Here is a 105,350-nt window from a genome sequence, read left to right as displayed (position 1 = left end):
GACAAAGACGGATTATTGTCTACAATAATTCTATGTAAAATTTACGTAAATAAATCAGGCACATCACAAGAAAGAAAAGCTGTTCCTGTGTTTAAATCAATATCAAAAACATTCGCGTCTGGCTTAAAAAATAAATAAATAAATACAATAAAATAAAATAATTCTGCTTGCCGTCTGAATGACTACATTTCCCATAGTACCTCAGAGTGACTTAAGCCAATCCCGTGGCATCTCCCCCAATGACGTATAATTTCAGCGCCATTTTGAGATGGACGCAGCAAAACATCAACGTTACAGAAACTCATGGCATGTCAACAGGAATTGTGAACGAATTATGAAGTAACTAGATTTGTGAATAAAATCAAGACGTCTTTTTTATTTACCTATAATGAAGACATGACGTCAGTAATTCTCTCTGCGGTTGATATCCTCACCAAACCTCTGGGTGGTAAGTGGAAAGTCTGATAAAATGAAAGAAGATGATTTAGAAAAACATGAGAGGGATTTGGATCATTATTCCACGATAGCGTGCGTCTTTATTGTTATTACATAGTTTGTCATTTTATCTGCGTGTTTAGAGTGTGCTCTTTTATATATAAACGTTTTATTGAAGAAAATATTAGTAAAATGGAGACAGAATCCTTTGCGTAACATAAACAGTCTGTAATCAATTCAGATAATTTGAATAAATGAACGGCTTTAAAGAGTAGAAAACAGTAGCCTATATTTTGCAAAACAATTTTAAATAGAGTTTATAGGGTTTATATTCAGTTTTTAAATGCGTCTGAAAGTAAATGTCTGAATATACTAAAAAACGCTGTCACTTGTTCCTGGAGTCAGTTAGTTAATTTCATGGAAATTAAAAGGCTGTATTATCATCCTTTTTCTTATTCATTTGTAGATTACATTTTAAAATGATTTGATTTTCATTTAGACCCAAACTTAAATCTATTGTTCTTTATTTTGAAGGACCAACGACAAATACACATTGATCCTGAATATTTTCCTTTCAAGCTACAACAATTTTTTTTCTTTTGACAGAAAATATCATGCTTGGAGTTGATTACAAACCCCTTAATTTACAGAATGGCTTCGTCCTGCAGTTTTCCAAACACAGTGCATTGTGGATTTATAGTTTACAATACTCTCAGCTCTGTCTTTAGCACGTTTTGCATCAGTTACAGATAATATTTGTTCTTCTGTTGATGCTCACACAGAAAAGATATCTTTCAAGCCAAAACAAAAATTTTTGGCAATACTTTATTTGAATGGGACATGCATACGACTGACATAACGCTGTCATAAACATGACTGAGAAATAAAGGTGTATCCTGTTTAATCTTAACTTATGATAGGACACCTTTCATTCACGTGAAGGAAGCTTATGAATGTTTAGAAAAGTTGTCATTAAGTGTTATTCAGTCAGTAATGGGCATCTCCAATCAAGAGTGGAAGTTATTAGTGTGCCTTGCACTCTGGCTGGTTGCCCTACAGCTTTTTTTTTTTTTTTTTTTTTTTGCCCTGGCGAGCCACATAAGTAAAAACTGTATCTTACCCCACTCTCCCCTAAGGCTAAGACAGCTGGCTGCAGCCTCACCTTACTGTACAAAGAAGCAAAAAGGGATAAAATAAAATGCAAACTTTGCATCAAAGGTGACATAATTGACTAAATGATACTTAATGACAACATTTATAAACATTCATAAAGCCTCCTTCATATCAGTGACAGGTGTCATGCCAGTCTTATGAATACCCCCATCCCCTATGGGATGATTTTTCCCTCTCAAATTCTTGTCCTTCTCAAAAGTCACTATTTAGGGTAATTTGATTCCTTTTTGACTGGATATACATTTAAAGTAATCTGATTTTTGCATTTTAAAATCAGTTTCTTTCATAATTTTGTGTTGAAAATCAACCCTCTAATCCTTCCTGGAATACTTTTTTAAACCCTACATGGTTGTAGAAATGTACCAAATATCAGTTTTTTTGGTGATACTTTTAAGCAAAACCTGCTATTAGAGAAAGAGAGGGAGTTGTATTTAAATTGGCAGCATTTTTTTTACTGAAATGTGCCAATGTTTTGTGCAAGTTCGACACTGTGCAGGAAATTTGTATATATATTTTTTTAATTTTAGAACAAGTAATTACCCAATATTTGGTGCCATGGACTTGTATTTATGTTTATGTCATTTAGAAATGGGTACATATTTAGATTTTATTAGGATTGTGTAAGAGAGTTTAAAAGTCCTACTCCTTGCATTATTTTGCCTTTATTCCCAGTATAGTCAGGGAGCACAAGAGGGCGAGGGTTACCATCTCTCCTTCAGTGCAGCCTGGTGTGATTGTAGTGTGTTGTGCTGGTGCTGGATGAATTGTTATGTGATTTCTTTTTCAACTGTTTACAGTATGAAACAACTTCTCATCGAAACCTTGTCTGCTGGCTTATTGAGGATCCTGATAGGGTAAATATAATAGGCATGAATAAAATTTCCTATGTGTTATTTCCTGTAGATGGGTCCAGGCCAAATGCTCAGTCCTCCCACCAAGAGGCTCTTCTGGAGGTGCTACAAGCCAACAGAGACCTCCTCCTGGAGCGGCTTAACAATGACACCATCTTCCAGGAGGTGAGAAGGCTGAGAGAGGAGGTGATGGCAGAGGCAGACTGGTTCTCCACTGACACTGAGGACACAGTATGGGCCTTTGTTCAGGAGTGTCTCCTCCTGTTTCTCACCTTAGCTCGACACATCTCTGTTGAACTTGAGCTTTTCAAGCAGACGCCTCCTCCCTCTGCAGCAAAACAACGCACAGCAGAGATGGCTCCTCCTCTCCCCCCTGACGTCCTCAGTGTGAGCCAGCAGAAGTCCCTCGGAGCTGCTCTTCAGTTTGTGGTTTCTTTGGGGCTCTGTCCCTACCTTGCTCCTGGAGTGGGTGTGCCTTTAGGCTGCAGGTCGTCGTTTGGTGCCACAGTGGAAAAACTCGTCTGCAGAGGGACAGTTGTAGGAAGAAAACGGCGCCTTCTTACCACCACAATGGTGCTCTTAAAGCTGGCAGAGCTATCCTCTCTCGCCACACTGGTGTTCACGCGACATCTGGGGGATGTGATGGCTGCACTGTGCCAACTCGGCTATCAACCACAGAGGGCAGAGGGAGGCACAGAGGAGGAGAAGGTAATGCTGAGAAAAATCATCTTAAACCTGAGGGATTAGTACTTTGGAAAATTCACATGGACTTGCAAGATCTTACATTATCCATCAAAAGCAGTGGCACCTCCCCACCAGATCATAATAAGAAAAAAAACTCTCTGTTAGGGACAGGAATCAAAAGGAGGACCACAATATGATAGGATATGTTATACATGGTTAATCATAATGATGATACCATGGTTGTGATACCACAACAACCATAAAATGATAAATCACAACATCTTAGGAAATAAAATGACTGTAAGAATGCATCACACAAAATTAATGTATTTCTTCCTTGTAATTTTATGTATGTTTTGCCTCATCATCTCTTCTTTTCACCTCTGTCCCACATGGTCTCACTGCTTTGTTGTATTATTCTTCCCTTTTTTCCTCCTCTTCCTTTTCTTCATCTTCTCCTTATCTTGCCATCAGCCTCCTCTTTGACCAGTTAACTTCAGCTAACGTAACTCAAAAACAGCCACCTGGTGGAGCCATGGAGTCATGACTCAGTGATTTAGAGAAGCGGTAACCTGTTGGAAAAACTGAAAAACTGTTTTCATGACCAAACATGGGAGAAAATGTTGGCATTTTGGGAGGGTTAAGCTAAAAGAAGTGGTGGACCAAACATCGTCATCAATATAGGCCACCAGCCTAATTGTAATTTAAACATTGTAAACATCAGCCCTGATTATTACAATCAGTGTGTCTCCAGCATTTTTGCACTCAATAGTACTCAATAGTGCTACAGACAAAGAGGGACAGGAAATGGGGGGACAATAGAGTGGAATACATACACAACAAAGGACAGGGGTTGGATGTCAAACCTGTGGTTGATGCATTAAAGCCTTTAGCCTCTGCCTGCTCTACTGAGTGAGCTAAATCTACACCATATACCCAAGTTTAAAAAAGTACTCCCCCGATTTGATGAGATTGTAGGTCATGTCGGCAACTAGCAGCGCAAGGGCCACATGCCGCCCCTCTAATTATTACTTAATCCAGTAAGTCAAATTTCTCTAAATTGTTTTATGAATAAAACCTAAAAAAATATGGATAAGTTTGATTTGTGTTGCAAATACAGTGTCATGCAAAATAAAGAAATAGAAATATTTCTAGCTTAATCTTTGCATACCAGTGTATGCTTCATTCTTTGCAAGGAATTGGTAGATTTAGCTGCTTGTATTTGTTTCTTTAAAACTCTAACATGGAAATGCTGAATACATAAAAAAATAACTGGAAGTAACCTAGATGTTATTAAAAAAATCTTTTGTCTAAATACTCTGCTTATTGCATTAAAATGTAGCTAAAATCACATCCATTTCAGGTTGAAAAACTGAATAAAGCATTATTATTTTTATTAGATTTTGTAAATGTTTCTAATGATAAATGCTTTTGAAAGTTTTACATGACTGAAATGATCATACATTTTGCAATATTTGTCCCTCTGGTATTGAAAATTCTTTGAATGTTGTCCTCTTGGGGACCAAAGATTCCCACAGCTGCTGTAGACTACCCAGATATTCAAATATCATCCTCTACACACTTTGATGCAGTAGGTGGCAGTATGTGCCTTTAAAAATGTTACATGGCATGTTTTACTTTTTAGACGTTTTTCTCATAATATCATGTTAAGCAGTTTTAAGAGTATTATGGTGGAAATGCTTGGAGAAAAAAGTGAAATGCATCTCTGTCTTATTGCCAACTTTTCAGGATCTCAGTGCTGAGGAACGTCAGACTTGCAAGGAGACACTAAAAAGCCTTCTGGGAAAAGTTTACCAGCCAATTGTAATCAAGGAGCTGCTGATCCTACAAGGTGGACCCAAACAGGTCTGTGTTTCCATGTTTGATGGGAGATCACACCAGGGACAGCATGAATCAGGAGTGTTAAATATCTGGGTTTTTTTAATGTTAATTTTGTGTCCCTCAGTTAAAGTTTGGATTTCTGACAAGTTTTGATAGTGTAGTTTTTTCTTGTAGTGTCTTTTTTCTTAAACTTGTGATGTCACTTCCTCCAGTCTCCTACTGTTGGGGTTTCCAGTGGTTCAGGCAGCAGGACAGCTCTGGGATCAGCTCCCGCCTGGCTGAGGCGTCTCTGTGGTCAGCTGCTCTCTGAGCGCCTGATGCAGCCAAACGGCGTCCAGGCCGTGGTCAGAGCCGTACTGGGAGGAGGAACAGGTGAATGAGGGGGATGATGCAGGTAGAAAAGACTGAAGAGAATTAGTAAAGAACAAAGTCAAGTTTTTTCCTCAAAACCTTTAACAGGAGTATCGCATCAGAGATTTGTTATCTCCAAACACAAATAGTACATGGCCCTTTTTTCTGTAACCCCCCCCCCCCCCAATAATTGTATCTTAGAAATTTCAGCACAACCATGACATCTGTTTTGTCATGCTTAAGGAGGAGTATTACATTTAATGGTTTTAGTTGTTTTTGAGTTAAGGTTAATATGTCCAACATGTAACACCGTTTGTGTCCTGTAGGGGGCGAGTCAGACTGGAAGAAATGTGAATGTGTGGCTCGGATCCTGGTGACCTGCCCTCAACAGTCTGCTTCAGCAGACAGCTACTACAGACAAGTCTGCCCTCAGGTCAGCTCAACACACACAGACAGGGGATGAGAAGTATTCTGAGTGTTAAAGATTTATTGAGAAGTTTTCAAACCAGATTCAGGAAGAGACTGTGTTGTTATAGTTTATTTTGTATTAAAGTAACATAATATGATCCTTCAGATTTTGCTTTGGCCATTAGTGACTGTAACATTACAATTAATTAATTTGGGAATAAAAGATGCCAGACATGACGCTTAGTGAACAGTAAAATGCCCACTGACCACAATATCATCTACTGTAAAGTGTTTAGGCTAAACAGAAAATGATCACTTTGTGAATTTTAATTTCATGTTATTATATTTTATTTCATAAATGATATTTTTATGTCATTTTTCATGTACATATTTAGATTGTGCAGCTCGCTGTTAATAAAAGTGCAGGTGAAACACTTGGCATTTTCCAATGAGGATTTGATTTAGAATGGCTTTTTTATTTCCTTATAGATAAAGATACTGAGATATATATTCATATATCATATTTCAGCTTAAAACAGCAAGATTTATATTGTGTGTCACATTCACACAATAATCCCCGAATGTCAACTCGCAGCTGAGAGAATGACTCACCTTTACTAAACCCCCAAAATAAAGCAGCTTAATTGAATTCTTAACACCAAATCTATTTTACATGAAGAAACAACATATCAATCAACACAAATTGTGTTTTCTCTCTTTACATGGTAGAAAGACGGCATTTATTCTGGAGACACCACACTTTTATAACACTGTCAGTTATTTTCGTTTTTAATTATTTTTTACTGTAGTAATTTTAATTGTACAACATAGAATTTCTATAGCCTAAGAAAGTAGCAGAAAAGTACAAAAACTAAGTTCAATGCTGTTTTATTTATCCCAATAAATAACTTTTCTAGTGAACAATAAATTATACAAAACAAAAATGTGAACATATAAACCAAACAATGTATTTCAGTCAGCTAACCAGCTCATGCTGGGCAGTATGCAAGTGCACAACCTTTGCAGTTATACTTTACACCTGAAGCAAGCAGTGTGTGTTTTACACTCCTTTGGTGGGCAGAACTGACACCTCTTCCTCTCTTACTTGTCCCACCTGGGGCCTAGCTAAATTTGGAGTACTGTCATCTGCATCACCTTTATAACCTCTGAGTAGCCACACTCACAAGGTGGCAATATTGTCATATTTGGATCATGAGAGCCGGGCTTTCAACTGTCAGGTCATTTTGACCTGAAGACACTTTTAGTACATTTTTTTGTACAGCTTACATGGAAATATAAGTAAAGGCAGAACTTTACTTTTTCTACTGTGGGGTGGAGTGGTATCTGAACTTTCAAACATGCTCATTTGGAAGCAAGGTTGGAATGCCTTTACCCTCTGAGACTAGCTTGATCACATGTTTTTTTCCCAAAGGATTCAAGGCTTGATCTGAGGACAACTGGACTTAGTTGAAACAGATTTGTCTGTTTTAGAACCAGTAACATCTATTTGCTTGTTTTTGCTGCTGTTGTCAAGATCCTGGAGCTGTTGCACTTAAAGGACAAGCTAACAGCCCAGCAGTTCCAGCTCGTGGCCACCAGGGCGGTGCTCTCTATGGTGCAGGAGAAACCCAGTTTTGCTCAGGAATACCTGCTCGCTCCTCTGCTCGCACCGCTCCATCGCTGCACTACAGCCTCTGGTCAGTAACATAAATGTTTTGTTCATATGTTTTAAAGAGATTCTAAATATAGTTGGTAAAAGTCAAACAGCAGCCTTTTTGTCCCTGGTTTAAAAAACAAGATGGTTGCATGTGTAGACAATCAGCTCTCTCCTGTAGAGAGATTACAGTTTATTTAAATTAGTAAATTAGCCAGTTTTCACATAAAATTTCTTGTTTTTTAAGCTATTATAGTTGTCATAATTTTCCAGCTGTCCTCACTGATGTTTGGTTGATGATAAGTCAAATGCATGATTGGTGTTTTCCAGATGATGGTTGTTCTCAGACAGCTGTGGAGGAGTGGGAGCTGACTCGATGTGTTGAGGATGTCTATAAAGTGAGTAGTGTCATGAAACAACAACTAAAAACACCCCTAAACAACACTGATGAGACTTAAGTTAATAGGAATAAAATAAGTTTATACAGTAGTTTTTACTCCAAAAGTGAGTAATCTGAAGAGAATTTACCCCGCATCCCTTGTATCTCTTGTTTCTATCAGATCTGGGTGGTTGGAAACAGTCCATTAGCTTCTCTCCAAAAATCCTTGAAAGAAGTTCTTCCTGTGATCTTCACGCTCTTCTGTTTCACCAAGCAGAACATCTCACACCTGCGGTAATGTTTTTATATGTGTTTTTTTTTTGTCAGCAAAGTAAGATATAACTAGGGCTACAAGCTGCACTGAACAAGCTCTAGCACCTTTGTGCATGTAAGGGTTTGTAGCATGTCAAAGTCCTGGCAATGCTGCAGAATGGGCTGCAGCACTAGCACCAATCGGACACAGAAAGGTTTGCCAGCTCTGAACTGTCAAGTCTTTTACACAAAACATGAGGCGAGACCACACACAGTCAATACCAGAGTAACCAACTAACTAACTCTGATAGATATTTAATGTTAGTCTGGAATCACAAAAGGAAGGACCGGGACAGTTTTCACAACAAACCTTTACAAGCTGACAGAGCCATTGAGTTATGTTTATGGGGCAAACTTATACAATTTAATAATAATACAGTGTTTTTTTTTTTTATCCCTGCGAAGAATATTTCACTAGTTTTGATTCATTCATTGAGAGTTTTAAATCCTAGAATGAGGCCTGAAAATGTCCAAATTTAACTAGTTTTGTTGCTTAAAAAATGTAAAATTTCAAGATGCTGATTTTGCAATATGGGTCCAAGAGGCATTTTTGAAGGTCCTGGCATTTGATACATAATTTCATAATCCTAAATTGAACATGCTGCAGGGGCTGACTTTAAAAGTTTTGTAGGAGCGCCTGTAAACCATTTTGCCACGCCCATCGATGCATTGCAGCACAGGTGTCTTAAGCCCCTAAAGAACTACTTCCTCTTACATGGTGAATAATGCTCTGCAATGGCAACAGCTTAGTTAGAAGCCTGTGAGCTTTACATGAAAGCGTGTCCCATTTTTTTAACCCAGAACCCAGACTTCCTGTCTATTTGACGATGTGGGTCCTTGAGGCTTTTTGTAGATCCTGACATGACACAGATGTATACCAAATTGCAAAATCCTAAGTTAAATATGGTCCAGGGGCTGATTTTTTAAAGTATTGTAGGGCATGCCACTGAGCCATTTAGTGACACCCACCAATTAAACCCATTTATAGCTTCTGTTTTCCCCTGGAAAGGTTATTAATCCTAAGAATCTCAATGGGGTCCTTTGCACCGTTGGTGCTCGGGCCCTAATCAGAGAGTGTGCAGCACTTCCAGTGAATCATAAGTGAAGATTTAAAGGACTATTTTGGGCTAATGTATACACATTATTATTTTAAAAATTCCTACTTTTTCTACCTTTAATCAGTCAAAAACAACACAGTCTTTAAAATGTTTAACTACATTTTACTAGGAAACAAAACTGACTAAAAAACAGAAATAATAGAAAAACTGGAATACGATTACCTATATTGGCTGAGTCTTCAGGTCTTTATTCTTAAAGACTATTTTTAAACCAAAACTAAAACAAAAGGCCTCACAGGAAACCTGTTTAAAAACAGACCACAGAAATGTAAAGTTTACACGAACCCTAGTCATTCAGATCCAAGGTAGGACTCCGACAATGAGCTAAACTTGTGTTCTTCCTGTTCTGCAGTGCCACCTGTCAGGAGATTTTGCTGTGGTTCCTGAGTCACACTGATCCGTCTGTGGCTCTACCCGCTCTGAGGCAGCTCTCCGGTCTCCAGGTAGAGAAGAAGAACGAGATAGCAGCAAGCTTCAGCTTCAGCCCGGGCAGTGATGGGGGAGTGAAACTCTGCTCCAGAGAGGGCTGCAGGTGACTGACATACTCAATTCTGTTAATGTAGTAAAAGATTGTAACTTTAACTATATTTTCTGATGTGAAGAGATGATACCTTTGACATAACATGATGCACAGTGTTTTCTTGTGGTCTTATCTGTGCTCTTCCAGTGACGAAGATGATGCTCTGTATGAGAAACTGTCAGGAGAGCAGTGGAGGCTGGAGTGTTTGATGCAGCTGTTGGCTGAACTCAAAGACTCCGACCTTCCTGGAGACTTTTTCCTGGCCCTGCTACAGGTAAGGAGTAGGGCTGTGCAATTTGGAAATTTTTAAGACAAACTGATATATTTTCAAACAAGAAATATGCAAGACCATATACATTTGTACAGTTTATGTTGAGGTTGATTCAAAAAGAAAATAGATGCCATGCTAAGAGCTTACGAAAATATCATATCAGTGAAACCCACTAACAGTATTAGATGGTTAGTGTCAAATACATTGGCAATGTTTGGACTACTTTGTGGAACTGGCAACTCCCAAGTTTTCAGCAGTGATATCAGATAGGTTTCAAAATTGTTTGATTTTTCACTATAATTATGTCTAGGAGTATAGCTCTGTTATTGTGACAACCATTTATTATTTATTTACAGATAAAATATTAAAATATGGAGCTCAGCCCTAGTATGGAGTGCAAATATCCCAAAAATGTAAATGCATAGGATCCAACATACATTAAATAAGTGCGATAAAGTGATTTAAAAAAATGCATGTTATTAAGTACATACATTTTCTAAAAATTGCAATTAATCTTATATATTAACTAGAAAAGCGATCAGAGCACAGACCTCTGCCATTAGCCCTATCTCCCAATAGTGAAGAATTCTTTAAAAAATTTCTGGATCCGTTCCCATGTGCCCACCACCACGGCGTTCGCCGATTACTCCCTTCCTGGTGGGGTGGAAACACAGTGAGGCAAAGCATTGGCTTTGCTAAGGGTGGACTGTCATGGCGGAAGCATTTCCTGCCGGTGCCACCAGATGCACTGACAGTCTCAGTCATGTCTCACTGGACAACTGGAAGTCATGGCAGAGGGTGAATATTCCTCTATTCCTCTCAGCATTGTGAGTATTCTTGCTACAATTCGCTGTCTTTCTCGCTGTTATGCTCTGACTCATCTCCTTGACCGGGCGTACGTCTTTCAAACTCTATAAACTCGAAAACTTTGAATGGAAACACAGCCAAAATGATGCTGGGATTGAAGTTACTCATGTCTGCCATCTCCTGGTGTAAAGTGGTAACAGCGCAGAGCTCCACCATAAGCCCTATCTCCCAATAGTACAGAATCCTTAAAAAAAAAATCCTGGATCCAGACGGTGATCCGGATCACTCCCAAAATCTTATCAGTTCTTCCTTATGCCATTTCTGGCATTTCCTGAAAATTTCATCAAAATCCGTCCACAACTTTTTGAGTTATGTTGCTAACAAACAAAGAAACAAACGAACAAACGCACCCCATCACATAACCTCCTTGGCAGAGGTAAAAATATGGATTGCATTACAGGTAGGTTTAACGATAGTAGTAATAAAACAAGTTGGAAAAAATGTGTATTTTACAACACTTTTCAATCTTTTTATGGGCCACAGGAGTATAATTTTTTTGCTGTTGCACATCGAAAGATGTGTGGATGTGGATGGTTGTGTGATGGTGTCAGAGTGCCTTTAATCTGCACACATTTTAGAATTGTTTTAGTTTTTCTGTGATAAACTGATTGGTATTTATTGAACATTTGGACAGCACTACAATCAATGTAACATAAATGTCTTTGCAGTGGTGGAGATTTTTGTGATTTGAGTGTTACCATCTCTCCATCATTTCCTTGCTTCTCTTGCAGGAGCTGACCAGCTGGGCAGCTGCAGAGGATGAAGAGCACAAGGATGAAGAGGAGTTGGACGTGTCGGCCATGACACTCTTAGAGGTGGAGCAGCAGCTGCTGGGTCGGGCTGAGAGACGAGAACAGAGACTGGCTTTGCTGCAGGTGTTAGCTATGATGGTTGAGTCTCTACAGCATACTGTGCTGCTTAGAAAAAACACTCAGGTGAGCAGAGATGGTTTAGAAAAGTGATTCTAACGTCCTTAATATCAACAATTAATTTGTGTACTTCTACTCTGAAGCCATAAGCTGTGCATTTCAGCCATTACCCTTTCTCTCTTCTGACAATATTTGTGCAAGAAGTGATTTTTATGGAAGTGCTCCAGTAGGAAGCAGTTGCTCCGAAAGATTACATTGCAGCCATTGCAGCCTGTCAAAAAGTCAACTAAAGAAATCTACTTTGAGCAACTTGCACAACTTTTTTCTACTGGTTAGTCCTGAGGAATTCAAATATACAAAAAAAAAGCAGGCCCACATTTAGGAAGGTGAATTTTTTCTTAGGTGATACTTATTGAGTGCGGCAGAGGCAGACACCTAAAAATACACTTAAAGGAGTCGCTTGCCTGCATAAAACTGCTCCCTGCACAATACATCTGCCCTCTGACAGACTGTATGTCCTATATCAATGATATGTAGTCAGTGTGATTATAAATGACGTGTTATGAAGCTTTGTTTCACTTTTATGTGCAAACTTCTTTGAAAGGTGTCTTGACTTCTCTGAAACATCCCCTCTCAACATCTCTCAGGTGTTAGCTCATCCTCCTGGGGCTGTATCTTTCTTTTCCAGCATATTTTAAAACTAGTCTTTGTTCCTACGGGAGTTTTTATAATGGAATCAGGCCACAGTGAGTCATGCTGACACACAAAAATAGCCTATTTGCCTCTGTTCTGGTCGGTGCCATGAAGGGGGTGCGGGGGAAGTTGTCTGACTGGCTGGCAGCTGCTGCACAGACGATAAATATTCCCTCACAGCTTAAGAATCGTCTCTGATAAAGCAGCCTGACTAACTCAGTAATGTCCTATTTTTAGACGATGTAACTTCTTTAAAGGCTGAATGTTCTCTGAGTACAATCATAAAATCATCATATTACATTTAACTATTCAGCCCCAATCCCCAAAAAGTTGGGGCGCTGTGTAAAATGTAAATATTTACTTGCTTTTTTTTCTCTCTTTTTTTCCATGTTTGTTTTAATATCTACGCTTATCACTATTGGCTAGTGATGATGACCACTTTACATGGTCATCAGGTTTCCTTACCTCACCTGCACAAATATGTACTTTCCTTGTGAAAGCTGTACACTCAATTGCAGTTTCTTTTTTATTGTGCAAACATAAATAAATAACACAATGCAATAATTTTTCAAAGCTGATAAACCCATTTTTATTCACAACAGAACATAAACAACATATCAGACATTAAAACTGAGAGATTTTACTATTTCATGAAAAATGTTAGCTCATTTTGAATTTAATGGCAGCTACACATCTAAAGAAAGGGCGGGACAGGGCCATGCTTACAATTGTGTAGCATCCCCTCTTCTCTTAAAACAGTCTATAAATGTCTGGCAAGTGAGGGGACCAGTTATTAGAGTTTGGGAAGAGGAATTTGTCCCATTCTTGTCTGATGAAGGATTCTAGCTGCTCAACCGTCATGGGTCTTCTTTGCTGGATTTTTTGTTTTATGATGTGCCAAATGTTTTCTTTTGGTAAAAGGTCTGCTGGCGGGCCAGTTCAGCACCCTGGCTCTTCTACTGCAAAGCCATGCTGTTGTGATGGGTACAGTATGTGGTTTTGCATTGTCTTGCTGAAATAGGCAAAGACTTCCCTTAAACAGACGTCTGAATAGAGGCAATTATTTTCAGCATTGATAGTGGATTTCCAGATGTGTAGGCTGCCCATGCCATGGGCACTGATGCAATCCTGTACCATCAGATGCAGGCTTTTGAACTGTGCACTGATAACAAGGTGATTGGTTCCTCTCCTCTTTAGTCCAGAGGACTAAAGGTCACTGATTGGTCCTGCCACTTTCTAACCAGGCCCAAAGGGTTTAGACAGGAGCTTTTTTTTGTCTTTTTTTGTTTTCACTCTTCTGCCAACCTGCTTTGGTATGAGTTTGTGATCATAATGAGGGAAAATGTTAGGTGTACTGTGAGTGGTTGTGTACAAAGGTTGCTAGTGGGGTGACTAGCTCAGACATAGCCACAGCGGCCATTTGGTCAGAAACAGACAACATTTCTTCATTAAAACAAGGGCAGAAAGCAGCACTGAAAGCTTTTCATGACAGAAAAGATGTTTTCGCTCTTCTCCCAGTCTGCTTCAGTATGGTAGCATTGCGATCGCTACAGGTGGAGCTTGCTGGTATATCTAGTGGCTGCTGCTGCAGTAGCTATTAACTTGGATGTAGCTGTTGGAAAGCAGCATTTTAATCTTAACCGGACCATATTTATTTTTAAAACAAGAGCACAGAAATCTTTTCTTTGCAGAGAGGATGTTTATGCAGGACCTCATTTTGTCTTGTCACTCTGGTTGGCCCATGAATGTGACAGAACGTTCCTCCAATCACCTTCAGATCATTTTTTTTAAAGTCCTGTCCTTCCCAAATACAGGGTATCCACGGGGTCTTAAAAGGTCTTAAAATGTCTAAAATCCAATAATTTGAATTTAGGGCCTTCTAATGTCTAAAATTCTCTTAAAATCTCATAAAATGTCTTGAATACGATATTTAAAGGTCTTAAAAATGTATTATTAATGTATTATTATAACAGAATTGTGGAATTGGCCAATAAAAACGGAATTTACAATTTAACGCGGATTCACAGAAATTGAATGAGTTTGACTGAAATGCTGAGGAATATGTCCCCGGAGGAACACTAAAGCGGGGCACAACTTGTCCCTCACTCACCCTGCCCCCTCCTAAACAATAACAGCATGTCAGAGCGGCTGTACGAAACACCGGCAAACATCACATAGCCCCATATAGGCCAGTACCGTGGGACTTAATGTTGCACTTTCAAGAAAACTCAACCGTGGTTTGGGTTATTTTTCCTCACCACACCACCTGAGCTGTGTGCCTCACCTCACGCGAGGCACACCGCTCACCCTTCGGAGGCTCAAAATCAAGTCGGACGGACTCAAGATTTTTAAGTCTAAATGATGTTAAATTCGAGTAACAGTTAGCTTAATACTTTATCTCATAGATATTGTAGTTCCCTTTGTTTGCCTAACGAGCCAACACGTGTCTGGATTGACGTAGTGGTCTGATATGAGGCAGACGGACAGACAGCGAGGATGGAGAGAGATGAGGAGAGAACGGTTACAGTCAGGAGTAGAACAATGCAGCATCAAACTGCATGCACTGTTACAGACTGTGAGAGTAAAGAAAAGTTTTGGTAACAGGTGTACTATTAACCATTTAACTTTAATGTGACCTTATTAAGTTACTATCACTCTGTTTGAGAGAACAGAAGGATTTCTTCATTTGCATTATAAACATCAGTTAGGATGTGATTATACACGTGGATGTGTCTAAAAATGTTGGAAATATCAGACTGTTACACTGGTTATAATTATTTTGTATCAGGGTTATCCAAACAACATCTACTGGGCCAACTGTAGCCCTTATTCAATAAATTTAAGGTTATTTCTATTTAATTAGTGAACATTTAATTCATTTACATAAAGAAGACACTCTTTTTTTTGGTAAAATTAGTGGAAAGGTTAAAAAAACAGAATTCCAAAAAACATTAAAATGGAAAAAAACAATTTAGCAAAAAATAAAACAAATTTCATAGGGCTCTACATATACTTTGCAAGTTATTCTAGGCCTCTGATTTTTCTTCATGTCTTTTTTACTTTCTTTGCCAGTGTGGATGTGAAATGGGTCTTAAATTGTATTTATTATCGTCTTTAAAAAGTCTTAAAATGTCTTAAACTTGACTTGTTGAAACCTGCAGAGACCCTGCAAATTAGTTTCTTTTAGAGCTTTCCCAGATGAATGTGAAATATATCCCTGCAGTGGATCTATAAAACACTCTGTCTGGCGTGTTAGGTTGAATAACATGTAAGTTTATCAGATTTTGAAAATCATTGTATCCTGTTTTTAAATGAAACTTATTTTGAATGGAGTTTTTGTCTTTTATACTGTTTTAGACTTTACACTAAATTGCCACTCTCTTTCTCTTTGGTCGTTCCATGTTTATCTGTCTCCAGGTTGTGAACTTCCTTGTGTCTCTGCTTCAGAGAGCCTGTGTGGGTCTAGATCACACCCCTGGTTCAGGTCTTGATAATCCAGTGGAGAGTGAGACTCTGAGCATGGGGATTGGCTTGGTGGCCACTCTGCTGTCAGGACCTCAGGTATCATAAACATATCATAACATGTTTAATCTCTTGGCTTGAAATGTATTTTCAGTGTGATAGGAAACTGTTGGCCAGAAGTTATTTTTGTTTATTTGTTTGTGTCAAAACTATATCTAACACACTTTTACAGAACAAATTGCACAAGTATACAAAGATTGCTCATACACCTAAACCCAACCAAAGTACAAAACAAAAACAAAAGACAAATAAACAAAAAATCCCAGATGATTCCAGTGTAGCAGTAATGATTGCTAAAACATTTTCTTCATTCAAAACCTCCATTGCTCATAATTTGTAGGGTGCTTTCCGTGCAAAAGGACACTGCTGTCTGATGAATGGTTTTAAGCTAATCTCCATTTATACAAAAGTGTATTTTATTAACTTCAGAAAACATAAGAAGTGTATTTAAGAAGTTGCCCAGCACATCTTCCACTAATTCAGTTATTCTCTCCCTCTCCCCTGTTTTGGTGGTCCAGCTGAGTGCAGAGGATTACTGCTCCATGTCCAGGCTGCTCTCGCCACTCGAGACTCTCTCTCAGAAGCATCCAGAAGTCTTCATCCAGGAGCTGGCATCCAACCTCAGAACTGTCATTGCCACACATGGAGCCTACAGGCCAGAAAACCTCACCACTGCTGCTCAACCCTCCAGAAACCCTGAAACAACAGCAAAGAAAAACAGTGCTCCTTGTAGGAAAAAGCAAAAGATCACACCTGAAGCAAAGAGCTCAGAGACTAGACCTACATCCTCTCCCACAGACCGTAAATCACAAAGCAGCACCCAAATAAGACCTCCACTGTCACCCGTAGGGTCTACAGCAGCAAAAGGAAGTCAAGGGAAGACTTCTTCCACCAGTGAACCACAGCCCCCGACCAAAACCTTCTCTGAATGCATGTTAGAGGCGTGTGACCCTGATGTTCCCACAAGAGCGTTCGCCCTGAGAGTCTTGACACAGATGGTGCAAAATAAAATCCCAGAGGCTATCCAGAACCAGGAGAAAGTTCTCACGGTGGGTGTCATTGATTAACTTTATGTTTAGTTCTTGTTTTAACTTTAAGTCAGTCGCAGTTGGAGATGTTCTGGTAACATTTTTACCTTCCTGGCACACCTTTCAACTTCTTGACTTGGTTCTAAGTGATTGCTCAGAACACTTTTGTAGTCCATTTCCTGGACGCGCTGTGTGTTGGCTCTTAATACACTATCTCCAGCCTCAGTCCACTCCTTGTGAAGCTCCCATAAGTTCTTGAATCTGCTTTGTTTGACAATCCTCTGGAGGCTGAGCTCACCCCTGTTGCTTGTGCGCAACACACTTCTCTCTTCCAGTCAGCTTTCCATGAATATTCTTTGGTACAGCCTCTGAGAACAGTTGTGTGTACTGAACCAGAGTGAGAGAATGAAGGTTCAGGAAACCTTTGCAAATTTGACTTTTCCAAAATATTCTAACATTTTTAGATAGTGAATTTTTTATTTTCATGTGTTGTAAGCTGTAATCACTGAGATTAAAAACTATAAAGTCTTTCACTTTGTATGAGATGGATTACTCCTTCAATTAAATCACAAGAAAAAAAATTAACTTTTTCATGAATTTTTGAGATGCACCTACAGGTCAAGCGGCTTTTCAAAATTTGCAAACAAGTCAATCATTCTCTTTTAAATGTTATAACTTGTATGGAATGGTTGCAAAATGTTTCCCTTACTGCTACAAGTCTTTTAGCTGCTTGTAGAGCAGACTATAGTTAATTTTGTTGCATCTGTATGACCTATAAAGCAAACCAGACTATCAGCAAAAATCATACCAGTAAAATAAAACTTCACCTTTGTTTTGTTTGTTTCATTTCAACATTTCAGTCACATTTCATAGTGGACAAACAGGAAATAGTCAGGGAAACCTTGCCTGTAAGAGAATACCCTGCACACCTGTGAAAGACAGGATCACTAACAAGACAAAGTGAGGTCAGGAACATGTCTGTAGTGGTATTAACCTCTGAGACCAGTCTGGGTTTACATGTATAATAGATGAAACATTTGGCAGCTAGGGTGGGGCACCCTGGGGACTTGTTAGGATGGTATGGGTGAGAGAAGGATATCGACTCATTAAGTATTCTCTGTGATCAGCATCCCTACGGTGTGCAACTTAGACATGCACCCTACTTTTAAGGAAAAACCCCCTTTATTGATTTTTTTTTTTTTTTTTTTTTTTGAAGGTTGGGGTGAAATCAGGTCACTTTTCATCTTTTCAGCACTTCCACTCATCTTCTCCAAGGATCTCCTGCTTTTCCATGTATCTGTTTCCCCTCACCCACTGAACCTTCATCTTAAAGGCTCCTTTATAATATCAGGGTGTGGTGTTTAGATTATTCCCTTTGATAGTAGTTTCATTGCTTTTGATGTATTCACTTCTCTGCCAGTATTGATCCACCGTCATTGTATTGGCAGTGTCTGTATTGGTACTTTTTTAATGTTTTTCATACAAAATATTCCCAGTTACGGATGTAAGTAGAGCTACACTTGTCTATGTGGTTAGAAATCTTAAAGATTCATAACTATATTTATTTCTGTCTTCCTCAGCTGTACTTAGAAAACTTGGAGCATGAAGACTCATTTGTTTACCTGTCAGCCATCCAAGGTAAGAAATGAAATATTCATTGTTTGTATTGATCTATCTAAGGTCCTCTAATCCACTGTTGATATTAAAGAGTAACTCATAAAAGCAGATTGACTCAGTATAAACTGTTTTAGGTCTGTTTGTCTTGGCTGATTCATACCCTGAGAGGATCTTGGAGAGACTCTTTAAAGACTTCCAGCATGGTCCCTCTCTCCCCACATCCAAAAAGGACCACTCCCTGGAGACTCGCCTCAAAGTGGGAGAAGTCCTGATGAGAGCAAGCAGGGCGATGGGTGAGCATTTTTCCACTGTCCTTTGGGTACAATGGGACTTGTAAATATTGTGACTGAACCGGTGGTGTTAGTAATTTTCTTACCTGCCACACCATCACACTGTTGAGAAATTTAAACTTAAACAACCCTTTGTCCAAATCCAAAAAACAAAATAAAACCAACCTGTATCACCTCTGAACTGAGGCTGACATTTGAGACACGCAGTTTGCCAAATGGTTTGAAAAGCTGGCTCTCTTCTGGTCAAAAGAGCAGTCATTTCACTTTCTTTTATCAGTTAAAATTGAAGGACAGATGAGTTGTTTGTTCATTCATGTGTCCATATTTGTTTACATGTATTTAGATCAGTAGTGGACAGTTCTTATAGCACATAAAATCACAGTGAAGGCTTGTCTTTCATGCAGATCTCTGTTCAGAAGAGGCCCTGTGTCTCAGACTCTCTCCCTGTTTTGTTTTTCCCTCGCTTTGCTTTTATCTGCCAGATTGCCATCGTACCACTTTCCTCGGACAATCAGGGGGTTTATATCCTTGTTCAGAAATTGGATAGACCTTCAGTTTGCTGCACAGACACCCAGAGAGCCTCTGTGTTTGTCTTTAATACCCCCAGTGGCCAAGATTTGCCTCTTGCCAGGCTGTCATTTGTAAACAAGAAGGTTTTCTTAATTGACCAGGCCAGTTGAGTAAATGTTGAATAAATGAATGTTTGGCTCTGCTCTGGTTTGCTCCCAGTTGCTGATTTTTTTGCACTTGCAGAAATTTTCATACAAATTTCTTGGAGCTTATATAGTGAAAATCAGCAGACAGAATATGTACTTAAAACAGAAACCCAGGTTGATTGAAGTCATTTGCTGGTCTGGATAAGGATAGAATTGAAAAAAATTAAATCTAATTGCCACTACTTATCTTTTATTGACTCTTTCTTTAGCTTGTCTTCCAATAAAATATAAACATAGTTAATTACTATAGTAGGGGAAAAAAATAAGAGTGTTAAAGTTGCACCAAGCAGTGAACCTCCTCTTTTGACAGATGTGTTTGATTGAAGTGTTGGAGTGTTCACTAAACAGCCGCATATTAGAATGGTTGTTAAATCAGGTCAAGTACAAAACATATGCCGGTTTGGCACTTCGCCCCATCAACCTTGGTCCTGTCCTGCTCTGGCCTCCTGATGGCCAACGTCCAGGCCTACACCAGGCCCGTGCCCCGTGTCTCAAGGTATCTTCCCAGGTTACCCCTACATGTCCCACCCAACCACCCTTGATGTATAGTCCTGTTCACCAGGTCTTGTGCATCCATTATGAGGTTTGCTCGATCAGGCCTTGGAAAGCATGCCAAGGTGCCTTTAGAAGTGCAGCTGTCGCTCATGTATCCAGCAACTGACTCTTCCCATCTCTGCTTTCCTGAGCACGTCAGCATTAGACACGTTCTTCCCAACAATAACCCAAAGATGTGCCAGAGAGAAGTTATGACGAAGGAGTCCATCTCATGCCTCTGGCCATCAGTCAATGTCAAGGCCTAACAAGAGTACGGTATGTCCAGGAGGAACAAGGACCAAAAGACTCTGACTTTCATCTGCATGTCCAGATACCTGGAGTGCCCAACAGTCTTTGCAAGCAAACCCATCGCCCCATGCTCAAGTCCAAGTCTGTGGTAGGTGAACAGCTTCACAACTTCCACACTGTCACCATTTACAGCCACAGACTCAATGGCAGCAGCTAAGGCATCCATGCCTGGATCTTTGTTTTAGCCCAGGAGATGTGCATTCCCAACACTTAAGCCTCCTCACCCAGCAAGTTAAGAGCCCCCACAAGGACAGTCATACAGTCTCCACAAGGAATGAAATGTCAGCAATGTCCAGATCAGTGATCTGGACATCGCAAAACAGTTCACTGCTCCTGTTACCTGCCCTATTATCCAGTCCATACAGGTACTGAAGAGTGTAGGCTAAGACACACCCCTGCCTCATCCCAGAATCAACTGGGAAGACGTCAGAGATGCAGCCACAAGACTTCAAAGCACTCTCTGTGCCAGATTATTGGGCAGACATCAACTGGATGAGCGAATGTGGGATCCCATTGAGCTCCAGAATCCTCCAGAGGGCATCCCTGCTCACTGAGTCTACATAGGCTGCAAGCAACCCTCTAATGAATTCCTGAAAGCACTTAGTGAGGGCCCAAAGTTCCAGGATGGGGTCCACCATAGACCTCTTCAAGTGTAAAGCCTGACTCTCTGGGCCCTTGATGTTGGAGCAGCAGATGACAAATCCTTTTCAGCAATATCAGTGCAAGGACCTTGCTCTGCACTGAGAGAAAGACCTTCCATATCAGGGACAACAATGCCCCTCATCTTAGGGATGATGCCTGTTCTCCCTACAGAGCTGATGAGAGTGTGTGTAACCACAAGTGGGAGGTTTAACAGCCCACCTTGAGTGTCTCAGCCTGGATCCCGCATACACCTGGTGCTTTCCTGGACTTCAGCTTCTTCTTGTTCTGACGAGTCTCCTGCAAGAAAGTGCAGTCATTTAAAAAAACTCAAACAGAAGTCTTTGTGGCTAAGGATCTCAAATTCGAAAACATAATATACAGTATCATTGGAAAATGATAAATGTAAAATACCCTAAGCATGTGGGAAAGAGACACTGTCTGCACCAATCACTGTTACAAAGTCAAGATTAATGTTATCTATGTACAGAAAGAGGCTGCATAATCAAATATAGTCCTCTTTAAAGAGTTTTGTTTTCTATTTATACACTCTAGAGGCTAAATGCAACTCAGCAAGTTTAGATGCATCCGTGGAAGTGTTGCATCAGGCTTCCCAGCTGTGTTTTGTGTGTGTGGTATGTTAAAATGTGCAGGTGTGTAGCTGTGTGTGTTTTTGCATATGCATCTTACTCCGTCTGTTTGGGGTTCTGAAGCAAGGGGACTCTGAAGAAGTTTTTGGCACATTATAACTGTAATCTTGGACAAGCAAATAGATCAGTTTGATCTGTGAGCAACTGTGTGGGTGAGTTTTTTGATCGGGGAAGTATAACCACCAGCTCTAATACATACACAGAGCTCTAACAGGTCTTACTACTACTCTCTAGTCAGCTGCTTGTCTTCTCTCCATGGAGGCTCTGGCTCTCCTCCATGTTGTTTGGCAGGAGATGCTCAAGTCAGCAGTGAGCTTAGTTCTTTGAATGTCTGTCTATGTAACAGCATTACACATTCACAGCTTGTTTTACTGAATCTGACTACCTGTAAACAGCAGTAATAGTATTGTGTCAAGGTGTATATTCACACTGTAGCTGCCTCACTCTCTCTCTGCATTACTCCCCTTGTGTCTTTCTTTTGTGGCTTTGAGGGTTTGTTTTTTTCATGTGTTTGTGCTTACTGAAGCTCAGAGTTTTGCCGGATGATGGCTTCATTTCTCACTCCCTGCTGGCTGGTGCTTTTCTGTGCAGAGTCTCCAGATTCCTAAGTTTGCTACCATCTTCCCACAGCACAAAGACAGAGTGGTTAGGTAAACTGGTAAAGTTAGGGACACTGTATGACCTGCTGGTGTTTACTGTTCCTGAGAAGCGGTTTTGGTGTAAGCCTCTATGCCAGCAGACCCTCCTGGCCTAAATTGCTTGTGACAAGTGGAAAAAATGCAAATAGGGAATGAAAAATGTACATGTTGAGTTTCTCGATACCAGATTTACTAATTAATTAAGAGACACTTACGTCTTGAAACAAGATTTTAGCACTACTTTTACAATGGTATTTAGTGTAATAAAATATAATACTATAATGAGAAGTTGAAAAAATAAACTGGCATAGATTTGAGTTTTTAGTGTTGTAGTGTATCGAGAAAATTCAAGGGTTCATCAAAGCTATCGGGTTTCCTCATCTAGGGACCAGTTACGTCTTGTGCAAAATGCCAACACAGTCCATCCAAAAGTTAGAAATATTTTTACTTGGATCAAAGAGCTGGGACGCTGGAGATTACTGTTCAGCCCTCTGAGGTGTTTTGGGACTGACTGAGCGAAACATCAGAAAAGGTGGGGGTTCACTCTTGACAACCCTGACAAAGTGCTGGCTTCTTGCTGTCTTTTTGTGTGCATTGTTGACTTGAGGGGGCCAATATGAAGGGCTTAAGTGGGTTTAGGGATCTTTTTCCTGCTCCTACTTGTGCCTCCTTTTCGTAAGGCAAAAGTCATTTTACCCATAACTAATAAAGCAAAGATTTAAATATTTCTACTATTTGTTGCCAAATATCAAAGAAACTTCCAATCTGACAACAGTTTTAGCTCCAACTGATAATAATATATTTTGTCAGTGAGTTATTCTCCCCTTTCTCTCTTTCTCCCAGGGGACCTTGCACCCCATCTTGGCCGTCCTCTGGTTGGTGTTTTCCTGCAGGGAACTAGGGATCCAGACCAAAGTGTGCGGGCCAGCAGTCTGTCCAACCTGGGGGAGCTTTGTCAGAGACTGGATTATTCTCTGGGAACACTGGCACAAGAGGTGAGACATAAAACCCCAACAATCATCTCAATAAAATGATGTATAAAAAAACAAGAGACTGGACTAAGTGATGCTGAGAGAAAATATGAAGCTGATTTTTACATAACACTTCATTTCTATTACAGTTGATTAAAAAATGAAAATCATTAAAAAAAATCTTCTGTTTTAAAATCCATTTTAATTCAAGTGCCACATTTAAGGAAGGTATAGGCTCATTTCAGATGCCCCATCAGAGTTCTCTTTTGTTGCTGGACACATTTCATTCTATTTAAAATAGTCATGCACATAGGTTTTAGGCATGTAGGGTGCTATGGATTCATCACAGGGACCTATGTGCTACAACCTGAGGCTTGATAGAGAGGGGAGAGCAGGTTTGACACGTGTCCATATGTCTGTCGCTGCCAGCATCATGTTCAACAGTGCCCCCCCCCCCCCAATTACGTTCGGAGACCACCGTTTGTTATATTTTGGGTCCCCCGAAACATCCACAGCACAACCAGGGGCTCGTTGAAACCCTATTACCTGCCAGCACAGGCTATGCTAACTCACCACATATGCCCATATGTCACTCTTCTTTGGGCGCATGTGCACTCTGGAACCAGCAGTGAGAGTTTAACCAAATCTACCAGTGGGTATCAAATAAAGATACCTTGCCAGATTATTTTCCCATGTCCGTGGTAAATATGCAAGGACATCCAGAGTATGACCTGTTTTGTTTTAATGCTCCTTAACCCCTGACGGTGCCTTCAGGCAGCTTCTTTGCCTTACTGCCACCTCAGTTTTTGCCCAAACATGCCTAAAAGTTATACAAAGTGCTGTATATTTGCCGCACCAGTAGTTGAGTGGTTAAGGCGCGTGCCATGTTAGCAGGTGACCCGGGTTCGGATCCGGCCCGGGGCCCTACTTCCTGCATGTCTCTCCCCGCTCTCTTCCCTGTTTTTCCGACTCTATTCACTGTCCTATCTAATAAAGGCAAAAAGGCCAAAAATAAACTTAAAAAAAAAAAAAACAAAGTACTGTATATTTCACATTTTATTTTTGCCAACAGCGAGGTGCATTTTTCTAAATTCATGGGTAGAAACATTTAGAAAGTCCTATCTGGACTTTCAATAAGGACTGTGGTCTCCTGTTGGTGTGTGATTAGTTTCAAGACAAAAATAAGATTAAAGTACCTCAAAGTTACAGTTCTTCCTTATCTTACAAATAATGGTGACACAATGCAAGCAAACAGGAATGCACATCAGGTTCACACACCACTTGGACTTGTGTATCCTTTGCACAGATAATTTTTTGATATTTTATGTCTATTAAACCAGTGGTTCCCAACCTTTTTCCTATGAGCCCCCCTTACTTGTATCGTAGAGGAGCTGAGGACCCTCAGGAACCCCCAAAACAAAAGGTTATACATGGATGTAAAAAATGAACATCAAATTTAAACGTTTTCATTGTTCAAATCTATATACAACAGCCCAGCACAAAGGTTTTCTTATCAAAAGACGTTTGCATGAACTATTCATAAGTGTTTTGTAATGATTTTAGTTAGTACAGGTGAATCTAATTTTGACAGCCCCAAAGCAGACAGAGCCTCGTGCCCCCCCTGAAATCTCTGGCACCCCTCCAAGGGGGTCCCAGACCCCAGGTTAGGAACCAATGTATTAAACAATACAAAAGTGACAACAAAGGAAACCATCCATCAAATGGGAGCTGGCTTCTATCATCCACATAAGAGCCAGCACATTAGAGCCTCATTAACAAACAACACATTACCACTTGCTAGTCAGTTTTCTCAAAATGAGGTATTATTTCAGTCTAACCTATTCTCCACAAAGTTTATATGCTCATAATGGATGGTTACATTGTAACCCAGCCTCTATGAGTGGAAAGGCTATCTTGCATATTTAATTTGTATGGGGACTGACACCATGGGGTCAGCTGACATGGATACTCTTTAAGACATGGCAAGCATGGTTATACGAGCCTTATGCATGCATGGCCTCTTCAATTAACTTTGATTGGAACATGTTTCTGAGTGGCGTCTTAGCTGGAGAGATAGTCTCTCCAATCAGAGAACCAGAGTTACATGTAATCATTCTTCACTATTGTGTCAAGACCATCTTTCCACCAGACCAGCTCTCTTCCTCACAAAGTGGATCAATGCTGATGTCAGACACACTGCACACACACCAAACTTTGCACAATTTAAATGCTTTTCTTTTACACCTGTATGCTGCTTGACTCTGTGGAAATCAAAGAATCAAAGAGGCCACACATGCATGTGGCTTATATAACCATGGCTGGCTAATCAGTGCATGGCTGAGAGGGTGGTGAGATAGTCTTGTCACAATAGAGAACTGCTTTTTCTTACAGCAACTTTAAACATGATGGAGACAGTTATTCAAAAGGCATCACTAGCCCTGATGGCAGGTCATTACTGAAGGCATATTGTTGATGCAACGCATAAATACACGTACTAAGAGCAGTCTGTGTGAATTAGAAGGACAAACCATATGCTCACCTGGTGTTTTTTTGTGCATGTGACTCCTAATATATGTATGTGCTGCACAAACACAAATACCTGCCTCCAAACACTCTGATCAGCATCTGAGTTTGCAGAAAATAAGCCCAGATGTACACGTGTACGTTCCCGGCTACTGCAGTGGTCAGAGGCGCTAGAATGAATGAGCCACACTGTCAGCTGGAGTAACAGGGCTGCTTATTCATGAACTTGTTCACTTCTACTTCTCTACACTGACCGTGTGTTTTTGTATGTGTGTTTGTGTGTTTGAAGAGATTGTGGACCCATGTTGATTTAGATGTGCAATCAATAAGTCAGTCGATCCAGTTTAAAATGGTTACTGACCTCAGCAGAGTAGGCAGCGTGTTAAACACAGCACAGTTCCACATCTCGTTTCATGCCTTGACTAGAGATCATCTCTGACTTTATTCTTGTTTTGTAGTCATATTTACTTGAATTTAGACTCTCTATGTATGCTCAGAGTTTGTATCACAGTATGTATGACTTGTAAAGATTAATTTGTTTCTGTGTGCAGCTGAGCTCCTGTTTGACGGCTCTGATCAAGACAGAAAAAGAGGCAGAGGTGAGAAGAGCTGCGGTCCACGTTATCACCCTGCTGCTTCGAGGCCTCAGTGACAAAACCACCCAGGTACAAACAGTCCCTTCCCACCACACTCCTCCACCCACACATGTCTGGTTTTGTCTTAAAAGGAAACACTGGAATGATTTCTGAAAGACTGAATGACTTGAACCTGAGCTCCAGGTCACTAGCAAAGGTGTCGGTGAGTGATTGCTTCAGTTTTGCCTGCAGGTCAAAAGAAAAATTACCAAGTTATCCTGAAGTGTTTGTTCTTCCTCTTCCCTTTACAATGAACCCACCTCACAACCCGCCAGACAGCAGGAAATGACCAGTGTTTTTTGAAGTTTCCTAGCTGGTGATATTCCATCAGGTCACGTTTTGCTTTCAGGTTCAGGTTTTTCGGAATCCAGGAATTTAAGACAGTAGGGATGACTTAGTCAACTTTTTTGCTTTTTTTCTTTGCTATTTTGTCTGTCATATCCCTGTTTTCCACCAAGCGAGTTCCAAGGGTTGTGCTGGACTAGAGCTGGTGCTTGTTCACAGTTGCTTGAATCCAAGAACCATCAGTGAACTGGTTTGCTTTTCCACAGGCTGGAGTTTGCCAGAGAGCAGCGTCATTACATCCCTGTAAACATCAGAGTACGTCTCTGTTTTCCCATCAACATAAGCGTGCTGCACCCAGCCACAAACACATGTAGTCTCCAACAGAAGCATACAGGTTCTGACATAAGCCAATCATTTCCTCTGGACCTGCAAGGACTTGGTGCCATACTAGAGCCAGTTTTTCTGGCCCAGCTCTTTCAGTTTTGAAAGCACATTCTGGCTCTGCACCAGGCCCTTGCCCCATCTCTCCAGGTATCCTCCCAGCTGACCTCTAGAGACATGCCGCCACCCCAAGGGCCTGGACCAACCCCACTGGGCCCTAGGCACCAAGTATGTGGTGAGCTGGATCAAGCCAGAGAAAGCCTGCCAGGTACACATCAAATAGAGGCCCACAAAGATAATAAAAACAATAATTTTATTTATAAAGCACTTTCAAAAATTTAGTTAAAAAGTGCTTCACAAGAAATCTGACAAAGGAAAAAAAATACATATATTCAACAATACATGGAAAAGAAAGAAAAATAAGATAAAAAAAAAAATAAAATGTGAAACATCAAAACATTAGTATAAACAAATAGAATTACATCTAAAAGAGCAGAGAAATTGTCAAGAGAAGGCTAATCTTAAAAGGTGCGTTTTTAGAGCTGATTTAAAAGAAGATAGTGAATCTTCGAGTCTGACACTTTCAGGTAAATTATTCCAAAGGGTTGGAGCCCTGACAGCAAACACAGGGTCAGATAAAAGGTTCTTATCAGATGCCTCTGGAACCCCCATGCCCTTAAACTACATCACCCGAAGATACCTAGGGGAGTATTCCTAACTCTGCAGCCACCAGATAAGTCGGGCACCATATGAAGGTAGCCGGGCAAAGCCCTCAGGACCATGGCTGTACTAGGAGGAAATCCCTGCCAATCAGGGAGGTTAAACTTTCCAGGGGGTGCTGAGGTGTCAACGACCAGTTCTCACCACTTTGGCTCAACCTGAGGCCATCGATCTGAGTCAGCAGCTGGAACATGCCTGGTGCTATATTAAGCATCGACTATTAAACAACCCTGGAACTAGCTTGGTAGAAAAGAGATAACAGTACTATTAAAGATCTATGAGGAGCTTTCAATCACATTGATTTTGGAGCCCTTTGTGGCCCAAGCAGTACACAATGTCTGGTATATTTTTAAGATGTGCTTTTTAAAAATCTCCTCATGCTGTTTTTAACAGCTAATTATATAACCATCTGTGAATCTTTGCTGTTGAAAGTGCCATTAAAGGCTCTTTCTGCAACATCCTGTACCGTCGCTTTGTCCGATACCAAAGCTGCAGCAGTAGTGATAACAAGCATTCAAATAACTATGTAAAACTCCAATATTGAGTTAATAGTCGTGTTTGCTTTCAGAGGAAACAGTAATATATGCTGCAATTTTTAGTATATGGTACTGGCTCGGTCCTACTCTGTTTTAGTACCAGGCCACTTAGGGCTGCATTTATTCTTTAATGAGAGTTTTTCCAGATAAAGTAGTGACAAAATAGCTGGAAGTTAGTGAAGTTTGTTAGATGATTTGCCATCATTTCCATTTAGAAACTGGCTAAAACCCTGCAGCATCAGAACCATGTAGGCTCGTTAACCTTTTTATTATCATTTGATTAAAATTCAGTTCAACTACGTAAGAATTGAAAACAAGAAAGCCAGGTAGTAAAGGGTTTACATTGATACATACTGGTAAGCCTCGTTGATGTACTCTTTGCTGTGAAGGGGTCTGTTAGGTCAAAGTGGGGCCACCTCCTCTGTCACCATGGTTCAAGAATGTCTCCTCTGTCAGAGCGAACAAATCAAAACAATCTAGTTCTGCTAAACAGACTGTAATGCTTCACTCCATGGAATGCTAAAGGCAGAAGGACCCAGTCTGCTCCTGGTCTTCTCCAGGTTTTAAAAAGGCTGAATAACACAGCTTGAGGTGTGTTTTTGAGAGTGAGAGGTTGTTGTTTCACAGCCTGACAGGTCCTGTAATCTAGTGTCAGTTTCCCCGTGGTCCTCAGGAGGGTTAAAAACTAAATATTAGCTTGTTAGACTCAGTCCAAACAGCATGTTTTTAGAGTCACACATCCCTCTCTTCCTCCGTCAAGTTCTCTGGTCCCTGGCAGGGCTTTCCTGAAGAGTTGTTTTTTAGATAAATGAGAGCATGATCCAAACTAATCACATCACAACTCTCAGAGCTCCAAATAAGGAAGCAGTGTGGCAGGACCCACTGTTCTGTTCTTATTTCACTGTTCAGTTAAAAGTTAAAAAACCCTCTTGTCAGAGTCAAAACAGATTTCTACAAAGTAATGTCAATTGAATGAAACTGTCAGTTTAAAGTCAGTATTTAGTAGATGCAACCCAGGTTGCACTGGGAGTGTGAACAAACATTTTCAAGTCCAGCCACATATTCACTATTGGATTGAGATCTGGGCTTCGACTCTGCCACTCCAGAACATTCACCCTGTTGTCTTTAAATAATTTCACTGTATGCTTCGGCTGAAAAATAAATCTTCTCCCTAGTTGTACTTCTCTTGTAGACTGAATAAGATGATGCCAACACATTGCTTTACAGTGGGGATGGTGAGTTTGTGGGGATGTGTAGTGTTTGGTGTTCAACAAAAACAGTGTTCTGTCTGACGGCCAGAAAGCCCGATTCTGGTCCCATTAGACCAAAGAACTTTCTCCCACTTGGCCCTGGAGTCCCCCACATGCCTTTTGGTAAACTCTAGTTGAAATTTAATCTGAGTTTTTTTTTCAACAGTGGCTTTCTCTGTTGTCCATGTTCTTCACCAGCTTTGACTGGTGAAGAACATGGACAACAGTTGTTGTATGCAGAGTCTCTCCAGGTCAGTTGCTGAAGCTTGTAACTCCTTCAGAGTAGTCATAGGTGTCTTGGTGACCTCTCTTACTTGTCTCCTTCTTGCACGGTCACTCAGTTTGTGAGGACGGCCTGATCTAGACAGATTTACAGATGTGCCACATTCCTGCAATTTCCTGATGATGGATTTAACTGAACTCCAAGGGATGTTCAGTGCCTTGGATTTTTTTGTATCCAACCCCTGACTTATGTTTTTCAATAACCTTTTCTCTAAGTTGATTGGAGTGTCCTTTTGTCTTCATGGTAAAATGGTAGTCAGGAAAACTGCTGAACCAGTGACTGGTCCTCACACACAGTTGTCTTTATACCACAGTCAACTGAGAGACATTCACTACCCCATTTCACTAATTGTGAGACTACTAGCAACAATTGGCTGGATGTCCTTCCTTGCTGGACATCGACGTTTTTCATAAAAAAGCCAAATTATATTGACCATATTTGATTTATAAAATCAATTAAAAAGTTAAACATCCAAGGGGTGAAGCCTTTTTATAGGCACTGTAAGTTTTACCTCAGCCCCAATGGGAGCTCTGCTTATTTTCTATCCCACAGATTAAGTAAGCATCCAGACATAGTTTAAAGATTGTAGATAATGTGTACAACACATTTTCAACACACAGATCAATTTGTAATTTTTTTGGCAAGCATGGTCAGTTTTAGTGACACTATAATGGAGGCATTCATTAAACAGCTTCTTTATGTCTTAGGCTCTAGTTAACTGGACTGGACTGCATTTTATCAGGAGGTGTGCCAGACTTTTTTTCTATCTCATTAACACACACGAGAGCAGTAGAATATCTTGAAAGTCTTGAATTAATGCACAGTATTTGATCATAATCTATTCCAGTTATGATTAAACAGAAACCTTCAACATTTCCTAAACCTCATCCTTGGAGCAAAATCATTTAAATACAGTCTCTTATCTTCAGAGCCTTTCTCATTAAAAATATCAGTGGCATTTTTAAAAAAGCACTGAATTAATTAATTCTGTCTCCAGTGGTTTTCCTGTAAAGGCTTTTCTCTGTGAGCTGCTGTTGGCTGCAGTGTGATGTGGCTGTTGAGCCTCTGCCACGATTACAGCGAGCTGTCCAGCTGCTGGTCTCAGACCAGGTCCTGTCATTATGGAGCAGCAGCAGCTGTACGGGGCTAATGATACACAGAGGGGCATGAGAACAGCTGAGAGAGACAGACCCTGACAGGCCGGGGCTCAAAGGTTAGGTCAAAGTGGAGGAGAGCAGGTCATGTGCTGTGTTTTGGACGGTTCAGGAGGTGTTGGGGCGTTGAAAGAGGCAAATAAAGATGGAACAAAAAGAGATGGGAGTCAGAGAGTGCATCAACACATTAACATATTGTTTTCAAGCTAGAATTTTTGCATGAATTTTATTAGAAGCCTTTAACTAAAGTTGTATCTTTGGTGTAACACTTGTACCAACACATACTGAACAGCTTCTGATGTTTTTTTTCTATTTACAGTACTGCCAAAGAAATTCACATTTCATATCATTAAAAGGTCATGAAAGTTTCCTTCCTGGTTAGTACTGGTAGTAATCCTAGCATACTTTGTAGTGAGACTGGGAAAGAAGTAACTTAAAAGGGAAAAAATGTTTTGTCTTTTTTTTTTCTGTGCTGTGGTTGAGTATGACCAAACCACTAGCTTCCCAAGTTGTGTCTTTTCTCTGTCTGGTCTTATGTACTCACCAAAGTTCCCTTATTTAAATTGGATCAAATCTTTTGAAGACATCAGGTTAAGAAAAAAGGTGAACATTAACAACAAGCTGTTTGTTGTCACTTTCCAGCCCAGTCTAAAGATTTAAGTGTTGTTTCATTTGTATGTAACCTCTCCCTCTCCTGTGACCCCTCCAGGTTCTCAGAGATGTTCTCTTAGACCTGTATCGGGCTCTGAAGTGGGTGGTCCGCTCAGACCTGGATGAAGTGGCAGTGCTCCACGCCCAGCTGGCTCTGGAGGAGCTTGACGATGTCATGAAGAGGTTCATCTTCCCTGAGCAGAAGCTGGAGAAGAAGATTGTAGTGCTGCCATAGACTTCAAAGTTCACTTAAGCTGGGACTTTGTAGTTTGGATTTTATAAAGGTGCCTTTTCTTGCAGATAGTTTCACACTAACATTTTTTCAGCCAAGAGACGTCAGAGCTATAAACGGTCACCGAGAGGTCGCAGCTAAAACCTGATGGCAGCCTCACCAAGTCTTTCCTCAGTAGAAAAATTGATCCTACACCCTTCTGATCTTTGGTTTGACATTTCACCTCCCAATAAATTTTCGGACCCATTTCAGTGATTTTGTAAAACTGAATTCAAGGTAATGAACCTTTGTGACGATGGACTTCTGTCTTCATTCAGAAAGGACAGTGGACATATTTAGAAACTGGAGGGAGAGAGAGGGGAATGATGTGCAGAAAAGGAGCGACAGGCAGGATTTGAACGTGTACCACCTTCTTCAAAGAATCAAACCTCTGTGCATGAAGCACACTGACATATCCACTAGGTTACCAATGTCCTACTTTTATATTTTAAGTGTTTTGAAATGATCACATGTTGGCCAGCACTATTAAATGGAAAAAAGCAAGTAGGCACATTTGTCATATTTAAAAAAGACACATGTTGATTTTGGTAAGATATCACTCTCAAAGGGACACTGACATATCAGAAATATCAGAAATACCAAATATGCTTGAATTATTAGTTATTGTGAGCACTTCAGAGTCCTTGGAAACAGATGTTTCTGATGGGGAAAAAGGTTCTTTTCTGTAATTTTCCATTTATTTGTGCAGTTATAAGATAAAAGAAAAAATGAACATTTTCAGTGGTGTTATTTGAGAATCAGGTCAAATAAGTGTAAATTTTATGTAAAGTTAGAAATAGGGGGTATAACTTCACAAAATTAAGGACAGTTGAAGAACATTGGGAAAAAATTATTTGAGATAATTTTTTTTTCTGTTATATATTTCTAAAAAGGAAATTGAACCTTACAATTGCATGCTCATGTACGTTAAAGGTCACATATTAGGCAAAATACACTTTTTCGGGCTTTTATAGCAAAAATGTGTACCCCTGGCCTGCCTACAATCCCATTAAGAATCAGAACCCCCACCACCACCACCGCCTTTCAGCAAACGTGTGCTGAAACAAGCCGTTCCCAGATTTTGGCCTCATGATGTCATGTGGGGACATCGTGAGGCCCCCAGGTTCGGTTGGCCCTCCCCACTTGGAAGAAAGTTCCGCCCTCCTCTCGGATCCCCCTGTCACCTGGAGCCACATTAATCCATTAAGCCACATCCATTTCCTGAGATGGGTGTTGTAAGGGGGCGGAGTCAGACAGCTCAATAACATTTAGAGCCACAGACAGAAACAGCTCGTTCTGAGCAGGGCTGAAACAGAGGGGTTTTCAGACAGGCAAAAATCTAATACTGGAGTGTATTTTCAGCAACAAACTTCACAGGTATGTTTTGGGGACCTCTGATACCAATATAAACTTGTCTTAAAAGGGTAAATATGTGACGTTTAATTATGTTTTGAATCACAATTATATATATTTTCCTTCTTTGGATCTCTGTCATTTTTAGACTCCAAATTGTAGGCACTGTGCAGCTCTTTGTAAGTTGCACACTGAAGAGGAAAAGAGGAGTTGGTAATGTTCAACTTAAATGTCTTCAACCATTTCTAATGTTGTTCAAAGTTACATTAAGCTGACCTGACCAGCCCCATGAGTATAAGTTATGATTAAACTAAAGCTAACTGTGTCAAGCTGCTGCGACTCCCCCAAACTACAGCACACACATGAAGCTGAAAACATGTTGTTAACAGACTGTATGATAAGGAGTACCAGGACAAGGTGCTGCTGGTAGCAGGAATACACTCATCTTAGATATGCCTCGCATGTTTGAGCATCTGCCTGAGCATCATGGGTATCTGTGCAAGCAGCAGCGTCTCCTGTAGCCTAAATGTTATTATATGCAGGAGACACACCGATTCTGCCTGCAGAGTGCTCAGTTCTCTTATTACTAACGATGATTTCAGGCAGACTTTAATTTAAATTAGTAATAAAATGACGCTTCAGGTCACATGACTAACATCATACGACCTGAGATGTGACTATTGCATATCACTATCACAGCTGTAAAATTATATATCTTTCAGCTCTACAATTAGGCCTCAGTAAAGCAGTAGATAACATAACTCATCACTCATAAAGCACTATATTTTTCTGTCATTTATAAACAGCCACAAATGCTTCATCAGTAAAGAGGTACATCTCTGGTAAAAGTAAGGGTAAATGTTACAGATCCTTTGCTGGGGCATCAAACAGCATAGCTGTATTTATAAATAGCCTAAATATTTTTTTAATTCTTCAAGATTATCAATTAATCAATCTTTTTTGTATACCTCCAATTTAAACCAAAGTTATCTCAGGACACTTTACCAAGAGGGCAGGTCTAGACTGTACTCTCTGATGTGGCCTATTACAATAGACCAGTGTTAAACATTAATATTATAATAAAGACCAGACCCTATTACTATAAAGGCCAGCGTTAATCACCAGGAGCTTAGCACTAGTGGTATTTAGTATCGTTACAGTGGTGACAAAAACCTTCCCTTAAAGACCCTGTAAAGTGAAAATAAATCTGTATTTAGGTTTGTTGTATGAAAGGCCACTGTGTTATGAACCCCAGGTCAAATTTCAGTCAGATAAAACATCTTTAAGTTTAAAAAATATTAAACTTCAAAATCATGAAAAATGAGGCCGTGAAATCCTGCTTCAGGATGGTGTGGGCATGTCGATTGAATGACCTGAAGCCACGCCCACTCTCAGGAAATACAATCCTCAGATTAAAAAAAACATGCTACATTCTGAATGGAGAACGCAGTCATGAAATTTGCTTGTCCCTTGAGCTTATGATCAGAGTCCAGCTGCCTGGCTCTGTGCTAGACAAGATACATAGTCTGTTTTCTGCCTCAAATCTCTGTTATGATGTTTTAATGATCCATGGACCACTGTGACTGATAGATTTGGCAAATTTACCTCACAATGAACAAAAACCAGCATCTAACTCATGGTTAAATACAAAATTCAGTCACATATAGATCTGTGTTTTCACATGTTTACAGCAAGCTCATTCTAACATATCTAGTGTGTTAAGACACAAATTTTGGACTTACAGGGTCTTTAAGGGGCAAGAATATCATGCAGACCAGACTCTGCTGAAGCTGCACTGGGGTTGGAAGGAGCTAGAATGAAAGATTCAGGGTGGAGAAAAGCAGGAAGAGGAGAAGGACAAGAGACACAACAACAAATGAAAGAAATTTATGGCATCTGTGGCCATTATCGGCCATTATAAATTAAGGTTCACTTATGCCTTTAATAATTATTTACTAATGCTTCAAATAATCTATAGCTAAGTTTAAAATGACATAATAAATACTGCTTTTTAAATGTTGAGATACATTTTTGATTTAAGATAAGGCCGTAGAATTTTTTTAGCGGTATACACTCCTGACTGTTATGGGAAATTAGGGGTTTGAATCTGGTCAGAGCACAATGAATATCCAGTATGGGTCCTTGGGCAATGTCCTTAATATCAGGAAGACCTCTACTGTGTGTAAGTTACTTTGTAAAAATGTCACTGTAACATTAGTATTTACTAATACTTTGTTACTGCTACTGCTAAAAGTCAGTAGTTATTGTAAGTGTTCCCATAAATGGCAGATATATGAAAAAAAGATGATTATCTTGGCCCCTTTCAGTAATCAGTCTGTATTTAGATTTGAAATCACTGCTTGAATGACATGTCAGCATGACATTTTGGACTTGAAATCTTGCTTACTCACCTTGTCAAGTATTGGGGTTTTGTTTTTCTGCCACACAAACCCAGATATGTGCATGGTTGTTGCATCTTTCTAACTTCAGAAACACAGACAAACAAAACAAAGTTATTTCTTCTTTGTGACATTCTCACTTAGCCCTAAAGTGGAGAGCACTCAAAAGTCCAACTTCTCTGTGTAAACAGTAACAAAAGGGGTCCGACAGGGTTTGAACAGAGTCAGGCTCAAGGCTGACAGAAAGCAATGAGACATTCCTTCTTTTGTTTCATCCATTGAGCAAAAAGCTAACACTGTATGAGGCATGACCTTCTCTCTGTCCCTCAAACGGCAAACATGAGGAGCTTCAGCTTTGTTTGCGATCCGTGGATATTTCCCCCATCGCGGAGTCAAGGTACTGAGGCTCTCTGAGTGGAAACGCACTCTTTCATCATGCTGGCAGATTTAGATCTCTTCACTGCCACAAAACCAAAGCTCTTACATCTGTGTTTACCCTGGAGGTTATGTATTCTTCTGTCAGTGACACCTCAAATAACAACAAAAGGACAGGTTTATGAAAAAACACCACCAAAGGCTTATGCCTGATGTGGTTGACCAATCATGATAGTGAATTTGGTAAAAATGGGGATTTAGAAACCACCCAGTAGATACATGTGGAATTTAACATGACATTGATGAATACTTTCATTGTGAATACAGGTAAATAAGTGTAATCTTTCTTATATTTATGTAAAAGAAATCCATCTAATACAATGAAAAGCCTGTGTGAGGTATACAGGTATTAAAATCTCATCCATAAATGCCTGAGCTGGAGAAGTATTAATAATCATTAACCATTTATACTGACGTTAGCAACTGGTTTGTTTCTCAAAAACAGAATAAATTATGTTCCTTGTATCATCATACAAAGCCAAAACATAAAACCAATAACTGAGTCTGTTGCAGAGTATTCTCTGAGGTTTTATTTTTTTCCTGCAGATTGCTAATAAGGAACAAAATGAAATGCAATCTAAAGCCCCCCTGGAGACACCCAATAAAGTGCTTTGCACATCTCAAACTCCACCTAAAACTGCTCCTGCTGCAGGATATTCATTACAGACAAGGTTAAGAGGGTGTTTGTACCTCTGGGGAAGACAAAGGTTCATTTAATATTAGCTGGCATTGCCTTTTAATGGAACATCACGCTGCTCTCTAAGTCATGCAGGCTTTTTAAGCATCATCTTGTTTTCTTCAATTAGGAATTTTAAAAATAAGCTAAATGCTAAATTGGATCAGACATTTAATCCACTCAAGGTCACTGCTACTTCGGAACAGCTGGGTACCTTTCTAATATGCTAACACACAACATGGGTGGCATCACAAATGAGCAGAGCTGTGCCAGGGGAAGAGAGAAAGATTTCTATTATGATGTTACAGAGCTTGGTTCAGGTTTACCTGAGAAAACAATTTTCCAGTTGAAAGAAACAGGATAATAACATACATCACTCAAGGTGCTGCTGCCTCAGGTCTTAAAGGAAGCACAGTCCTGACAGAGGACTTAGGTTGCATTACAGGACTCACAACATCCATTATTTTAAAATGCTGGCCCATACCAGAGAATAGAGCTTAGAACCAAAGACCGCCTATAGAAAGTGCCAACCACCATGATAGAGAAATCTCATTTAGGAAGCTGAGAGAGCTTATGGTATGGTGTTAACTCTGGGCTTACCCAAACCTCAAAAATCAGGAGGCCAGTGAAAAAAACAAACTGGGTATATTGAAGACGTTTTCTAATCAAGTGTCAGCTGGTCAACAGAGTGCCACCCCACTCCAATCCACAAGGAGAATAACAGACCTGCAGTTTACTTGTTAACAGGGTGCAAATTGCCAGGGGATGGTGGGGATTTCCTCTCTTCTGACTATACGATTTACCCCCACCTCAGCTCAGACTGACTGCATCCAACTCTTTGACCAATGTCAGCATTCGCTTTGGTCAAGTTTATCATGAGCTCATACTGCACAGCATGAGTTCTCACACTGACGATTGAGATCAGGATGGGCTGTGTCAAACATTGAAAGCTTTCTTTTAAAAGTCCTGTTTGTGTGTTTTGTCAGATGTGTCTTTTGCTCAGATTTGAAAACAGAAGAACGTTCTTTCTATCTCGCATGTAGCTACACACGTACAAACACGGCATCTCAAGCAAATACAGTTAACAGTGAAATAAATAATCAGCTACAGTGATGGGATTTTTTTTTTTTGTAATCTGTATCATTTGACCTTTTTTGTTTAGCTCACAAACAGCTTTTCATCTGACAGGCTACCATTTGAGCTTTTATTAAATCTAAATCCAGCAATGCTTGATTGATGTATGTACATTTATTGTCCTGAAATTATTCATTTTAATAATACCAAACCATAGACTTCTCCCATGATTCACATTAAAGGGCCACCTCTTTAAACCAACTCGTTTGCAGACACTACATCAGTACAGCCAGCTAAAAAGCCGCAAATGTTTCCTGTCCTGTTCTTTTATTTTAGATGTGGATGGCACATCGGACTGGCCTTCCTGTGGTCGTGGTCTTGGTGATTAAAGATACTTACACAGGAAATGTGACATGACATTTGGGAATCTGTTAATTAACATACCTGTTAATTATTGCATTCAGGTGTATAAAATCAAGCACCTAGACATGTCTTTGTTTGCAAACATTTGTGATACTAAATGGGTTGTTCTGAAGAGCGCAGTGACTTCAAGCGTGATACTGTGATGGATGCAACCTTTGCTATATGACAGTTCATGTCATCCCCACTGGATATTCCACAGTCAACTGTAAGTGATATTATTAGAAAGTGGAAGCATTCAGGAACAACAGCAACTCAGGCACTAAGTGGAAGACCAAGTAAAATCACGCAGTGGGGTGAATGACTGCTAAGGCACATGGTGTCACCAACACTCTATTGATTCCATAGCTGAAGAGTCCCAAGCTTCCACTGCCATTAATGTAAGCGCAAAAACCATGCTGCAAGAGTTTCATGAAATTTTTGCAGATACAAATGTGCAATGTGTGAACTGTGAAGTTTGGTGGAGGAGGGATAATGGTATGGGGCTGTTTTCCAGGGTTTGGGCCAGGCCCATTACCTCCAGTCTCAATGCTTCAGCATACCAAGATATTTTAGACAATGATGTGGGAGACCTTTATTGGGGCCCTGACCTCAACCCCGTCAGGCATCGTTGGGATCAACTGGAATGGAGATTGTGAGCCAGGCCTTCTTGCCCAACATCAGTGCCTGACAACATAGATGCTCTACAGAATGAGTGGGCACAAATTCACACAAAACACAAAAATCTTGCGAAAAGCCTTCCAAAAAGAGTGCCAGCTGTGCAAGACAGGGCTGATAAAGGATAACAGCATAATACAGGACAGGGTGTCGAACTCAATCACAGCAGGGACCAGATTCTGAATTTAGGTCCAACCTGAGAGTCTAACAAGATCAATATTTAAGCATAAACTCTCAACCTTATTTACACAGATAATGAATTATGGGGGAAAAAAGTACACTGATGACAAATGATTTTGAAATTTAAGAAAAAGTCTAAAATGTGAAATATGAGATAAAAAGCCAAATGTATAAATTGAAAAGGACAAACTGTTAAATAAAAAGTCAAAATCATAAGTTTAAGTTGTAATTGTGAGATGCAAAATTGAAATTTGAAATGAAAACACAATTAATTCCTTTTCCCACATTCCTAAATTTTTATCTAATTATCTTTACTTTTTAAATCTTTAGGACTTAACCTAATGTTTTAAATTATCAGGGGTGCATCTATACCTTTTTGCTGGAGGATATCTGCAGACCTCTTACTGGTGCGCCAGTTATTTTTTTATTTTTAGGCATTTTGTGCCTTTATTTGACAGAGATGGACAGTGGATAGATTCAGAAACAGGGACAAGAGTGGGGAGAGACATGCGGCAAAGGGCCACAGGCCAGATTCGGACCCAGGCCGCCAGCGTACATGGCCGCACCTTGAGCCACTCGACCAGCTGCGCGCCCCAGGTGGGCCAGTTATAATAGAAATATGATATGATCTTGCGGGCCAGGTATAACTGCACCTCGGGCTGGATGTGGTCCCCCAGCCTTGAGTTTGATACCCCTGATATATGACAACAGACCCTACCTGACTTTCCTTTTTTTGTCACTCTTGTGCGGTTTGATGCAGTAAGCCCTGTAGACAGCCAGGTAGGCCGTCAAATCATTTCTGCACATCTGTTTGAAATGATTAAACTGACTCATTTGAGATCTTTGACAGCTACAGAACTATTTTTTTCCTTATATGTTCAGGAGCATTTTCTCCTTTTGTATCTCTTTGGAATTGAAAGACCTCGAAAATAGCACAAAAATTGGCTCTAATTTGTAGGAAATCTTTAGAGATCCCTGTATGCCTAGTTTACTCCACTTGAGTTTTTCCCTCTTTTGTCCCATTTTAGAGAGGGAGGAAGTTAGTGCTGAAGCTATGAGAGCTCTATTAGAGTAATTACTCTATCTCACCATGTGTCACAGTCAGGCAGCCAGGAAGGAACTGCAGAGAGGAGTGTGAGACTTTTCATGTGGGCACCATTTCATCCACATTTCCTTATGACAGTTTAAGATAATATGCTTTCTATCACCTGACTTCAATGAAATGTGTTTGAGTGGCTTTAGCGGCCATGCGTTGATTCTCAGAGGTACTGCAGTTTGTCTCAGGCTGCAAGCCAAGCTGGAGCAACCTGCAGGACGTCAGCAAGCTCAGCCTCGGAGCAGGAGAGGAAAAGGAGGGAGGGAGGGTAGATAAATAAGCCCCATAAAGGATGCTTTGAGTCAGGCAGAGAGGTGGAGAAGAGAGGGGGCTCCGGTCAAACAGTCCCCCAGCTTGTTGGAGGCTGCTGGCTGCATTGCAGAGAGATAGTGAGCTAGCTGGGGTGTCCAAGGAGAGGGGAGGGGAGGGGGGGAGAGAAAACGAGAGTAGAGAGGGGGGGTTAAAGGAGAAACAGAGAGCCGAGCTGTGGAGGAGAAGCACAGCAGTGTCGGTGTGACAGAGGAGGGAGAAGGATTCAGGTTCTGCTGCAAATGTAGGGACGAGTGAATACCGCAGCACGGGGAAAAGGACGAGGAGGAAAAAGGGGTGATGATTCATCACAGCAGGAAAAGAGGAAATCACACTTCTGGCCCCTGATTTTCACCTTCAGCATCACTTTGGCCCCTCATTCAGGATGGAGACAACCAGAGGAAGAGAGCAGACGAGCTGCAGCCCCAAGCCTGAAATCTACAAAAGTAAGCCTGCACCAGCATCATCTGCTGGCTGAGCACCTCTCCTTACATCTCAGCTGGGGGGCTTCATGCCCTGGGACAGTCCTGGGAGATAGAAGGAGGAGGAGGAGGAGGAGAGGGAGGAGGAGCAGGCATCAGGGAGGCTGGCTCAGAGAGAGCAGTGGTGGAGGGTGGTGGTTTCAGCTGCCTGCCTGCTGTATTTTTGGATGTGGGATCTCCTGAATTAAGCGAGCAAGCTGGAATAAAGATGTAGTGTGAGCTGCTGAGAGGAGGGGGACAGAACAAGGAGAGCGCTGTGCTGAGGAGAGGAGACGGCTGGACGTCCCGGCTCGACGGACGGACCAGGCGGAGGGAGACCAAGACAGAGGGTCCACTGGATCAGGAAGGTATGTTTGATATTCAGATGCTTATAGTATCAAATAAGAGATGAGAAGAATCCCTTTATACTGCATTCTCACCTCAGCTTAAGCATCTAAAGTGGGGTTTTAGATGAAGATTACCTGGGAGGAGAGCTCATTTTCCACGTGTGAAGATTTGGGGAAAAGGATGAATGAAACTATTCACAAATGAGAATAAGCATGTTCAACAGGGAGTCAAATAATGTGGAAAGTTTTTGGAAATTGTGAAAAAGCATCATTTAAGCTGAGTTAGGAGATGCAGGACAAAGGGGTGAGTGTGTTCAGGCTGGTGTGTGTGATGACTGTGTTTGCACTATGAGGTAGAGAAAATATTTTTTCCTCCTGACACTGTGTGTTTGTGTGTGTGTGAGAGTGAGTTAGAGAGCCAATCACCTGAATAGGAGAAAGACATCACAGCTTGTTTCAGCTTTATTTGCTGCAGGAAGATGTAAAATGACTCAGGAACAGCTCTGCTCTACCACTGTGGCATGTTCTACACGTGCTCTTTTTTTCCTGGAGGCAGACAGTGTCCGTTAGAAAACAGTTGACTGGAAAGCCTCTGCGTTGCTGTTTGAATGCTTTGGAGTCTCCAAAGAAAACATTAGGTTTTCCATGGCATCACTTCCATGCTAGACCTGCCTGGTGGCCCTTTATAAGAAAGCCTGTTGGTATCTGATAGGCAGCTTGTACACAGTGACAGTCTGGGTAAAGTCCATAACACAGTCTGATCCAGTAAAAAAAGCTGAATGACATTCAGTTTTTGGGTATCATAGGATGAAAGGAAGAAGCTGATGAAATGCAGCAAAGGTTATGACTGTGATCAGCTGCTGCTGAAAGGACTCACATGCTTACATAAGGCTCTGGATTTTAATACCTTTAATAATTATAAAAATGTCTGATGACTCTGGAAATAATCAAGGGAACTAATTTGTACTTGAGTGGACAGGTGAGACACAAGAAGGTGGCCTAAGCTGTGAGGCCTTTTTGGCATAGTGGTTCACCGTGTCATTACAACTTCCTGCTGTTACATGATCCACAGTGGCCGGAAAAAAACTTATCAATGAAAAATTTATTTCGGGATAATTAAGGTCCTAAGTGCTCATATTTGATGGCCCTTATTTGAAGCATAAATTATTGAATGTGCTAAATTTGCAGAGGCTAAATCCAGACTTTTCAGTTCATGCCACAGATCAGGGAGAATATCAAGTACAAGACACAGAAGAGTAATAATTCAATACATAACAGTACACTGTGTAATGAAAAATCCAGTGACTTAGTGTTACATTAGGTCAGACTGCCTCACATTGTGTAAGGCTTCATTGATTTAAGTTACATATAACTTTATGGCATTATGCTGTGTTGCATTATGTTTTGTCGCATTACATCATCTCACAATCCTTTCAATATGTTAATTTACATGAATTTAATTCATTCATTCATTAAATTTGATGTTAAGCTATGTGACACTACCATGTAACATCAAAAACATTATGTAGCGTTACATTGTTACATTGTGTTGTTACATATTGATGTTACATAGTGATGTTACATATTGATCTTACATTGTGATCTTACATTGCTTTACATAACATTATGTGACGTTGCGTTATGTGACGTTACGTTCTGTGATGTTACGTTATGTGATGTTACGCTATGTGACATTACGTTATGTGACATTACGTTATGTGACATTACGTTATGTGACGTTACGCTATGTGACGTTACGTCATGTGACATTACGCTGTGTGAAGTTACATTGTGTGACGTTACGTTGTGTGAGGTCACGTTGTGTGGGGTCACGTTGTAACATTATGTGAGGTTACATTCTGTGACGTCATGTTCTGTGACCTTAGGTTGTCTGACGTTAGGTTGTCTGAAATGAGGTTGTCTGACATTAGGTTGTCTGACCTTAGGTTCTTTGATGTTACGTTCTGGGATGTTGCGTTCTGTAATGGTGCATTCTGTGACATTGCGTTCTGTGACGTTACGTTCTGTGACGTTACGTTCTGTGACGTTACGTTCTGTGACACTTTGTTTAGTGACGCTATATACATTGATGTTTTGTTGAGTGACGTTACGTTGAGTGACGTTATGTTGAGTGACGTTACGTTGCGTGACGTTGAGTGATGTAACGTTGAGTGATGTTACGTTGCATGATGTAACGTTGAGTGACGTTACCTTCAGTGACGTAATGTTCAGTGACATTGTGTTCCGTGTCTTTACGTTCAGTGACATCATTGTACATTATTTGACGTTACGTTGTGTGACATTATGTTATGTGACGTTAAGTCGTGTAATGCTACGTTGTGTGGTGTTACGTTGTGTGACATTATGTTATGTGACGTTAAGTCGTGTAATGCTACGTTGTGTGGCGTTACGTTGTGTGACGTAACGTTGTGACGTTACGTTGTGTGACGTTACGTTGTGTGACACTACGTTGTGTGACGTTACATTGTGTTATACCTGTTATGAAACCTGTAGTTATTTTCTTACTTTGTCACATAGCACAAGATAACATTTCATAAGGAAAGGTTACATTTCCAGTTATGTTACACATAATTGCATTATCTAATTATTTTGGAGTATGTAAGGCTACTGTTCTAAGTCACCGTATGTTCCAATTTGTATATTGTAACATAATGTTATGTTTTGTCACGATGCATTGCAAAACACTGTATTTATTGCTACATTTTGTTATATTACATTATATAAAGAATGTAACTTAATCTTATGTTTGGTTTCCAGTCACATTACCTTGTGTTGCACTATCTTATATCACATGACAATGAGTATTTAAATCACAATTAATTACATAATGTAATGTTGCATTCAGTTACTTATATTCTGATGCAATACTTGATGTTTTATTTCAATAGGGAACATCATGTTAGAATGCAACAGGCAATTCTGCATTGCATTATGTCATCATACCTGTGATCACAACATGTTATGGGATGATAGCTTGCAATGTATTAGGTCAGGTTGTGTTACATCATGTAACTTCATGTTACATGACATTAAAAGGTTTGAGTACAATCAGATTAGTTATATTATTCAAGTTAAGTAAATTAACAAGCTGTCTCCTTATTTCCTGTGTTTTTTGTTCAATTAACCACATATGCCAGTTAAATGTGGTGATTGTTTGGAACACTACTAAAAATTAAATTTACCGGAAGCAATTTCTCAATTTCTCTCCTCAATTATCTAACCATGTATTAGCCTGAGGGTTTTAAAAAGGCAGAGAGTGTTTGATTTTACAACTCAAATAAAGTTATTATTTTATGGTAAAATGATGCTGGGTTTTAGTGTTTTTTATTTCAAATAAAAAAGATTTGCCATGGCCATAGTGAGGCTCTATGACTTCTTGAGATTTATATGTAAATATTTGGTTGGTTATTTTTCACTCATAAAAGGATTACATTTCTCCTATTCAGCATCAGGTGAAGACCCATTATTGACATCAAACATGTCAGAAGGGGCTTTTTTTCACCTTTATTAAAATGGTGATTCGGTTACAGCCAGGGCTGCCCATCAGGGGGGTTAAAGGGGACAGTTTCTTGGGGCCCAGCCATATAAGGAGGCTGAGCCACATTGGTGGGACCCATGAAAGGTGGAACAAACATAGGCCATACTAAATAGTAACCAATAATATTTTAACAAAAATTACATAAAATGACTTATAATAGTTACAAAAATGCACATTATTTTAAACATGTTGTGTTTCTGAATGTAACCTCCTTTTTTTTTTTAAACAGACCTTGACCTGAATAGAAGGTGGAATACTTGAAAAGAAACTAAAGAAAAGGAGTTCATTCGACCCCAATAATGACGTGTTAGCAAATCTTTTTTAGTCAGCTTCGAAGTTGATCAGGGCCTGGCTTTGGAGGTAAATTCAGGCCAGGAGGCTAGCACTAATCTTACTAATCTGTACACCGTAGGGATACACAGAATTGGAATTTTTGCTGATGAAATATTTGCAGATATTTAAAAATCAATATTAGCTGATAGAGATATTGATGAACCACTATCTTATTAACAATTCAGCAAACGTCAGTCCTGAAAAACACTTGAAAGTTTAAGGAATGAGGATGAACAAAGAACCAGATTTACGCTGACATAGGTTTGTTGGTCCTGCCTAAAGCTGCAAAAATGTATTCATTCATATTCACTATAAAAAGAAGCAGCAGAAATGTTCATATTTGCCTATACACGCCAATAATATTGTGCATCCCTAATGAATTCATATTATGAAATCAGATCCAATGAGGGCCCTTTCACTGAGTCATTTAGGGGTCAAGTAATCACTCTTCAGTTGTCCTCAGCTGTGGGTTCTTGACGAGATTTCCCATGTCTACACAGTTCCTTCATTATGTTGTGAGGTCCTTAAAGGTGAAGTTAGTATTACAATGATCTGAGTGGAGGCAATGAAAGAGCCCTCTAGTGGCAAATGACTCTGAAACCCCAGAAATATTTTCACAGGTTAACATTCTTTTTATCACAGGGTCAGTTCACTTCATTCTTGTATTATCATAGCACTGTTATAGCTCCTAATAGTCAGATTTTCTAAAATATTACCTTACCTAAAAAGTTTGTCGTTTTTTCAGTGTTGAGTTCTCACATTTTAAATAGTAGTATAATTATCAACATTAGCATTAAGAAAAAGCATTTATGATGATTTGGTGTTTGAAATGTAAGGGGCTTAAACCAAAAAGAAAAGTTCAATGACTTAACATTTTGGCGACAGTCTTTCTTACAGAATTATTGATCATTATTGATCTTAGATGGATCTCCCATTACTCCACACTTGCTGATCTGTGATGCAGGAATATGCAGTTTTCATCGCGGGAAGCTGTGCGTGGAGCTTCCGCAAGTCTTTTTTCATCCTGCAACCAAGTTTTGGTGGGCTTCAATCCAAGATCATTGATGCCGGCGTGGACAACTAAAATATCAGGGGGCTTTGTCTTAAAATTTTTCAATAAAACCGAGATAGATCACCACCCCAGCTCATACCAGCTTTGCTAAACCATTTGACATTGGCACAGAGTCCAAAGTCATTACCAAAGTTAGGCCTCTTCAAAGCTGACTGGTTGTTTCTTCTCTTTTTCATCCACGTGTGATGAACGTTCCTAGTCTTTCAGGAGGTGTCCTGTATATTGTCTAAATTTCCCCTGCATAGCCCCCTCCTTTTTTTGCTGCCCTAAACCCCTTCTCCTTCCTCTTCTGAGATCGAATTCAGTCTGTACTTGCAACGAAATGATTGCAAACTTAAAGAGCACACGTCACTACTATAATGTCACTCCCTCCTGTTAAGTAGTGATGTTAAAAGGGTGTTTACATTAGCCTTTTTTGGCTGATAATTAGGTGGTGGTGGAGGTGTATTTTGGAGCAAGAAAAGTTAAAGAATGTGACAAGGAGAAAGGGTTAAGTTTATCATGTTTCCTGATGGTACCCCGGCTGTTCCAGTACGCCTCTGTGCATGAAGTATGAAACCCTACGTTTATCATTCAAACGTAAACATGAACAGCTGTGTCACCTAGCTAAAGCAAGAAGTGTTGCTACATTACAGCTACCTTTCCCTTTGTTTTTAAATGTGACGTCTCACTAAACCTTAAGCGAGCTACATTGTAGTTGCTGCCATGAGCTGGTCATGGCAGGAGCAATAACAAAGAAACCTACCTGTTTAAGCCCGTGTTTAAGAGCGAACATCATCTCCTCTTCAGCATGGTGACAAAGTGAAGTTAGAGTAGTGGCAAGAAAATAAAAGCAGGTACGAAGCAGCATTACCTTGTGTATGACAGCAATCTCACAATGCAACGAAACAAAAAAAGAGAAGGGCCACGAAGACAACCTGAAGAGAAGAGAAAAATGGCTGCATTATACACAGGAAGTCCTCACCTGCAGTATATGTCACCCTGAGATGGCATACTCCTGTACAGAAGGTGGCAGTATGCACCATTAACAAAGAGAAGAAGAAGAAGGATGTCCTGGAATGATAACAGGTGCAACCTTTAGGATTTTATTAAAAATCAGTACATATTTATGATTTTTTTATATAGCATTAGTTTTGAACCAGTACACCCACAAAGTCCTTTGAGAGATATCAAGGACAAATGGCGCAACAGGGTACAAATCCTCACACCCACACCACCAATTAAAGTAGTAAGACATGATAGAAATTTAAAACTAGTACAGCATAAAGTGCCTGAGTGCAACAATCTGGTACTTGATTCCTAGTTCACAAACTGCCTCCTATCTGTTCTCCCTCTTGCTCCACCCAGCATTTTTTTTTCTGAGCCTACTTCCCCCACCTCTCCTTTCCTTTCTCCCCTCAGCTGGTCAAAGCTACTTTTCCACAGCCAAAACATCCAGTCGGTTACTCCCTCTCACCTCCTCACCTGAACTCCCAGCCAACTCACTCAGATGGTCTGGATGCTGGACAGCTTACCCATGTGGCTCTGCCACTGCTGGGACACAAGCAGGAACACTGTTATTGATTTATATAGTAGGATTTTGACTTGGAAATTTTAATATCACAGGAGGGACATTTTCTTTGCCTTTTTTAACCTGCATTTTCCCTTTGGACCTATCCAACCCTGGTCATCATATTGAAATAATCCTGATGGTCCTGGACAGCTTTCATGACTCTTAATGTGGATTTGGATGTTAACTGGAAATTGACAACAAATAAACAAACTTTGGCCAACATGACGAAGAAACAGCTCTGGATATTTTTCTCACAGTCCTCATAAAAATGACTCAATTTCAGATGGACAGAATGCAGGCAAAAGATGATGAGGTGATGCATTTATCTTTTTCTTACCTTTCCTCCATCACAGCTGTGATTTTAGGACATTTACAGTGGATTCAAGTCGAAACTTGTCCTTGAATGCCGTTTCTGCAGTTACTCCTGATGTGATGCACAAAAACGTCCTTTCACAGCTGCTGACTTGTTCCTCTTCTTGAATTCTGCTTCATTGTGCTGTTCAGAGAAAAGGAATCTGGATGACCTATAAATAATGAATGCTGAAGTTTGTTACATTTTACAGTGTCACTCAGCAGTAAAGATCTGAAAATTAATCAATTTCATAAGTTACATTTGTGAATTTATCCTTAAAAAATAGTTAATGTGCTTGAGTTTGGGATAGCCTGCCAGCAGATGTCACCTTGAGGCTAATAGCACCTGTCCCCCCTCTGACTAATCCCAGCTCCCTACCAGCCAACAACCCCCTCTGGTGACTGTGGCCCTCTAATCAAGCAGTCCATGTCAGCTTGTTATCTGTCCCGAGGCCCTGGGGCGTTTCGGCCACGCTGCCCCAGCCTGCTGCTATAATCCACCACGAATCGCACGTTGAGCAGACGCTCCTTTCTCTGAGGCCCCAGTGGCGAACGTGATCCATAAAGAAATCCTACAGGGGCGTACGCTGCACCCTGCTCACTGTGAGACATCATAGAAATAGTAAATAGAACATGTTTGAGGAAACTGATCATGTTACGGGGACAATCCTGAAAATAGATGTGGCTTTGCAATGATTTGGATTTCTATTTTAAACATGTTATTTTCAACACAAGGATGTTATGTATGGAAAAGTCTGGAATCTAAGTTTAGCTATTTTTTAGGGCCAGGTTTGGGAGACAATGTTGATGTTGTAGTAATTTAAGATTATGGCTGCCTCCAACATTGTTGCTGAATTAAAGTGGCTTCTTTAGATACACAGTAAAACTGAATTCTTACCATTTAACTCATTGGAAAAATTTGTACGTAACAAAAATAACAGACTGAGTTGGATTCTTGTTGAAATTTAGCTATAGTGTGTATGATTGGAGTGCATAATAATTATTTTGTGGCTCTTTTTGTCCAGAATGAGAGCAGAGTCATATGCTCAAAGAATAGCACTATCAAAGGAATAATCAGTTATTACAGAGGCAAAAGAGATGAAGTAGACATTAGGAAAACTGATGCCACAGTTTTGTATGAATATCTAAACCTCTATTTACAAAACCCTTCCCTCTGTCAGTGTCACAGAGATGGTTTTCTTGGAAATGCGCCATGTAGCATTCAGATCAATGGAGACTGAAGTGTGATTCAGTGCCAGCATGTAAATCTGTACGTCCACTCAGAGAGGAGGATAAATCTAATGATCAGTTTTTCTCTCCTGGCCAGGTGGGGTGGTGGTTTGGGGGTAATTTCATGAATGAAAGGACAGAATTGTTCCTCCGTTTCGACTGGTCCTGAGCGCTGGCCAACCCCAACTGGCCTTTAATTAGAGCTATTAACCCAGAGAGAGGAGAAGAGAGTGCCAGAGGGGCCAGTGGGAGGAGGAAGGGGGAGAGAGGGAGGGAGGAAGACGAAGGAGAGGAGAACAGAAGGGCAGGTGGTGCTCAGCTGTAGCTTCTTTCACTGCAAGTTACTGAATGTCTATCAAACTTGAGCAATGTGTTACTGTGTTTAAGATAAGCCTATTACAATGAGGTGGCATTTGACTGTGATTATATAAACTGTGGTAGTATTAATACTAGTGATAATAGTGACAGAAATACTGCGTTTTTATTCTGGACAGAAGTAGAAGAAGCGATATTAACAACTTCATGAACACAAGTGGTTGTAGAAGTAAATTAAGTTGGACAGTGAATACCATGGGCTTGGGTAAGAGTACTTTTTAAGGTTGTTTTTTGGGGCTTTTTGCCTTCATTTGATAGGACAGCTGAAGAGAGATGATATATTGGGACAGTGGGGAAGCACATATACACCATGAACGGGATTTGAACCTGCAACCAGTGCATCAAGGACCGTAGCTTTTGTATGTGGGCACCTAGTTTGAGCTAACCCAGCCCGTAAGAGCACTTTATAAGAAGGGATTTACTATTGGTAGTCATAACTAGTGATGTGGTTCTAAGAGCCAGCCACTCTTATGTGACTACTGGAACCAGACCCTCTTTGAGAGCTGGCTTTCCTTTGGTTGTTATTCAATAAATACACCACACCACTCCGCCACAGGCACAGCACAAACTGAGGACTTGTGTTTGATAGTATAATATTAATGTTTATACCAGGTTTGTCATAAGTCCCACCTGTAAGCTGGTTTCATATGGCCTACGAGATGTTTAGGAGAGATGAGATGATGAGATAAAATTCAAGCCTGATTTGAGTGGAATACATGGACACATATCAATCATATGCCAAACATTTATTATTACAGTGCATTCAGAAAGTATTCAGTCGCCACTTTTTTCAATTTTGTTATGTTGAAGCCTGATGCTACAGTTGTTTAAATTCCCTTTCACTCATTAATCTACATTAATTACACTATTAGAAATTTTCAAAAAGGATCCATCACATTGACACAAGTCTTCAGACCCTTTGCAAATATGCTTGAAATTTAGCTCAGGTGCCTGGTATTTATGCAAAGTCCAGGGTTTACCGTACCAAACTGAACTGAACCAAAGTGGATTATTTGGTAAAAATGCACCTTTATTTATGAATTTGCCTCCAGAGAAATTCAGAACATATTTAGGAGTCTTTGTTTTCAGTGGTGGACTCAGAATGATTGAGGGGTAGGAGTGATAGAATAAAAAGAAGCACCTGCTGGATGCAGCAGTGCACAAAAAGTAGTCAAACACTTTTAGTAAAATAGGAAGGTACCTTAGTGAAGGGGACACTTTACAAAAAAAAGTTTTACTATAGCTACTACAACTACATAGCAAATTATATAGCAAATATGAACCAAATGGGCCCCCTAGAGGGCACTGGATCAAATTTTGTCAGCTAAGAGAGTGCAACAAAGGCTCGTTGTCCAATCCTGTCGACTAAAAGGCTACTAAAGAGGGTACTTTGTTGAATATTGTCCACTAAAATGGTACCAAAGATGGCCCTTTATCAAATTTTGACCACTAAAAGGTTACCATAAAGGGCACTTGTTAAAATTTTGACCACTTAGAGAGCACCAAAAGGGGCACTTTATCAAATTGTGTCCACTTAAGGGCACAAAAAGGGCACTTGATCAAATTTGGACCTCTTAAAAGTACACCATATAAGGCACTTTGTCAAAATTTGACAATTTAAAGGGCACCATAGAGGGCACTTTGTCAAATGATGTCCAACTTAAGGGCACCAAAAAGGGTACATTTTCTGTTTTTGTTTTTCTTTTTGGCTACTAAAAGACATAAAAAGGGGCACTTGATCAAATTTTAACCACTTATAGGGCACTATATAAGGCACTTTGTCAGTTTTTTATAATTTTAAGGAAACTTTGTCAAATGTTGACCACTTAGAGGTCACCATAGAGGGCACTTTGTCAAATTTTGTCAACTTAAATGTCAATCTAGAGGGCACTTTATCATGGTTATCTACCATAGGGAGCATCCAAGAGGACATTTTTACTGTATTTTTTTTCTAAACATTAGGCCAACAAGTGGGGTTTTCCCTGCCCTGCACCCTCCCCTCCCCCTGAGTCCACCAATGCATGTTTTTGTTTTTAAATCCTTGCATGGTTTATATCTGACCTGCTACACTCCGACATACCTGGAAGACCCCTCAGTTCTTTAGACCAGGTTCTACTTGTTGTCCCTCATGCCAACAAAGACCGAGGGGGATGATGCCTTGGAAACACTCTTTCTCTGGATATAGCTCTGCAGCTTCTACTTGTCTTCTCCTTTGTAATCTGGATGTTATTATGTGATGTAATTTCAGTACTCATACTAATAGTTTAAGACCTAATTTTGTGTTACTGAGTAGTAATTGATGACGAGCTGAGTACCTGTTCAAACGGTGGCTGTAAAGCAGCACTACACTGTGTAGTCAGTGTTTCCTCTGGTTCTCGTTACTCTGTGTCTACATGATGTCAGTGACTGATGCTGGTGAGCTCTCAGCTGACGGGGGCTGATGAAAGGTTTCACACAACAAACAGGAAGTGGCACTTAGGTCAACTAATGAGACGTTACAAGCTTTCTCTGTCAGAGCTTTCAGTCAGACCCCAGAGTCCTGAGGCCCCCTTCTCATACTCACCTGATGTGTACAACAGAGCTGTGTTGATCAGCTGCTTTCATGTACTGCATAACATGCTCAAGTTTCTCACGTGTGCATGCTTGTGTTTGTTAGTGTTAGTGTATGAAAGTGAATTGATTTGCAGAATTATTTAGTTACCCATTTGTAATTTGATTGAACTCATTTAATGTCTCCCTCGTTTTCTCCCCCTCATCATCACTGAACAAATCTTACTCATCCATGAACCTTTGTCCTTGGCCTGTGTGACTCTCGCCCCGACATCTGCTGGAACACATCTGCTCGTCATCCTCATCCATCTCCAGATGCCCTCTCGCTGCAGGAATGCGGTGAACATCGTGGTCACCACCCTTTTTGCCGCGGTGGTCCTCTTCACCATTCTGCTGGCCTACGTCACAGGTGAACTTCAATGACACCCAACATATGCGCACATTATCGAGAACTAGACGGTATCTAAGAAGTCAACATAGCCCATATTTTCAAACCAACTGCCCTGTATTTTAATCTTTATCTGTGTAAAATCATTGATTAGCCTCTATTTTGATCAACAGGTTGAGGCTTTAGCAGCTCCTTAATCAAAGTTACGCATGCCATCTGATGCTTTGCTTCTCAAGTGGTGGGTGATGACCTAAAAGTGGGGTGCAAAGCTATTTCAGTGGGCTGCAAATACGTACCTGGAACAAAAATATGTGGCTAAAAGTTTGTGATGTGCTTTTATTTTGAAAAATATGTGTCACTGCTTTGTTTCATCACAAATTTTTTCCATCTCAAGACCAAACTGCCTAAAGTTTTATCAAAAGCATTTGGTTATAATTAAAAAGTTTAAGAAATGTAGGTTTTAAGTTGTCGTTAAGGAGGTTGTGGTGGGCATGGATCTAGACCAGTGAAGAACCATTGCACTAAAGCATAGCCTCTTCATTAAACAGGTTCTTAATCTTTAGGAACCACATACCTCTATATTCAGATATTGATGCTATCTTCAACGGCAGGGAGCAACAATGCAATAATGAAAATACCTGTTCACCTATGATATTTGTTTTGATGAAGACAATGGTAGACCCACTTTTGGAAGAACAACAAGTGTCTTTTTGGTCTTGTGAGAGTGTAAACCAGCACCAACACCCATTCATTCTGCTTTCATCAAAGTCTAAAAGAGTGGGATTTTTTGTTCTTACTTGTCTCTGCTGTTTCTCTCTCATTAAGGTTACCAGTTCATCCACACAGAGCAGCACCACCTCTCCTTCGGCCTCTATGGTGCCTTCCTCTCCCTCCACCTCTTCCTCCAGAGCCTTTTTGCCTTCCTGGAGCATCGTCGGATGAGAAGCCCAGCCCGACCTCAGCACCTCCGCCGCTCTGTGGCCCTCTGCATCGCTGCCTACCAGGAAGACCCAGATTACCTGAGGAAGTGCCTCCGCAGTGTGAGACGGATTTCCTTCCCTGGGCTGAAGGTGGTGCTGGTGGTGGATGGAAACCGGCCTGAGGACCGCTACATGATGGACATTTTCCAGGAGGTGATGGGTGGGGCCGACCAGGCGGGAAGCATGGTGTGGAAGGGAAACTACCACAGTGATGGAAGTGGAGGAGGATGTGTAGAAGGTGGAGGGAGGAGCACGGTGCACATGGAGGAGGCAACACGAGTGGCTCGGCTGGTTAGAGGCTGCCGCTACTCCTGTGTCATGCAGGAGTGGGGAGGGAAGAGAGAGGTGATGTACACTGCCTTTAAAGCGCTGGGGGACAGTGTGGACTATGTACAGGTAAGAGACAAAAACATGGAGCTAAAGTTAAAGTTTATTTCAGTAAGACCTGCTTCAGCATGAATTTGCGATAGTTACTGGAAGGCAGGGGGTTAAGTTGTAGTGTGAACCGGTTTCATTAGAGCTGGTCCACATTACTTTATTAAAAAAAGAGCCACACTGAAAGCTTCCCTTGGCAGAAATGTTTTTGCACTACTCGGCATGAGTTTTATCCACCATCAGACTCCACCATTGACAAACTATAACAGGAGTCTTCTGCTGAGCTCAGGTTTTGGCCAGAGCTGTGCATGCTTCCTACTTCATTTTGTATTGTCGCTCTGATTGGCTTGTGTTGAATGTGACAGAATATTTGTCCAATCACTTTCTATGATTTTTTTGTAAAGTCCTCCCTTCCCACATGCTTTGTATGGGAAGTTTCCCAAATGAATGTGAAATATATCGATGCATAGGATTTATAAAATCTGGCATGTCAAGTTATGTTTATGTATAGGAACAGATCCACTACATAGTATGTTTTGTTTTGTTAGGATTTCTGCTCTGATTGGTCTGTGATGAATATGACAGACTGAACAGTCATCCAACCACCTTCTAAGGGGTTTTGTCTCTACACCCTCGACACAAATGACACAAAACTTGCCTATAATTTTGAAGATGTCTGACTGCAGACCCTGTTTGCAGAACCCTAGGCCTACTGTGAGATGCACCACCACTGTCAGGACAGAAGTGATCGAGTTTGCCAGTTTAACTTATTTCTAATTTAGGAGTACTTCATTAGCTTTAGCTATGTAGCAAAGGCTAACATAACGAAAGCTTATGTAGCTATACTAGCTTTGTAGCTGACTTTATTACTTTAATATGTAAGCCACGTGTAAGCAGCATTAGCTTTAGCACACTAGCTCAATCAAATGTAGTTAAAGCAAACTTAGATATGCAGGTTTCATAGATAACATAGCAATGTAGGTATGTTAGCTTTAGCAAAGTAAGTTTTAACTACATAAGCTAATGTTACTTTGTTAGCTTTTGCTAAGTGTGGAGTACAAGCCGATTGTTTAGTTGGCTGTAAGTTAGATACTTGCTTGTTTTTTCCTCTAAAAGCCCTCTGTTGTGTCATTCTAATGATGCTATCCAAACCTTTGTAGCTCTTACAGAATGTTTTCTAGTGAGCCTGGAACTTGGTTGATGTTTCAGGGTCTTTAAATATTAAATCAACACTAATAACTCCAAATAATGGACGTCTTTTATCCATTTATAATCTCTTTTAGCTAGCCCATTAGCATGCCATCATATTGTCTGTTTTTATCCCAGAATGCATTGTGACGGGGCTGTGACAACCAATAGCAGGTTGTTCCGTCATCACATCATGCTTTGCTGACTAGCGCATATGCACAGACTTTTAAACTGCAGAAGAGAGCCTGAATGACTCATAATGGAGAGAAATAGACACAGAGAGGCTGTAATTTGTCCCTCAGAGTCACTGCAATTTAAATAATCACTCAAATTCCTAGAATGGCAAGGACTTTTTGTATAAGTGTGAATCTTTTACTAAATTTATCTTTTTAAATGTAGTCCCAAAGAGAAGAGAACAGGTTTATGATAAAAAAATAAATAAATAAAAACACAAGGTTGATGTTTTACAAGCTTTTAGGACAAAAAGGTCCAGATGAAACATAATGGTTAAAGAATAGCTCAGGGCTCAGGTTTTTGCATGTATTTCTGCCCTAACAACAGTGGTCTGCAAAGCAGGTGTCAGAGTAAGTTGTTGCACTCAGACTGGCGTGTGTATAATTTAGATGCAGCTAAAGGCACGTCTTGTTTACTGCAATGATGTAAAAGTTTTAATTTATCAAGTTGAGGGATGATTTGGCAGCACAACTCTACACTGAAACATTTCCATTAAGGAAGAATGAAACCTTGAACCTTAGGGATGTCTGTGAAAAAAACCAATTATGCAAAGTCATCAGTGAATGCTCATTAAAATTCATCTGCATGCTCCTATCAGATTATGATTGACACCTGCTGAGTAAGTAATTTCATATCTGCTCGGCTTCTGTGCAGCTGCATGCTGAGGGTACTGGTGCAAACATCTGTCCCCGTGAACAGAGTTTACTTATTTTCACTCTAAACTGATCTAAGCATCCTATTGGGCAAACACATAATTTCTTCATAGCCAGCTGTTGCATGACCCGTGTCCTTGTGCTGTGGGTCAGAGATCAGGTCCACAGCTGACCCAGGTCTGTAGAGCTTACATGAACCAGCTGGGATGTCTGTCAGCAGCCTCTCATTTCTCTCCTGAGTTTTGGTCCTCAGTATTTCTTAGTGGTGTATAACACCTGTTACATTAATGTGGCCAGTGGATGTATGTTGTGTGCTCTGTGTGACCTGCAGTGTTATAGCACACAGGTGTGTCTGCTTTGTCATTTTTCAGGTGTGTGATTCAGACACTGTCCTGGACCCAGCCTGCACCATAGAAATGCTGAAGATTCTTGAGGACGATCCAATGGTCGGAGGAGTCGGCGGAGATGTGCAGGTAAAATAAACTTTTCAGTCATGAAGAATTAAAATGTAGCTGCAAGACTGCAACTACAACCACCTTGTAACGTTCATTTTCATATAAGTTTTAAATATCATACACTCCCATGATCATCAGTGATACAAAGTTTTGCAAAGACTTTTTGGAGTTACTGACCTTGTTTTAGTTTAAAACTCTATGGATTAAATTTCTCTGTGATGGCAGAAAACGGAGACAATGACAAAAAACACATATTCTCACTTGCTGACTGGAAGTTAATCAAACTTTGTTTTTCTTGCTTCATCATGCTGCTGTCACATTGTTTTCAAGAATAAAAAATGGTCGAACAACCTTGACACGTAGGAGATCATTTGGTCAGAATACATTTTTACTGGTGCTGTGGACCTTGTCTGTGCTGGCAGCTGTTATGCTGTTAAATTTTGCATCTTATATTACAAACCACAATTCAAAAGCAGTTGGGGCACTGGATAAAATGTGAATAAAAAAAGAGAGTACAATGAATTGCAAATCCTCTTCAACCGATATTCAACTGAATGCAGCACAAATACAAGATATTTATCCTTCAAATGTATAAACTCCTACGTAAAAGATAGACATTCTTTCTGGATTTGATGCCTGCCAAGTCTTCCAAAAAGGTTGTGCCAGGAGTTTGATACAACACCTGTTACTCCAAAGTCCACAGTACTTCTTTATATCAATGGTGCCTTCACAGATGTGCAAGTTACCGGTGTCATGGGCACTAATACACCCCCACACCATCACAGATTCCTTCAGTTTAAATTTGTCCTGATGCTCTGGATCAGGAGAGCCACATCCATTAAGCCACATCCATTTCCTGAGAGGGGTGGAGTCAGGGGATAAAAGCTCATTAACATTTAAGTCTACAGACACAGAAACAGATCGTGCTGAGCAGGTCTGAAATAGAGGGGTTTTTAGACATGCAAACATCCGATACTGGAGTCAACAAACTTCACAGGCATGTTTTGGCGACCTCTGAGACCAGTTTAAACTTGTCTTAAAGGGGTAAAATATTTGACCTTTAAAACTTATTTGACATGTATTTTCAGATGAACAGTACATAGACTGTCAAGTTACAAAACAGCACTAAAACATACCTGGATTGAAATGCTTTTGTTATTAAAATGGGATTTGAACATAAAGTAGAAACAAAGTAGCCTGAAATGTTGGATTGAAAGTGAACTTTTGGGAACAATGGATTACAAGAACAACAGGTTGTGACAGTAGTCGCTTACTAAGATATTCCTTTCCTCATTCATGCCTTTTATAGTCTAATTTCTCTATTTTCCCTTCTCCAGATTTTGAACAAGTATGACTCCTGGATCTCCTTCCTCAGCAGTGTGCGCTACTGGATGGCCTTTAACATCGAGCGAGCCTGCCAGTCCTACTTTGGATGTGTCCAGTGTATCAGCGGCCCTCTTGGGATGTACAGGAACTCCCTGCTCCAGCGTTTCCTGGAGCCCTGGTACCACCAAACCTTCCTAGGCTCTAAGTGCAGCTTTGGCGATGACCGCCACCTCACTAATCGGGTGCTTAGCTTTGGCTACAAGACAAAATTCACAGCGCGGTCACAGTGCCAGACTGAAACACCGACCCAGTACCTGCGTTGGCTCAACCAGCAGACTCGATGGAGCAAGTCTTATTTCCGTGAGTGGCTTTACAACGCCCTGTGGTTCCACAAGCACAGCCTTTGGATGACCTACGAGTCTGTGGTTACCGGCTTCTTCCCTTTTTTCTTGGTTGCCACGGTCATCCATCTCTTCTACCGTGGAAGGTTGTGGAACATCCTACTCTTCTTATTGACCGTCCAGCTGGTTGGGATGGTGAAGGCCACCTACGCCTGTTTCCTACGTGGCAGCCTGGTCATGATTTTCATGTCCCTCTATTCTCTGCTCTACATGTCCAGCTTGCTCCCTGCCAAGTTATTTGCCTTGCTCACCATCAACAAGGCTGGATGGGGCACATCAGGCCGCAAGAAGATTGTTATCAACTTCATCGGCGCAGTGCCTGTCACAGTGTGGGCCATGGTGCTGCTTGGAGGTGTGGTGTATACAATCTACTGTGAAACACAGGAGCCATTCAGTGAGACAGAGAAAGCCTTGCTGATAGCAGGGACGATACTTTACGCTTGCTACTGGCTCATTCTGTTGGTGCTCTACCTGGCTATCGTAGCCAAACGGTGTAATAAGAGGGAAGAGCAGTATCACCTTCCTTATGCGGAGGCATAAACCTCTAACCAGAGAGGCTGGTTGAACATCTGGGCGATGTTTCTCACAGTATGACTCTAACAGGGTCTCTGTTGAGCCTGTGAACTGTTCATTTGATCAGCTCACATCTTCATCACTGGTGCTACAAAGATGTTAACCTGACATCCAAGCAGAGGGAGAAGAATTCAGCTGGGAGACTATCCGTGATGACTGGATCCATTCAGCTCTCCCATTTCTATCAAGCTCAACGGTGCTTCATATTGAAAAACCAAACAGAACTGATCCAGTTTTTAAGTGTTGACACTTGTAATTGTGACATGCGTAGAAGAACATAAGATAATTTATGGGTAAGGAAAACCTGGACAAGTGTGATGAAATGAGCAGTAGGATGCTTTAGGGGTATAAATAGAGATATGAAGGCCATGCTTACTCATTGATCAGTTTAAATATCCACATTTTTACTGAAGATGGAAGAGCCTTTCTTAATAGTGGCACAGATCCACCGAGTATTTTAACAAGAATGGAAACCTCAGATGAATCATGACATTGGAGGTTATCTTGAAGGTGCTCAGACATAATATAAAGCAAATTTTAAAGTTTTTGCTCATGCATTTGGCTATCTAAAAGACATCACTTTATATCCATGCAAAGTTCTACACAGTAATCCGTTAGACTACATTTTTGTTTAACATGTACTTCTGCAATTCAAGTATTCCTTTGAGTAGTCACTTTTTTTAAGCAAGATCCATCTCTGAAAAAAAAAAAAAACAAGTTGCTGTTTTGCCCCAAGATCCCCAAAGCATCTGCACTGTTTCTCCCTGGTACATAGCTGCGTACCAGATGAATTGCAATCCTTCAGCTGTGTTGCTAATTCAGCTAGCCTGATGACAGAGTGTTGTGGAAATACCCCCATAGTGCTGAATATTTGGAACAAGAACATCATGAGGACATGTATGTTTAAAAGCCCATGTTGTAATGTCTTCATTCAAACAGCTGTGTCAAATAATGTCCTGCTCATTGTCAAATTGTGAGTGAATTAAAGAGCTGTAAAGTTGTAATTGATGTTATAGAACTGAAGAGTCACAGATTATGGTCTGTAAACTACACTGTAAGGTGATGGTAATGTCAAAGGCAGAAGTACATTTGGCTTTATGTTGTCTGGACAATATTCCCAATGTGTAACGAGTCACAAAAGGTTTTTATTTTGTCACACAAAAGTACTTTAAAGTGTTGCTTTTCTCAATAATGCAGTAACATAAGAAGTTACTTTTTAATGGCAGTAATTTTGTAACATAATGAGTTATTTTTATAAACTTCATAACCCAACACTGAACAACTCTGAAAGGCCTGTCAGTGGTGCAAGATAAAGATGTGTCAGTGAAAATGTGGGCTAATCCAGATGCTTTAGAAATCAACTTTAAAATCCCTGTAAAGTGAAATCCAAAATTTGTCTTAACACACAAGATATGTAGGAATAAGTCTGCTGTAAACACGTGAAAACACTGAGATCTGTGTGACTAAATTTTAAAGACAGTTTTTTACCTCTAAAGTAGCTGGGCTTAATTTGGGGGGGGGGGCGGGGGGCAAATATAGCAGCCTATGACCATCACCTGTGCTATCGGGGAATAACCCCGCCCCCCTAATGCTACAATAATATAAAATCAATGAGCAGTTCATCTCAGTGCAGTCTGTTGTCAGCTGATGTCACAGTCTTTATTGAAAATTAACAGACAGCTACATTTTGTTCATTGTGATGTCAAATCTGCCAGCCACAGTGGCTCACAGGTCATCAAAAGTATCATAACAGTGATTTGTGCCAGAAAACAGTAAATTTAATTCTCAACTTCTGTCTCTCTGCTCTGGCACAGAGCCAGGCAGCTGTGCTCTAGTCTTAGTTCACTGTAAGGTCAGGGGGAAGGCTAATTGCTGGAGTGCAGTTGCACCAGATGCAGCCAGAGAAAATATCTTACCTGTTGAAGGTGTTTTTTTTAATCCATATCTTGCTTGTCTTGGGTCCTGGATCCAAGCAGCCACAGTTTCATCCCTCCTGTCTGTTTTATAAAAGTATCTGACAACAGACACACGTTCTATTCCTACCAAGTCTGTCACAGTAAAAGCCTCTAATGCTAATCATCGTTGAAGACATCTATTTCGAAGAGCAACATCAGGAAATCGAGATTTTTCAGCAGCAGCTTTACAACAAAGATGTCTCATAAACAGGAATTAAAATTTGAGAGGATCGCAATTCTTGTGAGTGGGTGTGGCTTCAGCTCATTCAACTGACACGCCAACACCATCCTACTGCCTCATTTTTCATGATGTTGAAGCTTCATTTTGTAAGCTTAAAGATGTTTTTCATGACTGAAATATAACCTGCTGGTTCATAACACAGTGGCCTTTCATACATCAAACCTAAAATAGAGATTTTTAATCACTTTACAGGGACTTTAATAGACCCAGTAAAAAGGGAAGAGAGACTGAAGGATGACAAATGAACAAGCTGAAGTTCTTTGTTGCTGACTGTCAGGTGGTACATTCACTGTTCATGAACAATAAAGATGGACGGCAAAAGCAGGCCAGACCATCTAAATATGTGGTTTGTGTTCTGTCATATAGTAAATGGAACAGGTAATGAACCTTTCAAATCTAACAATACAATGAGTGAGCTCTCTCTAATAGCCAGCCTTTGTAGACTGCATAGACCTGTGTCAAGAGTTGGTGTTTTTGCACAAGCTCTCACTTTCAATTTAAAAACTGATGCAGTCCAGCGTTTTTTGTGCTTGGTGTGCAGACTGCAAAAGCGCCCTCATTGTCAGTTGGTTTATGTCACTGCACTCACACAATCTGAAAACAGTTCAACTTTTAGATACTTTCTCAGATGTCAATGTCACTTCTCCCTCACTGATCAATCAAATTAAGAAGAGTGATGGGATTTCTGATATCAGTACCACAATGGCAGAAGGAAACTTGATCTGATTGGTCTTTTTGAGCCACCTCCAAAACCAGGCTATCAGAACTTGACGCTGTTTTCATGTTTTGTTTTGTTTTGTTTTATTTTTGTGAAATTTCATTGAAAAAAAGACCTTTAAGACACTATAAAGCGAAGTTGAAGTTAACTCTCCAGCAGCAATAAATTCTAGAAAGAAATGCCCTGGAACTGAGGATGTGGACACTGCCAGGGCAGAAAACAGCAACTAAAGAACAGGCCCCTACCCTTTTGTTTCTAGGCACCACTCACCAGCCTTAGTAGCTGCACCAAACTTAACCAACTTGCATAACTTAACCTATTTTTAGAAGCCATTTTTTTATTATTATTATTTTAACTTTAGTATTGGTAGCACTTTGATTGGCTTGAAAATAGTTACATGAATCTAAAATTTTATTCTACAGTAGCGTCCATACGCTCATTTAAAATGATGTGCAATAAATCATAGGATATGTTGGACCACGTAGGATGCACCACCTGGATCTATCATTGGCTGGGAAGCTTTTGTCAGCTGATTGTGGAGGACCCTTCATAGAGGGACAGCCTTTGCTGGACCACTGTGATGAAATCAGCCTTCAAATGCTCCTTCCAAAAGATGCAGCACTTTTTAAGGGTCGTTGTGATTGGGTTCCACATCACCTGTCTTTCTACTGCAAGAAAAAAAGTTTTTAAAGATTTGTTATGAAGTTCATTCAGCTTTATGAGCAGTGTTGGCCAAATACCTAAAGGATCACAGTGCAGTTCGTTTCTTGCCAATTATCTTATTTTACCAAATAAATGAGCTGAAAAAGTCATAAGTTGTGCTAAAAATAACTTGAATTATTTGCCTTTAACAGCTTTTAAACTTGTATCCCCTTTGTGGCATGTGGAAATAGAAAGCCAGACTTCCATGGTTTTGCAGGCAGCAGTGTCCTTTTTAAGGACTTACTGACCACCGAACAGTTAGCTTTGCTTCAAAGACTGCACACAGCTTGCCTCAAGGCCCAAACTTAACTGCACAAATTTAAAACCTCCCAAATGTAAGAAAGCGATGTGCTCCTCTTATGTTGGCTTAACCCAATTAAGAGGGTCAAACATGAAGCAAGACGACTTGAACGACTCACCAACTGTGGCTAAGACTAAGTGCTTCATCCCAATTATCATCTTGAACCTGAACTTTTTTTTTTCCCAAGTGTAATTTTGTCTGCAACATGAAAGCTTTTTTCATGCCAGTCAGCACTACCACATTACATGGTCAGAGCACAAATTGCTTTCCTAGCAGCCTTCAAAGCTTTCTTTACTGGTTTAAAAGAAGATCACACAAGTGAAACAACATAACAGCCAGTCCATATACAGTAATCCTCTGCTTTTTACACAGGGATGAGTTCTGACTTGGTTGTTTTTCTGCTTTTCAGAACACAAGACCGCTAGCATGTCACAGTGCTTCTGATGTAGCCATGATTGGCACGACTTAAAAACTTCCATTCAGTTGCAAAGACAGTCTAATGACAGTAGTGGGGCTAGTCTGATGGCCGAGACAGGACAAGACATCGTAGACAAACAAATCATGCGGTCTAAATCAGCCATTGCGCTTTATTGCCAAAGACCACAACCCTTCTGGATGTTGTGGATCAGTATGTGAGACAGAACAATCTCTATGTCTAATAACAATATACAAGATTTAATGTCTCATGACTCTCAATCAAAAAAGTGTTTTTATGTACAGGATTTTGTGGCCATGTCACAATTCTGCAGTAGGAGATGGACTGAACACACAGAGACTGAAGTGATGTACACCCTCAATCAAACTTATAGTGTGAGTGGAACAAGCTGGCCCCTCAAAATCACAGAAACTGGGCGCTTTAGGCCAGATTGGCTGTATTTTTACACACTAGATGTATGAAAGTCTATCTTTGCATAAAAATGTGTGAGCCAACTATTCAACCGATGCACCTTTGGATGCTTTAATAAACCTAATCTGATAGAAGTGTTACGCCACCAGTAACCTAGCATTATTTTTCCCTCTTACATACCAGTGGCTATGTAAAGATTAGATAAGCAGACAGTGAAGCATCTTTTCCTCCTTTAAAAGTGTCCAGAAACTTTCAGGAAAAGTTTCAGCAGAGAATTTAAAGGCTACATTTAGATATTCTGTTTTGTTTGTCCTCTGGGCAAAGGCAGCTTGGAGATGAGTCATTGTAACCCCATCAGCTTGAACAGCACAACCATCTAGTCCTGCTGTACTGTGGGAATGATACATTTACACAAACAGACAATCTGAACATTTCAGAGCTTGACATTCTGTACTTCTGGTGCTGTTCAGCTGTTCTGAATGAGTTACTTTTTTTGTGCATTGTGGTGCAATCCCCAGTCTGAAGACACCGTTGGGTTGTAGATCATTCAGTCTTTCAGAGACTTTTATAAGGTCATTTTTTAATTGTGGTGGTGCCAGTTCTTCTTTGTGTAACATTTAAGTATGACTACTGGATATTTTTCTCTTAACTTTGGATATTTGGGTCTTAGTGGAAAGTATAAAGACTGAAAAACCAAAGAAGTGAGACTAAGGAGTTGTTTTTCCATTTTAGAATCATGTATAATTACAGATCGGACTGGTTCAAACCTAAAAGTTTATTTACATTAAAGTGTCAACATTGTGAGTATATCTGTGCCTACACTGATCTTTTTGCTTTGAGGGGGTGGCATTTTCTCATTGTGCCATTTAAATTGTGTTCATATTGTTTTATTTAAGAAGACTGTATAAGTTTCAAGTTGAAAGTTCAAAACGGGACACATACAATAAAATGAAATTGTCTTTATAGACTTTGTTGGTCTTGTTTCTTCAGCTGCTTCCATCTCTGAGAATCATAAAACTGGAACTTTCCTAAGTCATTAAGAATGCTTCCTGTTCTACATACAATCCTCCCATTCACAACAAAATGTCTCCAGGATTTTTATGGCTCTGGTGACATTTTCACCATGCTATCTTTTCACTATTCTGGTCGTAGGTTTTCTTCACTGAACTGTCTGCTAACCACAGGAAGAAATACAAGAACTCACTGGTAAAGACAGTCACTGTTTAATAACTATCTTTACAGCACTTCAACTCTGATGAGTTACGGCTTTAAAATAGACGTGCTAAAGACAAAAACCTCAGTTTTAAACATGAATTCGGATGCCTTGTGTTTAATTTCACTAAGAAGACACATGGACACATACATGCTAGAAATGCATCTCATTAGTAAATATGATAATGAGGAGCCAAAGCTGACATATGATGCTGTGTTCCTTAAATCCTGAAGATTAAGTGGAGAATAAATTAACCATGTATGTTATAAATTTGACAACAGATTTTTTTTTTTAACTGAGCCCATGTTTTGCACGTTTTCATGTTTAAATGAGTCAGTTTGTTCAAACTATTTGGGAAATGCTCTTGAAGAGACTGTCAGTGCTGCAACATGGGGACTATTCCATCAAAGACTCAAAAAGGTCCATGAATTTGGCTTTATAGTCCTTGAGGACTGATACCTACTGTTGAAGCAGCACTAACGCTACTGAATAACATTTGTTGTAAGGCAAGGCAAGTTTATTTGTATAGCACATTTCAGCAACATGGCAATTCAAAGTGCTTCACACAGGTATACATTGACAAAGGGAAAAAGAAACACAATGAAAACATTTTAAACAAAGCATGTTGTAGGTTTTCTGAGAAAGGCTGTTTAGCCGGTGTACAGGCCCAATTCATGTCACAGTTTCATGTAAAGTTTTAACTAAAAACAGCATGCATCATGGTTTCCAGAAAGTATTCAGATCTCCTTCAATTTTATTATGTTACAGCTTGATTCTACAGCTAATTAAATTCATTTTTTCTCTCAATCTACATTCAGTACCCATAATGACAAAATGAAAACAGAATTTTGGGGAGTTTTTTGCACATTTATTACAAAGAAAAAAAGACTGATACAGGTACATCTAAAAAAATAGAAAATCATGAAAAAGTTCAATATTTTTGTCACTCATTTCAGAAGGTGAAACCCATATATTATATAGACTCATTACACATAGAGTATAATGAAAACCCCAAATTCAGTGTTTCAGAAAATAAGAATATTGTGAAAAGGTTCAATATCAAAAAGTCATGGTGTCATATCCTCTTGAATGAACTCCAAACACCTGCAAAGGTTTCCTGAGTCTTTAAATGGTCTCTCAGTCTGGGTCAGTAGGCTACACAATCATGGGGAAGACTGCAGACTTGTCAGATGTCCAGAGGACAGTCATTGACACCCTCCACAAGGAGGGTAAGCCACAAAAGGTCATTGCTAAAGAAGCTGGTTGTTCACAGTGTGCTGTATCCAAGCATATTCATAGAAAGTTGAGTGGAAAGAAAAAGTGTGGTAGGAAAAGGTGCACCAGCATAAGGGATAACTGCAGCCTTGAGAGGATTGTCGAGCAAAATCCATTCAAGAATTTGGGAGAGCTTCACAAGAAAAGGACTGAGGCTGAGTCAGCGCATCAAGAGCCACTACACACAGACGAATCCTTGACATGGACTACAAATGTGGCATTCCTCATGTCAGGCCACTCCTGAACCAGAGACAACTTCAGAAGCATCTTACCTGGGCTGTGGAGAAAAAGAACTGAACTGTTGCTCAGTTGGCCAAAGTCCTCTTTTCAGATGAAAGTCAATTTTGCTGTCATTTGGAAATCAAGGTCCCAGAGTCTGGAGGAAGAGTGGAGAGGCACAGAATCCATGTTGTTTGAAGTCCAGTGTGAAGTTTCCACAGTCAGTGATGATTTGGGCTGCCATGGCATCTGCTGGTGTTGGTCCACTGGGTTTTCTGAAGTCCACAGTCAACGCAGCCATCTACCAGGACATTTTAGAGCACTTCATGCTTCCTTCTGCTGACAAGCTTTATGGAGATGCTGATTTCATTTTCCAGCAGGACTTGGCACCTGCCCACACTGCCAAAGGTACCAAAAGCTGCTTCAATGACCATGGTGTTACTGTGCTTGATTGGCCAGCAAACTGGCCTGCCAAGATGAGAGACAGCAGACCCAACAATGCAGATGATCTGAAGGCTGCTATCAAAGCAACCTGGGCTTCCATTACACCTGAGCAGTGCCACAGGCTGATCGCCTCCATGCCACACCGCATTGATGCAGTAATTCATGCAAAAGGAAAGCAACTTTGGCAGCAGTAACAGCCTCAAGTCTTTTTGAGTATGACATAACAAGCTTTGCACACCTGGACTCAGGGATTTTCTTCAGTTATTCTTTGCAAATCCTCTCAGGCTCAGTCAGCTTGGACGGGGACTGTCAGTTACCAGCCATTTTCAGGTCTGTCCAGAGATGTTCTATAGGGTTCAAGTCAGGTGAGCAGATCAGTGGGGGGCTGCAGTGATGGTTGTCTTTCTGGAACTTTGTCCATGGTTAAATTCATGTTGTAATCGTCAATCTACCTAGAGCAGTGGTGGGCAACTGAGGGCCTGGGAACCACAAGCCGCCCTCCTTCTCAATCAGTGTGGCCCTCAAGTTCATTTCAAATATCTAGAAATTGAAAAATAAGAAAAAAATACAATCTGCCATGAAAACATTACAAATAGTCACATCTCTGTAATCATCTCTGGCTTAGAGATATAATATAGAGCCTTGACTGCCCTAAAAAGTGTATGCCTAATTTAATGAGTGTGTATTAATCTAGATGCATGTAAAAGTACTAAAATAACAAAAACTTTCATTTAAAAAAACTCTTCATCCTGGTTTAAATTCTGTCTCAAGCTGAATAAATGAAAAATTACTATTTGCACTTGCATAATGAAATCTATGTTTTTGTTCCTTGTTTTTTCAATCAAAGGTATTATATTTTTTATTGGGAGTATTTTATAATTTGTCATAATTTGGCCCTCTGGTAGTTAGAGTTAAATCTATGGCCTTCTCAGTAATCAAGCTTTCCAGTCCCTGACCTTGAGCGTCTTAATTTCTTTCCAAAATAAAAGCTGGTTTGTATCAGGAAGTAAATAACCCTAAGTTTAAGACAGTACAAAAATTAAAAAAAAAAACTGTTTTAAATGCAAAACAGTAGGATTTCAAAATGTGACAAAAAGATGAGATTAATCAGGATTAGACATGGAAATTCTGAGATAATTCCTAATGAAAAACGTTAAGCATTTGACAGCCCCCAGAATAGAATGACATTTTTAATATTTTTCTCTTATTTTGAAGGTGAAAAATTACAACAGCATTAAAGAAAATGAAAAAATGTGATTCAGTTTTTCTCTACAAATTGACCCCTTTTAAGTTCTTTTCAGAACAATTTTATAAAGATGTATTTTTGGGGCTGTTTATGTCTTTATTTATAGAGGAGGACAGTGGATGCTGTCAGAAACAGGGATGAGAGAGAAAGGAGAGACTTGGCCACCTGCATACATGGGGCATGCCTTGAACCCCCAAATCTCTACATTTATTCCATATTCTATATTAATCATATTTAAAGGTGCACCATGATTCTACAATACAGGGTCAGTAAGTTTGAGGTTGATTTTACATTTTTTACAAAGCTACGTTATTTCTTTGTATTTTTGTCAAAGTCAGTATTCTGTATGAATTCTGTCTAAAATGACAGATCTTTGATTTAACAGCCTGCCCTGGATTGCTTTAGTTTCATGTGAGTGTGGGAGGTGCCTGCTGAGCACAGGGGACAGGAGCTTTACAGCAGCCGAATGAATCGCTCCCTTCAGAGCTCACAGAAAACAGGGCGGCTTTTTACGTCTTTACACCTCAACATGGGACCCGCCCTCATCAAACAAACACGGACACGCTTACAGGCTGTAAATATTCTTGCAACATGTTCTGATGCCGAATGTTGGAGGAGGAGATTAAACTATTTAAATGTTCCTCCTTAACCGAGAGCCAGTCTAATAGTATTTTAGGATTACTTTTTCTAACAATGTTGTAAAATTTTAAGTGCATAAAACACAATCAAACAAAAAAGTATGAAAATAAGAAATGGACAGATGATGCTATTTATGTTCTCTCCATAAATAAAAAATCATTAAACCTTTCTTTCTTTTAAATAAAACTTTTTTTTTTGCCCTTTTTTATTCATAATGTCAGACATGTATTGAATGCAGCTCTTGACTGAGACCCTGGACCTGTGTGATCAATTGTGTTGTCCTGTTTAGAGCATATTCCTTTAAACTGCTAATTATTAAGCCAGAATAGAGGAGTTCATACATATTCATGACTTGTTTTCTAAAGCCGCTTACACGTGTTGCTCAAACTTTCTGATCGATACTTGTTGGTAAAGGACATGGCAACCGAGAGGGTATAAAATCAACACACAAGAGCAAACACATGATCATAAACCTAGGTATTTTCATGATCATGTATGCATGGTTTCTCATTAAACATGTAAATATTACACCCATAATAAGATGAAAGCCAGCATGAAGCTCAAGCATCCCATACTAATGAACATACAGATGCACTCATTGACATTGATTCGGTGTAAATCCTGATGGACAGCAGTGAGATTATCAGAGGACTAACAGCCAGCTCATGGCAAATGTTAGTCCAATCCTTTTCCAGGAAGAAAGGGATCCACAGCGCTCCACTCAAATCCCTGTTCATTTAATTCATTTATTCACCACACTGCTATGCATTCACAAGTACAGCAGGAACCATCCAAACCCTGACTGATTCGTCTTTTTCTGAATCTCAGTTCCTTATATAGCAGCTTAAACATTAATTTTCTCTTTGATTGATAGAATGAAAATCTATCAAACACAAATTTCCTAATTTTTTTAGCCACATTTAAAAAATCTAAAATGAAACAAAATTTTGAATGTACAATAGTAGAATTTTAAAATGTAACACTATGGGGAGATTAATCGTGATTAACTGTAGAAATTCTAAGATTAGTAGGCTTATAAAGTTTAATTGTTTGACAAGCCTAGTACATTTGTGTTTAAGGGTACGTTGATGGGGGAAATATTTTCATCTGCTAAAGGGGGGTCTGGGAAAAAAAGAGTCTAGGAGCCACTGTGATAGACAAATTAAATCAATTCAAGCATTATTTTCTATATTGATTTATTGTAAAGATTACTTTATATCAGAAACACAAGTGTTAATACCAACAAACAGTATCTGCTTTAGGCCAAAAAAGTTTCATTTACACACCATCAATATGTATCAATAAGTCCAGGCAAAGTGTTCCATCAAAATAAGATCCCTCCTGATGCTTTTTGTCAAGGTACTAAATCCCTTGCTTATGCCCAGGGTGACTGAGATTCATTTAAATCAAAAATACTCACAGTATGATTCGAGAGCTGAGATCTGTCGTTCTGGCTGTTAAAGACATGGAGGGAAACCTGTGTTGTCTCACATGCTTGATTTCCTTTTTTGCCTGATCACAGTAAATGACTCAAAACTCAATCCAGGATGTGATTTTGGTCTGTGAGCAGACGCTTTAATAACTCTAATACTGTTGAATAGTCCTTTATCAGGCTCATTTCACAGTCCTAATTTAAACAGCCCTTCTAGACCTTCTTGGGCACATTAGTGATGATGGGTTTGGGCCGAGTCTTAAAGATCAGTTTCCGTTTGATGAGAGCAGACACGGAGTAAGAGGTGGTGGATGATTCTTGCTGGTTCGTTTCCATGGGTGTTTGTGGGACATCGTCGCTGTCGTGGCCACCCAGATTGTCCTGCGAATGCCCAGGATGCTTGGAGAGGACAGCAAATGGTTTCTCCAGTTTGACCTGCTTCCCGTACAGAATATGATGTCCCACAATGAGCACCGGCACCCCCTGGTGGAGGGAGGAGGGAAATCAGCTGAGTTAAAAGAGAGGGGGGTATCATAAGAAAAGACTTATCTAGGGCAGCATTTCTCAACCTTTTTTCTGTCAGGACACCCTATTAAAATAAAAAAAATCTGGAGTCACCCTAGTCAAAATGTGCTGAAAATAAAACAAACATTCAACATCCCAATGACTGCTGAGGGCTTTGTTTAGTAAGAGAAATAAGAGGAATCTCAAAAGCAATCTCCTAAAAAATGCAAATGCCTGTATTTTCATGAAATGGCCACATAGGCCTTTAGAAACATGCTTTGATGTGTTTTGGCAAACCTGCCCTACTTGAAAAACAACTGCATGACTCTTGCACTCGTGAAGGCTGTAATGTATGTACTTGGTTTGACTGACATTTCTAAAGGAAAACATGGAGGTGCTGCATGACAGCAGCAATGAAAACTCATGAGGAACTTTTAATGTTTATACAAAAATGCAATGTTCTGCACATCCTGTTCTGCAAGTGATGTTGTCTTCATGTGTCCTATGCATACTGATAACCAGAGTTTACAATAGACAGCATGCACTAAGTGTTCTCTCCTCTCTCTATATTTCTTAACATTTTTTAGTTTTTAGCAAGCTGTCCATGGCCAATAAACTACAGACTAATCTCCCCTAGCTCTCAATCTCACATTAAGGGCGTGTAACCCCCAGTCACCTCTGCAGCTGATCAGGCAGAGAAAAAGAGTAAGAGGAAGAAAGTCGAGCATCACTCCTGTTAATGTATGAGAGAGCAAGACGTCTAAATGTTAAATATAAACATCTCCTCCTATTTTAAACAGTTTTTATGCAGTTGATGACATGGATATTATTCTGCACTCTACTAATTTGGGATGATTACTCGTACAGATCAGCTCTTGTAATCACTGACGCCTTTCAAATCTTAGATTGTTAGATCTTAGATCTTAGATTGCATGAAATGTACGCCTAAATAATACTGAAGTAAGATCAGGTAGTTGTGAAGAGAAGCTGTAGGAGGCAGAAAAGAGGCATTGTGCATAGTAAAACAGTAGTGGGCGCACATACAATTGGATAGTAGAGTTTAAATAAATAAGTCAGGTAAAATAAAGTGATTTTTAACATTAGCTACAATTGACTTAGAGAAAAGCATTATTAATAACCTTTATGTGTCAAAACTTTGTTAACAATGTCCTATGCAGCCTCTATTATTTTTCCCGATCAGAAAAAAAGAAGAAAAAGCCACACAGACCGTAAAAAAATATAATTACAGAGATGCAGATTCACACAGGATTATTACTACCTGTGGATGTACGGTAGGTTATCTGCCCAAGAATTTTTACTACCATCATAATGGTCATGGGGCTGATAACATGCCATGGCTACCACATGTTTAATGGCTTTCCAAATGACACTTCAAATTTAATTTTGAATTTACATTTTTAAATGTTACCATTGCAAAGGCATCATTTAAACAAAATAATTAGTGGCACTACTTGGTAAAGAGGCATAGGATTTGCTTTAGGACTATCAAAGTTGTTTTGGATGGTTCAGGGATGGAGGAAAAGCACTGTTATTATGGAGCCTTGTAAATTGCATTCTTAATCTGTTTCCTTATTAATTGCATTTAAAATCCCTATCAAAATATTTAATAATGTTGATGCACATTGCATAGTTTTCATGTAACTTACTGCAGATGTGCACATGGGAAAGAGGACAGAGAGACACTGTGTTCTGCTGACTGAGATTATTCTAAACAGCTTACTCAGGGATAATGAGAATGTCCTGATTATGCTGTTGTAAGGATTTTTAATGGGAAATATTTACTGAAACAGAGCTCTGATTACATTATGGCTGTAGCCTTGGTAACAGAGGCAAACAAAGCCAAGGCAATTATCACAACCTGCTCACACTCCTTGTCAGCATCAGAGTTATAAGTGGACCAGTAACTGCACCTCAGCAGAAAAAGACAAAGTGCAAAAGGGTTCACGATGTTTCTTTGAATGCTGGCAGGTCGGGCTTGAGATGAACTCAAACAAACACCCTTAGAAATACTTGGAATAAAACTAAATTAACTTCAGCTTAAACACCTTTTCCCCCTCAGATATCTTCTTACGGTCCCCCATTCAGTTTGGTACACAATGGTACGGCATGCAGATCTTCATTTAAGCCCTTGTTTTTAAGTTTCTGGTCTTGCCATCATCATCAGAATTTCTGACTAGAGTCTGGGTCTTTCAATTGTCTCATATGCCAATGCAGCATCTGCAAGAAGATTACATTAGGACTAACTGTAAACCAAAAATGTACACTTCTGCAGATCCCTATGCCAAAGTGTTTGACCTTTGTTTTTTCAAACCTGAGCAGATACCATCTAGGAAGTAACACATGTCCTCAGAACACTATTTTTAGCCCTGGAAAAGTTCCTGATAGAAATTGTATGTTTAAGTAAATTCCTTTATTTACCTCTTTGGTGTAAAGCAAGTCTCCCATCACATTTCCAGCCAGACCAGAGTTGTGTCTGGACACCATCTCTCCCTGCAGCTCCACCAGCAGCCATTCTGGAGGACTGCTGCCGTCCACACTGCCTCTATGGGGGACACACAAACATCAACACACATTACATAAAAACATGTCACAGTCCATGAATATCATGAGAATGGAAAATCTGGGAGAAACACTGCCACCAAACTCAATTAAAACATTAAGTTTCTAATCTTATTTTCTTTACAAACAAGCAATAAGTCATTCTATATTCTTGCCAGCACAACATTTTGTAGTATTTGTATTTGTAATATTTGACCAAAAGCTAAACAATTTTGAAAAAATATCTGATAGTCATTTTTTTTATTCACTGCAAATGAATTGTTGTTTATGAAAACAATAAAACAATAAAAACTGTATTTTTTGCATTTTTTTCCTAGGAAAAAAAAAAGTTTAACGTTTGGATGATGTGATGAACACAACACTTCTGCCTCCTAAATTGTATTTAACTCGTACTTTGAAACACATTTCAGTTCAAACATATAATGCAACTTCTGCTATTTGAAATCGCAGGAGAACATATAGCAGTTTAATCTAATTTTCGGTTAATTTCCCAACCCTGTTCAGGACCATGCAATGGATTACACTTCAGCCTTTTCTCACCTGAGTTTCCCAGTCAACACCCAAAACAAACGTTTACGTTTACGTATCAACAAACCTGATACGTGTGCTGTAAACCTGATAAGCCTAAGCATCCCTATAAAAATAATTTTAAAAAATCCATGTAAATTTCTTAAAAATGTGAACCTAAGTCACCCGATCATCTTTAAATTTTTTTTTCAAAATTCCCACGAAAATGCTAATAAATTTCAAAACAAATCTGACTCAAAGCTTTTAATGATTCTCTACAAAATATGCAAACATACCCCCAAAATTTCATTGAAACTACTTTAAAATCCTTGTATATTCTCCGAAATATCCAAATAAATCCCCCCTAAGAACCCATGAAGATAACCAAATATTTCCAGCAAATTACCTAAACCTTAATGGACATTCTGGACAATTATCTAAAAATGATCATTGCAGGAATTACACAGATACGTTTTTGGGAAAGCCAAAATGGTCTTTCCTTGTATGTACATGTTTGGTCTTTGGTTAATCAATGCAATAAACACGAAGGCTAAAGTCTGGTTCTCTCGAAGCTTTAATGAAAACTGTGAAAACGCTCATAATGAAGTTGTCTTCAGTTCCTCATAGTATCAAGCTTTAGCAGGATCTACTTGGAAGAAATATATTTTAAAATCAATAAGTAAAGTCTTACCTTATTACTATTTGAACCATTGTCTTGTCCGCCCAAAAGTACCTTCTTCTAAAAGGTTAACATTTAATCAAATTTAAAATTGCTAAGTTGTAAAAGCTCACGTTTAACTTTTATCGATCAACTTCACCAACACTGTTTACTCTGCAGTAACATTTCCCGCCAGCTGTACGTCATCTGCGTGCCGCCCACTTCTTCTTCGTCTAAATAAAAACCGTATTAACTGCTGTTGAAAACGCATTACTGCCACCAATTGTTCTGGAGAGCTAATGAGTGTACTTTGTCTGAAGACGAAAATGGACTAGATAAATACCGTTTATATAAAATAATAATAATAATTATAAATATAGCTTTACCGAGACGCGTTCTCAAATAAATAAACAAACAAAATAATCTTGTGTTGTTACCATAGGGTTGCTACAATGATGACGTATTTCCGTTTAGTTTGGCATGTTTGTGTCAAACGTTTCCGGTTCAAAGATTCCCAACGTGGCTACTGATGTTTTCTAGCGTGGGGATTTTAAAGCTACGAAAATAAAGTGACGGAAAGGTAGACAATATGTAAATTCTGTTTTTATATGGTGTGTTATTATTGTGTAATTTAATGTGATTGTTTTAAATTCTGTGCTTTTACGTTTGATCTGGGTATCGGACAGCAGTTTTCAGACGTTATCTGGAGTCTCCTGCTCAGCGGTAAAAACTAAACCGTTTATATTTTTAGGTGAAATGGGAGAGTTTAAGGTGCATCGTGTCCGCTTCTTTGACTACATGCCCAGCGCTATCAGAGCCATGGCGTTCAACAGGCGCACTGAGCGGCTGGCTCTGGCTCGGGCTGATGGAGCTGTGGAGATCTTCAGCTTTGCTGACAACTATTTCCAAGAAAAGGTAAGAGCTCAAAGAGAGTCCAGATCAGTGGTTTTCAACCTTTTTTTCCCCAAGGTACACATAAGATCAATCCAAAATCTTAAGGCACAGCATATACTTGATATTCAAAACGCCCCCTTTAAAACGCGTCAAATGAACTTTTTGTTGTTGTATAGTTGAACAAACTCCCACTGCACACCTAGACTTGCCTCAAGCCACATCAGTGTGCCCACCACACCTCTGGTTTAACTTACCTGCCGTTGCTCAAAACAATGAGTATCATATTAAACTGAACAGCACTGTGATTGAGTAATAGTGGCCTTGTATCATCATGCAGTCGTTTTTGGTCGATTAAGGATATTCTAATCAGATGAATAGGGACTTTAACATTAACGTACGTAACATGTATCTAAACCTCCAGATGCCTTTTCACGAGCTGCTAAAGTATATGAGACTATTAGCCTAAAGATTTACTTTGTTTTTAGTTATTTTCTATGCTTGAAATTGCAGCTCAGGATATTAGTCAAAGTTATTGACAACATTCTCCTAATACTACCTTCCTTCCTTTTTTTCCTGGCAAAAATTATCTTAAAAGGTAAAAAATAAGTCCCTACACAGTTCAAGTTCAAAATAAATAAGAGGAACTGTTTTCATCAAAACTAAGACAAACCATAAGTTCTTTACAGAAGCTCTATGTGTGATGTATATGTATTATTGAAGAGGGCTTCACTGTGTTAATACTACATCTCAGCTTGCACTTACTGAATGAGATTGAGCCTGTTACAGTATATCCAACTTGTCTGTGATTTTCTGTATCACAGTGTCCTGAGCATTGATAACCCCCAGATTTTGATTCACAGGTCATTCCAGGACAGGACGGCAGAGCTATAGAGGCTCTGTGTTGGGTTGGCCAGCGTCTGTTCAGTGCTGGTTTGAATGGAGAGATCACTGAGTATGACCTAGAGAACCTCAGGCCCCGCTACACGGTAGAGGCATATGGAGGGCCAATATGGACCCTCAGCAGCAACAATCAAGGAACTCTGCTAGCGGTAAGTCAAATCCTCGTTCATAGTAAACTGATTCAGGGTCTCTAGGTTTGCTTGATGACTGAATGTTTTCTCTTTTAGTTGGGCTGTGAAGATGGGACTGTAAAGATTTTTGAAATCCTGGAGGAGAGAATTCAGTTTCAGAGAAACCTCGACAGACAGAAAGGTGAGAGATTTTGCTGTTTTTCAAATGGATATTACATCCATAGAGTGCAGACCACAGTTATTTTCATCAGATGTGCACAACATTGTCATTTTTTTCTGCTGAGATGAAATTATTACCACCCAGATATGGATCTAGTGTTTAACGTTTACACATTCAACAGTTACCACTTGACCAGTTATGGATCAGTACTCGGTTATGGCCAGTCAGAAAGAAAATAATGACAATTTTAAGAGCCAATCTATGGACATTAGTATCAGTAGGAAGATTGGTATCATAGAGTCACACTTTGAGCTTTAAAAAAAGTTTATAAGGCAAGGTTTACAGGAGCGCTGGAAATGATTAATGGTTGAAGAATTGTTCTTACACTCGATAAATAAATTGAGCTACATCAGGACAGAGGAGTAAATGAAGTTCCTCTTTTTTTTCCTTTCTGTTTTTGCACATACCCACACTCTTATCTTTTCTCTCCCGTCCTTTGGGATCTAATATAGGAAATGATAATCAACCATTTTCACATATGATCTGGGAATGTGCTGTAATGTCCTGTGTGTTTTTTAACAGTTGAAGATAGACTTTTATTATGATTAATTTCCATGTGTGAAAAGTTACAGACAACTTCAGTGCCAGAAAGAACCACCAAGTTCCAATAAACTATATCTAAATTTCATATAAAAAGGAATAAAGATGGGTTTAAACATTTTTTTAAACCTTCGACGGTTTCAGTTGCGTCTGACATTCCTACAGGAAACAGCGCATAGGATTATTTATAAACTTAATCATTCCTTAACACCAACCTGCACCAAGAAAGAAGAATTAAAGTGTTTTTAAACTCATTTATGGATCGCATTTCAGCCCCTGGTGCATAGTAAACAGTTTGACCTCAGCAGTTTAAGACCATACTGTGGTGCCAGCCATGCCGTGCCATGGCACAAAGATGTGTAAACCAGTAAAGATGCACATTTGTCATTTACCAAATTAGCCTGACATCATTAACAGGAGTTCTTTATTATCATTTAAATCATCTTCACACACAGGCAGTGGTGCTGCAGGTAGCAATGGATACACACTCTCAAGGCATTTATTATTTAAGTGAGCTCATTGTGCAGCACTGTCCTCATGACGGTAGTTAAAGCAATACCGTGGCTATTATTTAATACCTCAGGATGCAGTATTACTGCTAATTCCTAGATAATATCCATTTTCACATGAAAAATGAGTTACTTTAAAATTTGTAGATTTTTTTTTAACACAGAAGAAGCACATGCTCATGCTCATGCTCAGACAACTTTGTTTTTTTACAGCAACTTTGAACAGCACTTCTCATGACTTTGTGACATTCAATATTCCACCAGGTCGCATTATTTCTCTCTCTTGGCATCCCTCTGGTACTCTGATCGCTGCCGGCATGATGGACATGATTCGAATCTTTGATGCTGAGACAGGTAAGCAGATATAACCCAATTCTGAAACGATTAGTACAGTAAGTACATTTTTCAACTGAAGATCAGCAGCTGGGTGAGTCTTTTGAGTCAGGCTGGCAAATATGGACCAAAAATCATATCTTTAGAATCAGCTTTATTTGCCAAGTATGCATATGCACCAACGAATTTAACTGGTAAGCTTTGCTCTAAGTGAACATGATTTAAACATTAAATACAGAGCATAAAAATAAACAAAAAAGTATAAAGATTAAGATCTGAATATGTACAAGCTCTTGTAGATACCATTTCTAGCATATACAAGTCCTTGTACATGAATAGTATGGTTGCAGGGTGCAAGAATGCTGACTTGACATAATCAGAGGATGAAACATGCAAGGGTGTGGGCAGATTTACATGAAGTAGATAGGATAATTTAAGATAGTTGATGAGTACACAAATATGCATATGCGGTGTGGCATTTTACCCCAGAGAGCCTTTATGCAGCATTTGAGTTAAAGTGAATAGATCAATTACTGGCAGCATTTGAGGACAGTATATAGATTAAATTAGTAACTAGTGTGGTAAGAAGTTTAATTAGTGCAAATATGAGTCTGATTGGACAGTCCACAAGTGAGTTATAAACTAATTCCTGTTTTCCACAAATATGCAAATTTGAAGCCTTGCCATGGACACATTCTTTGAAGAAGGCTGTTTCTTTTTTTCCTTTTTATTTGACTCTCTGATTGCAGCTCATGCAGCTTGACACAGCATGCCCACTTTTAATTAAGACTTTAAAGATCCACAAGTCATCACAGAAGAACATGTGGCTCAATAGCCATGCGTTGTGTATCACTGGTCTATATTGTGCTCTTCAATGGCCAGTCAGTGGAAACATAGAACATTATATTAATGCAAAATAAATAATATTTGAAAATATAACTCAATATATTGCCCAGCTCTACTGTAAATATGTTGATGGCGTATTAATTCCCCTTTATTTATGCGGAATTTAGGCCACGCTACTCACAGACTGCTGGTGGAGAGAGGTGTTGGAGCATCTAAGAGTAAAGAGGTGGTGGTTTGGAGCATTGCCTTCCTGTCTGACCACACCATTGTTAGTGGTGATTCTGCAGGAAAGGTTCAGATCTGGGATGGATTGACAGGAACCTTGGTTAAAACCCATCTGGTCACCAAGTGGGATGTTCTGGCTCTGGCTGTTTCACAGGTCGGTGTTGTTGACACCATGATTAGTTAAAAATATTTTTACTTTCATGACACTACAGAGCCACCATAACATTAAATCTTGTGAATATATGACAGGATGAGAGCAGTCTGGTCGCAGGCACATCAGAGGGAACTGTCATCCAGTTTCAGTTCCTCTCCTCCACAGTGGACCGGCATGACAATGAGTGGATCAGAACAAGGACCTTTAAAAACCACTCCCATGATGTGAGGGCGCTGGCTCACACAGACATTGCTGTGGTTTCTGGAGGTCAGTGTAACATCTGTTATCAGAACTTTAAATGCATGTATAATGACTTTTTTCTGTCAATGCTGAATCTTAACAGTGTCAGAATCTCAAGGATTTAATGCCTTATAGGTTAAGACACAAGGATTTTGTCTCTGTGTTTGAGTGCATCATAACATAGAAGCACACAGCAGTCTTTCTTTTAGTTAAAGAACCGTATCTAAGATAAATGCAATCCTTGAGTGTAACTCAGGTGTGCAATTCATGTAATATGCTGATAGGACCATCAGTCATTATATACATCAACCAAATCTAAATGTGAGCTTGTAATTTGACATGTCAGGTATGGACACCCAGCTGGTAGTGCGACCTCTGCTGGACAAGGTGGAGAAGAACACCCAAGAGTCAGCGCTGCGAAAGATAGCATTCCCACATGTGAGTACATATTGAGTTGAAGTGAAATATGTTTCAATAAGTACTCCAAGACCATTTTTTTTAATTGACATTTGATAGCTTTCATGAAAAACAATCATGTTTGTACCCTGTATCTGCTTGCCCTCCATACAGAGAAATCTTGTATGCTGTGCAAAGAAAGCAGGACTGCTGCTCTTCCAGTTCCCTGACCACTTAGAGGTGTGGAGAGTTGGGGAGAGCGATGGACATGGTGAGGTCAAAACATGCACACAAACTCACCTGTTCTAATGCAAGACAGAACAGTAATAGTGGTATTGATAGTAGACATACGTACAGAAAGCTAACTGTTCCAGTATGTGTTAACAGGAAAGCCTGGTGAGAGTCTGCCTGTGAAAAGGAAACCAGAGAAACTGATCCAGCTGAAGACAAAGGTGTGTACAGATGCCTTTTGGACCTTTTGTTTTACATGTTAAGCTTGATTTTTATTGCATAAAATCTGTGCTGTAGCATACACTGTAGGTCCATGTCGCCTTAAACCCTACTCAGAGGCCTCTCTACAACATGTTAAAACACATACTGTGTGTACTCTAGAGGGGGATAAATGGCAGCACATGTCAGTAAAAGTACACTTTATGGTGTGCAGGTCCAGCTGGCAACAACAGAGAAATATTTAAATGTGTCTACTTCATCAGGTGATGCTAGGCCCAAACTGAGAAAATATGATGACAGCTATCTTGAGTTTGGTTTTATAGAGAACAGGGGCGGAGCTCCAAAATGTGTTGTGTGGCTTCACATGAAGCCATGAAGCCCGCCAAGCTTAAGCGGCATCTCATTACAAAGCATGCATAGTTTAAGGACAAAACAAAAGATTTTTCTGACAAAGGGTGAGGAATACATCTGCTAGAAAACAGGAATGTTGAACCTGACAGCAACCCCAGAAAAAGCACAGTGGGTTTCTTATTTGGCTGCTCAAAGGATCGCAAAAAGTAAGAAGCTACACTCAACTGGACAAGAGCTTGTATTTAGGTTGAAGAGTTTAAAATACAGCATCTAGGAGTGCAAATAATCAGCATTAGGGTTATGTGGGGGTCCTTGGAAAATGATCTGTCCTGTAATGGGTCCCTAGCCCCCTATAGTTTGAGAACCCCTGCCTTAAAGCACACTTCTGTTCATCAGGAAGGTAAACAGATACCAGGGAAACTAGTCCTTTTTAAGTGCCACACCACCAAGAGAGATTTGGCACTTGAGCATAATAGTACTGGCTTGCAGAGGATGTCCACATACAAAACCTCCAAAAATGCCATTATACAGGACCATGGGGGTACAAACACCAAAATACTGAACTACTTTAAAGGTATTTCAGAGCAGTGCAGACACACAAATGCACCACTATGCAGCTCAGACCACTACAACGTAGCTACAGCATGGATTCAGAAGACCATCTTGGAACTGACTAAAAGTTAAAGTAAGATCTGACACAAATGCCATCAGTAGGCTGACATGTAGCAGGAACAGTTGAACAGGTTGCTATGTTGAGGCTGTCTAATCCACCATCTTTAAAATATGACAGCAGTTGCATTATGCAAATAACTGGGAAAGCTTTTGGTTTATTCTTTAATAATGATCCATAAAAAAGTGAATTTCTAACTGTGTTTTGTTATTTAACTTGAGTCAAACACCATAAAAACACCGAATTCAGTGACAAATGGATCTTATTTAAAACTCATATGAGTTTTACTGGTCTCGATGGTATCTGTCAGTTGAGCTCTCAGCCTGTTGTGGTCGTGAATTTAGAGGGTATTGACACAAAACTCTGTGTGTGCTCTGAATGTTGTAGGGGGAGGATCATATCTGCTGCAGTGCTCTGTCTCCATGTGGAGGCTGGCTGGCTTACTCCACCATCTCCAGTGTCCGTCTATACAGGTTACAGTACAACAACATCAGCATCACAAAGGTGAGCTTCTTTTTGTCTGAAAGACACCTGCCGCCAACTTTAAGTACATTTAGAGCCTCATCTGATGGGACATTAGAATATATAATTCATGGCTGTGTGTTTGAGGTCCTGTGTAAACCTATTCATGACAGGTCGTGTATGTAGGTAATGAGGAGCATGATGAAGCTCATCCCTATTCCTCCTCTTCCTCTCTTTAGATCTCCAGACTTCCTAAAGAGCTCCGCTGGGTTCACCAGCTCTGCTTCTCCTCAGACTCCTCCAAACTCTTTGCTTCCTCTGCTCACTCAACTGTCATTGTTGTTGCCCTCAACCAGCTGGAGTGTAAATACCTTCACACCCTCAAACCAAAGTCTGGTGAGTCGTAATTCAGGGAACTTACTTACTTGTTAGTTTACTTGTAATTGTGGCATTATATCCTTAGTCTTTAAATTTACTTTTTTATGCCAAGACCCAGCAGGATCCTGTCAGATGAAGCCAAACTCACATAGATTCTCTATTCCCATGACTGCCAGTTTCTGTTTTATTGTTTAAGTTTTTTCCAGAGAGTTTGACTGTACGTCATAAATCAAACTATAATTATCACACCAAATATTTAGTTTGAATAACAGTAAGTGTTCAGTCTCCAGAGGTCTACATTGTCCTCCTGACTTTTCATATTTTTTAGGCTCCAGACAGCCAGTCCACCTGCTGTCTGCCAGTGAAGATGGGAAATGGCTGGCAACAGCAAACACAGACTGTGAGGTCCACGTCTACAACCTTCACAAGCTAAAGGTTAGAGGGAGCTGAGATGTTCCTCCTTATTATATTAATACCTTCTATGCTATTCCTTGGAGATAGCTTTAACATTAACTTCTTAATGACTCACTGTTTGCAGCTACATTGTACAGTTCCAGTGTACAGCTCCTGCCCCACCGCCTTCGCCATCAACCCAGCAACAAGCAACCTGGTTGTGGTGCATGCAGACCAACAGGTACGTACAGCATTAAACTTAAACTGCTTATCAACTGCTCTGCCTAGGAAAACAAGATGAGCACAACATTTATGGGGAAACCTTTTTCATCAGCTTAATCGTTTGGTTCATTTTTTCATGTATTTAAATTACTAATTGGGTCTAAACATACTGTGTGTTCAATAAGTATTCAGACCCCCTCTCCATATTTACAGTTTTGTTATGCTGCAGCCTGATGATTGTTTGAATTAATTTGATTGGAGTCCACCTGTGGTAAATTAAACGAACATGATTTGGAAAGGCACACACCTCTCTATAGAAGGCCTCACAGCTGACGATGCATATCAGACCAGAAACCAACCATGGGGTCAAAGGAACTGCCTACAGAGCTCAGGGACAGGAGTGTTGTCAGGCACAGAAATGGGGAAGGCTACACAAAAATGTTCTGCTTCACTGAAGGTGAAGGACTCTTCCGAGAGCTGGTTACCTGGCCAAACAGAGCAATCGGGGGAGAAGGGCCTTAGTAAGAGGGGTGACCAAGAACCTGATGGTGACTCTGACTAAGCTCCAGAGATCCTGTCTGGTGATGGGACAAAGTCCCAGAAGGACAAACATCACTGCAGCCTTCCACTGATCTGGGCTTTATGGCAGAGTGGCTGGACGGAAGCCTCTCCTTAGTGCAAAACTCATGAAAGCCTGCATGGAGTTTGCAAATAAAGCACCTGAAGGACTTGCGTAATGGTCCTTATCTGGAGCAGGGCCACGCAGCAGCCTCCAGTCCTGAAACATGAAGCCAATGTGAAAGTGCAAAAAATTGCAATATGTCGAGTGTCCACTTGAGTCTGGCTGCAGGAACAACGGAAACCACATACACGACACAGGTTTAAAAAGTAAAAGTAGAAATAAAATGGTTTACAGCCTGGTTCAAAAACCGAAATGTGTCTCATTAGCTAATGTCTTCATGAGTGCATGCTGTATGGGGGTTGAATTTTTTTGTACCACAATTATTTCAGTTATATTTAGGAAAAACCTCACTGTGCACCGATAGGCTTATCGTCTCATTTGATTGACTGGCTGGCAGGCACTACCTATCTATCACCCAGAGGACTAGCTTTGGTGCTAGCTTAGCTGACAGAAAGTCCAGCTCAGTGGGCGGGCTCTTGTCTGTTAGGTTGATCTAAAGTTCAGCTGAGACAGCAATTTCAATATGGAAGTCACCACGGATTGGCTTCAAAAGCAGCTTGAGTCCGCCTATTGTAATCAAACGGCTGACGTCGCACAGGTTTTGTCAATTTCTTTCTACAGTCTATGTGGAGGGCCCAAGTGAGCCTGCCTTGTCTCAAAGAACATCACAGGGGCTCATCACTGTTCGGGGACGCCTTTCAAATGTGTCTAAGTAGCAACTTCTGCAACAAACTTTGAAATTCTTGCCATATTACCAGTAGAAGAAGAGAACAAGAAATGTTGAAGTTGAAACAATGGATGCTTCTCCTTCATGCCACACCATCAGCTCTAAATGTTTCCTTAAACAAGGTAGCTCAGTTGCAGTGGTAAAGCAAATTCCCTGCCAGGCTGGGTTGCAGTGCCAGGTCATTACATTGAACCAAGCTGGTCAGTGTAATGAAAAAATAAGAACTGAACACCTGTCATTTGCTGTCACATTAAAGGATTACTTTGCAGCCATCAAAGCTGTGTTGTAGTTGTCTGTTGCAGGAGAAATATTCAGATTGTTGTTTTTTTTACTTGTTTTTTATACCATAATGTAAATCTTAAGCCACAAAAAGACAGCATTTATTTTAATGTTTTTAAAAGCTAAAATTGAGATAAAAATGCTCCAGATTTCAAAACGTGTGTTTTGTTTGCGTCTGTGTGGTGCAGATCTTTGAGTACTCTCTGGTGCAGAAGGAGTACACAGAGTGGAGCAGGAAGCTGCAAAAACAAGGACTGCACTCCCTGTGGTTGGAGAGGGACACACTCATCACTAACGTCACCTTCAATCCTACAAACCCAGCTCACATCATCCTACATGACATGTTCATGTTCTGTGTCATCGACCAGAGTCTGGTACGTGAGCTCTGATTAATCAGCTCCAAGTGTGATTCAGTTATTTTATTAAAAGCAGGAGAGTGTTGGGTGACCTTTTTAAATATTTGCGTTTGTTTTTATGTTCAGCCACTTCCTGAGGCAAAGACTCTGCTCTACAATCAGATGACACTAAAGAGTCTTCCTGAGGCAGAGAGGATACGACACAGTCATGCTTTTAAGATCTGCAAGAATTTCCAGGTATCATCGTCATCATGAGTATAGAGAAGCTCTTCTTGTTTTAAGATTGTTTAAAAGTCATTATCACACGTGTACTTGAAAATGTCTCGAAATTTCAGACAGGCTGTCTCTGAAATCCTGCAAAATCAAACCTATGACAGGGGGAGACTCAAGATAAAAAGATGGACACAGATAAAGACAGCTGGATAAAGTCAGAATGGCATCACAACTCTGCCTTATAATATCAACATCCATCCAAGCATAAAATTTTAAATCAGTATTTTTGATTTGATCCAGTCAGATTATATTCTAAAACACAGTTTAATCTGCATTATGATTAACATAGGTTCTTGTTAAACCTTGTATTTACAAGGGAAATAACATTTGTATTTTTCCGCAGCATCTCTTGTGTGTGAGTTTACTGGAGGACCGCTCTCTGGTTGTGGTGGAGCGCCCCCTGCTGGACATCATGTCTCAGCTGCCTGCACCTGTCCGTCAGAAGAAGTTCGCCACATAAATGAACTGTCAGAGAAAAGGAACATTTTAATGCTTTACTGTGACTTGAACATCTGGACTCATTTTCAAGATGTGTTCATGAGGGTTAACTTTGTAAAAAAAAAAAAAAAAAAGAAGAAAAGAAAAAAAATTGAGATAAAATAATAAAAAGATTTATTTACTGTCATTCCTGTATGATTCTGTGTGTGCATCCAGTTATCAAACTACCTTTTTTTTTTTTTAAAAAACAGTCTGTCTGATTCAAACCAGTAACCTTCATGCAGTGAGGCAACAAAAAGTCTAAAATTCACTATCTCGAATATTCGAATGTTGTGGAAAGGTCCAATTTACAAAGGTTTCCTGAGTCTTTATTCTCTCATTCTTGTTCAGTTCACACAACTGGGATCATGGAGAAGACTGCTGACTTGACAATTGTCCAGGAGAGCTTCACAAATAGCTGACTGAGGCTAGAGTCACTGTATCAAGAGCCACCACACACACAGGTCTAGGAAATGGGCTACAAGTGTCGTATTCTTGGTTTTAGCCCATTCCTGAACCACAGATGTCATAAGCCTGTCCCCTCTACCAAGGACAAAAAGAACTGGACCACTGCTCAGTGGTCCAAAGTATGGTTTTCAGATGAAAGTAAATTTTGAATTTCATTTGGAAATCAAGGTCCTAGAGTCTGGAGGAAGATCGGAGAGGCACAGAATCTAAGGTTTTTGAAGTCCAGTGTTTTCAGTTTCCACAGTCAGTGGTGGTTTAGGGTGCCATGTCACCTGCTGGTGTTGATTGACTGCTTAATCAAGTCCAGAGTCAACGCTGTCAGCCGTCTACCAGGAGATCTTAGAGCACTTCATGCTTCCATCTGTTGAGAAGCTTTATGGCGATAATGATTTTTTTTTCCCCAGCAGGACTTGACCTCTGCCCATAGTGAAGCCAAAACTACCAGAAACTGGTTTTCTGACAGTGCAGTGGTATTACTGTGTTTGATTCGCCAGTCAACTTAACTTACCTGAGCTGAACCCTGTGCAGAATCGTTGGGGAAATGTCAAGAGGAAGTTAAGAGACACCAGACTCAAGAATACAGACGAGCTGAAGGTTGCTATCAGAGCAACCTGGGCTCTATAACACCACAGCAGTGCCACAGACTGATCAACTCCATGCCACATTGTGAAAATTTAATTTGTGCAGGAGTGCCAACCAGTTACTGAGTGCAATGAGCAAAATTTTCCAGGAGATCAACATTTCTGTAGATTGTTTTTTTGGAGTGGAGTTTTGTGATATTCTAACATTTTGAGATAGTGGGTTTTAGATTTTTGTGAGCTTTAAGCTGTAATAATCAACATTAAAACAAAAAAAATCTTGAAATAAATCACTTTGTATGAGATGTATCTAGAAGGAAGTCTCACTTCTCTGATCAAATTGCAGGATGAAATTAACTTATTCATGATGTTATGATATTTGAGATGCACCTGTACATGGAACAGCTGCATTTCAGACAGCAGAAGACACTGTTCTGTCAGGTATTTCTACTTTAATGCTAATGACAGGTTAATGGAAGAGCTTTCATACATTCAGCATGGGGTGTTGTATGTACAATCTCATTTAGGACTTTGATTATTTGAATAAGAAAAGCAGAACAAGCAACTGTAAGCCAAAATTGTCAGTTATGTCTGCCTTTATCTGTTCAGAGTTTCTCTTTGTGTTTTCTCTTCTTTGAAAATCTGCAGTAAATCTGCACACCAAGTTGTCGGAGGTCTGATTCAAGTGCAGCAACACAATTTTTTTAAGTTGTGCAGTTTTTATAAAATGGAAATCCAACAAGTCCAGGTAAAGCCAGAAAGATGCTCAGGTTTTCTTGGTGGACCTTAGCTGGGCTAAGAGAGAACAGGATAGGGCTGGCTTCTGTGGGCGTTGATGGAAGTTGTGTTAAACTTTTCCAGTAGTTCTGAATCTATTACATTGAACTTGTATTAATTGTAAAGAGGAGCATCATGTTAACTGACTTACCTTTTTCCACTGCTCTGTGGTAACTGAGTATTTAGCAACATTTATAATCCATGAGATAACCCTGGCAAAATGTGTATAGGTATTTTATTTTTCCTCTGTATTTTGAAGTAAAGTTTTATAGCAAACACTTCTGGCAGGCCTACTCCTGCTTCTGATAAGTTTTTTTCATTCTTTTTATTAGTAAATTAATTTGTATGAGTTTCTATTTTATTGGCTAGTTATCGGTTAAGACAAATTATTTAAACACAAATAAATAAATAATCAAATAACAGCTTGTGGATAATGTGGACAGTTGAGCTGTCTGTTGTCCGAGAGTAACAGATTTGACTGACTATTCAATAATCACTTTATTAGGTATACCTTCGCATCTACTTATCCATGATGCCATGGTTTAGTCAGAAACACACTCATCATACATGTAACCATTTTATTTATTGCAAAATGGATAAATATTTTGACTTTGTGGATAAGGCTCTGCTCAAAAGATGCTCTCTGGGGTAGTCAAGCAGTATGCTCTAATTTTCTAGGGAGCTAGAAACCCCCATATGGACAGATACATTTATGACGATACATGAACAATAAAATTAGTTCAAAAGCTATTAATCCATACTAGCATGTATCTGAATATGAGCTTTATGCTATAAAGGAGAAGGCTGGGGTGAAGGGAGGTTAAGCTTTGCCAGTGACGCAGCAGCATTGTGGTTCACCAGCACAGATGCAAGCAGGGATTCCTAAAAAGTATTTCATTTTCAAATACACCTGGAGGCTGGAGCCTATCCCAGCTGTCACTGGGCGAGAGGCTAACTAATCCTCTCTTACTAGAAATTAAGATAAACAAATCCAGTGATGCTGGTTAACCTGTGTCAGGATGCTTTTCCAAGCCTGGGTGTTGAAATCACTTATAGGCACCAAACACAGACTGTTTTCTTTTAATGTCATTCATCTTTATTTGCTTCCTTGAAGCTGAACTTTTCAGTTTTTATAAGACTTTCAAGTCCTACTAGGACAAACCCACAAGATATCGAACACACATAAACACCAAGTCTTCTTCTCATGACAATTCTTCACTTAATTAACCAATTCAAATGCAAAACAAACAAATAAATAGATAATAATAATTATTGTTATTTAAATATTATTAGCAGTGTTAAATTATTAGTTTAAAAACACTATACAATAGCTGTTTTATGCGATGGCAACGCCATCAGTGGTAAAAGGGAGAGTAAAAACCTCATTTACATGAGCTGCATTATGCAGAGCAATAAGAATAAAAGCAAACAGGACCTATAAAGACCTAAATATCACACAGTGTAGAGCATCATATGATGATGTGAAAATAAATCAGCCTTAAAAAGAGGCTGATGTGACCTTGACTTGGGAAGCATCATTAATGATGTCGGGGTGCCAACTGTGCAGTACATGCAGCCAACACTCTGCTGGTTTCACCTCTTCATCTCACTGTGACACCCCTAACTTATGAAGAAGTTGTATTTTAAAACAAATACAACTTCAAGTCCTTCTGTCTGTCACCACTGCACCCTGGGTCTGACACAGGTACAACCCACAGCCACTTTCACAGAAACAGGCCTCAAGCGGTAGGTCTCCTCGTTCTCCCTGATCTCCCTGTTGTCACAGAGCTCCTTCCTCAGAAATCTTCTGGTCTGATATATGGGGACTGAGTTGTAGTCATCGCTCAGCACAAGTCTCTTCTCCCTGTCTGGTCCATTCTCGATCAAGATGCATCCCTCGCAGAGACACTGAGCCTCATAATACGAGGAAGGAAAGTAATCAGGCATTGTTCTAAGTCTGGAATGAAATGAAGAAAAGAAAATTAGATGAAACATGAAGTGAAGCTGGAGAATTTTCCTAGAAATATACCAGATACTTATTCTTTGAACCAATAACTTAAATGTTAGATTAATGAAGTACAGTCATTCAAATTACGCGCAATAACCCCATTAGGTGTTCCTTTTGACCTTTTTGGTCAGTTGCTTGTCAAGTTTGTGAAATGCTTTCATACAAAGCTGATTATTTTATTATCTAATTTCATGATAAATATAGATCAAAGGGTCCCCAAACAAATTTTGTCATCTACTTGGCCCCAAAGAGGTGTTATCACTCATGGAACTTGAATTCTATGCTATTTAAAACAAAGAAAATACTACAAATACCCAAAAAACCCAAGTGTTGTCAGATTTATTCATATAACAGATAATAGTCTAAATTACATCAATAATTGTGAGCTTATATCTTGGACTTTAAAAAGCAAGAGACATGTAAACGTTACTAAAAAAAATCACGTCATTACAACTTTTAAATCAGTGAAATTGCCTGTATACTGATGGATGCTTTTCCTCTAATTAACCGAGGTGTGGCGCACGTCTTCTGTACGTCATTGACGCTCAAAGCCTGGATTCATGGATGAAGTTGTTGCAGCCAGGTATGCAAGTTTAACATACGAATTAGAAGACTGTGCATGCATGTTACTATTATTTTATCCTTTTAGATATGTCTGGGTATGCGTTATTACGTAGAGCTAGTTTAAATTTAAAGTTATTGTGCGCGCAAAAAGTTTGAATCTAACAACAGATAAAGTAGGTAAGTTCAATATTTCAAAGGAAAGGTTTAACTCAAATACATTAGATATAGTTTCATTAAATCTATGAATGATAGTGAAAAAAGCAGCATGCTACTTACACGTATCTCCAGGGAGACAGGGACCTGCTGCTCAGGTTCTGAGGTGCATATCTCCGGTACAGCTCCACGGGGCAGGCAGGTGGTTCTCCAGCTGCCTCCGTTTCAACTGCATCCCCCTCGGGCACAAGCATCCCCAGTTTTTTCTCCGCTGCCTCCGCCACCCTGTCCTCTCTCATGCAGTGGAGGGACACGGGCACGAGGAAAAACATCCCGAAGATGAGAATCTGCGGAGGAGCACAGAGACTGTCAGTCAGTCGGTCCGAAGATGGATGAAAGGCGCAGAGAGCACCTGCGTCACTTACCTGCTTCAGGTCCATGTCTCTGTCTCTCTGTATCTTTGTCTCTTCTGACTTCTTTCGAGGGTTTCTGTGCTGCTTTTGCTGACCATCATGCCCGGGCGGCGACCTTTTATTCACTCGTGTATCTGGGGAAAACCGGCGGCATGAGGAAGTGGAAACGCTTCCTCTTAGTCCAGGTAGAGAGGCAGGTGTGTAGGAGTACAAGCCACTCGTGCCGTCATAGGAATGTATCAGAGCTGCCCAACTTAGGAAATTTACTCGCACGTATACACGCACGTACTAGAGTGCAGTCAAGCCATTTTTATGTTTATGTCTCATTGAATCTTGGTTTCTGTCTGCTTGGACAAGTGGCTCTCAAAAGGAGGGTCAGGACCCAAAAGTAGGATGCTCAGAGGTGAAGTCAGGATTTAGAGGATCACGGGCAAAATTAATAATAGGTAACCTGCTGTATGCAGTGTTGCAGCAGTGCACAGAAACTTGACATATATTTTAGATGAAATAGTTAGAAATCCTGTTTTAGATGGTTTTTTTTTTTAGGGGAGACCGGGTATGGTTGTAACACTTTTTGCTTCAGCACCTTTAACTCACTGAATTTTTGAGTTAGAGTTCTCAAACTTTAATACAAAGTACCCACATTTGTTTACTACAAATTGCACCAATTCAAACCTCTGCAAGAACATCACAGACCTCATGAGGTGATGTCAAGTACATGGTGAACCTACCCCTCTACCAGGGTAGGTTGTAACACATGCTGGGGTAAGTTGTAACAATTAGACAAAATAAGCAAAAGCAGAGGCCACACCATGTGACTGACCATAACTCATATCCACTCTCTGTTTGACACAGGTGTGTGTCTGTGTGTGTAAACTAGTCTAGAACAAATTTCCTTAACGATATGTATGGTTAATGAACACTACAATGTAGCTGTGTAAAGAACATTTAGGTCTAACAAAGAACAATGCCTAGGTGTGTTTATGTGCGTGTGTATTTTTAATCAGAGTCACAATGGTGACAAATGAATGTTTGTAACCCTTGATTGCAGACTTGGTGAGCCCAGAGACTGCATAGGACACATTTTACCTATGCCTCCTTTGGCTTTGAGTTTCCCAATGGCTCCATACAGACAACACGAAAGGTTTCATTGTCTGAGGCCTCAGCATCCTCAGCGTTGGCTTTCAACATTTTCTTGGTGGGCTGTTTACCCTTTTTCTTTCGCTTGCCTTTATTCTTTCCTAAGATAGGCCTACTCTTTCCTATATTTTTGCGTCTTCTTCTCTGTTCTTCCTCCATCAATGCTTGATTCACTGTGTATCGGTGAGTATTTCAGACTGCCTCTTCTTCCTGTTCCCGCCAGTTGGGGATGGGGATGGTTTAACCCACCCCACCCCGTCAGCCATTGTTTAGCTAGCTTTATTAGCATAGTGGTTTGAAATTAGCAGGGGAAAAATCCAACACCTTTTGCCTGAGAAACTACATTTTTTTTCTAATAAAAGTCACATGGTTTTATCTGCAATAGTATAAGTACTAAACAAAATAGAGTCTTGGTCAAAAAGTGTACTTTCTTACTTCAAAATCATTTTTTTCTCTATAGAATCTGCATGCACCTGTTTCCAGCCTTGATAGTCACATGTGTGATCGGGGAAGAAGTGTGTAAATACTGAAATGATCGTACGACTCCTATCTTGTCCCTGATTCGTGGAATTGGTGGTGTTACAACTCTCCCCATGTTACAACCATACCCGTATCCCCTATCTGATTACGCTACACATCTACAATAAAAGAGATGATGAATTAGGAACTTTTAAGCCATTTCTTTCACAAAGCTACATAAATGAGGGGTGTCAGCTTCAGTCTGGAGAAACACTTCCTACTCAAGCAGTTGTCACTGATGATGTGGATTATACAGTATCTTGAGTTGCTTGATCAACATAGAGCACATTATTACGTTTAGTCCATTGAGATCGCACCCTGGAGAGGACTGTATCATTTTTCGACTGGAAGTGGACATTGATATAGTGCATTACTGTAAAAGGCACTTTATCACATTACTTCAACTAGGGCACCCTAAAGGGCACTTTACTATGTTTTGACAACTGGATGGGCACCCTGAAAGGGCCCTTTGTTTTTTATTTACCATGGGGGCTTCCAAGAGGCTGTGTATTTTACACATTGATGCCATGATAAAGAGTAAATATTAGTTGTATTCCTGAGTCTTAGCTTATTTAACTTACCCTGGGATAACAAAGCTTGTTTCTCCATGATAATGCAGCACATTCCTCAAGATCTCTAGAAAACATTGCCTAAGGATTGCCTTATAAGATGCCTCCAAAGTAACAAAAAAGTTTCATGTTGTGTCTCTTGATTTGGATGTTCTTCATTTCTAGACACCATCAAATTATTTAACTATAGCTGCTGGGATTTGTGTGGATTTTTTTTTTTTATTTAGGCAGTGACTTCTCATTCAGGAGGAGGTGATGAGTCCTATAGCTAGACCAGCTCAGAACCACCACACTACACCACTAAACTGCACTGAAGTGCCAAATACAGGATTGTATGGTTGGAAAGGCAATTAGGTCACAACCAAAAATGCAATACAACAAAACTTAACACATATAGCAAGTCTTCATGAAACTCCTAGAAGGAAAAACATTAGTAATTAGAGCATGAGAAGAGGGTAGCATTAGACGTCATTCACCAAATGTTCTTCAGAGGAAATTTAAGATAAAACTTAAGAAAAAATTGGTTAATGATGCTTATCTGGGCTTGACGAACACGTGTCTTCAGATAAGGCTAAAATTTAAAAATAACTGATCATATCTCATTCAGTCTTAATATTTTTATGTTTGTATGATGACATGTTCGTTGTCAACGTGGTGTAAATATGACCTAATCTGGTTTCACTGTTTTTAAAGCATGATGGTGTAACTAGTTTCTGCTTTGCATCACTTTGTCTACTTCTCTTATTCATACTCATGAATGAATCATCCGTACAAGTTTAGCATTTTAAATGGCAGGAAAAAAAACACACTTGTACTTTTCACGCCTCTTTAAAAAGCAGAAGTATTCAGTGTTACAGCTTTATGGCCAAATTAATTTCATCATGAATATTTTTTTAAACTTCTTCTTGAATTTATGGTCAATATGCCTCATTGACATGAATATACATGCACGCTGTTTTAAAAATTTCAAATTTAGCAGAAATTGTTTTGGCTATAGTTATAATCGCAGGGGTAATTTTTAGCCCTCAAGACAGCGAACGCTACAGATTTTTATAAACCTATAATGCATAGTATGTATCATCATGAGTATTTGTAAAGCGTGTGGCAGGGAACCATCCATGTTATTTTAAAGGCAATAAGATTGAAAAAATACATTTTTTACATCAACCAACATATAAAAATGTTAAGGTTAAAACTGAAGCAAAATTTGACAATGACAAGATGACAATGTTCAAACTGGTTGTCTTTCTCTAGTGCCATGTTCATGGGCATAGCATCAGAGATTGCTGAAGCATGTTAAGTTGCAACCTCTGCGTTGCTGATTTCTCTGTGAGGCTGTAACTAACAAACTGCAGTGCAAGCCTGCAACAGTAACAGTCAGCAGAACCTAAAAATGCCTTTGAAGGGGTCTTATACAGGTACAGTGCTTAACAAATTTATTAGACCACCTGTCATATTTGTCTCAAAGACCATCCAGCATCATGAAGTGCTTTAATGTGGACTTTCATTTTCAGTGAGCTCTCCACATTTTACCATTTTGAACAGGAATGAGGAATTTCAAACTGAATTCACCCAAATTTGAGTGAGCCGGCTCACTGGGCTTCACTGTGAAGTCAGAAATTAATCAAGCATAGCATTCAACCACTAAAACTCATTTTTCTGTTCAGGAATGCAAGTAAATAACTATAATTTGACATATTAATCAAGAAATAATAATGTACTTTAATATTTTTTCGGTGTTTTTGTAAATGAGTAAATTTGAAAATTCATGGATAACGTAATTATATTGTAGCATTAAAAATATCATTTTGGTTAAAGAGCTTCTACATGTTGGTGTATGAACCATTGCAGAAACATAAAAAATAATTTTGGTAATTACCAATGCTGTTAATTTAGGGCAGCTGTGGCATAAACCTTACTTTGGTTAGGGTTAGGGTGGTCTAATAAATTTGTTAAGCACTGAACATCTCAAAAAATTTAGAGTGTCATGAAAAAGTTCAATATTTTTTGTCTCTCATTTCAGAAAGTAAAACCCATACATTATATAGAATCATTACACATAGAGTGAAATATTTCAATTATATTTGAATATAATTTATTTTACAATATTTCATAAAAATATTTCATATTTCTTTAAATGTTGATGATTATGGTGCGCCGGTGGTCGAGTAGTTGAGGCGCGCACCATGTGCACAGGCGACCTGGGTTCGAGTCCGGCCCGTGGCACTACTTCCTGCATCTCTCTCCCCGCTTTCCTCCCTGTTTCCGACTCTGTCCACTGTCCTCTCTCTAATGAAGGCATGAAAAAGCTCAAAAAGAAATCTTAAAAAAAAAAAAAATGTTGATTATTATGGCTTACAGATAATGAAAACCCCAAATCAGTGTCTCAGAAAATTAGAATATTACATAAGATCAATAAAAAAAGGATATTTTAAACAGAAATGTCAGGCTTCAGGTTGTCCAGGCCCAGGTTGCTTTGATAGCGGCCCTCAGATCATCTGCATTGTTGGGTCTTGTGTCTCTCATCTTGGCAGGCCAGTTTGCTGGCCAATCAAGCACAGTAACACCATGGTCATTGAAGCAGCTTTTGGTACCTTTGGCAGTATGGACAGGTGCCAAGTCCTGCTGGAAAATGAAATCAGCATCTCCATAAAGCTTGTCAGCAGAAGGAAGCATGAAGTGCTCTAAAATGTCCTGGTAGATGGCTGCGTTGACTGTGGACTTCAGAAAACCCAGTGGACCAACACCAGCAGATGCCATGGCAGCCCAAATCATCACTGACTGTGGAAACTTCACACTGGACTTCAAACAACATGGATTCTGTGCCTCTCCACTCTTCCTCCAGACTCTGGGACCTTGATTTCCAAATGACATGCAAAATTGACTTTCATCTGAAAAGAGGACTTTGGACCACTGAGCAACAGTCCAGTTCGTTTTCTCCACAGCCCAGGTAAGACACTTCTGACGTTGTCTCTGGTTCAGGAGTGACACGAGGAATGCGACATTTGTAGCCCATGTCTAGGATTTGTCTGTGTGTAGTGGCTCTTGATGCACTGACTCCAGCCTCAGTCCACTCCTTGTGAAGCTCCCCCAAATTCTTGAATGGATTTTGCTTGACAATCCTCTCAAGGCTGCGGTTATCCCTTATGCTGGCGCACATTTTCCTACCACCCTTTTTCCTCCCACTCAACTTTCTATGAATATGCTTGGATACAGCACATTGTGAACAACCAGCTTCTTTAGTAATGACCTTTTGTGGCGTACCCTCCTTGTGGAGGGTGTCAATGACTGTCTTCTGGACATCTGTCAAGTCTGCAGTCTTCCCCATGATTGTGTAGCCTACTGACCCAGACTGAGAGACCCTTTAAAGGCTCAGGAAACCTTTGCAGGTGTTTGGAGTTCATTAGCTGATTAGGGAGTGACACCATGACTTTCCAATATTGAACTTTTTCACAATTTTCTAATTTTCTGAGACACTGAATTTTGGGTTTTCATTATCTGTAAGCTATAATCGTCAAAATTTCAAGAAATAAAGGCTTGAAATATTTCACTCTATGTGTAATGAGTCTATGTAATATATGGGTTTCACTTTCTGAAATGAGTGACAAAAATATTGAACTTTTCATAATATTCTAATTTTTTGAGATGTACCTGTACAAGGCCAGGGCATTAATGAGCAACTGGACGAGGTGCTGCCGATAGTGGAAATTCACTAATTCGAGAGTGCTTAATGGAGTTCTTGCTGAGCCTCATGCAATTTGTCAATGATGGCAGCAGTGTCATTGTAGTCTGTATGTTTTTGCATGCTTGGGGTAAACAGACTGTGCACAGTGTTAATTTATTTGATGACTGATTTCAAGGACTTTAATTGAAGATTAGTCCTAAAAGTGAGAAAAGTCAGGGTTATATTTTGCATTAAAAACAGAAGTGGCAGCATGATGTGCTTCAGGTCACATGACTAACATTATACATCGTGTGAGGCAAAAACTGTGCAGTCTTACATCTGAACCGTGACTGTATTAGGATAAATTGTCCAGCCCTACTGTGAGTGTCTGCTTAAATAGCGGGGTTAATCTGTTCTGATGTAGACTGAAATGTCCCCATGAATCTCTGATGTTTAATGTCTAATATTTTTGCTGCGGTTAGTAGAGGGGTGCAACAGAAGGAGAAAGAGACTTACTGCTGCATATAGTTCAGCAGGAGTTTATGTTTCATGTATTTCTCTATAAGAAAATAGTAAAAGGCTACAGTTAATCTCTTCATGTTCTTTTGCCCTTTTGGGCTAAATGGGACAAAGTCTGTTTTTTTCATCAGAATTGCCTTGTGCACGTGCAATGATCACATCGAAGGACATGCGACATTTGTCTCCTGACCTGAAGGATGTTATGGTGCCACTCCTGTGTTGTTTGATGCAAATTCTAAACAGCCAGAATTTGTGATTCTATGACGAACTCACCATCTGTCTGATATCAGACACCATAAGCAGTCAGAGAACTTAAGACTATGCATCCACAGTCTGTGTACCCAGTATGTAAACATCTTCAGGCGACAGCTGCTGCTGCTCTCACAGATAGACCTGCATGGTCAATTACATGAGGTTAGTAATATACGAGTATATTCCCTTCATCAGCAGCACCTCACCCTTTTAAAGCTGAGGCAGCAAATACAGGGTGTAGCCAACTGCTGTAGAGCTTGATGACGTTCAAGGCCGCAAGTTTACTTTCAGTTTATAAACACAGGTGACTCTTCATCTGCTTCCACTCAGCCTTTCCTCATCCCTGAGTGTTTTTTTGTATGTGGCTGTTAGAGCAGCAGTCAGACGGCTAGACTGTGTGATGAAAATAGTATTTAGATCTGAAAAGAGACAAAACAAGAATTTATTATAATGATTCATTAGAAGAGAGGTGGTTCAGGGTGTGTTTTGTTTCTTTTTACATGGAGAACATAATATATGGATTAAAAAAAGGTTTCATTAAAGGCATACAGTGGTGAGAGTGAATCGTTATAAGGGAATATGAAGAAGTTAATGTAATGCTCCCTCTAGGGCATGTCTACTGAATGCAGCTCAGTGCCTTGTCATTAAGCAACACTTAAATAGGAAGAATACTTTACATTCAAACTTTTTTTGCGTAAGATGATTGCTGTTCTTAAGCATGGCACCCCAGTTGGGCATGCCTACAAGATCTCTGTACAGAAGCACCAAGCAAGCATCCTGATCAGATGTTGCCTGAAACACCTCAAGCAGCAGCTCTGCTCCTAGTTCACTCTGGATGTCTGAGCCCCTCACACTATCTCTAAGGCTGAGGCCATGCAGATATTCTAATTTTTTTTAGATGTACCTGTACTTCTTCTTCTTGCCACTGTATCCAGGGCCTGCTGCCCCGTTAGCTGTTAGCTCAGATGTCGCTGTAGGACTGCTGCAGTTTACCCAGAACTGGATCACTTTTCTTGTTAAAACCAGAGCAGAGAGCCACACCGAAAAGCTTGTCTTGGCAGAGAAGATGTTTTGCATGTCTCTTTTAGTGATGTGTCCCCTCCCCACACAAAAGAAACCAAACATTTAAAAATCAAAACAGCTCATTTCATGATACCAAACTAAGCTTAAGAAAACATCATACATTTTAATCTTTTGAAATTATAAGCTATAGAAACATGCACATAAGAAAAATATATAAACTAAGAAACTTTTTCTTCCGTTTAAAGGAGATAAAGCATTAAAAGACACCTGTAAAGTCTCTCTTTATACAGGAATCCCATCTCACTGCATTCAGACTGCGTCAGATGTGATGAGGTAATACAGGGCAGTAAATCCCATAGGCAGAGGTTTAAAAATAGACTACTGTTTTTTTTTTTTTTTTTTACAGTTCATAGTCAAGAGAATTTCCAGGAGTTTTTGCTGACCTAGTTACTCTGTCATGTGAGCTCTTAGGACATCGTGTGCCAACTATTATAGGAAAACCTTTGTTCAACAGAACAGTGACACTGAGCTGTAAGGAAGTCTCCATTGTAATCTTTGATTTATTTATGTGGTACACTAGGCCTTTTTCATGGTGATTGTGCCAACACTGGAACTGTCAGCCATGTAACAACAAGTGTAACCTTAACCCCTCTGTGAGAAGATTTTACTGTGGCATAATGCAGATTGAAATGAATGTTGATCATAACTATCTTTAATTTATAAAAAATTCATAGAGCTGATAGCTAGCACTGCTAACCTTATTTTGTTCTATGGTTGTAGAATCAGTTACATTGTAAGCACTGCACAGTGTGAGCAGCAGGACATTTTGTTAATATGTAAATTTATCAGTCAGGAGACGGGAAAGTCCTTCACCTACATGAGCACATTTGGGGCATTTAGACTTAACTATCCGTTGGCCTGTCCCTTTGAGTGTGTTCAACAGCGTGAGCACAAAGTAAACAAAGGTTTCTTCACAGAAGAGGGAAATAAAAGAAAGAAAAAAAATTACTAGTTACTAAACACATGTGCTAACCAACCAATCAACAAGCCAAACAGTCAGACAACACACAACATAACAATCAAACAAATCAAGCAATAAACCAACCATCCAACCAATCAGCCATCAAACATTATAACAAACCAGCCAATTACCAAACACAAAATAACCAACAAACCAGCCAACTAACCAACATAGACAACACCCAGACCAGCAACCAACCTGCACACAGCCAACTAACCAACTAACCAACCAGTCAGTCAGTCAATCAATCAATCAATACAAATGAAGAAAGCAATCAAAAAGAAGAAACCAATATAAATAATAACCAATGAGTCGATCATCCAAACAGAGGGTCATAGTGATTTCATTTTAATCTTAATGAGTGATTTATATTTGCCTTTAGAAAAAGGTACATCAGGAAGGTTATAGTTATCCATTGTTTATGACACAACTGTCCTTTGTTAAACTGTAAATATTTCTGGCATATGGCAACGCAGACGTAACACCATGGTTCCATGTACTCTGGAAATTCCAGGTCTTCATCCCCTTAAATGTCAGAGCTTTCAAAGCCGGTCACAGTGAAAATTTGCACACAAGCAATGTCAAACTCCATACAATAACTGAACAAGATTTCCCTGTTTGTCCCTGAGTCAAACCCTAAAATATTTAGTATATTAAGTATTAGGATGGTCTCTGACTATAATTTGTTGGCATTTTTACACACGTTCAAATCCCAAGTTTATCAATGCAATTGACTGTACAACCCCAGTTATTATGCCCACAACTTTTGTTCATCTGTTTTGCACTTGCTTGTTTGCTTTATTTTGTCCTTTATTCACAACCTACAGTACTCACAAATCTAATCTCATTCAACATGATAATGCATGATTTTGGCTTACAGTGTTCTACTTAAAGTGTGTTTGTTTCATCATTATTCCACCGAAAACTGGAGAACTAAAAGCATTTTAGTTTAAGCATTGGCATGATCAGACTTTTCCACATCATTGATAGGGGGGCAAAATATTTGTATAAAATGTGACTACAAACTTGTGAAGGTTCATCTTTGCATACTTATGTGTCAGTAAAGTAAATGTGTTCCAATGATTATGCAAATACTTCCTGCTTTCCCCCTGGTGATGTTTACAATTCACTGAGGGAAACTAAACAAATTTCTGAAGGCATATAAAACTTAGAGGCTAAAGTTTAGAGGGGACCCAGAGAGGAATCCCTGATGCAAATCACCTTATTTACATACTTTACATGAGGGACTAATCATGATGACATTAAGAAATGACTAGGTCCTGACAACAAATTCCATTTATGGATTCATGATAATATTCTCTTGAATATTACTCATTACTCACATTTTACTGCAAGTCCCATTCCAGCTGATTTGTCTCTCAGCTGTTCCTTGGTAAATTTCCAACTGAATAATTGAGAATGGTTTATACTTTTGTTAAAATCTATTTGCCCAAGTAAGAGCTTAAGACAGCTCTCCATTTATCTTGAATGTTCTATTTAAAAGCATTTAGGTTAAAGGGGTGCACTTCTATAACACTTTTCTAATTTTCTAACCATTGAAAAAGCTTTAAAATGTGTCACATCGACCCAGTTACAATGCTGTGGAAAAAGTATTTGCCCCTTTCTGATTCCTGACATTTTCACATATTTATCACACTTAAATGTTTCGGGTCATCAAACCAATTTTTATATTTCACAAAGACAACCCAAGTAAATACAACATGCAGTGTCTGAATGATTATTTTATTTTTAAGGGGGGAAAAAATCCAAACCTATCTGGCCCTGTGTGAAAAAGTAATTGCCCCCCTAGACCTAATAGCTGGTTTTGCCACCCTTGGCAGCAATAACTGAGATCAAGTGTTTGTGATGAGTCTTTTGCATCGCTGTGGAGGAATTTTGGCCCCCTCTCTTCACAGAATTGTTTTAACTCAGCCATGTTGGAGGGTTTTCCGGCATGAACAGCCTGTTTAAGGTCACACCACAGCATCTAAATTGGATTTAAGTCCAGACCCTGACTGGGCCACTCCAAAACCTTAATTTTGTTTTTCTTGAGCCTTTCAGAGGTGGACTTGCTGGTATATTTTGGGTTGTTGTCCTGCTGCATAACCCAAGAGCGCTTGAGCTTGGGGGCATGAACTGATGGCCGGATGTTCACCTTCAGGATTTTCTGGTAGACAGCAGAATTCATTGTTCCATCAATCACAGCAAGTGGTCCAGGTCCTGAAGCAGCAAAGCACACTCAGACCATCACACTGCCACCACCATGTTTGAGTGTTGGCATGATGTTCTTTTTATCAAATGCTGTGTTATTTTTACTCAAAATGTAACAGATCTCACACCTTCCAAAAGTTCACTTTTTGACTCGTCAGTCCACAGTATGTTTCTCCAAAAGTCTTGGGGATCATCAAGGTGTTTTTTGGCAAATGTAAGACGAGCCTTTGTGTTCTTTTTTGTTGGCAGTGGTTTTGGCCTTGAAACTCTCCCATGATGCCATTTTTGCCCAGTGTCTTGCTTATGGTTGATTCATGAGCACTAAGTAAGGCAAGTGAGGCCTGCAGTTCTTTGAATGTCGTTCTGGGTTCTTTTGTGACCTCCTGGATGAGTTGTCGTTGTTGCACTCTTGGAGTCATTTTGGTTGGTTTCCCACTCCTGGGAAGGTTCACCACTGTTCCTTGTTTTCTCCATTTGTGGGTAATGGCTCTGACTGTGGTTTGCTGGAGTCCAAAAGCCTTGGAAATGGCTTTATAACCTTTTCCAGACTGATAGATTTCAATCACTTTGTTTCTCATTTGTTCTTGAATTTCTTTGGGTCGTGGCATGATGCGTTTCTTTTTGAGATCTTGTAGCCTATTTCATTTTGCCTAACAGTTTCTATTTAAGTGATTTTGTCATTCAACAAATCTGCCAGTAACCAGGCCTGGGTGTGGACTAGGGCTGGGTATTGTTGAGAACCTCGCGATTCAATTCGATTTCGATTCTTTAGGTTGCGATTCGATTCAATATCGATTCAATTCGATATTGATTTAAATGCTTCAATGTTGATTCAGTAAGAAGTAGAAATACACAAATAACCTGTTGACAATTTTTTAAAAATTATTTTCATGCCCATGTGAACATATTTGGTAAGTCACCTCACATTTTTGAACAATAAAACATCTGAAAATAAAAATTTGCACAATAATAACTTATTTGTGTAGATGGAGTACAAAAGTAAAAAACATGCCAGTTCTGTATAAACACTAAAAAAGTAAAGAGCATGTAAACTTAATTAATATTTCTGTCCTCTTGGAAATTGTGATAAACCTCACATAACATGGTTATGGTTGGTTGTTGTTTGGTCGAGTGCAGCCTCCGTCCATACAACGCAAATCACACGCACAGTGACCCCCACTGGCCAGGAGGTGAATCGATTCAGAGGATTTGCTGAATCGATATTGAATTGAGGGACGAAATATTGCAATGCATCGATTAATCGATATTTTTACCCACCCCTAGTGTGAACAGAGAAATTGAACTCAGCTTTCCAAAAACTCTGGTCAATCACAGTTAACTCATGACTTAACAAGAGGGGGCAATTACTTTTTCACACAGGGCCAGAGAGGTTTGGATTTTTTTCTCCCCTTAAAAAGAAATTATTCAGACACTGCATTTTTTATTTACTTGGGCTGTCTTTGTGAATATAGAAATTGGTTTAATGATCCAAAACATTTAAGTGTGATCAATATGTAAAAAATGTCAGGAATCAGAAGGGGGGCAAATACTTTTTCACAGCACTGTACATTGTATTCATACAGTGGCAGAGGATGCAATGTAAAGGGTCCATCATTATTTATAGATCTCATTTATACTCATTCAGACACTGATGTTAATACCACTGGAATCAATTTGGGGTTCAATGTCTTGCCTGAGTATACTTTGACATATTGAGCGCAGGAGTTGGGATCAAATACTGAAACCACCCACTGAAAGACAACTGACTTTTACACTGATCCACAGTGGGTTCTTTCTCTTTCCAGATGAAGAGTGCTGGTCTTTATGGGGTTTGATTGTTGCATTTTGCAAAGTTAATGTACTTGATTAGAAGACTAATTCTGTCAACAATGACCTATCAAAAAATGAAAGACAAACAAAATAAAAGACATACTCATACTGTGCATTCAGAAAGTATTCAAACCCCCTTCACTTTTCCAACTCAGTTTTATTCCCATTAATAAACACTCAGTACCTCATACTGACAAAGTGAAAACAAAATAAAAAATCATTTTTGAGAATCTATAAAAGATAAACAAAAAGTACCTGAAATTTAGCTCAGGTTCCTCACATGTCTCTCAGTTGTTGCTGAGATGGCAGAGTGGCTCAGTGATAGCCTCTCCTGAGTGCAAAATACATGAAAGCCTGGTGGGTGTTTGCAAAAACTCCACATAAAAGCCAAAGGGGTTTTCATGTGTTTTGCACTGAAGAAAGGTTTCTGCCTAGCCACTGGGCCGTAAAGCCCAGGTGGATGGAGGGCTGCAGTGACGGTCGTCCTTCTAAAACATGTCCACACAGGATCTCTGGAGCTCAGTCACAGTTACCATCAGGTTCTTGGCTACCTCTCTTATGATTGCTCTTCTACCCTCGATCGCTCAAGCTGGCCAGGTGACCAGCTCTTGTTGAGTCCTTGTTGTGCCAAACCTGTTCTAAATGAGAAAAATGAAGGCCACTGTGCCCTTGGAAACCTTCAGTGCAGTAATGGTTTTTTTCTGTGCCTTTGAAACGATCTTGTCTCTGAGCTTTGCAGGGAGTTCCTTTGACTTAATGGTTTGGTTCTTGCTTTGATATACATTGTCAGCTGTGAGTTCCTTTATAGAGAGGTGTGTGCCTTTCAAAATCATGTTCATTCAGTTGCATTTACCACAGGTAGACTCCAGTCAAGGGTTAGAAACATCTTAGCAAAGACTGAGAGAAATGGGAGAAACCTGAGGTAAATTTCAAGTGTGTTTGGAAAGGATCTACAATACCTATGTCAATGTGATATTTCAGTTTTCTATTTTTGAATAATTTGCATTTCTTATAAAAAAAACTGTTTTCACTTTGTCATGCTGAGGTACTGAATGCAGATTAATTAGAACAAAAAAAAAAATATTTTTTAACTGTGGCATCAGGTTGTTATGTAACAAAATTGAAAAAGTAAAGGGGGTTTGAATACTTTCTGAATGCACTGAAAACATTGCGTAATGGCATGGAACCAAGCAACATATCACAGTGCTCTCTAAACTATTAAAGGCTGTCTGCGATGTGGTCCACAGCAGTGTGAGTTTAAAATACAAACTCATCTTTCTTCATGTGATATACAGATGGAATTTAAACAGTAGCTGTTGGTGTTTTTGGGTGTTAAAGTTGTGTATAACTTTATTAGCTTCCTGCAGGTGAAAGTCACAACTGGATGGACCTCACAATTTCTGTGCAACATGAAAATATAAATACAAAAATGACATATCTTTATCTCTTTAAAAGCACATGAAACATTACTCCACATCCCTAGATCCTGTCTGATAGTAATTTTTTTTCGTCTTACCTCAAGAGCAGAGAGGTAAAGACTGTGCATATGCTTGTTACATACACACACATACACAGGGGAATAAAGGTCAGTTTGATCCTTTGCCTTGATGTAACTCAGCTTGCCTGTGAGGTGTAAAAATAATGCTGCAACTACAAATCACTTCCAGTGCCCCTTTAATACACCCTGACTGCCTTTTTTATTGTAAGACTCGAAGTATTCTGTAAAAGGACTTAATGAAAACCCTGTAGAGGCACATTCATGCTGGCAAGTGCTTAGCCTGTCCTGCTTGTTGTGTAATGAGTTTTTTAACACATGGCAGTAATGCCATGGGAAAACTTTAGGGTTTAAAAGTATAAAAAAGGGATTCTGTCTTATCTTTACTTCTACCATTAATTCTACTTGAAAAAAGTTTGTAATTTTTGTCGACTTGGTCAGAAATGTGATAAGGCTACTCTGTCACTGAAGCAATAGACTTGTAAATATAATACACTAAAACGTCAATAGACACAGTTATCATCT

General features: G+C 39.7%; 5 protein-coding genes across 6 annotated transcripts; 3 read left to right on the top strand and 2 right to left on the bottom strand.

Moving 5' to 3' along the window:
* Positions 1 to 281: 281 nt before the first annotated feature.
* tango6 (transport and golgi organization 6 homolog (Drosophila)) lies at positions 282 to 32,238 on the top strand. Its single transcript, XM_041796164.1, has 18 exons — positions 282 to 448; positions 2,512 to 3,167; positions 4,893 to 5,009; positions 5,198 to 5,357; positions 5,663 to 5,769; positions 7,279 to 7,441; positions 7,729 to 7,796; positions 7,959 to 8,071; positions 9,560 to 9,739; positions 9,875 to 10,001; positions 11,597 to 11,800; positions 15,845 to 15,988; positions 16,468 to 16,998; positions 18,558 to 18,615; positions 18,729 to 18,887; positions 23,214 to 23,365; positions 26,416 to 26,529; positions 31,818 to 32,238. The coding sequence occupies exons 1-18, from the start codon at positions 397 to 399 to the stop codon at positions 31,992 to 31,994; spliced, it is 3,282 nt and encodes a 1,093-aa protein (XP_041652098.1). The 5' UTR covers positions 282 to 396; the 3' UTR covers positions 31,995 to 32,238.
* A 9,013-nt stretch (positions 32,239 to 41,251) lies between these two features.
* has3 (hyaluronan synthase 3) lies at positions 41,252 to 59,105 on the top strand. 2 transcript variants are annotated; one of them, XM_041796187.1, is made up of 5 exons: positions 41,252 to 41,458; positions 52,775 to 52,868; positions 53,673 to 54,223; positions 56,649 to 56,750; positions 58,070 to 59,105. In XM_041796187.1, exons 2-5 carry the CDS (start codon positions 52,775 to 52,777, stop codon positions 58,997 to 58,999), a joined length of 1,677 nt encoding a protein of 558 aa, XP_041652121.1. In that variant the 5' UTR covers positions 41,252 to 41,458; the 3' UTR covers positions 59,000 to 59,105. The 2 variants fall into 2 exon arrangements, with proteins under 2 accessions (XP_041652121.1, XP_041652120.1); XM_041796186.1 differs by lacking the exon at positions 41,252 to 41,458 and adding an exon at positions 48,227 to 48,266.
* A 10,906-nt stretch (positions 59,106 to 70,011) lies between these two features.
* Positions 70,012 to 74,713, bottom strand: chtf8 (CTF8, chromosome transmission fidelity factor 8 homolog (S. cerevisiae)). Its single transcript, XM_041796092.1, has 3 exons — positions 74,547 to 74,713; positions 73,208 to 73,331; positions 70,012 to 70,747 (listed from the first exon to the last, which is right to left on the bottom strand). The coding sequence occupies exons 1-3, from the start codon at positions 74,564 to 74,566 to the stop codon at positions 70,478 to 70,480; spliced, it is 414 nt and encodes a 137-aa protein (XP_041652026.1). The 5' UTR covers positions 74,567 to 74,713; the 3' UTR covers positions 70,012 to 70,477.
* A 282-nt stretch (positions 74,714 to 74,995) lies between these two features.
* utp4 (UTP4 small subunit processome component) lies at positions 74,996 to 85,769 on the top strand. The gene is made up of 17 exons (XM_041794785.1): positions 74,996 to 75,093; positions 75,265 to 75,428; positions 76,268 to 76,456; positions 76,535 to 76,619; positions 77,972 to 78,061; positions 79,054 to 79,265; positions 79,361 to 79,532; positions 79,852 to 79,943; positions 80,076 to 80,172; positions 80,289 to 80,353; positions 81,760 to 81,876; positions 82,074 to 82,230; positions 82,541 to 82,647; positions 82,751 to 82,846; positions 84,704 to 84,889; positions 84,998 to 85,108; positions 85,488 to 85,769. Exons 2-17 carry the CDS (start codon positions 75,270 to 75,272, stop codon positions 85,602 to 85,604), a joined length of 2,052 nt encoding a protein of 683 aa, XP_041650719.1. The 5' UTR covers positions 74,996 to 75,093; positions 75,265 to 75,269; the 3' UTR covers positions 85,605 to 85,769.
* Positions 85,770 to 89,121: 3,352 nt separating this feature from the next.
* il17c (interleukin 17c) lies at positions 89,122 to 91,881 on the bottom strand. Its single transcript, XM_041795190.1, has 4 exons — positions 91,713 to 91,881; positions 90,595 to 90,716; positions 90,293 to 90,516; positions 89,122 to 89,401 (listed from the first exon to the last, which is right to left on the bottom strand). Exons 1-4 carry the CDS (start codon positions 91,879 to 91,881, stop codon positions 89,122 to 89,124), a joined length of 795 nt encoding a protein of 264 aa, XP_041651124.1.
* Positions 91,882 to 105,350: the final 13,469 nt, after the last annotated feature.

Source organism: Cheilinus undulatus, linkage group 9, assembly GCF_018320785.1.
Source record: "Cheilinus undulatus linkage group 9, ASM1832078v1, whole genome shotgun sequence".
Taxonomy (NCBI): Eukaryota; Metazoa; Chordata; class Actinopteri; order Labriformes; family Labridae; genus Cheilinus; species Cheilinus undulatus.
This window is presented reverse-complemented; position numbering and strand designations above follow the sequence as displayed.

What these genes read in the sequence shown, in the direction of transcription:
- has3 (XM_041796186.1), top strand. Translation starts at nt 48,237, where the DNA reads ATGGACAGAATGCAGGCAAAAGATGATGAG. An exon ending in TGCAGGCAAAAGATGATGAG is followed by an intron (nt 48,267 to 52,774) that starts GTGATGCATTTA and finishes ATCCATCTCCAG; the next exon opens with ATGCCCTCTCGCTGCAGGAA. An exon ending in ACAGTGTGGACTATGTACAG is followed by an intron (nt 54,224 to 56,648) that starts GTAAGAGACAAA and finishes GTCATTTTTCAG; the next exon opens with GTGTGTGATTCAGACACTGT.
- tango6 (XM_041796164.1), top strand. Translation starts at nt 397, where the DNA reads ATGACGTCAGTAATTCTCTCTGCGGTTGATATCCTCACCAAACCTCTG. An exon ending in TTACCTGTCAGCCATCCAAG is followed by an intron (nt 18,616 to 18,728) that starts GTAAGAAATGAA and finishes AAACTGTTTTAG; the next exon opens with GTCTGTTTGTCTTGGCTGAT. An exon ending in GAGAGCAAGCAGGGCGATGG is followed by an intron (nt 18,888 to 23,213) that starts GTGAGCATTTTT and finishes TCTTTCTCCCAG; the next exon opens with GGGACCTTGCACCCCATCTT.
- chtf8 (XM_041796092.1), bottom strand. Translation starts at nt 74,566, where the DNA reads ATGGTTCAAATAGTAATAAG. An exon ending in ATGGTTCAAATAGTAATAAG is followed by an intron (nt 73,332 to 74,546) that starts GTAAGACTTTAC and finishes TGTCCCCCATAG; the next exon opens with AGGCAGTGTGGACGGCAGCA. An exon ending in ACTTGCTTTACACCAAAGAG is followed by an intron (nt 70,748 to 73,207) that starts GTAAATAAAGGA and finishes TCCCTCCACCAG; the next exon opens with GGGGTGCCGGTGCTCATTGT.
- utp4 (XM_041794785.1), top strand. Translation starts at nt 75,270, where the DNA reads ATGGGAGAGTTTAAGGTGCATCGTGTCCGCTTCTTTGACTACATGCCC. An exon ending in GTGTCATCGACCAGAGTCTG is followed by an intron (nt 84,890 to 84,997) that starts GTACGTGAGCTC and finishes TTTTATGTTCAG; the next exon opens with CCACTTCCTGAGGCAAAGAC. An exon ending in AGATCTGCAAGAATTTCCAG is followed by an intron (nt 85,109 to 85,487) that starts GTATCATCGTCA and finishes ATTTTTCCGCAG; the next exon opens with CATCTCTTGTGTGTGAGTTT.
- il17c (XM_041795190.1), bottom strand. Translation starts at nt 91,881, where the DNA reads ATGGAGGAAGAACAGAGAAGAAGACGCAAAAATATAGGAAAGAGTAGG. An exon ending in GAGACATGGACCTGAAGCAG is followed by an intron (nt 90,517 to 90,594) that starts GTAAGTGACGCA and finishes GCTCCTCCGCAG; the next exon opens with ATTCTCATCTTCGGGATGTT. An exon ending in CTGTCTCCCTGGAGATACGT is followed by an intron (nt 89,402 to 90,292) that starts GTAAGTAGCATG and finishes ATTTCATTCCAG; the next exon opens with ACTTAGAACAATGCCTGATT.